Source organism: Mesoplodon densirostris, chromosome 5, assembly GCF_025265405.1.
Source record: "Mesoplodon densirostris isolate mMesDen1 chromosome 5, mMesDen1 primary haplotype, whole genome shotgun sequence".
Classification (NCBI taxonomy): domain Eukaryota; kingdom Metazoa; phylum Chordata; class Mammalia; order Artiodactyla; family Ziphiidae; genus Mesoplodon; species Mesoplodon densirostris.
In genome coordinates this window covers 135,837,859-135,982,037 of record NC_082665.1, presented here as the reverse complement: position 1 = coordinate 135,982,037, position 144,179 = coordinate 135,837,859, and the positions used below count along the sequence as shown (strand labels likewise).

Genomic DNA, 144,179 nt, shown 5'->3' with positions numbered 1-144,179 from the left:
TTTCTCAATGTCATATCAAAAAGTTACAAATAAGAAAAGGGAGAAAACTAGAATGAACTCTGTGGTGTTGCACTGGAAGTGGAGATATTGATGTGAACTATTAATATTCCAGATAGATAAACTATTTATGGATATAAATGTAAATCAATATGTAAATATATATCCCTACCTATTATAAATATTTATATTTTTACCTACTCTGGATATATTCCCTACCTCTCTCCACTGAGAAGCTTGAAATCAGCAGTCTCCAATAGTAATGAGCATACCTCTCACTCAGATTTTGGTTTCTAAATACCATTGTCCACTTAAGGGGAGCACAACTCTCTACAAATAATTCAATCTGTGATTGGGCAGAGAAATTAGAAGATGAGCCTGGGAAATTTTGTTGCGTCAGAAAGAAGGAAATTCTCAGAAAATGGTGGAGAAATATCAAAAGTACAAAGATGATACCTTCAAAGGGGAGCCAATAAGGAAATGTGGGACAATTTTAACATTAAAATAAATATGAGAATATTGGGCTGCAACTTATTAAATAAAACAAGAATCTATCAATCCATAGTGGTAAGAATAAATGAATAAATTAAAATTTTGCTGGGAAGTGGAATCTTTACCTAGCCTCAAAGTACCTCCCCCACAAAATACTTACTAATTATAAAGGGGGAAAAATGTAACTTCATGGTAAAGAGCCTGGCAGATACCACGTAAATCAAGTGATAAAAATTAACATCGCTAGTAATGGAACAAATCAAAACCATGTGTCACCTGATAGGATGAAAGGAGAAGAATGCAGGGTCACTTTTGTGATGTGCCTGCGCAAGTTGCATAACCTTGATTTAATCATAAGGAAACATGACAAACCAAACTGAGGGACATTCTACCAAATAACAAGCCTATAATATTCAAAAATGTCATGGTTGTGAAAATCAAGAAAAGACCAAAGAACTATTATTGCAGACTCAAGGAGTTTAAAGGATCTTAACAACTAAATGTCATGCATGATTCTGGACTGGATTATTTTCTTATAAAGGACTTTATAGAGACTATTGACAGAACTTGAATGGAATCTGAGGATTAGATAGTAGTAATGTATCAATGTCAATTTCCTGGATAGCTGTATTGTGGTTATGTAGGAGAATGTCTTTGTTCTATACTAACATGTTCAGGGGTGATGGGACATCATGTTGGTCTCTCAGTCTCAAATTGCTCAGGAAAATGTTATTTGGATTATTCCTGTGATTTTTATAAGTTTTAGATTGTTTAAAAATAAAAGTATTTTTTAAAAGATCAAGTGACAACTGTAAAATCATTCAGCAACACCTAGTGATAACAAAATAAGAGTAAGAATTATAATTAGTAATCAGAGCTGGGCAGCATCAAGAAACGATCTCAGCACAAACACAGAGGTATAATACAAAGATCTTCAGGGATCCAAAGTAGAAAAGCCCACTCTGATAGGATCACGCTATTATCTATACTGGTTTAGGTTGTCCACAGCAGGCTCTTAATCCTCGGTGTGGAAGCATTGGAAATTAATATCAGATCCTACCATACAGATTTTGGACTTTATTATAAATTCTATGTTGTTCTCTCTAAAATACGTGGTACAGTGATTCTAAAGCACATTTTTGTCTTATAATTCCTCAGTCCTCCATGAAACCACTCAGTATACATATTACCAGATTACATGGAAATATATATTTTAATATAAATTCCTGGACCAGAGGTTCATACATAAGCTCCAAGAGAGCAAAGCTAGGAAAGTGGTTCCCCATATAGAATTCTTTCTTAACACATAGTAGTACTAAGTTTGCTATCTCTGATATTATATTGAAAAATACTTGGCTAAACTGAATGTGCTATATATATTTACACAATAAAATTCCAAAATTAGGTCTACAAAACTTAATTATAAATGAAGATCTAATATAAACATCTGGATTTTAGTGTAGGAGTAATGCTTCAGTGTGTGCTTAAGGATAAAAGTAATTAATAGTAAATCACTCTACCCTCAAGAGTTGTAAATCTGTTTGCACTTGAAAATCTCCATTTTTCTAAACTACATCCTAGTGTTTCTTTGGAAAGTGATGAAATTTACACAAACTCAGAGGACTAAGTCTCCTTGACTCAACTTTGCTCTCCTGTAAAATGGGAGCTATCAGTTTTAGTTGGAGGACAGACTAATTGAGGGATTAATTCTTCTTTGTCTAGTCCTTTGAAGATTAAGCATTACCCAATACAAAATTATTAAGCTTTATTCATCACTCATAAAAGCCAAGCTTATCATAAATATAAACTCTCCATAATCAATCATTCATTTACAAGTAGAAACATATTAATTCTATATACAGAAATTGAAATAAAATGTAAGACCCCGATAACCCCCCCAGAAAATAGCAGCAGTTAGAATCAATGATTGTGACAAACATATATAGGGACAAACTACAGTCCCTAGCAAATTGTTTTATTTAGAAATACTATAAACATTGCAGAATGTACCAAAATCTATCAGATTTGTTGCATGCTCATTTTACACTTATATAATATTGTGTTGCTTTTCTTAACTATTCCATAAATACAGATTAATGCTTAATCTGAACACAACTTCTTCAAGCTTCCAAAGCTTATATCAATTAATAGAATCTTCCTTTTATGTTAAATTTTTGCTTTAGCTTAATTTTTAAAATTTATTTGGAGACATTGGGGAAAATTATATCTATACGCACTGGAACTTCCAAAAATAATCTCTAAGTATTTCTCCTAGGTAGTATTTTTCTTGGTCTACCATGACAACAGATAAAATTCCACATTGAATCATGAACCATGGTGTGCTCTTGGACTAGTGCTAAACACATTTGTCAAAGAAGCAGGCCAACACTGTTTAAAGTAGCCATGTGATACCTCTTATTTTATTTTAGATGTTCAGAGGACTATGTAAACTAAATGACAATTTGTTTTATTTAAGACCAAACTGAATTCTTGGCTCCTTTCAGTGGAATTACATATGATATTTGAATATATCTACTGACTCACAAACCGGTCATACAAATGTTTATTGAATGTCTTTCATAATCTCAACTCACTGATAGATATTGGACAGGAGAGAAGAGAATTTTAAGCACACCACCGTGTTCCAAAAAGGATTCAAAATGCTTTACACAGATAAATAAAAAAGAAGCAAGTTAGGGTCAAATAAAAATAAAAAAGAAGAAATATTAACAAGGGTAGAAGCATAACATGTTATATAATCAAGTGTAAAAATGTAAACTTCCTCCCCAACTTCATCCCATGCACCCATTCTCTTATTTACTCACTCCAGTCACATCAGCTCATATCAGACTTGTCAACTTACCAGCTCTTGGAACTTGCTCTTCCCTCTGCTATGTTCCTCACGCTTGGAATGCTGACCCTCTCAACTACAGCAGTGCTCTACATTTATTCTATTTATTATCCTTCATTACTGTCTTCAACACACTTATCACTTTGGGAAATTATTCTTTATTTGATAGTTTGTGTGTTTACTGTCTGGTGAACCTATTAGAATGTTAGCTCCGTAATGACAGGAACTCCCCTTTCTGTTACTGTGTGCTTAGCACTTAGCACAACATCTAGTACATCAGAGGTGCTTAATAAAGGTGCTTGATAATTCAATATTTGTTGAATGAAGGCACTAAATGTAGAGCCTGTTATCATGTCATTCTCCTATTCAACAGTCCTAAATATAAACAGCAACAAGTCCAAATCTCTTTAAAATTGCCAACAATAATGCCTCCATAATATGGTTCCATTCCACCCTCTGTATTTACCTTTTGACCTTTCTTTGACATCATTTGTCATGTTTGATCAACACTACCTTTCCCCAGGAATTTCCCACACACCCTGTATTTTCCCACAATGGGACCTTAGCCCACATTGTTTCCTCTTTCCATCTCTACCCATTAATATCACATCCATTCTTCCAGGCAGGGTGAAAATATGACTTTTGTGAGCCTAGGTCACTTTGTCTTCAGGGGTCCCTTACTGCATAAAAATATTAAAAATTATTGTGTTGGTATAAAGACAAATATAATCCTGGTTGAGTTCATTGTTATATATCTTATTACTATTATATTCAATTTTTTCTAATTTTAAAGGAAATTAAAATTAAAGCATTTTATTTGTGGGCCCCTGAAAGTATCATGGGTCCTAAGCACTGTGCATTATTATGCCCTTTGGGTTAGTTGACTCTTCTTCCAAGCACAATTTAAATGTCAACTCATCCTGGAAATCTTCTCTGAGCACACCCACCAACACACACACACATACACACACGCACAATGTGCATTACTCTTTTCTCTCCTCCATCTTCATGGTACTTTCTGTGGGTCCCATTAAACTTAGTCTAGAAGCAAAATTGTGATTAATTCATCTTTATGCTCCTCAAAGTTTCCAACAAAGTTTCTTAGAGCTTGACATCTTCTAAGCAACAATAAGTGTATTTTGATTTGATATTTAATTCATGAACTAAGAATGAGGATTCTAATAGTTAAGGAAGTTTCCAGTAAAGAAGACAACTTTAGATGGCCCTAGACACACAGATGTGTCAGATCCTAGACCATAAACTATTAAATCTGTATGATAGATTCTATGGATCACATCTGCCAGCGTAGTAGGTGATGAATTTGGGACCAGATAACAAAATACCTTGAATTTCATGTAGAGAATTAGGGTCTTGATGCTGTAGGATATGGGGAGACCCTGCAGGTTCTTAATCAGGAAAGCAACATGATGACAATTGTATTTTTGCAAGATTTATCTCTGAGTTGGGCATTAAAGGGATCAAAGCAGGGGAAGTCTGGAGGCAAAGAAACCAGAGAGATTATAGAAATGGGCCAGTGTGGCTAGACTTTGTGCCTAGTTTCAGTTTTATTCTCTTTTTGCTTGGTTACTCTTGACTTTACTTCACAGTAAATACAGGCGTTCTTTTCAGGATATTCATTTTGTAAGCTACTTCTAAAGTTTTAAAAAAATGATCCTAAATATGACTTGATGTATGTTTCTTCAGAAACATTAACTATTTTTTTCTCACGTGAAGCAATAAAGTTCTTTTAAATTTGCATTCTAATCAGTCAATAAACAAGCGATTTTTGAACAAACAATGTAGGTAACATTGGTTTAGGTTTAGGCCATAGCAGATTCAAATGGAAAAACATAATAAAAGTAACTATTTTCAATAAAAGAATTTTCAATTACCTTATTTTATCTAATTATATCAACAACCTATTGGTATTATATTAACCCCATTTTATAGAAAAGGAAACTGATAAGTTATAACACTAAGAAGGGAATCTGCACATCTGACTTAGAGCCCATCTGCCTTCCATCAATGTTCTCAAGGAAAGCAAAACCAGCTGAATTGTAAACAGGGAGACAAGAGCCCCTAGAGTAACCTATTACCAAAGAGAATGCAGGCATCTATCAGGAAAGCCTGGAAAAGTATAGTCCATCTTCAGAAAGAGGACATTAAAGAAAGAAATAAGTTTCATAGAGTGCATATATGTTCAAGTATATAAGATCAAGAAAAGACTTGATATGGTTAAAACAGAGATAGGGTGCAATTGTGTAAGGATATGATGTTCAGGTTTTCTTTTCCATCCACCTTGCATAGAAGAAACAGAAGGGCAGGATTTTAAATTTTGCTTTCAATAGTATCTATCAATATGTAATGACTACCCACACCGCAGGAAGTTCCCTATATAAATGGGGCCAGGGTTGATTGGTCAAGACTACAATATGTCAAGGTAGAAACAGGCCTTTGCCATATGCTGTTAAATTTAATGCTCTCAAAAAAGCATGAGGTAGTTAATTGTTACTGTCTTCAAGTTGAACAGGCAGGAATCAAGTCCATACTACTAGTTCACTGGATTGGAGAGCCAGTGCTCAAGCCCAAATTTGCCTAACTCTCTCCTACTATACTGTAAACTTCACTAAAATTAATGACCTGTAGGAAAGCCTTGATGCTGGAGTACAAATCCGTAATCGAATGTGTTCCAAATTATAGCTCATACTTCACCACAATGCAAAACAGGGGAGTTCCTTACCAACTCTACTCACCATTGCTCAGTTACAAAGAATTAAAGATACTTAGCATATATTAAAATAATTAAATAAACCCACCTTAATTCCATTCCTCTTTTTCTGTCCAAACCTTTTAAAGTATCTACTCTGTGCAAGGCTGTGTGCCTCATCCCCAGTTCTTTTCATAAACAAGTGGAAGTGAGAAGTAAGAAATAAGTAAGAGATAAGAGAGTTTATTTTTCTCTGGTTTTCCTCAGCTTCTGGTGAAATCCCATTTAAATATTTTGTGGTAAACTTATTCCTTTCCTAGCTTTCAGATGGTGAGCTTTTTAGTCATCATTTTAAAAGGCCAACACATTTGTTAACTGAAGCAGTCATAGAGAGGCCAAGAGCAATAACTCTTATCATTTTATTCTGAGGGAGTGAACCTATTTTATACCATCTTTGGATGCAATGTAAATCTCAGAGAGAATCAGAAGCTAGTCTGTGTTTAAATTAATTAACTTCGTACTGAAGTCACCATGATACCTTGAGCCATAAATTAAACTTATTTAAAAGAATTCAGTAGAACATTCCAAAAGTGGTTACAGAACCAAACAAGAGACTGGGATCTTTTACTTTTAAAGGAAGTTATTTCTAATAGCATAAGCTAATAAAGGTCACCATTTTTATTATTGGTATAGTGTACTTTAGAGCCCCAACAATGAAAGAACACTGCAGTAATCCTCCTTACTAAGAGCACATTGTAAACTTGATTTCCCTTCAAAGTTTCTGTGAGAAGAACTAAATATGATATTTTCTCCTGAAATAATAAAATATAGGGAAATAATATTTTTATATTAGAAAAAAACTAGAATAATAACACACATTGATTTTAGGTGTTTTATGAAAGAACTGTCTCATAATTGGGATTGCATTATTCAAGTCTATTAGTAAAAATTTTCTTATTAGCTCTAACTTGGCTGTACAGGTACAGAAAAAAATATGCATTCATGGGGCTTCCCTGGTGGCGCAGTGGTTGGGAGTCCGCCTGCCGCTGCAGGGGACACGGGTTCGTGCCCTGGACCGGGGGGATCCCACGTGCCGCGGAGCGGCTGGGCCCGTGAGCCATGGCCGCTGGGCCTGTGCGTCTGGAGGCTGTGCTCCGCAACGGGAGAGGCCTCAGCGGTGAGAGGCCCGCGTACAGCATAAAAAAAAAAGAAAAAAAAATGCATTCATGGACCACTTAGTAGGTACTCTACATACATTACCATATTTTCTTAATACAGACCATGGGGAATAGATATTACTGTTAACCCCACTTGATAAAGAAACTGAGGTTCAGAGGGGTCATCATTTGCTCAAGGTCGCTCAGCTTGCAAGCAGCCCAGCAGGCATTTAAACCTCTTTAACTGCTTGGCAAAGTTACTGTGTTTCTATTTTTTTAATTAACTTCATTGAAGTATAATTTACATATGATGAATGATATGCACATTAAGTGTATAGTTTAATGAGTTTTGACAAGTAGATGCACCGTAACAAGAAAGATGTAGAACATTTTCACTATTCCCAAGAGTTCCATTTGGTGCCAATATCCCACCCTTTTTACCTCTCTGACAATCACTAATCTGCTCTCTATCCCTAGAAATATTTTTTCATTTTACTGCACATGTGTTGTTTAACAAGACAGTTTTACACAGAATGCCAAGTGTGCATTTCTTCATTCTTTATGGTAGTTTGAAATGATACAGTCCTTCTTTTAATATCTGTTAATATTGCCAAATCTAAGTTTTAAACAGATGTATGGCAATTAATTAAGGCTTAATGGCAACAAGGAGGGGAAGAAAAGAGCCTATACATTTATTTTGTAAAATTGACTGAATGAAAAATTAATTCAAGAAATAGTAAATGGGGCCTCCCTGGTGGCGCAGTGGTTGAGAGTCCGCCTGCCGATGCAGGGGATACGGGTTCGTGCCCCGGTCTGGGAGGATCCCATATGCCGCGGAGCGGCTGGGCCCGTGAGCCATGGCCGCTGAGCCTGCGCATCCGGAGCCTGTGCTCCGCAACGGGAGAGGCCACAACAGTGAGAGGCCCGCGTACGGCAAAAAAAAAAAAAAAAAAAAGAAATAGTAAATGAATTGAATATGGTCTTATGTGTACCAAAGTGGTGGTACCTGGCTTTGAGGGGTGATCACTAGGTCCAGATAATCTGGACTTCAGAGTTGTGGAATCACCAGTCTTCTTTCCACCAGACATAGAACTTCCCATCTCCTTTACTCTCCTTCCTTTCTATCAGCTTCTCTGCTGCCTTCCTCAAGGGGTACATGAGACTCACCAGACACCCTTAATCGTGGGCCATGAATCACTTGTTCTGACCTGTGATCCAGGAAGCAAGTGAGAAAACCAAGTTGCTACAAGTCTTGATAATCCAGGATGAGATAGTTTTAGTCTTTTATAATATGATTGGTTTGGTTTAATTGAAAGAAATAAATAATAACATAAATGGATGAAGTACTTTGAGTGGTAAATAGAAAAATTACAACATTCAGATATTCAAAGCAAATGTAGTTTTATTTTCTATGATTGATCTGATTTTCCTTTGAGAGCCTCATCTCTTTGAGCAGTAAAAGGGAAAACCAAACACTTTAAAATTCCTGGACTATAATATTTCATCTCATCTCTATCAAATTGTCTCTTCTGGTTGATTCTGTCTTTCTTGGGTAAATCTTTTAGAAACCCTTTCTTTTTCCATGCATTCTGGAGACATTCTGTCTGGGTATAAATGAGCTTTCTTAGCTAGATGGAGGTAGCAGAGAAGGAAGCCCAAAGCCACAATGTTTTCAGGAAAGTGTCTCTCCACAATAGATGTTCTTTTCTCTTCGGATCAGGTTTTGTCTCCTCTTTCCACAGTCTAATGGAGCACTTAGGTTTAGCTCTTACTTCCTCTTCTTTTCTGCATCACATCTTGCTTCTTCCCAGAGAACTTAGCCTCAAAATAGAATCCATTGCACACTGGGGAAGGAGTGCTAAGATCTAATTAGACCACTAGCTCCAGATCCCTGTGGAAGCTATAGAAATTTGAAAATTCTTTTTATATTGCAGCAACAGTAAAATTTTAAGGCTATTATCTTGCTAACAACACAAAAATACACTGCAATTCAAAACTTAGTCCTGATGTTCTTCTCTCTCTCTCACCCTTTTGTTGTTGTTTTATTCTCTGATGTAGCAATACTAATCTTCCTTGAGGCAGAGAGAAGCAATATGAAGGATTAGACCCAGGAACATTAAAAAGAAAAAATCATATTAATAGACATATAAATTTATTACCATTATTGTATTTATAAATGTCATGGGGAAAAAAAGAAGAGGAAAATATTATATCTTTGTTTAATATCATTTCATAGTTTACCTTTCTTCAGGGTTGAAACTTCATAGCCAAGCATTCAGAATTTTCCATAAAATTATCCATTTTATAACACATGTTAAACACGTGCAACAGGCAACAGATTAATCATTGTTTCTCTAAACAATGTTTACTTTTCTGTTTTCATATCTTTGCTCAAACCATCTTCACTGCTTTTGATAAATATATCTGAAGCATTTTTCATTCATTTGGGTCCAACTCAAATCTCATCTCTGCTATGAAGTCAGGCAATATTGATAAATCTGTCTTGTACTCCTGCATAATTCTATCATATATTATATCTCCATTATAACAGTTTCTCTTTTCCTGGTAGGTATTAGAGATTCTTAATTGGCCTGTCTCCCACTCTAAAGTGAGTGGCTACAGGGCAGGAACTGTAAACAATTCACCCTGGTTTCACTTACAATACCAGCAAGGTGCCTTATACATTGTACATGATATGTGGTATGCAATCATACATATCTGTGATGTTGGTTGAATGCAACTGGAGGGGGAAAATGTCTTCTAATTATTTATTTCTTATAAAATTCAAAAGAAGTATGTCTGGCCTTTTGGAACTAAAAAGAACTTAATATAGAAATTCTACCTATAGTCTGTATGACAGAGGCCTTCCAAAAAGACAGAGAATTTCTTATTTAAAAAAAAATGCATTCCTAGCAACTAACAGATTGAAAGACTATTTGGAAATTTTACTTTAAAATCTCTACATTTTTGGAGGCAGGATCAAGATGATAGAGTAGGAAGATGCTGAGCCCACCTCCCCACATGAACACATCAAAGCTACAACTACATATAGAGCAACTCTCACAAAGAATGATCTGAAGACTAGCAGCACAGCTCTTCTACAACCAAGGCTATAAAGAAAACCACATGGAGTCTGGTAGGAGGAAAGGGAAAGCAACCTAGTTGGGACCTGCACCCATAGTGGGTGACCCAAAGAAGTACAATATCCCACAGACTCCAGGATCCTCCCTAGAAAGTGAGGGGTTTGAGCCACAGATTAGGCACTCCATCGTTGGTGTCTGATACCAGAAGACACACCCCCCTTAGCTGGTTTGAAAACCAGCAGAGCTTTCCAGAGGGCTGTAGGAAACCAAGACTCCACTCTTTTTTTTTTTGCGGTATGTGGGCCTCTCACTGTTATGGCCTCTCCTGTTGCGGAGCACAGGCTCCAGACGTGCAGGCTCAGTGGCCATGGCTCACGGGCCCAGCCGCTCCACGGCATGTGGGATCTTCCCGGACTGGGGCACAAAGCCGTGTCCCCTGCATTGGCAGGCGGACTCTCAACCACTGCGCCACCAGGGAAGCCCAAGACTCCACTCTTGAAGAGTGCACACAGACTTGCTTACTCTCAGTCCCAGTGCAAACACAATAGATTGAAAACTGCCTGGTGCTCTGGCTGGCCTCCCAGAACTGCCCCAGCACCCCACCCCACCCCCCCACCCCCCTGCCAGAGGACACCAGCCTCCTGCTCCAGCTCCTCTTGCCCTAGTGCTGTTCCCTGCTAAGGCAGAAGCCACCATTGCCAGCACAAGTGTGTTCACTGTGGAAGGAGAAAAGCCTGTCCAACCCTGGCCCTGCCTCTAACCAAGGCAGAGTCTGCCATTGCTGTAGCACTCACACAACAGAGAAGGAGCAGGACCAGCTCAGTAGTGCAGCTCTAAATCTTCTGGCTTCAACCTCTCCTCTAATTAAGGCACACACACTGGGGAAAAGTGGAACCACCTCAGAAGTGCAGCCCTAAGCCTTCAGGTCCTGGCCACACCCCCAACCAAGGACAGAGACTTCCATTACACCAGGGAGAAGCCCAACACCCTCAGGGCTTCTGCTCCAGGTCTGCAGGCTATGACCTTTCCCCAGTAGGGTGGCAACCACCATTAAGCATAGGAGAAAACTCCAGCTGACACCTGGCTCTGTCTCTAACCCCTCCAACTTCAGCCCTACCTCTCACTAATGTGGTGGCTACCAGTGCACCCTGGGAGAAGAAGAAGCCTGTGCTCACTTCAGATCCAGCTCTCCAACCAAAGCCACTGGGCATATGCAGACTGTATAGGGATGGTCCCACACAGGACATGCCCTCAAGATAGGTAACTGTTTCACCTAATTGTATAGAGACAAATAGAGAAAGTTAAACAAAATGAGAACTCAGAGGAATATGTTTCAAACAAAAGAATAAGATAAAACCTCAGAAAAAAACCCTAATGAAACAGAGATAAACTATTTGCCTGATAAAGAGTTCAAAGCAATAGTAATAAAAATGCTAAGTGAACTCAGGAAAAGAATAGATGAACACAGTGAGAAATTCAATGAAAACTAGAAAATATTTTTTAAAAAAATCAGAGCTAAAGAATACAATAACTGAAATTTTAAAATACTCTAGAAGGAATTAATAGCAGATTAGGTGATACAGAAGAATATATAAGTGATCTGTAATATAGAATAGTGGAAATCACCATATCAGAACAGCAAAAAGGAAAAAAAAATAATGAGGATAGTTTAAAAAAACTCTGGTCCTCTGGGTCAACATCAAGCATAATAACATTTGTGTTATAAGCTTCCAGAAAGAAAACAGAGACAGAAAAAGGTAGAAAATGTGTTTGATGAAATTATGGCTGAAAACTTCCCTAACCTGGAGAAGGAAACAGATATCCAGGTTTAGGAAGCACAGCGAGTCCCAAAGAAGATGAATCCAAAGAGGCCTACACCAAGACATATTATAATTAAAATAGCAAAAGTTAAAGAAAAAGAGAATTTTAAAGGCAGCAAGGGAAAAACAAATAGTCACATACAAGGGAACCACCATAAGGCTATCAGCTGATTTTTTCAGCAGGAACTTTGCAGGCCAGAAGACAGTGGCATGATACATTTAAAGTGCTAAAAGGGGAAAACCTATGAACTAGGATAATCTACACATCAAGGTTATTATTCAGAAATGTAGGAGAGATAAAGAGTTCCCCAGACAAGCAAAAACTAAAAGAGTTCATCACCACTAAACCAACCTTACAAGAAATGTTAAAAGATCTTCGTTCAATTAAAAAAAAAAAAAGTCTTTAACAAGAAATAAGAAAATACAGGTAGGAAAAAATCCCACTGTTAAAGGAAAATATATAGTAAAGGCAGTGGATCAACCACTTAAATAAGCTAGTACAGGGGCTTCCCTGGTGGTGCAGTGGTTGAGAGTCTGCCTGCCGATGTAGGGGACACGGGTTCATGCCCTGGTCCGGGAAGATCCCACATGCTGCGGAACAGCTGGGCCCGTGAGCCATGGCCACTGAGCCTGCGCGTCTGGAACCTGTGCTCCACAATGGGAGAGGCCACAACAGTGAGAGGCCCGCATACCGCAAAAAAAAAAAACAAAAAACAAAAAACAAAAAACGCTAGTACAAAGGATAAAGGACACAAACTATAAAATCAACTATAATTACAGTAAAGTTAAGGGATAAACATAAGGATGTGAAGTAGGAAATCAAAAATACAAAAGGTGGGGGGAGTAAAAAATGCAGATCTCTTAGAGTGTGTTTGAACTTAAATGACTCTGAGTTTAAAACAAGTAAATATAGTTAAAAGCAACATATATGAACTCCATGGTAACTACAAATGAAAAACCTACAAAGATACACAAAAATAAGGGAGAAAGAAACACAAATATAACATTAAAGAAAATCATCAAACCACAAGGGAAGAGACTAAAAGTAGAAGAAAAGAACAGAGAAGACCCACAAAAACAACCATAAAACCAGTGACAAAATGGCAATAAGCACATAACTATCAATAGTCACTTTAAAAGTCAATGGACTAAACACTGCAATCAAAAGATATCTGGTGGCTGATTGGATACAAAAACAAGATCCATATATATGCTGCCTACAAGAGACTCACTTCAGAGCTAAAGATACACACAAACTGAAAGTGAGGAGATGAAAAAACGTATCTTATGCAAATGAAAGTAAAAAGAAAACTGGTAGCAATACTCGTATCAGACAAAGTAGACTTTAAAACAAAGTCTATAACAAAAGATAAAGAAGGGCATTATATAATGATGGATCAATATAAGAAGAGGATATAACATTCATTAACATATATGCACCTATATAGAAGTACCTAAATATATAAAGCAAATATTAACAAACATAAAAGAAGAAATTGATTGTAATATAGTAATAGTAGGGGACTTTAACACCCCATTTACATCAGTGGATAGATCATCCAATGAGGCAGAAAATCAATATGAAAACAGTGGCCTTAAATGAGATATACTAATATATCTATAGGACATTCCATTCAAAAACAGCAGAATACACATTCTTTTCCAGTGCCATGGAATGTCCTCCAGGATTGATCGCATGCTAGGGCACAACACAAGTCTCAATAAATTTAAGAAGATTGAAATTATATCAAGCATATTTTCTCATCATAATGGTATGAAATTAGAAATCAATTATGGGAAGAAAACTGGAAAAAAAACATATGGAGACTAAACAACATGCTACTAAAAAACCAATGGGGCAATGAATAAATCAAAGAGGAAAACAGAAAATACCTTGAGACAAATGAAAATAAAAATGCAAATTTTCAAACTCTATGTGAAACAGCAAAAGCATTTCTTGATGCCTTTAGAGGAAAATTTATAGTGATAAGGTCTACCTCAAGAAACAAAAGAAATATCAAATAAATAACCTAACCTATCATCTAAAATAATTAGAAAAAGAAGAACAAATGAAGCCCAAAGTCAGTAGAAGGAAGGAAATAGCAAAGATCAGAGCAGAAATGAGACCAAAAAAAATAATAAAAAAGATCAATGAAACCAAGAGCTGGCTTTTTGAAAAGATAAACCAAATTGATAAACCTTTAGCCAGGCTCATTAAGAAAAAAAGAGAGAACTCAAATAAAATTAGAAATGAAAGAGGAAAAGCTAAAGCCAATGTCAAAGAATCATAATCATAAGAGAATACTACCAATAACAAACAAATAGGAATACCTAAAAATATGGACAAATTCCTAGAAACATACACTCTTCCAAGACTGATAAGGAAGAAGTAATCTGAACAGACTGATTACTAGTATTGAAAGTGAGTCAGTAACCAAAATCTCCCAACAAACAAAAGTCCAGAACCAGATCACTTCACAGAGGAATTCTACCAAACATTTAAAGAAGAGTTAATACCTATCCTTGTCAAAATATTCCAAGAAACTGGACAGGAGGGAATGCTCCCAAACTCATTCTATGAGGCCAACATTACCCTGACTCCAAAATCAGACAAAGACACTATTTTAAAAAAAGAAAGTTAAAAGCCACCATTCCTGACAAGCATAAATGCAAAAAATCCTCAACAAAATATTAGCAAACCAAATTCAACAATACATAAAAAGGATCGTACAGCATGATCAAGTGGGATTTATTCCAGGGATGCAAGGGTGGTTCAATATCTGCAAATCAATCAGTGTGATGCACTGCATTAAGAAAATGAAGGATAAAAATCACATGATCATCTCAATAGATGCAGAAAAAAACGTTTAACAAAGTTCAACATCCATTCGTGATAAAAACTCTCCACAAACTTTATATAGAGGAAACATATTTTAACAAAAGAAAGACCACTTATGATAAAACCACGGCTAACATCATACTCAACAGTGAAAAGCTGAAAGCTTTTCCTCTAAGATCAGGAATGAGAAAAGGATGACCACTCTCACCACTTCTATTTAATGTAGTATCAGAAGTCCTAGCCACATCAAACAGACAAGAAAAAGAAATAAAAAGGATCCAAATTGGAAGGAAAGGAGTAAAACCATCACTATTTGCAGATGACATGATACTATACATAGAAAACACTAAAGCTGCCACCAAAAGACTATTAAAACTAATAAATGAATTCAGTAAATTCTAAAGATACAAGATTAATATACAAAATTTATTGTTTCTCTATCCACTAATAATGAACTATCAGAAAGAGAAAGCAAGAAAACAATCTCATTTACAACTGCATCAAAGAGAATAAAATATCTAGAAATAAATTTAACCAAGGAAGTGAAAGACCTATACTCTGAAAACTCTAAGATATTCATGAATAAAATTGAAGATTATACAAAGAAATGGAAAGATATCCTGTTTTCATGGACTGAAGAATATTGTTAAAATGTCTATACCATCCAAAGCAATCTATAGATTTAATGTAATCCCTATCTAAATACCTATGACATTTTTCACAGAACTAGGACAAATAATGCTAAAACGTGTATTAAGCCACACACAAAAAAGTGAAAGTAATCTAGAGCAAAAAAGAACACAGCTTGAGGTATTACATTCCCTGCTTTCAGATTATACAACAAAGATACAATAATCAAAACAGTATGATACTGGCACAAAAATAGACACAAAAATCAATGGAACAGAATAGACAGCCCAGATGAACTTATGGTCAACTAATCTATGACAAAGGAGGCAAGAATATACAGTGGGGAAAGACAGTCTTTTCAATAAGTTGTGTTAGGAAAACTGGACAGCTACATGTACAAGAATAAGATTAGAAAACTTCATCACACCATAAACACAAATAAACTCAAAATGGATTAAAGGCCTGAAACCATAAAACTCCTGGAAGAAAACATAGGCAGTATGCTGTTTGACATAGGTCTTTGCAATATCTTTTTGGATATATCTCCTCAGGCAAGGAAAACGAAAGCAAAAATAAACAAATGAGACCTAATCAAACTTAAAAGCATTTCACAGTGAAGGAAACCTAACCTACTGAATGAAAGAAGATATTTGCAAATGATATGTCTGATAAGGGATTAATATTCAAAAGTATGTAAAGAACTTACATACTTCAATATCAAAAAGTAGATAAATAATCTGATTAAATAATGCTCAGAGGGCCTGAATAGATATTTTTCCAAAGAAGCCATGCAGATTGCCAATAGGCACATGAAAAGATGCTCAACATCACTAATCATCAGGGAAATGCAAACCAAAACCACAATGATATATCACCTCACACCTGTCAGAATGGTTATGATCAAAAAAAGAAGAAATAACAAGTGTTGGCAAGGATGTGGGGAAAGGGAACCCTACTACACTGTGGGTAGGATTGTAATTTGGTGCAGCCACTATGGAAAAATTATGGCAGTTCCTCAAAAAATTAAAAATAAAGCTACCATATGATCCAGCAACTCCACTTCTGGGTATATATCTGAAGAAAACAAACAGTGGAATATTACTCAGCCAAAAAAAGAATGAAATTTTGCCATTTCCAACAACATGGATGGACCTGAAGGGTGTTATGCTAAGTGAAATAAGTCAGACAGGAAAGACCTACTATCAATATATATTTTCACTTATATGTGGAATCTAAAAAAAATTTTTAATGAATATAACAAAATAGAAACACAGAATATAGAGAATCACAGATATAGAGAACAAACTAATGGTTACCAGTGGGAAGAGGGAGGTGGTGTGGGCAAGATAGGGGAAAGAGACTAATATGTACAAAGTACTAGGTATAAAATAAATAAGATACAAGGATGTAACAGCCAATATTTATAATAACTTTAAATGGAGTACAATCTACAAAATGTCAAATAACTGTTATATACCTGAAACCAATATAATACTATAAGTCAACTTCACTTTAATTTTTAAAACTCTACATTTTTTACAAGTAATGCATTTTCTTAATCCACTTAGAAAATTACTTGAAATTAGGTATTTAGATCTCAAGATCCAAATATTGAAACAATATAGATTATTTATTGTGATTTCAGAAGATCAATTACAATATTTATTGGGTCAAGAATAATAATTCAAGAAAAATTAAAAGTAAAAAATTAACATACTAATTTATGCCTAAAAAAGTGCAACTTAAAATATATTGACATATTTAAAGTGTGGGAAGGCAAGAGAAGAAACTATATTTTACAAGAAGATAACTAAGAATAACTCAAATAGCCAAAAATTGTGTGATGAATTAGATAGAAAGTAATGGCAACAAAGTTTTGGTAGTTAGATGAAAGTAGAGAAAATATGCTGAGCAGAGCACATCATCATCAAGAAATACACTGACATTAATGATAAGTTGGCATAGTGATAGCCAGCATGACTGAATGTGCCCAATGCCTCCCAACCTCCACAGATCTATAAATAAAACCTACAGAAAGTAAAACATGGATTGTAAGAAATTCTGAAGAGGAACAAAAAATAGCTCTGAAGTCATAAAAGTGTTAAAAAGTAATCTCAATTAAATAGAAAAACAAAATTTTGTTATAAAAGAAATGCTTTTTCAAGTTGTAATGCACATTTGCCATATCACCCATGAACACTGTCATTACTCATTACATGATCTCTCCAAAGCAGCATATGGAAAACTGTTCAGCATCAGACCATTTAGCAAGAAATGCTCTCTCTGATAGAAGTGCCCAGGGACATGTTGCTGATGGATATAATCAATCACAAAGTCCTCTATTCCCACTGTCATGCTTCATCCAATCACTAAATATTATCTGTACTTTTCTTTATGTGCAAGAAAGACTTCATTCTAATTTCCATATTCTAGAAGACTGAGTCATAAAACCTGCTCTTAAGAGACCACAATCCACACTAGAAGAATATGGGCACTTCTACTCTAGGAGGAAAAGAAGTTAAGTGCCACCAGAATTTCTTTCGGGATTTCATAGAAGAGAGATTATTAAATATTCTAGCTCAGTGCCTTGTATGCTATCAATGTTTGTCAAATGGATAAATGAATGAATGAATTATAAATCCAAGAATGTACCTGAGTTTCATGTAAATGTATTTGAGATTTTTTTAGCCTATATTATGTCTAGAGCACAAGATTTTTATTTATTTATTTATTTTTAATTGGCGTATAGTTGTTTTACATTGTTGTATTAGTTTCTGTTGTACAGCGAAGTGGAGTTCCCTGTGCTATGCAGCAGGTTCTCATTCGTTATCTATTTTATACATATTAGTGTATATATGTTAGTCCCAATCTCCCAATTCATCCCACCTCCCCTTCCCCGCTTGGTGTCCATACGTTTGTTCTCTACATCTGTGTCTCTATTTCTGCCTTGCAAACTGGTTCATCTGTACCATTTTTCTAGATTCCACAAATATGCATTAATATACGATATTTGTTTTTCTCTTTCTGACTTACTTCATTCTGTATAACAGTCTCTAGGTACATCCACATGTCTACAGATGACCCAATTTCGTTCCATTTTATGGCTGAGTAATATTCCATTGTGTATATGTACCACATCTTGTTTATCCATTCGTCTGTCGGTGGGCATTTAGGTTGCTTCCATGACCTGGCTGTTGTAAACAGTAAAGCACAAGATTTAGAGTTAGCTCTACATTATGTACATATATGTGCATAAAAATGATGTCATGCAAACTTTTAAGAGTAACACTGCTTTTGTGATGTTTGGGCTAATTACTAAATGTAAGCATCACATGTGTGATTTCCTGCACTTTGATCACATGTTATCTTAGTTTTAATTACTTAAGACTTTAAATGTCATAATTTTCCCTTTTTTTTTCTTCAAAGATTCTCCTATCTCCTGGTTGTCCTCCCACCCTCTGGCCTCATGTTCTTGGTCTCTTTTGTGGCCTTCCCTTCTTCCATCTATGCCTTTTATTTTGTTCTTGCCAGGGTTCTGCCTTTGGGTTTTTACTCTCTTCATTGTACATTTTGCTCTAAGTGAAACATCCAACCCCATGGGTTCAGTGACCCGTCCTTATACCATTCCCACGTCTAATTTCCCAGGTTAGGCACATTTCCTCAGCTAAAATCCATACATCCAATTCTATACTGGAAGCTACACCTGGATGACATGACACACAGGCACCTCAGATGGACTAGTTCAATATCACTTCTCTGATTTTTCTGTCTCATGCTTACTTCCTCACCATCACACCAGGATCCATTCTACACACCACTGAGAGACTGATCTTTGGAAAGCTAGTCTGATTTTGTTACTTCCCAATTGAAAATAACTTAAAAAATAACTAACATGTTACATGTTGGCACTTACGATCTGGGTCCTGACCTTTCTGGCTTCATCTTTGATAATACTTCTTATTATCTATAAACCAACCATTAGTGAATTTTAAGGTTTCTAGAATGCCTTCTTTGGGTTCATGCCATTACAAATGTTTCTTTCTCTTCCCTTTCTCTCTTCATCTGATTAATACCTACTCATACATTAAGTATTTCTCCTAAGATATCTTCTTCAGAAATTCTTCCTTAACTATTGCAATCTTCTATATATGGCACCAGATTTAGCAGACAGATTGTAATCTTTGTTATTGGTATAAGTGTTCAATTTAAGGCTTTGAAGACCTTTTTTGCTATTGGGAAAATTGAATGAAAAAATAATATGGATTAAAATGTTCATAGCTATATATGTTAGTGGTTAAGAGCTACTGATCTAAAGACAGGAGTTTTAATCCTGTCAATTACCAGTTTGGTGACCTTAAGCAAGGATTTTTTTTTCTTTTTAACCTCTCAGTTTTCTCTTCTCTGAAGTGAATATAATTAACTGCTTCACTGGGGTTTTATCATATTAAATGAGATATTAAATGTAAAGCACATTACATCACATGGAAGTAAAAAATTATCCTAGAAAAGCCCTCCAAATCATCTAGTAAGTCCATTATATATAATTTTTAATATTTTTAAAAGGTGTAGTCTGAAAAAAGGTGTAGTCTGTAGTCATTTATGAATAAAATGATATGGTATCTGTGATTTGCCTCAAAATAATCCAGTGAAGAGAAAAATCAGAGGTGTGATAAGGTAGATGAAATACAGTTATTTATGAGTTGCTAATGACTGAAGTTTGGTGATGGGTACCTGGAGGGTTCTTAACACAATAATGTCTATACAAGTATGATATTTTCCAGAATAAAGTTCTGTTTAAAAAGTATACTATTTCTTGTAATACATATATACTTTATATTTCAGTGCCTAAGTATGCACAATTTCTTTTATCAGGATCAATTGGAATGTTGGCTTGCATGTAGGAATCCCACTGCATGAAAAGTATATATCTTCGACTGGAATCATTCTTTGTAAAATGAGAAGCTCACACTCTGAAAGGTGTGAGGGAGCTGAAATGATTAAGGGAGCAAGAGATTCAGGACTCCAATCTCATGTTTACTTCAAGGACATATGCCATTATTTCCTCTGGCTGGCAGATGTACCCAGAGTATTTAAATTACTTCTCTGTCTTTTTTTCAATGAGCATAAACATTTGAATTCATGTAATATAAATGCATGTATGATATGACAGCAGAATATACGGTTATAGATAGCAGAATTGCATTTTTTCCATATTAGATTTGCAACTGCTCTAAATTTTATACGTGGTCCCTTATAAAATTAATGTAGAATTCATGTCAGTTTTATAATCATTAAAGGGTAATTTTTCCATTTATAGTAAATACCTATGCAGCACTACATAAAGGAAGAAGATTTTTGGGACTTCCCTGGCAGTCCAGTGGTTAGGACTCCACGCTTCCACTGCAAGGGGCATGGATTTGATCCCTGGTCAGGGAACTAAGATCCCGCATGCCACACAGTGTAGCCAAAAACAGGAAAAAAAAAAAAGAAGAAGAAGTTTTTAATTGTGTATCAGGAGTATGTAGTTTTAAGCTTGCTTTCAAGTTTTCCTACCTGCCTGGCCATAAGCATATCACTTAAACCCTGAGCCTCAGTTTCTTGATCTGTCAAATGGATGTCCTAATGTCTCATTTTCAGTGTTGCTTTCAGGAGTAAGCAAAAGAGAGTGAGCTCTCCAATAACTGCTTCTGGGAAAACTGGACAGCTACATGTAAAAGAATGAAATTAGAACATTTTCTCACACGATATACAAAAATAAATGCAAAATAAATTAAAGACCTAAATGTAAGACCAGAAACCATAAAAATTCTAGGAGAAAACTTAGGTGATACACTCTTTGACATAGGTCTTAGCACAATATCTTTTTGCATATGTCTCCTCAAGCAAGGGAAGCAAAAGCAAAAAATAAACAAATGGGAACTAATTAAACTCAAAACGCTTTTGCACTTCAAGGAAACCATCAACAAAATAAAAGACAACCTACTGAATGAGAGAAATATTTGCAAATTATATGTCTAATAATTGGTTAATATCCAAAATATATAAAGAGCTCATACAACTCAATATCAAAAACAAAACTCCATTAAAAAATGAGCAGAGGATCTGAATAGACATTTTTCTAGAGAAGACATACAGATGGCCAACAGCCACATGAAAAGATGCTTGACATCAGTAATCATCAGGAAATGCAAATCAAAACCACAGTGAGATACAACTTCATATCTCTCAGAATGGCTATAGTCAAAAAGACAGGAAATAACAAGTGTTGGCAAGGATGTGGAGAAAGAGAACTCTACTACACTGATGGTGGGAATGTAAATTGGTGCAGCTATCTTGAAAAACAGTACAGAGGTTCCTCAAATGAATGAATATAATAAAACAGAAACAAACTCACTAATACAGAGAACAAAGTGGGGAGAGGGGCAAAATAGAGGAAGAGAATTAAGAGGTACAAACTACTAGGTATAAAATAAATAAGATACAAGAATAGATTGTACAGCAAAGGGAATATAGCCAATATTTGCTAATAACTTTAAATGAAGTATAATCATAAAAAATATCAAATCACTATCACCTGAAACTAATATAACATTGTAAGTCCCATATACTTCAATTAAAAAAAGAAAGAGGATGAGAAGAATTAATGTTTTGTGTACCTATCACGTGCTGGGCACTGTGCTAAATTCTTTAACATAAGAGAAGACTCCTGGGCTTCCCTGGTGGCGCAGTGGTTGAGAGTCCGCCTGCCGATGCAGGGAACACGGGTTCGTGCCCCGGTCCGGGAAGATCCCACATGCCACGGAGCGGCTAGGCCCGTGAGCCATGGCCGCTGAGCCTGGGCGTCCGGAGCCTGTGCTTTGCAACGGGAGAGGCCACAACAGTGGGAGGCTCGTGTACTGCAAAAAGAAAAAAAAAAGAAAAGATTCCTTCAGCAGTATATTATTTTCCTTTTTTTTAACTTAAGAAAATTGGAGTTCAAGGAGAGTAAACAATGAGATAATCTAGGTCAAAATACTGCTTTGGGGGCTTCCCTGGTGGCACAGTGGTTGAGAGTCCACCTGCCAATGCAGGGGACACGGGTTCGTGCCCTGGTCCGGGAGGATCCCACATGCCGTGGAGCGGCTTGGTCTCGTGAGCCATGGCCGCTGAGCCTGCGCATCCGGAGCCTGTGCTCCGCAACGGGAGAGGCCACAACAGTGAGAGGCCCGCATACCACACACACACAAAAAATAATAAAATAAAATACTGCTTTGGAATTAATGGATTTTAATATTCATATCTAAAGAATGTGATGACAGTTCTTTCATCTGATTTAAACCCACAAAATATTCTTTTGATGGTTTTTGTTTCTTGCAGGTTCTTTTCTTTCTGTGGTTTTTAATATTACATTGTGGCCAATCTGTGAACTGACCATATTAAACTCTCAGAGGACAGTTTAAATACAGATTTTACAATTAAATACAGTAAAAATTTATTTGAAAATTTGAGATAAGTGTGAGAATTAATACACATGGCCTACATGTTATTTGTAAAATAAATAAATGAATGAATAAATGCATGAGTAATTATACCTATGAAGAGTCTGTAACGCTTCTGAGTCTGGAGTATATACACCTTTATTATTAAGAATTTTATACACATTTTACTTTTCAGAGTCAAAGTTATTTTTAAAGAAAAATTTATGTTCCGTGTAGTCTGCCTTTGTGAAATTTAGGAGGTCTTCATGCTTGGGAATTTTAGTTAAAATAGGACATAAAGTTTTTTGAGTATTGAAGTGCCTATTGGAATGTGACAATTCCCATTTAATATCTGTATTTATTTACACTTGATGCCTCAATTTACATACATAGTGGTGGTCTTTGGGAGTTCTGTAGCTTTTGGCTTTAAGAATTGATGACTATTTTTGCAAACTGGAAGTCATATTCTGGATGCCAGAATAACTGAAATTACTGCCCAGGACTTCTGGAAATTGTTAAAATACTTTAAGGATGCTTTTCATTGTGTTTATGAAACCATGAATATTAAAATGGTAAAAATAAAATCTTACATAATTTAAAATTTTCAAAAAGTTTTCCTGCTTTGGTTTGCTCAGTCCTGGATCTTAGAAGCATTTTAGAACTTACACATATACACCACAATAAAGAGTAGAATTTAGCTTGAATAGAGCTTATGTTAACATTAAATCCCTAGATCATTTCTGACCTCAGGTATCTTCTTCTACTGACTCTTTATATGGATTCATCAGCATTCAGATTCCTGCTACTTGTTATCAATCATTTCTCACTACTATGTCCTCTTTAACTACTAACTTTCTCTATGCCCCTTGACCCAAGTATTGAAGCAAATCATTCTTTTTCATCAAGCACAGTATCTTAAAATGCTAGATTTTGCTAACGATTTAGGGAAAAAACACTTAAAATTCAATATCAGACCTCACGCCTCCTAAATTTCCTCAATCTTTAATCTTTTTTTTAACCATTAATCTTGATTTGGAATTTTAAAAATATGATCACAATGCTGAGTGCATCATTTATCTTTCCCCAGCAGCAGAGGAAAGAAGATTTGTGAAATGACAGCTGTAATTTCTTTGACTTCCTTAGAAGAAAGCTTCAATTTAATTTAAAGGTACAATATAAATAACATTACCAGTGATCAATGAGTTATTTATCTGTAATTTATATGTCTCTGAAGCCTCCCGTGTCCTGAGCAGACTCTTTAGGGTTGCACTATTACTCACCTAAAGACAAATGTATTTATTTTTTCTTCTTCCTTTTCTTCCTCTTCCTCATTTTCTTCTTCTCTTCTTTCTTTTTAAAGCAACTTAATCTAAAGCTATTAGATATAGCTGATAAGTGTCTTCACAGGTGCCATGGGTGGGGATGAGGAGTGCCCCAAAAAGGAGTATTCTGTTTGGGATACCTAAGCCCAAGCAGGGTAAGGAGGGCACCTTTCCCTGAGAAGAGCCAAGCATAAGGTATCATAACTCAAGAAGGTAAAACAGTGTTCCACATAGGAGACAAGAGCCAAGCATAAGGTATCATAACTCAAGAAAGTAAAACAGTGTTCCACATAGGAGACAGTCTGGCATGAAAGGTCTAACAAGGTGAGGAGGGTATTTGTACAGAAGAAAAGAAGACAGTGGTGCTGGAAGACTGATGATATAAAGGGAGATTGATCAAATAATTAATATATTTAAGATAATAGGAGTCAGCTTCCTCATTGTCACAGAAGGCAGTTTAAATGCAGACAGGGAAAAAGTAGAATTAACCTGGTATGGGAATTAGTGATATCAATACGAAATAATGGTTTTCAATATGTAAAGAAAGACAAGAATAAGTATAGATATAAACATGTGTATCACATATATAGGTATTTTAAGCACATGTATATATGTGTGTAAATACATATACACACATATATACTCTAGTTCTGTCCACTGAGAGGTCTGGGAGTAGTGACACACTAATAGTCATGAGCACACCTCACATGCAGATCTAAATACCATTCTCCTCTAACAGGAAATAGGGATTGTTGGAGTAAGGACTAATTTTTGGCCTGGGCCAGGGCAATAAAAGATATATGTAGACTATCCTTTTGGTCCAGAAAGTAAGGAAGTGCTCAAAGAATAATGAAGGTATGTCAAAAGAGCACAATAGGAACCTTGAAGGGTATTTATTGACCAAACTAAGGAAAAGTTGTGCTTTTGGCCAGTGGAACAAATAGAGAGTCCAGAAATACATACACATGGTGGATTGTTTTTAGACAATGACACAAGATAATTCAGTGTGGAAAGTATAACCTTCTCAGTCAAGATGCCAGAACAATTTTATATATGCAAAAAAGGAAAAGAAAAAGAAAAAAAGAACCTCAACCCTTACTTCACACACTGTATTAAAAAGAAAATAATGCAAATGTACATAGACTTAAATGTAGGAGCAAAACCTATCAAACTTCTAGAAGAAAATATAAGATAAACTGTCAGTGAACTTCAGTTTAGTGAAGATTTTAAAAAATACAAAGCAAAGCACAGTAATCATTTAAAATTTTTGAAAAAGTTGGACTTCATAAAAAATTTTCTTCAACGTTTTGAATAGAACTTGTATCTAGAATATATAAAGCACTCCTACAACATAATAATAAGAAGACAACCCAAATGGGAAAAAATGTGGACAGACATTTCACCAATGAAGATATATGGATGGTGAATGAAAACCATAAATAAAAACTACTACAAGATAACACTACACATTCAATAGAATAGCTAAAATTTTAAATTTTAAATACTGACCATACTCAAGTATCAGTGAGTTTCAGAAGCAATCAGAACTTTTATACACTTCTGGTAGAAATGCAAATTGGTACAGTTACTTTGAAAATGAGTTTGGTATATTTTTTAAAGTTAATGGGATCCAGCCATTTCACTCCTAGGTATTTACTCCCCCAAAATAAAAGCATATATCCATACAAAGACCTGAATACAGATTTTCACAGCAGCTTTATTTGTAATTGCCTAAAACTGGGAACAACTCAAATATCCACCAGCAGGTGAATGGATAGACAAATTGGGTATAGCCATATAATGGAGCACTGTTCAATAATAAAAAGTAATGAATTAACAAAATATCTGCTTAACTTCTTCTACTTGTACCATTCCTTCAAATAATTTGGTACTCCCTGCTAATAAAGTAATGGATTACTGATATATGCAACAAAATGGATAAATCTCAAAATTATTATGGTGAGTGAAAGAAGCCAGGCAAAGAAAGAATACATAATGCATAATTTCATTCATATAAAATCCTAGTAAATACTAATATCAAAGGATGCAATGAGAACGCAATATTATTTCAGTGATGTTCCTACCAAAAATACATAATCAGGTCCAATCATGGGAAGCTATCTGACAAACCCAAATAGAGAGGTATTCTATTTTTTAAAAATCCTATAGTCTTCAAAAGTGCATTGAGAGACAAAGAGAGACCAAGGAACTATTTGAAAGACACTGAACTGGGTATATTTTCTATAAAGGCATTATTGAGACAATTTGGAAATTTGAATGGGGTGTGAGGATTAGATTAGACTCAAGAATCTTAGAGTGTATTAGAACTGTTAGAACAATTGACAATACTTGAATGGAATCTGATTAGATGTAATAAGATGTCAAAAAATATTTCCTGGTTTTAATCTTGTAGTTATGTTGAAAAATGTCCTGGTTTATAGGAAATGCTAAAATATTAGGGGTGATGGGGCCATCAGGTTGGCCACTTACTCTCAGATGCTTCAGGAAAAATGGAATTGTTCTTTGCACCATACTTGCTGTTTTCTATACATTTCAAAAGATGGATAGATAGATATAGATATACAACAATTGTTTGTTTGTTATTTCTATACATTCTGTTCACTTTGATCCTATACAGCAATTCAGAGTCCTTTCATATAATTTTCAGATTCTTCTGGTAGAAATTCTCAGATTTCTACCATACTGCTCCTACTTGCTTCTCTCCAAGACTATACCTAGGTGTGTAAAAGGAGAAAGACTTAGGTAGTGTAACCACCATATTAAAGTGTGCCCAGACAACAGACATCCTGAGTCATCCTGAGAAAACAAGGGAGGATGGTCAATTTAGGTTTGTGATGTTGGAGATTGATATCACTTCAAGCCTGTGTCCATCTTTTGTTCTCAAAGTCAGTGACACTCTTCTGCAGCTTGCAGTTGTGCTGGCAGTAACAACTGGGCAACCCATAATCGGCTCTCTCTGAATCATTTCAGGGCCTCATGTTCTCTCCTCTATTTGGATCCTGCCCTACTTTGGCTTTCACAGGCATTACAGAAACTCCTGAGATCTGCCTGGCTATGACTCCCATTTGGACCAGTATCATGAGGTTCCTCCTGAAATGACTCAGCCCTGACAAGCTCCCCAAACAATTTCTACCCCCTAGGGGTTCTGCCCATAACACAAGAGAACATGGAGTGGTCCAGAAAGCTAAATATTGGGTCCTTCTCTGCTTTCTTCTTCTGACAAAATCTCTGGACTTTTGTTACATCAGCGAAGACATAGTCTCTTTCTTTTGGACATCAGCCTCTCGGCTAAACTTTAATAACGCACATGGGTATTTTCTCGGTGTTAAGGGAGAAGATCTAAGATTTAATTATTGCACATGGTCTTTAATGTTGTTACATATGAACTAAAGGGATTTGGAAATTACTTCCTTTCAAAAAACCTCCCTTTTGTGATGTTTCAAAATCCTATTTTAAATGCCAGATGTTGAATATTAACCCTTGCTTTTTCACTGTAATCTTTTTGTAACAATCCTAATATGACTCTTCTCTTAAGCTGGTCTGAGGAAAGCACATTTCAGAAAGAAAAAAGAAAAAAACACAATAATATTTTTCTTTTTTTAAATTAATTTTTATTGGAGTATATTTGCTTTACAATGTTGTGTTAGTTTCTGCTGTACAGCAAAGTGAATCAGCTCTATGTATACATATATCTGCCCTTTTTTGGATTTCCTTCCCATTTAGGTAGAAAACACAATAATATTTTTCTAGTGTTTCTTTCATGATATATTTAAGTTATGTAACGTGTCTTGTGCCATGTAACTACTGGAAGTCCAGTAACCTCTTTTAACTTTCCAAGGATCCCAGGGATGTGTGAGGGATGAACATGCACTGTTGATATTCATCTCATGTCTATGAATAAACATTTCTGTTACTGATTCAATTATCAACCTTCCTTACCATCTTGTCTTCTAAACATTGTACTTTCTCTACACTCCACCGCAAGCATTGGCCCTGACCATTCTCTTTCATTATGCAAAACATCTCATATGATTGTTGTGTGTAATAGATGCTTTCTGTACCTATCTGTGGTTCCATAGTTGCTCTCCTTCTAGCTTTCCAACACTTGTTTGGGAAACCCTTAGCCCTTCTAGCCCCTTTCCCACTGTATCCAAGAACTCAAAATCTTTGTGATTCTTGTTACTTTGTTATTCAAAGAAACTCCTCCCTCTTTTTGCATCAAAAATTTCCCAATCAAAATGGATAACTAATAAGAACCTGCTATATTAAAAAAATTAAATTAAATTAAAAAAAATTCTCAATCAAACAGGCTCTCGAGACTTCCCTTACATAACAACATGTCTTATTAAGATCTCCGCTCCTCCCACCACCAAATGTACAAATTTCTCCCTAGAGGAACCCTACCATCCTCCTCCAGCAGAGGTCTACAACCAGGTAGCCCAAGACTTTAATCTGGCCAAGAGACATATTTTATTCATCTGCAGAATTTGTGTCTTCATTTTACTTCTATACCTGTTTCACCGTTGAATTTTGGAAGCAGACAGTTTACTTTATAGTTTGATAGGTCCAGAGATGGAAAGAGGTTTTGCTCCATGATGGATCATACACAGAGTCACATTCATATATGATTTAGATGATTTAGATGATGATACCTGGGATTTGAGGGCTCATGAGATTTAGACGAGATTTTAGCCTTGAGCTGATGCTAATAGGCTGAGAACTTGGGGGATGCTGGGATGGGGTAAATGTCCACGTGGGATGAATGTGAGCCTTTGGGGCCAGAGGGCGGACTGTGTTAGTCTGAAAAATGACCCTCCCCACCTCAAAAAAAAAGATATTTACATAAAGTCCCTGGAAACTACAAATGTTACCGTATTTGAAAAAAGAGGCTTGTCAGATGTGATTAACTTAAGGATCTTGAAATGAGGAGGTAATCCTGAATTATCTCGGTGGGCCCTAAATCCAGTGACAAGTTTCCTTTTCAGGGAAAGGCAGAGAGATATTTGAGACAGACAGAAGGGGAGAAGATACCAACACAGAGTAGAGAATGCAATGTAAAGACAGATTCAGAGATGGAGTGATATGGCCACAGCCCAGGAATGCCAGGATAGCTAATAGAAGCTGGAAGAGAAAAGAGACATGTTGTCCCTTAAAGCTCCCAGAGGAAGTATAGCCCTAGAGATTTCAGACTTCCAGACTCCAGAACTGTGAGAGGATACAAAAAAAAAAAAAAAAAAGCAAATCCTTGTTATTCCAGTTGTAAGAACATCTCTGGAGAAAGACTTTAAATTAACAGGAGAATGGATATATGGTGTTTTAGACTATCTTACCATGCTACATGAAAATATTTCTACAAAAAGAAAAAAAGCCATTATCATAACATGGTGAAATATAATAAAAGTAGAGTTTATTATTGGAAATGGCTCTATTATGGACCAAACTAATTCTCTAAAATTTGAGCAGTCTGCTTTTTGCCTTTCATTCAGTTTATTCTATAATAGCTTTAGGAGAGGTTGTTTTGACCAAAAGGATATCAGATATAGCTAAAATTAATAATTTAAAATCTTTGGCAGTATAAGTGATTAAGAACACTTCTTTTTTTTCTTTTTTAGTTAGTAGCATCTGGTTTTAAATCCTGAGTGAATACTTACTAGCTGTGTGACCTCAGACAAATTGCCCAATCACTATAAGTCTGTATAAAATATTTAATAAGAAGACAACAAAGAAAATTTGAGGCTATTGCTAGACTTCTTTGATGTATAAAAGTGAGTAGTAGAGGGAGAACCAAACTAGTCACCTGTAACCAGTATCCTCCAAGGACTACCCGGAAGGCATGTATAATATCACTCTAAGATGTAGTTTATTGTGGGCCCAGTGATTGGGCTTGCTTCATGAAGGCTCTAAGGTACAATTTGATAGAGTTTCACAAGTCTATTTTCTTGGGTAATTTCCACATTCTCTTGGGTTATTTTCACATTTCTCAGAAAACTCAGCTATAAATAAAATTGAGGGAGTTTCTTGACAAAACAGAAGAAAATCAAGGTCTAGACAACTAGCTTTTAAAGAAATAAAGAAACCCTAGGCTAAGAAATTATGCCAATAGTTAAGAATGGTGCCACTTGAAACCAAAAAATTGAGACTAAACTTGAAGTTTCCAGATTTCCCAAGGAACAAAAAGTTAAGGAAAGGCCAGGGAACTTTTGTTATGACTATGGGAAAAGATAGAAGGCAGAATCCTAGATGTAAGACATGAGAGAAGAAACAATGTTTACTCCACACAGCAGGCAATTAGAGCCATCAGTGGACCATCATGGATGACAGAATACACTGAAGGAAGAAGAGGACAGAAATGAATGCTTATTTAATGTCTAATGTGGGCCTCAAAACTTTGCATTTAAGATTTAGAGAAGCACTTTTATTTAATCCTCACAATACTTCTTTAAATAACTAATATTATCTGTGAAGTCATGCTAATCTATCTCACTTCCAAATCCATGACCTTTCTAGACAATTTAAAAGGAGAGTGGGTATCATATGGTCCCTAGACATGAGCTGTGAACTGCACCCAGAAGGTTAGGAACAAACTCCTGAAGAATTTGCAAAAGAGCATCAGGATGAGAAAGGTCTTCTAACACTATGGCTACCAGCTCTGATCATTTCAATTATTTGAAAGCAAGGAAGGAAATATCGATTGCTTTAACCCCTCTAAGAGTATCTTCATGATTAGGATAAAACTTCATAGTATTCCACAAAACAAAGAAAATAATAATGTCTTACCAGATGACCAAGTCAATTTCATATTCCAGAAACTGCATGAGAGAGGTCCTGCTAAGTGACCATGTTAGAATCCTGGTTCTCAAGAAAGGTGAAGTGGTGAAAACTTTGAAGCCAGAGGTAATTTCAGAGGAAATAATGATTGTGAAAATATGCTCCACTTTGGTTTGGTTTGGTTTGGTTTTGAAGTGAAATTACTGCAACAAAGAATCTGGTGTAAACCACAAAAGAAACCTTAATTTTTAAATTTAGGTGGACTGTTTGTGTAATATAGATATGCATCTTGGGCTTTGGCTTGGTTTGTTTTGTTTCCGCTTTTTAGTCAAAGGTGTACTACTGACATTTACAAATAATAGGTCTTTGGATATGTTTGATTGTTTGGAAATTTAAAAGTGACTGTATTTGGGGGTTTTGTTATTGCTGGTTTTCTGTTTTTTGTTTGTTTGTTTTTTGCTATTTTTCATCACTGATAAATGCATACAGAAAAATGAGTGACATCAAGGTCTAAACATCCTTTGGTAAAATTTCTTCAACTGTGTCCAATAACAATATATCAGTTATCTCAACAAGCACAATGGAGCAAAGGGAAGTGGTTTCTTTTCAGACATTTTGTCTGCGAAATTTCTCTGATGGGTTTTCTTTGTATTTTAATCTGGAAATAAATTTCCTGATGACATAAACTTTATCACCTTATTTTACTTTGTAGTGGTCCGGGCCAGGCTCATATTCATATGTTAATTGAATTTAGAAAAACAAAAGGTGATTATTTGGATTTCTATTAACCAAAAACAAAAGAAAGAAAGAAACAGCTTTTATAGGTTAAACTGTATAAAATTACTGATATTAAACTTTTTTGCTTCTAAATTGCAATTTTTCATATGCTTCAATCTAATGTATTCTTAGTACTTTTACTGGGAATAAGTGATTCCCTTACTAATATCTCTATATAGCTCAGTAGGATTCTGGAATATATTCTTGATTATAAGAGAGATAAGATACAATTATGGTCTGAGAGACTATCATCTAAATTTTTAGAAGTGGTAGTATTTGTAAAGCATAGCATTCTATTAACCACATACTTTATTAATTTTTGTTTGTTTCTTCAACAACATGTACTGTAATATGGTGGTTTTAACATATAGGTGTCAAAATTCATGGATTTCAATCCTGGTAGTCCCCATATTTTAGTGTGTAACACTCTCCATATTCATGTATATCTTCAAGTCAAATGTTTCTTTTCTATAAATGGGGACAAGAATGATGACATCTGGCTCACAGAATTGTATGAATTAAGTGAAATAATAACTGTGCTTCACAGTACCTGGCTCATAATAACCACTCAGTACAAGGGAGAAAAATAGGTAATCCTGTTGTCATGGAGCTTACAATCTAGTAAAGGATACAGACATAAATTATCACAACTGTCATAAGTTTTATAAAGGAGAAGTACATAGTCCTACACAGGTGTGAGTAAGAGTACTCTGTGCCAATCAGGGAAAGCTTTCTTTGGAAAATCAAAATTGAGCTGAGATCTGAAGATAAACACTAATAAATCAGGTAAAATTTTGATGGAAAGCATTCCAGGCAGAGGAAAATCCATGCCCTATATTTTGCAAGAGTATGGCATTTTTGGGGAACTGAATAAGGCCAGCAAGGCTGAGGTGTCAAACTTCTGCAGGTGAGGCAGAAGTGGGAGCCCAGTCTCAGGGGGTCTGTTAAGCCATGTAAATTCCTTTAAATAGAGAAGTGAAGTCATTGCCCAACTTTGCTGCTTAATAGAAACCTTATTCTTTTTTAAATATCTGGTGTGACTCACTTTTTTTGTAGTATTTATAAAAAATAATTTGATGTGCCCTGGCTTCCTGTAATCATTACAATTATTTTTAAATGATATACATGTGGAAAGATTTTTGGGGGGTCCATTTTTCTCTATTTTAAATACAGATATAATTTCCAAAATTCCCTAAAATGTGAGGTTTAAGGGCACAGTCCTCTGGGCTATCAAGTTTTCCCAAGACTTCTGACACCAAGTACAAGTTGGGCGGGGGAGGGGGGAGTCCCAAAACCACCCTCAGTTTTGATAATTCACTAGAAGGACTCACAGGACTCACTGAGAGCTATTGTACATGTGTACATGAGAGCCATGGTTTATTATAGGGAAAGGATAATGAAAATCAGCCAAGGATGAGATGCATAGGGCAGAGACTGGGAAAGTTCTACAGTGAAGCATCTGCTGTCCTCAAGATGCATTACTCTCCCCACAATGGTGTATGACATTATACACTGAGTATTGCCAACCTGGGAAACTCATCCGAGCTTTCATGTCCAGAGTTTTTATTGGGGCTTCATTACATGGACATAATTGATTGATTGGCCATGTGGTTGTACTCAGTCTCTAGCCCCCTACTTCTTAGAGGTTAGGCTGAAACCATGAAGCCCAGGGGGCCCACCATAAGTCCCCTCATTCGCATAAAGTATCAGATGTGGTCCAGGAGGCCCACCATGAATAACAAAGACACGTCTATCACTCAAGAATTTCAAAGAGTTTAGAAGTTACCTCCCAGTTGCTGTGGACAAAGACCACATCTTTCATTTGACCAAGTCAAATGATTTACTACAAAGGCTACCCTCTGGCTTTTGGGCAAGTCTCTCTTACAGCAAAACAATCATATTTGTCTGGGCATCTACTTTTAGTATAGCTTTTATATGATAGACACAGCAACGGTATCATTATGAATTTTGGAAGAGCCACGGTGGGGTAGAGATACGTTTTAAAAAGCCTACTAATCTGTCCCATAAAGTTATTACAACATTTTCACATTCTTGTTTCTTGATTTACCATTATTCCTAGCTTAGGATAAACTTGTGCAGTTATTTAGCATGGAAATTAGTTGATTATTGACTAAATCCAGTTCTTCTTCCTCAGGTCAATTATTTTCCATCAGTATTACATCTTAAGGAGGCTTTAACTAGTTTTCCCAATTTGACCACCAATATTAGCATTATAACCTCACCAACAGTGTCTGTGTTATACCATTATCACAGTATGGCAGTAGATGTGACTTTTTTTTATTAGTTTCTGCTTTATAACAAAGTGAATCAGTCATACATATACATCTGTTCCCCCATCCCTTCCCTCTTGCGTCTCCCTCCCTCCCACCCTCCCTATCCCACCCCTCCAGGCGGTCACGAAGCACCGAGCTGATCTCCGTGTGCTATGCGGCTGCTTCCCAATATCTATCTACCTTACGTTTGGTAGTGTATATATGTCCATGCCTCTCTTTAGCTTTGTCGCAGCTTACCATTCCCCCTCCCCATATCCTCAAGTCCATTCTCAAGTAGGTCTGTGTCTTTATTCCTGCTTTACCCCTAGGTTCTTCATGACATTTTTTTTTCTTAAATTCCATATATATGTGTTAGCATACGGTATTTGTTTTTCTCTTTCTGAGTTACTTCACTCTGTATGACAGACTCTAGGTCTATCCACCTCATTACAAATAGCTCAGTTTCGTTTCTTTTTATGGCTGAGTAATATTCCATTGTATATATGTGCCACATCTTCTTTATCCATTCATCCGATGATGGACACTTAGGTTGTTTCCAGCTCCGGGCTATTGTGAATAGAGCTGCAATGAACATTTTGGTACATGTCTCTTTTTGAATTATGGCTTTCTCAGGGTATATGCCTAGTAGTGGGATTGCTGGGTCATATGGTAGTTCTATTTTTAGTTTTTTAAGGAACCTCCATACTGTTCTCCATAGTGGCTGTACCAATTCACATTCCCACCAGCAGTGCAAGAGTGTTCCCTTTTCTCCACACCCTCTCCAGCATTTATTGTTTCTAGATTTCTTGATGATGGCCATTCTGACTGGTGTGAGATGATATCTCATTGTAGTTTTGATTTGCATTTCTCTAATGATTAATGATGTTGAGCATTCTTTCATGTGTTTGTTGGCAGTCTGTATATCTTCTTTGGAGAAATGCCTATTTAAGTCTTCTGCCCATTTTTGGATTGGGTTGTTTGTTTTTTTGCTATTGAGCTGCATGAACTGCTTATAAATTTTGGAGATTAATCCTTTGTCCGTTGCTTCATTTGCAAATATTTTCTCCCATTCTGAGGGTTGTCTTTTGGTCTTGTTTATGGTTTCCTTTGCTGTGCAAAAGCGTTTAAGTTTCATTAGGTCTCATTTGTTTATCTTTGTTTTTATTTCCATTTCTCTAGGAGGTGGGTCCAAAAGGATCTTGCTGTGATTTATGTCATAGAATGTTCTGCCTATGTTTTCCTCTAAGAGTTTGATAGTTTCTGGCCTTACATTTACGTCTTTAATCCATTTTGAGCTTATTTTTGTGTATGGTGTTGGTGAATGATCTAAACTCGTACTTTTACATGTCCCTGTCCAGTTTTCCCAGCACCACTTATTGAAGAGGCTGTCCTTTCTCCACTGTACATTCCTGCCTCCTTTATCCTTTATCAAAGATAAGTGGACCGGGCCTCCCTGGTGGCGCAGTGGTTGAGAGTCCGCCTGCCGATGCAGGGGATACGGGTTCGTGCCCCGGTCTGGGAGGATCCCATATGCTGCGGAGCGGCTGGGCCCGTGAGCCATGGCCGCTGGGCCTGCGCATCCGGAGCCTGTGCTCCGCAACGGGAGAGGCCACAACAGTGAGAGGCCCACATACCGCAAAAAGAAAAAAAAAAAAAAAAAAAAAAGATAAGTGGACCATATGTGCGTGGGTTTATCTCTGGGCTTTCTATCCTGTTCCATTGATCTGTCTTTCTGTTTTTGTGCCAGTACCACACTGTCTTGATTACTGTAGCTTTGTAGTATAGTCTGAAGTCAGGGAGCCTGATTCCTCCAGCTCCGTTTTTCGTTCTCAAGATTGCTTTGGCTATTCGGGGTCTTTTGTTTTTCCAAACAAATTTTGAAATTTTTTGTTCTAGTTCTGTGAAAAATGCCAGTGGTAGTTTGATAGGGATTGCATTGAATCTGTAGATTTCTTTGGGTAGTAGAGTCATTTTCACAATATTGATTCTTCCAATCCAGGAGCATGGTATATCTCTCCATCTATTTGTATCATCTTTAATTTCTTTCATCAGTGTCTTATAATTTTCTGCATACAGATCTTTTGTCTCCTTAGGTAGGTTTATTCCTAGATATTTTATTCTTTTTGTTGCAATGGTAAATTGGAGTGTTTTCTTGATTTCACTTTCAGATTTTTCATCATTAGTGTACAGGAATGCCAGAGATTTCTGTGCATTAATTTTGTATCCTGCTACTTGACCAAATTCATTGATTAGCTCTAGTAGTTTTCTGGTAGCATCTTTAGGATTCTCTATGTATAGTATCATGTCATCTGCAAACAGTGACAGTTTTACTTCTTCTTTTCCAATTTGGATTCCTTTTATTTCCTTTTCTTCTCTGATTGCTGTGGCTAAAACTTCCAAAACTAAGTTGAATAAGAGTGGTGAGAGTGGGCAGCCTTGTCTTGTTTCTGATCTTAGTGGAAATGGTTTCAGTTTTTCACCATTGAGGACAATGTTGGCTGTGGGTTTGTCATATATGGCCTCTATTATGTTGAGGAAAGTTCCCTCTATGCCTACTTCCTGGAGGGTTTTTATCATAAATGGGTGTTGAATTTTGTCGAAAGCTTTCTCTGCATCTATTGAGATGATCATATGGTTTTCTTCCATTTGTTAATATGGTGTATCACATTGATTGATTTGCGTATATTGAAGAATCCTTGCATTCCTGGAATAAACCCCACTTGATCATGGTGTATGATCCTTTTAATGTGCTGTTGAATTCTGTTTGCTAGTATTTGGTTGAGGATTTTTGCATCTATGTTCACCAGTGATATTGGCCTGTAGTTTTCTTTCTTTGTGACATCCTTGCCTGGTTTTGGTATCAAGGTGATGGTGGCCTCGTAGAATGAGTTTGGGAGTGTTCCTTCCTCTGCTATGTTTTGGAAGAGTTTGAGAAGGATGGGTGTTAGCTCTTCTCTAAATGTTTGATAGAATTCGCCTGTGAAGCCATCTGGTCCTGGGCTTTTGTTTGTTGGAAGATGTTTAATCACATTTTCAATTTCAGTGCTTGTGATTGGTCTGATCATATTTTCTATTTCCTCCTGGTTCAGTCTTGGCAGGTTGTGCATTTCTAAGAATTTGTCCATTTCTTCCAGGTTGTCCATTTTATTGGCATAGTGTTTCTTGTAGTAATCTCTCATGATCTTTTGTATTTCTGCAGTGTCAGTTGTTACTTCTCCTTTTTCATTTGTAATTCTATTGATTTGAGTCTTCTCCCTTTTTTTCTTGATGAGTCTGGCTAATGGTTTATCAATTTTGTTTATCTTCTCAAAGAACCAGCTTTTAGTTTTATTGATCTTTGCTATCGTTTCCTTCATTTCTTTTTCATTTATTTCTGATCTGATCTTTATGATTTCTTTCCTTCTGCTAACTTTGGGGGTTTTTTGTTCTTCTTTCTCTAATTGCTTTAGGTGCAGGGTCAGGTTGTTTACTCGAAATGTTTCCTGTTTCTTAAGGTGGGATTGTATTGCTATAAACTTCCCCCTTAGAACTGCTTTTGCTGCGTCCCATAGGTTTTGGGTCGTAGTGTCTCCATTGTCATTTGTTTCTAGGTATTTTTTTAATTTCCTCTTTGATTTCTTCAGTGATCACCTCGTTATTGAGTAGTGTATTGTTTAGCCTCCATGTGTTTGTATTTTTTACAGATCTTTTCCTGTAATTGATGTCTAGTCTCATAGCATTGTGGTCAGAAAAGATACTTGATACAATTTCAATTTTCTTAACTTTACCAAGGCTTGATTTGTGACCCAAGATATGATCTATCCTGGAGAATGTTCCATGAGCACTGGAGAAAAATGTGTATTCTGTTGTTTTTGGATGGAATGTCCTATAAATATCAATTAAGTCCATCTTGTTTAATGTATCATTTAAAGCTTGTGTTTCCTTATTTATTTTCATTTTGGATGATCTGTCCATTGGTGAAAGTGGGGTGTTAAAGTCCCCTACTATGAGTGTGTTACTGTCGATTTTCCCTTTTATGGCTGTTAGTATTTGCCTTATGTATTGAGGTGCTCCTATGTTGGGTGCATAAATATTTACAATTGTTATATCTTCTTCTTGGATCGATCCCTTAATCATTATGTAGTGTCCTTCTTTGTCTCTTCTAATAGTCTTTATTTTAAAGTCTATTTTGTCTGATATAAGAATTGCTACTCCAGCTATCTTTTGATTTCCATTTGCATGGAATATCTTTTTCCATCCCCTTACTTTCAATCTGTATGTGTCTCTAGATCTGAAGTGGGTCTGTTGTAGACAGCATATATATGGGTCTTGTTTTTGTATCCATTCAGCCAATCTGTGTCTTTTGGTGGGAGCATTTAGTCCATTTACATTTAAGTTAATTATTGATATGTATGTTCCTATTCCCATTTCCTTAATTGATTTGGATTCGTTATTGTAGGTATTTTCCTTCTGTTGTGTTTCTTGCCTAGAGAAGTTCCTTTAGCATTTGTGGTAAAGCTGGTTTGGTGGTGCTGAACTCTCTCAGCTTTTGCTTGTCTGTAAAGGTTTTAATTTCTCCATCAAATCTGAATGAGATCCTTGCTGGGTAGAGTAGTCTTGGTTGCAGGTTTTTCTCCTTCATCACTTTAATTATGTCCTGCCACTCCCTTCTGGCTTGCAGAGTTTCTGCTGAGAGATCAGCTGTTATCCTGATGGGGATTCCCTTGTGTGTTATTTGTTTTTTTTCCCTTGCTGCTTTTAATATGATTTCTTTGTATTTAATTTTTGACAGTTTGTGTCTTGGCGTATTTCTCCTTGGATTTATTCTGTATGGACTCTCTTTGCATCCTGGACTTGATTAACTATTTCCTTTCCTATATTAGGGAAGTTTTCAACTATAATCTCTTCAAATATTTTCTCAGTCCCTTTCTTTTTCTCTTCTTCTTCTGGAACTCCTATAATTCGAATGTTGGTGCGTTTAATGTTGTCCCAGAGGTCTCTGAGACTGTCCTCTGTTCTTTTCATTCTTTTTTCTTTATTTTGCTCTGCATCACTTATTTCCACTATTTTGTCTTCCACCTCACTTATCCGTTCTTCTGCCTCAGTTATTCTGCTATTGATCCCATCTAGAGTATTTTTCATTTCATTTATTGTGTTTTTAATCCATGCTTGATTCATCTTTAGTTCTTCTAGGTCCTTGTTAACTGTTTCTTGCATTTTGTGTATTCTTTTCCCAAGATTTTGGATCTTGGAAATAGAATCTTGGATCATCTTTACTATCATTATTCTGAATTCTTTTTCAGGTAGACTGCCTATTACCTCTTCATTTGTTAGGTCTGGTGGGTTTTTATCTTGCTCCTTCTCCTACTGTGTGTTTTTCTGTTTTCTCATTTTGCTTATCTTACTGTGTTTGGGGTCCCCTTTTTACAGGCTGCAGGTTCGTAGTTCCCGTTGTTTTTGGTGTCTGTTCCCAGTGGCTAAGGTTGGTTCAGTGGGTTGTGTAGGCTTCCTGGTGGAGGGGACTAGTGCCTGTGTTCTGGTGGATGAGGCTGGATCTTGTCTTTCTGGTGGACAGGTCAACGTCTGGTGGTGTATTTTGGGGTGTCTGTAGACTTTTTATGATTTTAGGCAGCCTCTCTGCTAATGGGTGTGGTTGTGTTCCTGTCTTGCTAGTTGTTTGGCATAGGGTGTCCAGCACTGTAGCTTGCTGGTCATTGAGTGAAGCTGGGTGCTGGTGTTGAGATGTAGATCTCTGGAAGATTTTCGCCGTTTGATATTATGTGGAGCTTGGAGGTCTCTTCTGGAGCAGTGTCTTGAAGTTGGCTCTCCCACCTCAGAGGCACAGCACTGACTCCTGGCTCCTCAATTTGGGATGATTCGTTGTCTGTTCATGTATTCCACAGATGCAGGGTACATCAAGTTGATTGTGGACCTTCAATCCGCTGCTTCTGAGGCTGCTTGGAGAGATTTCCCTTTCTCTTCTTTGTTCTCACAGCTCCTGGGTCTCAGCTTTGGATTTGGCCCCACCTCTCTGTGTAGGTCACCGGAGGGTGTCTTTTCTTCGCTCAGACAGGACAGGGTTAAAGGAGCAGCCGCTTCGGGGACTGTGGCTCACTCAGGCCGGGGAGGAGGGAGGGGCACGGAGTGCGGGGGGAGCCTGCAGCGGCAGAGGCCTGCGTGACGTTGCACCAGCCTGAGGCGCACTGTGCGTTCTCTCAGGGAAGCTGTCCCTGGATCCCGAGACCCCGGCAGTGACAGGCTGCACAGGCTCCCAGGAAGGGGGCCGTGGACCGTGACCTGCGCTCACACACAGGCCTCACGGCGGCGGCAGCAGCCCCAGCGTCCCACGCCCCTCTCTGGGATCTGCGCTTTCAGCCGTGGCTCGTGCCTGTCTCTGGAGCTCCTCCAAGCAGCGCTCTTAATCCCCTCTCCTCACGCACCAGGAAACAAAGAGGGAAGAAAAAGTCTCTTGCCTCTTCGGCAGGTCCAAACTTATTCCCGGACTCCCTCCCGGCTAGCTGTGGCGCATTAGCCCCTTCAGGCTGTGTTCACGCCGCCAACCCCAGTCCTCTCCCTGCGCTCCGACTGAAGCCCGAGCCTCAGCTCCCAGCGCCGCCCGCCCCAGCCGGCGAGCAGACAAGCCTCTCGGGCTGGTGAGTGCCGGTTGGCACCAATCCTCTGTGTGGGAATCTCTCCGCTTTGCCCTACCCAGGTACATGGGGAGTTTTTTGCCTTTTGGGAGGTCTGAGGTCTTCTGCCAGTGTACAGTAGGTGTTGTGTAGGGGTTGTTCCACGTGTAGCTGTATTTCTGGTGTATCTGTGGGGAGGAAGGTGATCTCCACGTCTTACTCTTCCGCCATCTTCCCCAGAAGTCCTGCCCTAGTAGATGTGACTTTAAAAATAAGATCAAAAGATACAGGCACATTACTAGAGTCCCAGTAAGTCATCAACAATTAGTCCAGTCCACCATCATATTGTAGAACCAAAATGTCTCCTAGAGTGATGACACTCAGGTTTGCAGTTTTCCGTACAACCATGTCAGTTTGCAAAAGCAGAAGCGATCTTCACCCTTTCAAGCATCTGGTAAAATTGAGTTAAGAGACAATATCATCTCTTCTTCTGAGTCTTCCTCAAAGTATTAATATAATATTTGATTTCCCTCATTACATAACCCATTTATTCATTCCCTTACCTTCAGCTGCTATTCCTGCCCTAGCCGTATTAACTGTTTAGCTTTACCCAAACTTTCCACCTTTGGAAAAGGTATGATGTTTGGCCACTGAGCAGGTCCAGTTTGCTGGTAGTAATACTAGTCTAGCAAGCACTTCCCCCTCAGTTCACTCCCATTACACTGGGAAGAATTATATAGTGCATAACTAGTAGGCTATCTCAAGCACTAGGCAACTAATTTTACATTTTCCACCAACCCCAATTATGCCAGATTAGGTAAAGGCACAATACAACCCATCAGCCCCTTGGGAATCCTGATGTAAAGGTTTAAAGATACAACTACAGTTTTTTGTTTAGGGATTATGCATGCTTCTGGCACCAACAGTTGCAAGCCTGGTCCTTGGACCACTGCAGTATTAAGAAAAAAAAAGGTTGAGGTGATATGAGAAAAAAAGAAAACAATATAGTTATACCACCATCCTCCCTCTGTGGGAAAAAATTGTATAGTCCTACCAGAATACTCCCCTATTTCCTTCTCCCCAGATTACCCAGAAAAGTGAAGGAACCTGTCTAGTCATCACCCTCCCTTGGCCCCCCTCATGTTGAATGTGAGAACACACACATGAAGGTGTATAAACCAACCCTTCTTGCTTCTATCTCCCCCATTTTAAACAACAAATGTATTAATTGTCCATTGTAATTCTCTATCAAACCATTCCTCTGAGGACAGGACCTCCCTGCCCATTGTTGGGCATGTGACCTATAAAGTACTTTCCTTGGTCTGATGGAATGTGACTTGGTAGTCCAAACGAGTGTTTCTGAAAACCACCTCAGTTTCCATAATTTCCTAGAAGGACTCATAGACCTCTCTGAGAGCCATTATAATCACAGTTATGATTTGTTACAGGGAAATGACACATTAAAATCAGCCCAAAGAAGAGACAGTGCAAAGTCTGGGAGGGATCCAAACACAAGATTTCCATTGTCCTCAGGACACATTACCCTCCTAGAGTCCATGTGTGACAGTATGTGTGGAGTATTGGCAACCGAGGGAGCTCATCTGAGCTTCAGTGTCAAGACTCTTCACCAGAGTTTCATTACTTGGGTATGACTGGTTCATTGATTGCCCCTGTGGTGGTCTCAGTCTCTTGCCCCTACTCTCCAGAACTCAGGCTGATGACACATGGTCCAAGAGGCCCACCATGGGTCATCTTGTTAGCATAAACTCTCAGGCATGATCAGAGGGACCCACCATGAGCCATTTCTCTAGTATAGCTGGCAGATGTGGTTCACAAGACCTACCATGAACAATGAAGACACTCCTGCCACTGGGGATGTTCCTTAGAGTTTAGAGATTACCTTCCTGGAGCCAGGGACAAGGCTAGACCCCTCTTTTGTCAAGGCCAAAATCTTTGCTACAAAATATATCATTTAAAAATAAATAATGCCTAGAATTTCCCTTTGGAAGTTGTACTTTTATGAAATTTTACACTTTTCCTTAGCTCTCTAGGGAACATAAGTGCAGTTTCCAGGTGGGTGTGGGACATGCTGCTAGCTGACCATGAGATATACCTTCTACCGTTCATCCTTACTAACAGATTAGGAAATGGGGAAAATAAAATAGAAAACAAAGGGATCAGCAAAGTTCAAATGAATTACCATTTCTTTGAAAACATGATGGCAAGGTTGATGAAGAAGGAGGAGAGGAAGACGGAGGGGGTAGTGAGGAGATAGAAATAGGGGCGCTTAAAGAATTAACATTAGAAATATAAGGGAGACATGACAGATGCAAATTGTTAAACAGCTAATATAAGGATATTATGAACAACTTTATGCCAATAAATTTGAATACATACATAAGATGGTCAAATCCCTAGAAAACAAATCAAAAAGAAAAATACCATAGCTCCATAAACATTAAAGTGTTTGAATTGTGAGTGAAAAAATCTTCCCACAAACCAAAAACAAAAGTAAAACAGAGCCAGGTATGGCTTTTCCTAAAGTCCTACCAAACACTCAAAAAACAAACAAACAAAAGAACACACACACACTTCAATCTTCCATACACTATTCCAAAGTATATAGAACAAGAGGAAAGATTTCACCAAAGCCAGCCCAGATTCAAAGCCAGGGCAATTAGACTCTCTTGTGAAGGAATAGCAAAGAATTTGCAGCTCATCTTTAATCTACCACAGAGTGGTTTTCTAAAATATTGTAATAAGGAGGAGAGTGTCACTGGATCTCTGCATTTCTTTCTAAGAAAACAGCAAAGTAGAAGTAAGCTTACACAGAGTAGTAGTAATATAAGCTAAACTTGTAGTAAAATTTATTTTATTTGCGGTGTTTTAAAATGAAATATTCAAACAAGTGAAATTGCTAATACTACTGTATAGATCATGGAGAGTAAGGGGCAAACTGCATGTGTATTAGAGGGAATTAGCTCTTTCATATTATATGTCTTAACTTGTACTGGCATAAATTCTTTTTTTTTTTTTTTTTCCTTTTGACCATGCCATGTGGCTTGTGGGACTTTAGCTCCCTGACCAGGGATTGAAACCAGGCCCTCGGCAGTGAGAGTGCAGAGTCCTAACCACTGGACCACCAGGGAATTCCCTAAATTGATTCTTTCTGTGCTTTGCAGTCTTTGCCTTTCTACATTTGGGGGATGTAGCAAATTCTTTCTACAAAAAAATGAATGTGTTTCCACTTAAGTGTACTTTTTATTTGTGTCTTTAATACATTTACACATATTTTTATCATCTCTTATAGACATTGTCTTGCACACAATAGGCATTCAGTATTGAAATTCTTGAAAAGAAAGATGAGCATAAAAAGCTCTGAAAGACAATAATCTGCTTTGTAACTTATAGGAAGGAATTATGTCAAACAGTTATAACGAAAATGAGGAAGAACAATACCTGAGCTTACCTAAAACCTTATGAAGGCTACTTACCAGTTTCCCTTGCTACTTCTGCAGCACTTGATCTCTAGAGAATTATTTCACTGCAACTACCTATTATGTTTCATCTGCTATATTTTAGTCAAAGTTTAAAAACATTACAAGACCATTTTGCCTTAAATTCTGCTTTTAGTTCTATGGTGTGCATATGATTTTTGTTACTTCTTGTATGTAGGAACCAGGAGGGTCGAAACTATGTTAATGACAGAAGTCTAGTATAATATTTGTGTCAATAACTCTGTCAAAGTCTTTTATATATGAGCTTGATGAATTGTTCCTTGTTTCTTAAATTTTATTTTAAGAAATTTTGGGAGGGGACTTCCCTGGTGGAGCAGTGGTTAAGAATCTGCCTGGCAATGCAGGGGACACGGGTTTGAGCCCTGGTCCGGGAAGATCCCACGTGCCGTGGAGCAACTAAGCCCATGCCCCATAACTACTGAGCCTGCGCTCTAGAGCCCACGTACCACAACTCCTGAAACCCATGCACCTAGAGCCCGTGCTCTGCAACAAGAGAAGCCACTGCAGTGAGAAGCTCACTCGCCGCAACTAGAGAAAGCCCGCGCTCAGCAACGAAGACCCAATGCAGCCAAAAATTAATTAATTAATTAATTTTAAAAAAAAAGATATTTTGGGCAGGGGTTGGATTTAAGTATACAAATAACGCATTCTTATATATTGGCAGCTATCTAAAATTTTATGGTACTTTTCTGCCTTCCTACAATCTTTCATTCACCCATTCAAGAAATTTTAATTGAACTCTGATGATGTTCCCAACACTATGATAGGTATTGAAGGTCAAACTGTGACTAGAGAACATTGCCAGATAAAAGGCAGGATTCCCAGTTAAACTTGAATGTTAGATAAACAACATACTTATACTAAAAATTATTGTTTATCTGAAATTCAAATATAACTCGGTGTCCTGTAATCTTTTTAAATTTTATTTATTTATGCATGCATGTTATATATGACAGCCCTAGTAAAAATAAAGACTGTTCTTGATCTGTTATAACTTAAAGTCCATTGGGCAAGGCAGATACTAATCAAATAATCTTGCAGGTAAACAAAAATTGTAACTGAGATAAGTGTTGCCAAGGATAGGTATAGAGTTATAGAAGGAGAAAATAATTGAGTGAGAAACAAGGTCAGGAAGGGGACACCAGGGAAGACTTCACTGTGACAGAGACAATGGACCAGAGACCCTATGGGGAAGGAAACAGAGATGCTCTAACACTGCTACTTTACATGAAAATTTTATATTAAAAAGGAGTGTGTCTAACTTTTATGGTACAGCAGTAGAAAGCCTGACTGCACACTCTGATGCAGAAACAAAGCCTTGTTTTTTAGGGGTGGCCCAGTGTCTTTCCTATCTGGCATCTGACTGATAACAAAGCCAGAGACTACAAGTTTTAGCCCTGTGTGTAAAGGTGGTACAGGAGAGTTCAATTTCGATATTCAACCCCTGAAACTATGGGCATTTTCTTGGATCAGAGAAGACAAGTTGCTTGTCCCATCAGGCCTCTGGCTCTTGCTCCTGCCAGAAGTGAGCGAGAAACATGCCTGGTTGTAAGTAGGAGGGGAGACTATTCAGCACAGGCTGGTGGGAAAGACAAATCTGTGATGCACTCACATGGGAGCTGCCAGACAGGAGTGTTGCAAGTGAGCACACCCAGCAGTGCCTCTGGCAGGATTTAGGCTCTCAGACTTTCCCAGCAGCCCAGCTTGAGATTCCTCCCCACTTTCCAAGTTTCTCTTTGCATGCAGTGTAAAAAAAAAAATGGTCTTGTGTAATTTGTATTAATTATTCAGCTTTTGAATATGATCATTGTTCATCATGATCATAATAACGAGAACAATCCTGCCTCAGATCTATATATTTATTCCCATACGTTCAAGTTCCTTTAATTATATTATTTATCTTTATGATGTCTGCTAAATCAGCGGTCCCCAACCTTTTTGGCACCAGGGACCGGTTTCGTGAAAGACAATTTTTCCACGGACCGGGCGGGGTGTGGAGGGGGTTCAGGTGGTAATGTGAGTGATGATTCAGGTAGTAATGCGAGCGATGGGGTCCATGACTCAGGTGGTAATGCGAGCGCTGGGGAGCGGCAGAAGAAGCTTTGTGCTCGCTTGCCCGCAGCTCACCTCCTGCTGTGCGGCCCGGGTCCTAACAGGCCATGGACCTGGGGTTGGGGAACCCTGTGCTAAATAAAAGGAGTGACTTGTTTACATCCATTTTTAGGGATGGGGGAACCTGAGTGTAGTCTCTCTAGGTGAGTTGCCCAAGTTCTTTTTCTGACACAATCCACAGCAGCCTCCACTGTTGACCTCTTCTCCTCACTTTGTCTGGAGCTATATCAAGCTAGTTAGAAGGGCAAAGCACAAATCAACTGACTGAGAAATGATTATCTTGAAAAAAATTAGTAAATATAATGTTAAATCACAAAGTACTTAGGTGATTTGTTAAAACTTATCAAAAATAAACTGACATATATAACAATGTCAAAATGCCACCTGTTAAATTATACAATGATATACATGATTTTATTATCATGGCAAACAGCATTGTTAGTGATTGCAACATTTTAAATTCCCAAAGTAGCAAATGCTCTAAATTTCTCTAATAAATTAGCATAGGGCTTCCCTGGTGGCGCAGTGGTTGAGAGTCCGCCTGCCGATGCAGGGGACACGGGTTCGTGCCCCGGTCCGGGAAGATCCCACATGCCGTGGAGCGGCTGGGCCCGTGAGCCATGGCCACTGAGCCTGTGCGTCCAGAGCCTGTGCTCTGCAACGGGAGAGGCCACAACAGTGAGAGGCCCGCATACCGCAAAAAATAAATAAATTAGCGTATTAGAAAGCTGGAAATGTGGGAATATTTAAGCTTTTTCTCTAAAATTATGAAGTATTTTTGAATTATAATAGAATAATGTATCCCTTTATAAAAACCAGTGCTTTTGGGGGGAAATTGAAGAAATCTGTTTTTTTAATATCTCAACCTCTTTGTATAGCACTTGTTTTCTGAATAACAATATTTTTCATAATTAGTCTATATCTTAATTTAATGTACATTTGACTCTAAATGGGTATAAATATGAAATGTATAAACGATCTATGGGTTCTGTAGTTATATAATGCTTTTTTTTTTCATGCAAAGACTTTATTTTCCTAGGAAAGTTTTAGAAACCAGAATACATGTATTTTTTTTGAAAGAGCCAGTTTTTGTTTACTCAACTTTTAAAAACTAGAGCATTCCCTGCATAAAACTAGAAACTCTACTATTGAAATCCTGCCTTTTTCTGTTGGTTTCTGTCTTGTTTCTGTGAAAAGTGGACAGGTAGATTTCAAAAAAGAATGACTATTTCCAGATCAGACCTCAAAAATGATTTTATTTTATTTTTTCATTTTTATTTTTTGATAGGCAAAGAGTGAGTTTATTAGCATAGGATGCTTGTGAGAGCTACAAGGGGACAGGCAAGGGACCACAGCCCCAAGAACAAAGAGGGCTACATTTTTATAATCAAAGAAAAAGTGGGGAGGGAAGAAGACCATCTTCTTCCTCATTTTTGGGTAGACACCAAGGCTTACATCATTAGTTCCTCCTTTGACCCTGTATGGTCTAATGGAGATGGTCATGATGCTATTTAAATATGTATATTAGCAGAAGGGTGGTGACATATACTAATATATGATAATTCATCTCAGGTTTTAGTATAATGTCCCCTTTCACCTATTTCTTTCCCTTTTCACCTATATTTCTGTCTTGCAGAAATGCTACTCTTCAAGGACTATTAACTCCCTGACTTCATGTAACAAGATTCAGACTGCATATCTATTGTGTTTTTTGGTTTTTGGTTTTTTTAACATCTTTATTGGAGTATAATTGCTTTACAATGGTGTGTTAGTTTCTGCTTTATAGCAAAGTGAATCAGTTATACATATACATATGTTCCCATATCTCTTCCCTCTTGCATCTCCCTCCCTCCCACCCTCGCTATCCCACCCCTCTAGGTGGACACAAAGCACCGAGCTGATCTCCCTGTGCTATGTGGCTGCTTCCCACTAGCTATCTACCTTACGTTTGGTAGTGTATATATGTCCATGCCACTCTGTCACTTTGTCACAGCTTACCCTTCCCCCTTCCCATATCCACAAGTCCATTCTCTAGTAAGTCTGTGTCTTTATTCCTGTCTTGCCCCTAGGTTCTTCATGACCTTTTTTTTTTCTTCTTAGATTCCATATATATGTGTTAGCATACGGTATTTGTTTTTCTCCTTCTGACTTACTTCACTCTGTATGACAGACTCTAAGTCCAACCACCTCACGACAAGTAACTCAATTTCGTTTCTTTTTATGGCTGAGTAATATTCCATGTATATATGTGCCACATCTTCTTTATCCATTCATCTGTTGATGGACACTTAGGTTGCTTCCATGTCCTGGCTGTTGTAAATAGAGCTGCTATGAACATTTTGGTACATGACTCTTTTTGAATTATGGTTTTCTCAGGGTATATGCCCAGTAGCAGGATTGCTGGGTCGTATGGTAGTTCTATTTTTAGTTTTTTTAAGGAACCTCCATACTGTTCTCCATAGGCTGTATCCATTTACATTCCCACCAACAGTGCAAGAGTGTTCCCTTTTCTCCACACCCTCTCCAGCATTTATTGTTTCTAGATTTTTTGATGATGGCCATTCTGACCAGTGAGAGATGATATCTCATTGTAGTATTTTTTTTTTTTTCTTTGCGGTACACGGGCTTCTCACTGTCGTGGCCTCTCCCGTTGTGGAGCACAGGCTCCGGATGCGCAGGCTCAGCAGCCATGGCTCACGGGCCCAGCCGCTCCATGGCATGTGGGATCCTTCTGGACCGGGGCACGAACCCGTGTCCCCTGCATCGGCAGGCGGACTCAACCACTGCGCCACCAGGGAAGCCCCTCATTGTAGTTTTGATTTGCATTTCTCTAATGATTAATGATGTTGAGCATTCTTTCATGTGTTTTTTGGCAATCTGTATATCTTCTTTGGAGAAATATCTATTTAGGTCTTCTGCCCATTTTTGGAATGGGTTGTTTGTTTTTTTGTTATTGAGCTGCATGAACTGCTTGTAAATTTTGGAGATTAATCCTTTGTCAGTTGCTTCATTTGCAAATATTTTCTCCCATTCTGAGGGTTGTTTTTCGGTCTCATTTATGGTTTCCTTTGCTGTTCAAAAGCTTTTAAGTTTCATTACGTCCCATTTGTTTATTTTTGTTTTTATTTTCATTTCTCTAGGAGGTGGGTCCAAAAGGATCTTGCTGTGATTTATGTCATAGAGTGTTCTGCCTATGTTTTCCTCCAAGAGTTTTATAGTGTCTGGCCTTACATTTAGGTCATTAATCCATTTTGAGTTTATTTTTGTGTATGGTGTTAGGGAGTGTTCTAATTTCATTCTTTTACATGTAGCTGTCCTGTTTTCCCAGCACCACTTATTGAGGAGGCTGTCTGTTCTCCACTTTATATTCTTGCCTCCTTTATCAAAGATAAGGTGACCATATGTGCGTGGGTTTATCTCTGGGCTTTCTATCCTGTTCCATTGATCTATCTTTCTGTTTTTGTGCCAGTACCATACTGTCTTGATTATTGTGTTTTAACAATCAGGGTTTGTGGCTTGAGTGTGCCTGGTGCTTAGATGCACCTGGTCTTTCATCAAGGTAGTGTAGATTGTTGCTAGGTTACTAGATTCTTTTCTTGAGTGGTCAGTAGTTTACAACAGTCTCCCCAAACTCCCTTAAAATTCCTTTTCTGTCTTTAATCCCCTAGTGGGATTTCTAAACTAATTATCCTACTCTATCCCTATCAGAATGATCTTTTTAAGAACACAATCTAATCACATTCTCCCTGCTTAAAGCCCTCCAATGGATTTGCCTTGCTCTTAAGATAAAGACGAAAATCTTTATGTAATGATTTGCCCTGAGGCCTACCTCTATTTGTCTACATCAAAAACAAACAAACAAACAAACAACACTTCACCTCCAGCAGCCTTGAAGAATAATATAGATGTTTATATCATCTTGGCCTGCTGGTGAATTCTAACTACAAACTCAAGTCTCTAAAGTGAGTCACACCCAAACAATTCTACTTCTACCACCTGGTAGATTAGCGTTTCTCAGTCTTGAATGCACATTAACATAGTCTGGTATACCTTTTATTTTTATTTTTGGCTGCGTTGGGTCTTCGTTGCTGCACGCGGGCTTTCTCTAGTTGCGGTGAACAGGGCTACTCTTTGTTGCAGCGCGCCAGCTTCTTATTGCGGTGGCTTCTCTTGTTGCGGAGCACAGGCTCTAGGCGCATGGCACCTATTCGTGGTAGTCGTGGCATGCGTGCTCAGTAGTTGTGGCTCACGGGCTCTAGAGTGCAGGCTCAGTAGCTGTGGCGCACAGGCTTCATTGCTCCGAGGCATGTGGGATCTTCCTAGACCAGGGCTCAAACCCGTGTCCCCTGCATTGGCAGGTGGATTCTTTTTTTTTTTAACATCTTTATTAGAGTATAATTGCTTTACAGTGTTGTGTTAGTTTCTGCTGTATAACAAAGCAAAAATGATTTTATACTTTTTTCAAATTGCATATGTTCTTTGACATGGCCTTGGATACTGTAGAGCAGAAGAGGCTCCAGATTCTCCTTAGTCCCTCTCTCTGCAGTCAAAGTAACCCCACTTTTATCTGTATTGGGGAAGGTTTCAAATAAAAAGTGTTCTTGCAAAAGCAGTGACATTAGGAATTGCAGAGCAGAAGTACATCTCCTAGATGTACCAGACCAGCTGTATGGCTTTTCGATCTGCATGTGAGATATGCCCACCAGGTTTTGAAATTAGTTACCTGAACTTTGAGGATTATTTTATAGTGAACTACATGTGACTGATGAGAATGTGGTGTATTTCAGATGGACTAGGATTTTTAAAAGGAAGGAAGGAAGGGGGGAGGGAGGGAGGGAGGGAGGAAAGCTACTTCACACCAGCTGGCAGACTGTACAGAATTCCCTTCTTAGTAGCACTATGTGGAAGATGAAGGGCACCCCAGCCCAAATTTTGTGCCAAGTTCTGGGGTGCCAGAAACTCTATTTCCAGTGAATCCTTATCACAATCCAATGACGTTGGTATATTAGTTCTACTTTACTGATGACAAGTCTAAAACTCAGAGAGAAACTGAAAGAAAGGGATCTTCCAGCTAAGCCAAAACAAAGGCTTTATAATGCTTTCCTATTGCCCACACAGATCTATCAGACAGATTTCAGACTGAGAAATGTTGAGGGGGTTGGGGAGTGGTATTTAGTTGAGAAGGACAACGAAAAGTCTTTGGAAGCAAAAGTTGACCTAATGGCAGTCTTTTGGGTTGAGGTACATGGAATGGATACTTAGTTGAATGGTGGTGGCTAAGGAAAAGTGCCCAAAGCAGAAAATTTTAAAGGAATGTGAGAAACTGCCATACTCTTTTCCTTTTACCCAATTCAACGCTATCCCAGTCTCCACCCACCAAATGTAGGAATGAAAAACAATTGGTCAGTGCCAAAGCCATAATCTACCTACTTCGCAATTTCATGTAAAGCTGGCACTGTAATGCTCTTGAACTCTGGTTTATCTGGAGCACACCAGTACTGGATTTCCAAACCCTGCCTAATTTCATTACTTTCATATGCTTTCATTTCCCAAATTTCTAAGGACTCAAAAAAGTCCTTCTGTGATTTGTCCTGTTGCTATTTGGTTTCTTACTGTTGTCATTGCTTCACTTGAATATTTTCTCAGAGTCTTAGCAAAGTTAAATTTTTATTATGCTCCTTTTTGCATTGCAAGAAGGAAAGATCACCTAAATGATATTTGAGTGCAGACTCACTGTTGACTCTTTATAATAATTACATTCTCAGCAATCAGCAGTAGTGCCACATTTCAAAAGCCTTGGAATTATTTTGCTTGTTATGATTCAGATTCATTTTTTTGGAATCTTATCTAAAGTTAAACCACTTCCATGATAGTACGGTCTTAGAATCTGTCATAATTAACACTACCTTCTCTCTTTATATCATTTAAACTTACTACAACTAACTAACAGAAAGTGACTAGATTCTGAATAATTAATTCCTTATAAGACATCATCATCTGGGAAGAAAAATATTTTAGACATTCTTACTAGTCCTTAAGATGTTATTTCTAAATGGAACTACTGGAGTAATACTGCTTACCAAATTCCAATTTTGTTTTACCTGAAGAAAGTAATTTGATCTTTTAATTTTTTAATCATCCATGACAGGTGTCTCAGTTTTTCTTCCTAAAGGCTGTCATTATAGCACTTACATTCCGAGAATATTTTAACCAATAGAATGTAAAGGGAAAAAAATGGCTTTTAACAGAGCATCACCTGACAGTCAATAAAGATGTTTTGAAACATTAATTCCTACAATGGAACAGAACCCAATGCAGCACTACGGATTGCTATCTGGAATAATTCTTTCCACCAGACCTGCAGGTCACCAAGAGTAGAAGTCTGTCTCACACCCAAACCTCTTTTCAGCTAGCTTAGTTTTTTATCTCCTTTTACCAATGCCAACAGATTTCGTAGGAATTTGTTGTGTATCACACTTCATCTCATAAGCAAAGTGTGGTTGTATATTTGGATAAATAGCAAAGAGACTATAAGAACATATGAAATAGCTTCTATCAAGAAATGTGCTTTGTAATTATGAATCGTTTTGATATATTGTATGCTATAAACATCTGAACACATTCTAAGGTTGTAAGATACGAATTTCTTGTCAGGTATATGATGCTACCATACACCCTATAACAATAATCCTGTAAATGTTAATATTTTACTCTATTGCATTGACAATTACTTTTATCATGGGTGTGTTTTCTGGCTGAGAACAAACCAAATTAACAAAATAAATACTTTCATTTCACATAAAATCATAATGTTAAAGTGAATCAATCAAGATATTATTTATAAAACTTCTGATTTGTTCAGATGAATGGATCCCAAATAATAAGACTTGTCATGAAAATAATTAATATTAATAAATTAATATTCTGAGGCCCAAAGAGAATTGACTCAGATGTTTAAAAAAATTAAACTAAAACAATGCTCTGTGTTACATTTCTGTGTCTGTTGGGTTCAGTTTTTGCCAAAAGTATCTATCAGAGGCAACTCTTTATCCTCTTAGTTTAGTGACTTGGAGCAGGAAGGAGGTGAAAGTAGTGGGAGATGAGAACAACACTGGTAAGAAATTCTGAAATCTAATAGATAGAAACCTAATAGTTTTTGAAAATCATGCCCAAGACCAAAACGTTTTCATTGTGAAAGAAAGAAACAACTTTAGTCAAGCTTCGTATAGTATTCAAAATATTTCCATGATGCAGTTTGTTTCATGGCATTTTTTTTTTAGTTAATTTTTGAACCTAGGATTATATGTTGAATCTCAACAATGGTAAACCATGTGATTTGGAGAGCCATGTCAAGAGCCATCTGGTTCAGCTAACTTCTAAGATGTTTGCCTCTTTGCTAATAGACTTCCAGACACTGAAGTTTAACCTAATTCCAATTATGCAAATAGAAATCATTCTTAGCCTAAGAATTACATCTTGATGTCATGTCATACCGGAGGTAAACATACAAACTGCAAATTGTCAAAGAGATTGGAAACCTTTAGCTAAAAATAACCATTATACATTCCAATGTAGAAAGATAAGCTTAGATATTGAAATATTCAATAGTGGGGGAACATCAAAAACACCCCAAACAGCCCCTAAAACAGACCACTATTTCCAGTTTCTCAATTTCCCTGTCATTGCTGTCAATATTCCACCAGTTAGCCAGGATCACAAAATGAAGGGTTAATTCCATCCTTTGCTCGGCCTCCTAAGCCAGCAGGCACCTTTCTTTTTCAGCTGTTTCCAAACTAGCCTGATCTTTATCACTTCTTTCTAAGGGTATTTGAATAGGTTAATTGTGTTCCCTGTATACATTCCTTTTCGCCAAGGCTAAAATGTTACTGGTTGATGCTACATTGATATTTCTAAAAGATAGATAGATAGATGGATAGATGGATAGGTGATAGATGATAGTAATGGGGTTCAGGCAGAAGGCCCCAAGATGTGCCACTCTGACATGTGGATTATTTTGAGCTGAAAACAATCAAGGCCCAAAAGACTCAGAAAGAACCTTTGACCTTCCTCCTTACTGCCTAAAAGAATTTGAGATTGGAGGCCTGCCCCAGGAAGGAGCTATCACCTTAGATGACTAAGTATGAATTAGGTGTGGTAGACAGGGAGGAACCTAGCAAGGCCAATCTGATCAAAGTCCTCTCTCTGTCCCACTGTCTTTGAATGCCCCCCCCCCCCCCCCAAACATTTATTTACCAAACATTAACTCTTTTTATCTTCCTGTGAATTACCTTTCTTCCCTTTGAAGTCTCAGAACCCTATCTCCTTCTCCTTGGTACAGAATAACGTATATACCTCACTTTGCCCTGCCATCTTTGGAATTCATACTGATGTGGATTCCATGTGCACATGCAATAAATTTGATTTTCTCCTGTTAATCTGCCTTATGTCATTTTAATTGCTAGTCAAAAAAACCAAGAAGAGGGAAAATTTCCCTTTCCCCACAGCTGATTAGAGAGAGAGAGATGATAGATAGATAGATATCTATCTATCAGGGAGATAGACATTTGTATTTTGCACCCAAATGTAAAATGTATTTTTACTGTGGATCATAAATGTTTTATAAAATTTACCAAAATCACATTTATACTCATTCAAATGTACAGTTATTCATTTATTCAACATGTTAAGTACACTGATAATATATAAAACAGTAATAAAATGATCTTTATCTTAGAGGACTTCGCATTCTCTTAAGAGAAATTGATATGTATAAAAACAATTTTACTATGACATACATAAATTCTGGAATGTAGAATACAGATAATTCTCTGGGAACATAGAGGAGGAAGTAATAGCAGTTCCTTAAGACTCTCTTGTTGATTCACATTCTTCATTCTTCTAGTGAGAAATCAGCCTGCTAAGGTTTAATTAAAATATTTTTAAGATGCTAGTTCCATGCTCATTTATTCTCTTCTTTTAGTAGCATATGGTTATTGGCAAATAATGGAGCTATAATATAAAATTCTGTGTGGTGAGGTTGTAAAATTAATAAGTTCTTTCAACAAGCTTGAGCTATTTTCAAATGGTATTTAGCCTCATACTTCAGAAAAACTTTATCTTTTTAGAGGAAGAAATTGCTGGAAAAAAATTTACCTACATAAATTCTCCCTTATATGAAATGAGAAAACGTGGTCACAGTAATCTTTTCTCATATTAATATTAAAATAATATGCAAATGTACTGCAGCATAATATAAAATTTTAACAGTAGTGTACACAAAAAATTTCATATTGATAGATATTTTTAAAAGGACAAGGAACTAATATTTATTAAGCACTTAATGTATACTAAATACCAACATTATACTTTAAAATTTTTAAATTTTATTATAGTAAGAACACAACATGAGATCTAACCTTTTAAATTTTGAGGCAATTTTTAAGTTGGACGTACTGTTCTTTTTTTTTTTAACATCTTTATTGGGGTATAATTGCTTTACAATGGTGTGTTAGTTTCTGCTGTATAGCAAAGTGAAATGGCTATACATAAACATATATCCCCATATCTCCTCCCTCTTGCATCTCCCTCCCACCCTCCCTATCCCACTCCTCTAGGTGGACACAAAGCACCGAACTGATCTCCCTGTGCTGTGTGGCTGCTTCCCACTAGCTATCTGTTTTACATTTGGTAGTGTATATATGTCCACGCCACTCTCTCCCTTTGTCCCAGCTTACCCTCCCCCTTCCCTATGTCCTCAAGTCCATTCTCTACATCTGAGTCTTTATTCCTGTCCTGCCCTTAGGTTCTTCGGAACTTTTTTTTTTTTTTTAGATTCCATATCTATATGTGTTAGCGTATGGTATTTGTTTTTCTCTTTCTGACTTACTTCACTCTGTATGACAGACTCTAGGTCCATCCACCTCACTACAAATAACTCAGTTTCGTTTCTTTTTATGGCTGAGTAATATTTCATTGTATATATGTGCCACATATGCTTTATCCATTCGTCTGTCAATGGACATTTAGGTTGCTTCTGTGTCCTGGCTATTGTAAATAGAGCTGCAATGAACATCTTTTTTTGAATTATGGTTTTCTCAGGGTATATGCCCAATAGTGGGATTGCTGGGTCATATGGTAGTTCTGTTTTTAGACTTTTAAGGAACCTCCATACTGTTCTCCATAGTGGCTGTATCAATTTACATTCCCACCAACAATGCAAGAGGGTTCCCTTTTCTTCACACCCTCTCCAGCATTTATTGTTTCTAGATTTTTTGATGATGGCCATTCTGACCAGTGTGAGGTGATACCTCATTATAGTTTTGATTTGCATTTCTCTAATGATTAGTGATGTTGAGCGTCCTTTTATGTTGGCAATCTGTATATCTTCTTTGGAGAAATGTCTATTTAGATCCTCTGCCCATTTTTGGATTGGGTTGTTTGTTTTTTTGGTATTGAGCTGTATGAGCTGCCTGTATATTTTGGAGATTAATCCTTTGTCAGTTGCTTCATTTGCAAATATTTTCTCCCATCTGAGGGCTGTCTTCTCGTCTTGTTTATGGTTTTCTTTGCTGTGCAAAAGCTTTGAAGTTTCATTAGGTCCCATTTGTTTATTTTTGTTCTTATTTACATTTCTCTAGGAGGTGGGTCCAAAAGGATCTTGCTGTGATTTATGTCATAGAGTGTTCTGCCTATGTTTTCCTCTAAGAGTTTTATAGTGTGTGGTCTTACATTTAGGTCTTTAATCCATTTTGAGTTTATTTTTGTGTATGGTGTTAGGGAGTGTTCTAACTTCATTCTTTTACATGTAGCTGTCCTGTTTTCCCAGCACCACTTATTGAAGAGGCTGTCTTTTCTCCATTGTATATTCTTGCCTCCTTTATCAAAAATAAGGTGACCATATGTGTGTGGGTTTATCTCTGAGCTTTCTATCCTGTTCCATTGAAATATTGATGCCTAAAAAATATATCAATAAGTGAAAAGTATTTGGTAAATATAGCAGATTTAAAATAATAGAGACTAGGGCTTCCCTGGTGGCACAGTGGTTGAGAATCTGCCTGCCAATGCAGGGGACACAGGTTCGAGCCCTGCTCTGGGAAGATCCCACATGCCGCGGAGCAGCTGGGCCCGTGAGCCACAACTACTGAGCCTGCGCGTCTGGAGCCTGTGTTCCTCAACGAGAGGCCGCGACAGTGAGAGGCCCGCGCACCGCAATGAAGAGTGGCCCCCGCTTGCCACAACTAGAGAAAGCCCTCGCACAGAAATGAAGACCCAACACAGCCTAAAATAAATAAATAAATAAATTTATAAAATAATAGAGACTAGAACTAGGTTTTAATTTTTCTTTCCCTGAAATGCGATGTACTTTTGGTTGACTGGATCTACATTAAGTGCCAAATAGAGAAATATTTTTATAAGAGGATTTAAAAAACACTTGAGCGTCTCTTTGACATAGCAAAAATTAGAATTCCAGTCAGATTGAAAAAGAAAACAGCAGAGTGTCCTTCTTCAAGTGTAACCAAATCATACTACCAATCTTTAAATAGAGTGCTTTCTTGAAACTTCATTAAACATTTCCTGAATGAGTAACGTATGTTTCCTTGGATTCTTAGTACATGCTTTTTGAAGAAATAGTACTTATTCTTTCCCCATCTCTAATTTCTGTCATTAGTCTTCTTTGGAGTCCATTAGAAGTTTCTATATGGTCTGGTTCCATGCATAATTTTAAAGTTAAGGAGCTTCTCTGGATAGTTAAATGTATATGCATGCTGTCCTTCCCTACACTATTGCATCAGCTAGAGCATGTTTGCTCTGCTGTGCTGCATGAAGCTTTTTGTGCAACCTATTTCCAATGGCTGAATCATGTTATAAAGTCATGGGAAACTGTTTGCTTTATTTTGAGGAATCAAGGTCCAAAGTCCAATCCTCTGAGGTTTATGTCCGTATTAGGAGGCTAACTGAATGACCTAAAAAAAGGGATTTTGTATTTTATTTAACTTTCTGAAACAGCTTAAAATTTTATTACTTAAAATTTCAATACATTACATTTATAGTAATAACAAGTATAAACCATGGTAATAAAATCTCCAGGTCACTAGTTTTTCTAGTGAAACAGTCTAGGATTTTTGCTGAGAAGCCCTGGGTTTCTCATAATGAAGAGAGTATGTTTGTGTGTGTGTGTGTGTGTGTGTGTGTGTGTGTGTGTGTGTGTGTTATAAATCTATGAGAATTTTTATATGGCCAACATAAACTGGTTTATATTTTGAAAATATCTATTTCCTTGAGAATTTTTCCCTTGAAGATTATGTAGCATTTTAAAATATAATCAATTTATCTTAATTCTTATATCTCCTTGATGTATGATATATGGTTAATTTATCCAGACCAAGAAATAATAGCTAACAACATGTATAAGAATTTATACTTTCAAAGACGTATCTCATACACTAATTACATATGAATCTCTTAATAATCATTTGAACTAAACATAGCATAAAATATTTTTTTTGCCAATTTACAGATGAGAAAACTGAGGCCTAAATAGGTGAAGATATTTGCTTAAGAATGTCGACCTTAGAAACAAAACGGTCAGTTTTTTTACTGACAAAAATGGGTTTGTTTAGGAATAGCAGAGAATAGCGGTTCATGACAAGCAAGCTAAGACAAAAAACAATGGGAAAGTCCAAGAAAAAAAGAAGAGGAACATTATTTTATAAAGAAAAAGGAGGAAGTTGAGAGGGATTGTTTTGAACAAAATCCATTGGAGAAAAATGAGAGTTCAACATGATGACAGTTTCTCATTGGCAGAGTTGCTGAGGTAGTTGATTTCTCATAGGAGATGCAGTGTGCGTCTTTTCCTCTTGAGATGTAAAATTGATGATTCTTTCCTGATGATTCTTTTTTGGATCTGTAATTAACAATTCTTGCTATAATTGACTTCAAATGGTACTACATGAGAGCTTCCCCTTCTGGCCTCCCACCTCCATTTTAGTGAGTTTCCTTTCTTTATTAATTTTCACAAGAACATGGTAGTAAGAGGTGGAGGTAGAGCATAAATCCATATTTTCTGACTCTAAATTCTGTGTTTTGCATATAACCTGAATATTAAAAAAAAACCAAAAACCCAGCTGTGTTAGTCAGGATTCTCCAGAGAAACAGAACCAGTAACTGATAAATAGATATATATAAAAGAAGATGTATTATAAGAAAAGGTTCACGTGATTATAGAGGTTTAGAAATCCCATGATCTGCCATTTGTAAGCTGGAGAACCAGGAAAGCCAGTGACGATGTGATTCAGTTCTTTTCCAAAGGCCCGAGAATGGGAGGCTTATGGTACAAGACCTGGTCTGAGTCAGAAGGTCTAAGAACCAGGAGCACCAATGTTTGAGGGCAGGAGAATGTGATTGTTTTCAGTTCAAAGAGAGAGAAAATTCACCCTTCCTTCTCTTTGTTCTATTCAGCCACTAAATGGATTGGAAGATGTCCACCCACATTGGAGAAGGCCATCTTTTTTACTCAGTCTGTTGACTCAAATACTTATCTCATCCTGAGACCGGCTTCTGTTCACCCAGGAAACCCTTAACCCAGTCAAGCTGACACGTAAAATTAACCATCACACCAGTATTCTTAGCATAGTCCATGATTGCTGACAGTATGCTGAGATTCATTTTTTGAAAGCTCCATGAAGCCCTATTTCTGCCCAGAGAGTTAAACCCTCCTTACCCCTCTATTTTTTCCCGACCCAGGCTGTCTGCCTTAGTGTTCCTCTGTCCTGAGTCCTATTTTAGTAGAATTTGAGAATGTACAGTAGTGGAAAAACCCTGTGAAACTCAGTGGTAAGTTAAAACCTAGGGAGGCTAATTTGGTCAGGGAATGACTTATCTAGAATTTAAGGGCCCGGCTATTGCTTGCACTGTGCCAGGTGCTTTCTATATTGTAATTCTCCTGTTACATATAACAATCTATGACTTGGCATTTGCAACCCCACTCTAGGATGAGCTGAGGTATGGAAGAGTTAAATTCATTGTTACCAAAATTCCCTTGATAGGCAGGTGGGAGTCTGGGATTCAATCCAACATCCATGTGGCCTGAAGTCTAGGATCTTTCCATTATACCAGTCTCTAGGAATATGCTTGCAAAAGTGCTTTTTCTGAGATGTGAGTTTTCTGAAGAAAGTTGTTGAGTTGTTGTTAATTTGTTGTTTTATTGACCTTTGTTCAAAGACATAGGAACATCTGCTGTTTTTTAAACAAGGACTTTGCATCAACTATTATTTTCACTTACCTAAATAGAAGACCTGACATATACAATGAGCCTAAAACTTCCTCACTCAGATCATAGGAAAGGATTTGCTCTGAGAAGCAATGCAAACTATGATTATCAAACAGGACTGGATTGAAACCAAAAGCAATTTTTATGACAACTGTCAAAGAAAGTCAAGGTTAAGCTGCATTACATGATGTTGGTTTATAGATTAGCTATACTCCATAGGCAACATATTTAATTCGTGACAGTGTTTGCAACCCAAGCAATAAGGAGAGAGCTTGCAAATCATGTACTGCTGGATAAGGGCAATCAGGAAAAAAAAAAAAAAAAAAAAAAAACAGAGTGAGAACTACTTGTTAAAATTTTAAATAGGTATCCATCCCTTGAAAGAAATTGTTCAGAATTTCACACATAGTCACCAAAATAATATAATTTCTAAGCTCACACTAACAGTTCATAATTCATCTTTTTTAAAAATGCAAATTATCTCACCGATCTAGTAAAATTCTTTAACTCTGTATTTATTTGTTTGTTTGTAGTACATGATAACTCAGTCAGATATGTTGAATCTAAAACAATGCAGATATTTTAGAAATAGACTAGTGTGAAATCAGGGAGATGGACTGGTCTGTAACCAGTAGTGTTCACAAAATAAATCAATATTCCCAAATTTACAGAGAAACATATACAAGTAAATCTCATCTTAAATGTTCAATTTACAAGATAGACCAATTATGCTTTTTTTCATTGTAGAAGGACCAATTGCAGTCCTTCTAATACAGCTAAAACAGATTTCAGTTTGTCAAGACAGCAGGAATATTTATAGTCAAATTTTCTGGGTTATAGTGTTAAATTTGAAGAACATTTATATTTGACTATTAATTTCATTTTTCCAATTGCTTTAAAAGAATCCCCCTTAATCCCTCTCTCCCAAAATGTCATTCTCCTGCCTAAATTTCTAAGTAAATTTGAAAGATATTTCTATATATGCAGTATTAAATTATGTGTTGATCAAACTTAAAGTATCAGAGAAAACGTTTTCTTCCACAGAGCAACTGGCTTAAAAAGCAGGCTAGATTGAGTACCAATCTTCAGAATGCTTGGAACTTGTATAGGACCCCTGAGGAATTTCCCTGGGTCAGACAGCTCCTCTTGTTTAGTTAGTTCCCTGGGAATTATAAACCTTCTTTTTTCTATAGTGGAAAATATTAACCTTTAATGGGATGCTCTTAAGTCAGGTAATAAAACTATACTGACTCTTTGTGTTTTGTGATTAACCTTCATTTTTCAAGTGGCTAAAGGAATTGAATAAATCCTTGAGATAAAGTAGTTTCCATCAAACATCTTAATCTGCTGACAGATAGGAACTAAAAATAACTCTGGCATAAAATTTCTAGTGGAAAAGCCAAATAGAGAGGCATGTTCACCAACCACTTGAGAATCCCCCAAAAGGCAATACACCTCCCATAAAGGAACAACCCTAATGTTTAAAACTACTGGTGAAACAGAATTTTCCATAAGCTAAGGAAAGAATACAAATATTTTAATGATAAAACTACCAAAATATGTTTTCCAGCTTCAGGTTTATATGTAAATGAAATATGATTGTAATGTGTTGGTGCAAAAAATCCTATAGTAAAAGATCATAAGAAATGTTTTATGTAGACAAAAAAATTATTTTTATATTTTGTTTAAAAAGTTATGGGGTTGACAACTTCAAAAATAATGTTGGGAAAATCAGTTAAATGTTTGTAAAAAAATAAAGTTAGATTTCTGCCTCACATAATATATATAAAACAATTCCAAGGAGATAAAAGAACTAAATGTTAAACCCACATAATAACCACATATTAACAACCATAAAAGCAAAATGCACTGTAGTTATACACATCTATAACTTTGATTGGGGAAGATTTTTCTAAGAAAACATAAATGCAAGCATTCATCATAAAAATATTCAATATTTTCTGTAGAAAAGTTTCCTTAAAGTTAAGAGAAATTATAAATTGGGCAACAATAAATAAAGGAAATATGAAGAGGGATTAACACTCAGAATATATAGAGAGCTCTTATAATCAATATGAAAGGACAACCAAATAGAAAAATGAATGAAAGAACAAAAAATGCATATAGTAGATAAACGTATGAAAAGATAGTTTACTTCCTTGATAATAAGGGAGATAAAAATAAAACATATCTTTTTCTGACCCATTAGATTAGCAAAATATTTATAAGATTTTTAATATCCAGCATTGGAGAGAAAATGGATACATAAACTGTTGGTGAGAGTATTGTGTGGTAATGCCTTTTTAGAAGGCAATTTAGCTAGAACATTCTTATTTTAAACATTAATATCAGTATAAATTCCAGTAGTTACGATTCTAGGAATCTATTCTAAAAATCTAGTTTCTCATTATGCATAAAAGTATATGTGTTAAGAACTCAAATATGATATTACCCCTAATAGGGAGCAAAATGTTGAGGTAATTTAGATTCTGGGTTCTATAGTCGGACAGAACCCAAATCCACTTAGATGAGTAATGTTCAATAAATTCTAATTCCAAAGAATTATAATTAAAATATTTTAAAAATGAAACCTAAGTGTTCATCAGTAGGGGAGTGTTTTAAAGAAATAAGGTGATGCACATTATGAAATATTTTGCAGCCATTAAAGAAAAACATAAAGAATATACATAACAACTAACAAGTAAAATTTTCTAAGAGCTATTGTGAAATGAAAAAAATGAAGTTGCAGAAAACAGATGCATTTATTTTTGAATTATACATAAGTATGTATGCATACAAATGCGTTAAAGTTCTATGGGGATACAGAAGTGCATTATTTAAGCATTTAATAATAAATATATATTAATGCATTATAAATATAATAAAAAGGGAAATATATTTCGTGAAATTAGTCAAATGACCATCTTTCCTTGCAGATCTTTACAGTTTGTACACAACGCTTCAATTAAAATTTTTGAATTACAAAACTCAAACCATAACTTAAATCACTAATTTACCAAAAAAAAAAGACACCAATTTTACTATAAATACCCAAAGCTTTGACTTTGTTGGGGAAGATGCCACAGACCAATTTATAATAAGTACTTATGAACAAATTCGTAATTCAAATTGGTTCTCTGTGAAGGGATAAATCTGCTTTCTGAAGAGTTTAACAAGTTATAAATGTTATATTAAAATTATATTTAAGGAGAATTCCACTTACAGTATGATAGTGTGAGGAGCATTGCTGACCCCATCTCCAGGGAACCTGGTAAAAAAATATTTTTAAAGAAACAACCATTTAAAGTCTTTGGAAATGGCCTTAAAGGCATACAGCAAATGAAGAAACACTTATTCAAGAAAATCGACTAAAACTCACTAAGAACAGTGAGAATCTGTGGCATTTGAAACAAGATGGGTTTCCTCTCCCCTCCCCCAAGTCAGTGAAAGAGAGATGCACCTGAGAATACAGGGCTTCCTTCCCTCCCCAGCTTCCAGTTAGAAGTTTATCTTCCTAACAGGGACAAGATGTCAGCATTCCACATCCTACCTCCACTTACCTGTTGCTGAGGCAATCTCTATCAAAACCCCAATGCCGGTTTTTTGCAGAAATGGACAAATGCTAAAATTCACATGGAATTCCAAGGGAACCCTGAATAGTAATAACATATTTGAAAAAGAACAAAGCTGAAGGACTTACACTTCCTGATTTCAAAATGTACTAAAAAGTTAAAGTAATCAAAACTTGTGGTTCTGGCATAAGAATAGACAAATAGACAAATGGAATAGAATTGAGAACATAAAAATAAACTCGCCTCTATGGTCAACTGATTTTTGACAAGGATGAGGAGACCATTCAATGGGGAAAGAACAGTCCTTGAACAAATTTTTCCAGAAAATGGTAAATCAACATGTAAAAGAATGAAACTGGACCCTTACCATGCACATATACAAAGATTTTTTAAAAAGAAAACAGAAACCGGACTTGATTAAAATTTAAACCTTTGGTTCATCAAAGGGCACTATCAAGAGAGTGAAAAGACAACCCATTCAACAAATAGTGCGGAAACAACTGGACAAACACATGGAAAATAATGAATCTAAACAAAGACCTTACACCCTTCACAAAACTTAACTCAAAATGGATCACAAACCTAAATGTAAAAAAATGCAAAACTATATAAAATTCCTAGAAGATAACGTAGGAGAAAACCTAGATGACCTTTGTTATGGTAATGACTTTTTAAGTACAACACCAATGGTACCATCCATGAAAAAAATAATTGACAAGCCAAACTTCATTAAAATTAAAAACTTCTGCTCTTCAAAAGACAATGTCAAGAGAATAAGACAAGCCACACAGACTAGGAGAGAATAATTGCAAAAAAATATACCTGATAAAGGACTGTTATCCAAAACATACAAAACTCTTAAAACTCAACACTAATTAAACTCAGTAGTAAGAAAACAAACAACCCGATTTAAAAATGGACCTTAACAGTCCAAAGAAGAAATGCAGATAACATACAAGCATGTGAAAAGGTACTCCATATTATATGTCAACAGGGAAATGCAAATTAAAACAATGATATATCATTACACATCTATTAGAATGGTCAAAATCCAGAACACCGACTACAACAAATGCTGGCAAGAATGTAGAGCAATAAGAATTCTCATTCATTGCTAGTCGGATGCAAAATGTTACAGCCACTTTGAAAGACTGTTTGGTTGTCTCTTACAGAATTAAACATACTCTGACCAAATTATCCAGCCCTGCACTCCTAGGTTTTATCCAAACAAGTTGAAAACTTTTGTCTGCACAGAACCTGCATACAGATGCTTATATTCATAACTGACAAAACTTGAAAGCAATCAAATGTCCTCCAGTAGGTGAATGTACAGATAAACTGTTCCATCCAGACAGTGGAATATTATCCAGCACTGCAAATAAGTGAGCTATCAAGCCATGAAAAGACATGGAGGAAGCTTGAATGCATATTACTAAGTGAAAGAAGTCAACCTGAAAAGGCTGTGTACTACATGGTTCCAACCATATTACATTCTGGAAAAGGCAAAGCTATGGAAACAATAAAAAGATCAGGGGGTGCCAGAGGTTATGGGGAGGGTGGGATGAATAGGTACAGCGTTAGGATTTTTAGGACAGTGAAAATACTTTGTATGATACCATAATGATGGATACGTGTTGTTATAGATTTGTCCAAATCCAAAGAAGGTACAACAAGAAGAGTGAATTGCAGAATAAACTATGATCTTTAGGTCTAGACTATGATGTATTAATGCAGGTTCACCCATTGTCACTAATGTACCACTCTCATGGGGGACATTGATAATGAGGGAGGCTGTGCATGTGTGGGGACAGGGAATACATGGGAAAATCTCTGTACCTTCCCCTTGATTTTGCTGTCAACCTAAAACTGCTCTAAAAAAAAGAAGGTCTAAATTAAAAAAAAAAAAAAGACCACCTACAGAATGGGAGAAAATATTTGTAAATCATACCTCTAATATGGGATTAATATCCAAAAGATGTAACAGCTGTGACAACTCAATAACAGAAAGACCAAAATAAATAGAAAGAGTTTGAGGGCTTGAATGAGATATTTTCCAAAAAGATATACAAACACACAAATGGCAAATAAGCACATGAAAAGATGCTCAATGTAATTAGTCTTGAGTAAAATGCAAGTCAAAACTACCATGAGATATATATCACACCCATTAGGATGTCTATTATTTTTTAAAAAACTAACAGCAAATAACAAGTGTTGGTGAGAATCTGGAGAAATTGGAAACATCATGCACTGCTGGTGGGAATACATAATAAATGGTGCAGCCATTGTGGAAAACAGTTTGGTTTCTCCTCAAAAAGTTAAACCTAGAAGTACCATGTGACCTAGTAATTACACTTCCAGGTATATATCCAAAAGAATTGAAAACTGGGGCTGAAACAAAGACTTGTATGCCAATGTTCATAGCAATATTACTCACAAAAGCCAAAAGATGAAAACACAGTGCCCATCAACAGATGAATGGATAAACAAAATGTGGTATGTAGATACAATGGAATATGCTCAGCCATTAAGAGAAATTAAGCTCTGATACATGTGACAACCTTGGAAACATTTTGCTAAATGAAATAAGCCAGACACAAAAGGACAAATATTGTATTTGTATGACTCCATTTATATGAAATATCTTGAATAGGCAAATTTATAGAGACAGAAAGTGGATTCGAGTTTACCAGAGGTTGGGGGTAGGGCAGACTGTGGGGTAAGGTATTTCTTAATGGGTACAATATTACTGTTTGGAGTGATAAAAATCTTTGGAAATTGAGTGGTGATGGTTGCACAATGTTGAGGATGTAATTCATGCCACTGACTTGTCCACTTAAAAGTGACTAAAATAGAAAATTTTGTTATAGATATTTTAGCATAATAAAAATAGTTTTTAAAAAATCAAAAACTGTACTATAGAAAACACTATTTAAAGAATGGAAAGACAACCCACAGGCTGGGAGAAATTCTTTGTAAAACATATATCTGGGCTTCCCTGGTGGCGCAGTGGTTGAGAGTCCGCCTGCCGATGCAGGGGACACGGGTTCGTGCCCCGGTCCGGGAAGATCCCACATGCCACGGAGCGCTGGGCCCGTGAGCCATGCCACTGAGCCTGCGCGTCTGGAGCCTGTGCTCCGCAACGGGAGAGGCCACAACAGTGAGACGCCCGGGTACTGCAAAAAAACCCAAAAAACAAAAAACATATATCTGATAAATGATATATATCCAAAATACACAAGTAACACTTAAAACTCAACCAAAAGAAAACAAATAGCCAAATTTTAAAATAGACAAAAGATCTGAACAGACACTTCAACAAAGAAAATATGCAAATGGAAAATAAGCAAGTGAAAAGATGATCAGCATTATTTATCACTAAGGAATTACAAATTTAAACAATAATGAAATATCACTATACACTTATTAAAATGGAAAAAATCCAAAACACTGACAACACGAAATGTTTGTGATGATGTGGAGCAACAGAAGCTCTTATTCATTGCTGGTGGTAATGCAAAATGGTACAGCCACTTCAGATGATACTTTGACAGTTTCTTTCAAAGCTAAACATAGGCTTACCATGAGATTCACCAATTGCTCTCCTAGGTATTTCCTCAAATAACTTGAAAACATACTCACATAAAAACATACACACAAACATTTAGAAGGACTTTATTTATGATCATCAAAAACTGAGCACAGGGCTTCCCTGGTGGCGCAGTGGTTGAGGGTCCACCTGCCGATGCAGGGGACACGGGTTCGTGCCCCCTTCTGGGAAGATCCCACATGCCGCGGAACGGCTAGGCCCGGGAGCCGTGGCCTCTGAGCCTGCGTGTCCGGAGCCTGTGCTCTGCAACGGGAGAAGGGAGAGGCCACAACAGTGAGAGGCCCGCGTACCACAAAAAAAACCAAAAAACTGAGCACAACCAAGATTTCCTTCAGTTGGTGACAGGATAAACAAACTTGGCACATCATTAAAAGGAATATTATCCAGCTATGAAAACAAATGAGCTAATAAGCCATGAAAAGACATGGAGGAAACTTAAATGCCTATTGCTAAGTGAAAGAAGCCAGCATGACAAAGCTTCATATTGTACGCTTCCATAAGAATATGACATTTGGAAAATGCAAAACTGTAATGATGGTAAGCAGATCAGTATGTTGCCAGGAGTTCTGTGGGTGGCAGAGGAGAGCTGGTTGAATAGGCAAAACATAGGAATTTTCAGGACAGTGAAACTAATTTTGTACGATACAGCAGTGGTGAATACAAGATGTTCAGCATCTGTCAAAATCCACAGACTTTTATAGCACAAAGGATAAATCTTAATGTATACAAATTTTAAAAAATCATTTAGGAGTTTGGGGGAATCCCAGAATGGAATGCAGAAACTGAGAAAAGAATTTAAATGTATTATAAATCCCAGTTGTGGGACATTCTGCAAAATGTCTGACCAATAATCTGCAAAACTGTCAAGGTCATCGAAAACAAGAGTCTGAGAGACTGTGAAAAACCAAGAGAAGCCTAAGGAGACATGACCATTAAATGTGATGTGGTATCACTGATGAGATCCTAGAACAGGGAAAGGAAATTAGAACACAGTTAAGAAAAATAAAAGACAAACCAAGAACTGGGAGAAAATATGTGCCAGACACATTTCTGATAAAGAACTTCTATCTAAAATTATACAAATAACTCTTAAAACTCAACAACAACAAACAAGAACTAAATTTAAAAACTGGGCAGGGGTACATTAAAACTCTCTGTACTATATTTGCAATAACTCTATAAATCTAAAACTGTTCTAAAATAAAAATTTATTTTTAAAGAATTCTTAATAGTTTCATATCCACTTAAAAAACAATCCAAATATAAGGTTTCATTTCATGTTAGAATAGACAGGTTGGGACAAAGCAATGAAGTCCATTTATGTTGCATTATTCCCAAAGAATGAGTGATAGGCTCCTGCTTGTTTTATTTTTCCCTAAAGCCAAGGGATATGTGTGTGTTTGGGGGTGGGGAGAGGACAGTGGAGGAGATAATATATAACATTTTTTTCGATTTTATTATGCTGTTTTTTCACTTTTTAAAATTCTAAAGCCAGAATGTATTCTACAATAGATGGGAAGATTTAATATGGTAGAGTTTTTGTTTAGTTTGCTTTGTTTTCCTTTCTGAAAAGCAGTTACTAAATCAGTTGTGTATCTTACAATCCGTGCTATTTTATAATTGAAGAAAGATGGTATATGAACTCCATACAGGTGTAAAGAAAAATAATGTCCTTCCGAAAAGAATCTTTTGTTTCCTCTTTCAGTTCATATGACAAGCTAGCTCTTCCCTGAGGAGGAAGTTTCATTTGTTTATTTTTATACTCACAATGGTACTTTGTGAGTGCACAGGTCAAGGTTTGCTGAACACAGTTTTCCACTTTACCTTTAAATACTGTTTTACATGCATGTGCCCAAGGCCTTCTAACTGTCACCAGCCAAGTTAAAAATACTTCAACCTGGTGGTAGCTCAATGGCTTATACTTTTTGGTTTCATATCAATCCCGTAGATAATTGAGTGTGATAGTTGGATAATACCAATACTGAAACCTGTCCCAAACCTCAGCAAAAGTGCAAAATAGTTGAAATTTGCATTATTCGCTAGGCACACTCTCTTATACATGAAGATAACCATCCATTCTCTCCTCCTTAAAGCCCTTAGCTGTCCATGTGACTCCTTGAAGTGGGTAGCCTTCTACCCACCTCAGGGAAAGATTTTAATCTTCAGATTTCCTCTCTGAGTTCTCTCATCTATAGTTATTCTTTTAGAGACTCCTCCATACCTTCAGAACTTACAGATATGATCGTTGACAATGTACTAATACTAATATATTAATATAGGGGTCAGCAAATTACTGCTATGGTCCAAACCAGCTTGCTGCCTGTTTTTTTAAATAAAGTTTTATTGGAATGCACCCACACTTATTTGTTTAACATTGTCTATGGTTGCTTTTGCTCTGCAGTGGCAAGCAAAGGTGAGTATTTGCAACAGAGACCACACAGCCCAAAAAGTCTCTCTGGCCTCTTACATAAAAAGTTTCCTGACTCATGTTTTAATCTATCATTTGTGTTGGGATATAGGAAAAGGGCCTTGTAGAAACAACCCATTAAGCAAAAGTTGTGATAATAATGTTGAGATAGAGTTTATGAAATGGAGAATCTGAAAGTAAAGTCAGCCAGTATTTTGACAAGATACCTTACCCATATCATGCTATACTTAGGACTGAGATTGAGAAATATTGGTCAGATTGAAGCAAGATTCGGTGAATTTCATAAATGTTATTTTCTAAACAGTTCATGTGAATCCAGATAATGATCATTTAGTGGTGTACTTTTTTTTCTTTCTTTCACTTTTTTTTCATTTTTAATGACATTTATTTGTTTTCTTTCTAATTTACAAAAAATGCATGTTCATTGCAGACAACTAGAAATACATAAAAGCATAAAGTAAAAATTAACAATCATCCATTATCCCCACCTGCCAGAGATAACTGTCATTAGTGTTTTGATGCATTTCCTCCCAGTATTTACGTTTTTGGGTTTTTTTTTTTGTTTTTTTGTTTTTGCGGTATGCGGGCCTCTCACTGTTGTGGCCTCTCCTGTTGCGGAGCGCAGGCTTTGGATGCGCAGGCTCAGCGGCCATGGCTCCCGGGCCCAGCCGCTCCGCGGCATGTGGGATCTTCCCAGACCGGGGCACGAACCCGTGTCTCCTGCATCAGCAGGTGGACTCTCAACCACTGCGCCACCAGGGAAGCCCGTATTTTTTTAATTGCAGTATAATTGACCATGATATATCTAGTTACCATATGTCACAATACAAAAGTATTACAATATAACTGACTCTATCCCCCGTGCTGTCCATTTCATCCCTGTGACTCCTTTATTTTGTAACTGGAAGTTTGTACCTCTTAATCTCCCTCACCTATTTCACTTATCCCCCCAATCCTCTTTCCTCTGGCAACCACCTGTTTGTTCTTTGCATCTATGAGTCTGTCCTGTTTTGTTATGTTTGTTAATTTGTTTTGTTTTTCAGATTCAACATACAAGTGAAATCATATGGTATTTGTTTTTCTCTGTCTGACTTATTTCACTTAGCATAATACCCTCTAGGTCCATCCATGTTGTCACAAATGGCAAGATTTCATTCTTTTTTATGGCTGAGTAGTATTCCATTGTATATATACCACATTTTCTTTATTCATTCATCTATTGACAGGCACTTAGCTGAATATAATATCCACATAGTGTGTTGTGCTGTGTTGTGCTGGATGTTGAACTTTCAGAGAAGCTCACAAATTGGAGCATGTCTAAAGGAAACCAACCAGAATGGTGAAGAGCTTAAAACTGTCACAAAAATAAAAGCAATAGGAAAGGGACTATTTAATCAGGTGTCTTCAAATGTTTGAAGGGATGACCTGAAGTTTTATCCTTGCCTGTAGCTCTAGTCTTTGGTTCAAGATTAAATAAACAAGCAAACACACAAACAAAGGAATAAAGAAACAAACAAACCATTATAGTTGACTCAAAAGAGAATTAGCTGAATTAGGTGTACATTCATTATCATCAGGATGATAAAAGCAAGACAATGAACAGTCATTCAAGGGTTGGAAGTTAAACTAAGTTTTTCCTAAGATCCCTTCCCTAGAAAATTCTAAGATTCATAATTCTTTAGATTTCAGATGCTGTGCTGTTGATGTGGTTTAAAGAAAATGCCTCACTACAAGCATCTTTCCATAACATTCCCAATTCCTTCATAATCTGGCTCCTACCCACATATCTACCTTTGTCTTCTACTATACCAGACTTGCATCTCACAAAACTGGGGACACTTGATCATTTCTTACCTACAAAAATAACAATTTCATAGTGTTAAATCTAATAATATAAATTTTCTCCAAGCATGATATAAGTTTTCTCCAAGCATGCTTTGAATACTCTAGCAAATAGGCCTATATGGTTCCATTTCTTCAACATGAGGTAATTCTCCAAGACATTCTCTCTTCACTTCTGCTCATCTAAAGACTACCTTTCTTTTAAAGTTCTGTTTGTTCATTCATCCATGAAGACTTCTTTAGTGTCTCCAACAATCTGATTGTATCTACTTCTGCACAGCTTTAGGATTTTTCACCCAAGACAAATGATAGTATTCTATATGGTTATTTGCCTTTTCCTATAAAAGCCCTTGTTCTTATGAGTGTCGTAACCCAGCTTACACCTTGCTACTGTGTGCCTTCCCACACATTAGGGGATCAGCATATAGCTGCTGATGATAAAGCCAAAAAGTCCCAACCACAGTGCCTCTGAATCGAACTGATTCTGAATGAAACAATATAATGAGATAATTCCTCACAGATTCTCTGACCCATGACTCACTATGAAATGTGATTATTATACAGTTCTCATACTTTGCAGTTACCAGAGACAAAGCTGAGCATTTGTAGGTACATGCATATTAGGAAGGCTTTGGGCAGTGCTGTTATTGAGGTTGTTTGTGCAGAATTATGAATTAAGTAGTTCTGCCAAGGCAGATCTAATATTCTTTTCTGTGCAATGAAGTAAATCTTCAGTTTCTACATTCACTTCCTTTTTCATCCCTTTCTCTCTCCGAAATTTATTTTGCAAGAACACTTTAATGCATTTATCTTTTTCCCTCAGCTTGTGAAATTAGTCATCCCTGGGATGCATAATTGAGAGGTGTCCTATTACACCCATGGGATTACAGGCTTTATGAATCACTCTGACATGAGAAAAATGTTTGTATAAGGAACACTAGATTTATGTGAAAAGGGTACAAAGACTTTTTAATAACCCTGGCTCTCGGTTTGGGCAGGTCTACAAGGGAGAATTTCTATACATGCAGCCTGAAAATTACATATCGCTGGCAACATTTAAATGTGAAAATACCCTCATGCAGGTAGGTGCTTTTTAACTGAGAATTTACAATGTACATTTTCATTGGTTTCTCCCCTCAGAAACATAAGACTTTAACACGTTGGAAGAGAATGTCTTTAAATCTCAGATCAGTGCATGGCAGACCTTTAAAACTGGAATTACAATTTCCTCAAGCATAGGGACATATGTGGTGTAGAAAAGAAATAATTTTCTTTAAAGAAAAACTAGTAGGATGAGTTGTCCGAGAGTGAATATGAAATGCTCTGCCCATCTTTCAGAATGCCACAGCAACTTTCTAAAACTTGGATGGTTAGCTATATTCTACTTGAAATCAGGGGTTTTGTTTTATTAGCCAGAAGTTCTAGAGTTCTAAATTCATTATGGTCAAGACATTATGTATGTGTGTATTTGTCTGTGTGTGTGGTGTTTATAATTTAATTTACATTCACTAAAATTAGTTTTAGTCTATTAAGAAAAAAATTTGAGAACACTGGCGGCTCCTTGTTAGTCAGGAACCACTGGAATTTCACTAAATGATTTTTAGTCTAGTGAGGTGCTTTCTTAAATGAAGTGGCCAATACTGGTGACTTGGAGTTTTGGACCTAAGAAAAGTGTGGTTTGTGGTTAAAAACCCTAAGACTTCTAGTTCTCTGAAAGGTCCTCTTTGGTGCTCCTTTTCTCTCCATCTTACTTTTGAAGTGTTCTAACATATTTACTTTTCAGAAACCGCTTTCATGAAAATATCTGAAGCTCTTTCACATAAATGGAAATGAATCATCGAATAAAATAACTGAGCTGCAATGGGGATTTGAATCCCATCAAATCCAACTCCTTTATAATTCTAGAGAAACAAGACATAGTCCAAAGAAGTTGTATGCAACCAAATTATTGAATATCTAGATTCATGAAAAGTATGTCATTCCTTCTCACCACTGCCCTTTTAACTCTGTTGTATCAAATACTTCTTCCCTGTTCTGGGATAAAATCTTAGGTTGAAAGTATTGCTTTTCCAGCTCCTATTAGATATTAATGATTAGTGTGAGTGAATAGTATAATTTTTCAGCCATTAAAAAGCTTAATGTTTGTTTCTCACAGTTCTGGAGGCTGAGACATCTAGGATCAGGGTGCCAGTCAATTTGGTTCCTGGGTAGGATACTCTTCCTGGCTTGCAGATCGGCACCTTCTTGATGTGTCTACACCTGACAGAGAGGAAAAAAGAGAGAGCCCGCTCTGTCTCTTCCTCTTCTTGTAAGATCCCCGATCCAAATGAATTAAACGCCACTCTATGACTTCATTTAACCTTAATACCTCCTAAAAGCCCTGTCTTCAAATAAGCCCCATTGTCACTTTGGGGATTACTGCTTCAACAGGTGAATTTGTGGGCCTGCTGGGGATGGGAGGCATAATGCAGTTCATATCAATTCCAAAGCTTCACTCTTTTGTCTAATTCATAACTAAAGTTTTGGGAAGGGATCACCTTTGCTCAGGTCTATTTGATTATTCTTCCTGGTTTTTGCATTCCTCTCCCATCACAAAACTGTTCCTTTTATCTGGGGGAGGGGGTACAGATAGAAAAAAAAAAAAAAGAAGGGGAAGTGGTATCATGTAGTTCTCTCTTAGCTGTCCATGCATGTGGGCAGATCTTCAAAAGTTAGTCATTTTTAGGGTGTCTTTGAGGGTTCTTCAAAGACACCTGCCATTATCAAGAGATCCCGCTGCAGACTCCATGTGGCATGATGTCTCCTCTAGTTGACTGTGTATGACACCTTCCTCAGTCCCTGCTTCCAGATGTCCCGTAGAGACGCTCCCTGCTGTGTCCCTTGCCCCTCTAATGACATTCTTATTCCTGCTCCCTTTTCAGATAACTCAAATCCAACTTTCTCTGTGTCCTCAGAAATATCTACCTAGCTTGTGAGAAAGAAACAAGAATCCTGTTCCAAGCACTTTAGGAACTCCAATTTATTTTATTATCACACAACTTATTTGAATTATTTCCACAGAACCACAGAAAAATTAGTCACACACAATGAACACGCAGTAAGTGGTAGAGGTGAGATTTGATCTAAAGCAGAAGCACTTCAGAACATACATGCCTAACCGTCCTACCACGCTGAGGGAGCAACCAGGGGTGTTTCTTTCCCTCTACGTCTGTCCTCACTCTGTCATCTGAGGCAGCTGTAGTCTCAGTTACCTTTCCAGGCATAAGTCAGGAAACCCAACCCAAGGAGCTATGCCACAATTCTAGGCTCTGCAAGGATTCCCTAGGAGCCTGCCTCACCAGATTTGTGTGAAAAGTACCATCTGCTCTCCCTTGTGAGGAAGAGGAGAAAACCAGGATCATAATGTCTCTGAAGAAATTCTCCTTGATGAATTCTCATAGGGTCCACATAGTTTTGCTGAGCTAAAGATCAAGGAAGAAATTTGAGAACCCCTCATTTGTAAATCCTATTCAGATGGCCTAGAACCTCCCATTAGAACATCAGGGTCCTTGGTACCTGACATTTTCAGCTTTGAGGTCTCAGCTGAAACTGCCAAGAGGGGAAACATCCCATTTTAACGTTCTATTTAGCAAATTGCTCAGTATCATACAAACAACTATGGCAAAGCCAGAAAGTTGTCACCTGTCTCGAAACACATTAAATTATTAAATCTTTTTTATTAGAAAAAAATTTTTTTCAGGGATCAAACCTAAAGGGTAAAATAGCAATGTATGTGGGTATGTTCCTGTGGGGTGTTTATGTGTATGTGTTTAATGTCTGCTATCCTTTCTCCCTTTTTCTAATAACAGAAGCCTGATTTTCTTCTAAGGAACTTCTCTGCCCATACCTTGGGCTATGTAATTCAGGCAAGGTTTTCCCAGTTCCCATAGTTCTAGGGATGGATATGTGAACTCAGTCCAGCCAATCATCAAATTCTATTTCTCTGACAGCAATAACTGGCTGAGGGATTTACAAGTGACATGATTTAGTTCAGTGAGAACTTCCTTAGACTTATTCTGGAATTTTTTGAAAACAAGTGCTTTATTTATTCTGGGCTTACTAAACTGGTTGAATCTAATTGGTAGTCAATTTTACCACCAATGGAAATGACCTACCTAAGTAAGAAGCCAAAACACAGAAAACAGTCCAAAAAGAGAAAAAGAATCATGATGGTGTAATCAGAAACACTAGATCCAGTCATGTCAGATGCAAAAGACCTGAAATTTTCAATTGTATTGAATTAATACATTCATTTATCAATCAACTCGCAACTAAAAGATCATAATCAAGTATTGTTTTCAACATTAGTGAAAGATAAACAGTTTTCACAGGGGCTATCATTAAGTGTTGATTGATCTTCCTGACCCTCCTGAAATCACATTTCACGTGCAGTTGATTTCCCTATGCCTATGCCCCAGACACCATCAATGCCCTATCTACATCTCTTTGGTAATCTCATTTGTTCAGAACGATTGGCTTCCACCTTCAAGGACCCAAGACTCTTTGCTTGAGGGTTTCAAGCCATGGAAGATTTTTCTGCTCATTTGTTGATAGGTCAGGATTTCTGGGCAGTTTATGCCTCCTGGGAGCAGTCCCCAACAAATGACTGTCAGAAGGTAGTAGATAAATACCCTAGTTCCCTGAGATGACACACAGCCTACCAGAGGTCACTAGCTAGATTGAGCCACTATACTCACAGAGGTAGCCTGCTCAATAATAAACTATTATTATTGGCTTCCTTTTTTATCCTAATTCACCAGTTGCCACTTCCATATTGGTTTCTTGAGATCACCTCCCAAATAAACTACGTGCACTCAGGGTCTATTTGGGGGAAATTCAATCAGAGACACTTTGCCTTGACTATATGTCCTCCAACACACATACATGTGTAGTAGTGATTATTCATACTATCACCGTACATAGACAGACATCACTACCCTTGGGTTTCAAAAGCACCTCAAGTACCACTTCATCCCTGATCTATCTCACTGGGGCAAGTGAAAGGCAGAGAGGATCTCTTTAGTTGTATCCTTTTCATTTTTGAGGCTCTTAACCACTCTATACATAGGAGGACCTTATCCCAAGACAACATCTTAACCTGTCTCCCAGAATTGTCCTAACCTAGACAGACACTGAGACAGAGGAGTGAGACAGGTAGCCCTCTTAGAGAAAGGAATCACAGACTTTATCCTGAATCTCTGAAAATCAGAGACTCTTCCTTCCTACCTAAAGGAAATGGGACAAGAAGAGATTTTCCATACAATTTATCATGCATTCTGGGATAATTTTTTTTAATTCTCCAGTTCTTTTTTTTAATTGAGATATAATTGACATGTAACACTGTGTAAGTTTAAGATGTACAATGTGTGGATTTGATACATTTATATATTGTAATATGATTAGCATCATAGCATTATTTAACACATCTTTCACATCGCATAATCATCATTTCCTTTTTTGTAGTGAGAACAATTAAAATCTAGTCTCTTAGCCACTTTGAAATTTATAATACAGTATGGTTGACTATTATCACTATGCTGTACATTAGATCTCCAGGACTTATTCATCTACTAATTGCAAGTTTGTACCCTTTATATTTTTCAGGCTTTATCCCACTATTAAATTACCAGAAAGCAAGTTACCTAGGTCCTGACTAGATCCTATGATCAATTACATTCTAGGATAATTTTGAAAGTAAAATAAGAAAAAAAGCGAGTGTGATATCATAAGTAAACAACAAATCTCTCTTAAAACTTTGTCTAATATGACTGGTTTCATGGTGGGCCTCTGCTGACATTCATAGGTCATGTCCCATGCTAACATTCATGCCCAGTCCCTGATGTTCTGCTATCTAGATGTCTTGCTGGCTCCCAGGGCCAAAGCTTGTAGCTGTTGAACTCATGGTGCATTTTTTGGCTACAGTGAGGCACGCTATCTCTCTTCCTTCTTGATTCAGTTTCCTCTCAGTTCCTGATGGATATAGAACAGTATGCCATCTCTCCATCGTAAACATAACCTCCTACTTGGCAACCCACCAATCACCTGTGCTCTCAACTCACCGTCCACACTACATGGGACATCAAAGAGGCTCTGAAGTGACCCTAGAAATTCTGTGTCTGACCATGTCACTCTGTCCTCCTAAATGAACCAGGCTGCCCCATGGTGGTGTGGATATCTCACACAGCAATCTCCTCCTTGGTACACAGCTACGAAGAAGGGGAGTAGGGCAAGAATACACTGCCCTTGGTATTACCATCATTTACCAAGCATACTGCCTTTCTCTGGGTCAAAGCTGGAAGAGGAAAGTCTGGATATAGCATCTGACCTCTTGGAAACATTAATATATTTTCCATTTTTACCTTTCTAAATACATGAACTAATAATCTTGGCACTAATAGACCTAAAGTATCCATCTGCTGAAGGAAGATTAGAATTTATTACAAAAGGAAACCATTTATTACATTGAGAATAAAAGGAAGAAGGAGATATTCTGCTTCTGATATGCAAATTAGATAATGCAGTAAGAAAAGTGCCTTGTAAGCCAGGACATTGTCTTGAAAAATGATCTCCTAAACTTTTTTCATCTGTTTTCTTCACACTTTTGCATTTCAATAACCAAGCCTGAAGGATCAGAGTTTCCATTCAGTGTAGAGAAAATACCCCTGTCTATTAAGATTTGAGAGGAGGTCAGAGACACAAAAGAGGATGAGACAGAGGGGAAAGCTCCCAGCTGATGGCAAAAGAAGGGGAGGTGGGAAGATAACAGAAGAGGAGAGAGAAGAGATATTGATTGACTAGAGAGCAAGACTGTCAGACAAGTCTTGAGCTTTGATCATCCATACCAACCCATGATCTTGCCAGGCAGAAGGGGACCCTGAGATTAAACTATTCTCATCACCTTTGGTTTCTATGTGGCATAAAAAGGACTTGGACATGATTGAGAATCTGGTATGGAGTTTGGCAGTTGGGATAGCTTGGACAGAGACAGATGGCTTTAAAGAAAGAGCTACAGAACAGACCACCAGATGGAGCCCAAGTGAGCATCACAACTTGACAGCAAAGGGGTCGATAGTACCATCAGGGACTGAGGTGAGGCTGGGCCCCCATTTCTTTATCCCACCCACTGGACTTTTTTTCCAAGCTCTCAGAAAGAACACCCCACCCCAGCTGCAGATTGGTACAAATTGCTAAGTGGGTAAGCAGCAACAAGGTAGAAAGAGAACATTGCCCCAGACACAGGGGTGGAGGACATGAGGTGGGGTGGGAGCAGAGGTAGCTGTGTCCAAAGATAGCAATGCTTCCCTCTCTCACCCCTCACCCCAGAAACTTAGTCACCACTTTGGCATAAAAGCAAAGGAGAAGAGGTGACTCAAACTGAGCTTTTCTTTTTTCCAGAAAAACTGAGTATTGATTTACCTAAAGGAATTATATACATTATCTAATTGGGTTAAGTTTTAAATTGGATTGGGTATTTAGTAATTTCTTTTCCCAGTCTCTGGTGGATGAGGGTTATCTTTGCCCATATGAGTTATAGCAAGAATTCAATTTTTGAATCCTATTACATTAGGATTCTCTCTCATATGTATTAGACTCAAAATCCCATCCAATCACTTGCTCCTCCATTTCAACAGCCTAGATAAAGAAATAAAACAGGACATATGCTGCAGTAAGTCTAGTTTGGGCTGTTTTTTAGGAATAACGAAATCTGCCTCCAAATCCTCATTAGCTGCTTGATGAGCTGAACCAAGCAATGGGGAAATCTTCACAGTTAAACATTTAGCCTGAGGCCCACAAGGCCAAGTTCTTCTTCTTTTTGTCCTGACAGCCTCCTCTTCCCTTACCCTATTGATATCTTTAAGTAGTGGGCTATATAAACCTTTATAAGACACATAGCACAATCCAGTCCCTGTGTTGGAGGAAAGAAAAGAGAGGTACTCATATAGGTCTAATTATATCATATATCCTATTTATCCTTCCTATTAAAGACTCAGTCAATTTTGTCCCCCCAAGTCCTTATAACGAGTGAGGGCATGACATGTACACTAGGTAGCAGTGGCTCCGCTCCCTTCCTCTCCTTTCTGCTTTTTCTTTCAGACATAACCAAGAGTCCTCCCTGAAGATTTTGGTTGCTAGAGCAGTGTGGTAACACGATCCTCTGCTCACTACCTAAGAATATTTGCAGGCAAGTTGCATAAAAGTTGAGTCCTACATGTGATTTTACTTCAGTCGTGAAAGACTCCATGAAGCAAACTTTGTGCACACTTTTTTCCATGCTTCTCAACTGGGGTATGAGTTTTTTCATGTGTGGGAGTGAGCCAGCAAGGGTGAGAAATCACCAACTAACATTTTCCCAAAGAATCAATTATACTTAAAGACTTGAATAAAAATCATTATTAAATTCACATGAATTTATGCTGAAGCAGCACTTCCAAGTAGTTTCAAACTTGAAGTGGGCAACTTCAAGCTAAAGTCCCAAGCCATCCCACACTCTCTCCCACCCCCTCCCACCGCCCTCCATTCCTCAGAGACACAGGCTGTGCCCATCCCCTGCCAAACGTACTCATTTTGTAGAGATTAGAAGCTTTGGATTTCTTTGAATAGGCCCAGACTCAAGAGTGGACATATTTAGGAGTAGAGTTGCTTTAGGGAAATTTTCTACTACTATAGCCCAACAGTGAAGCTGTGTCAGAATTTGGGGCAGCATATTATTGTATATACACTCAAGACAATCCGACGTGCAGGTTCTTGATACAAATTCTCAGAGGCAGACTTCTTGAATATTTAGATACAAATTATCCATATTCAGTGAGCTAAGCAATACCAATTAGGTTTTGAAAGGAAGAAGATTAGAAATTATACTCATATAAACTATGTTATTATTTGGGCCTGACTCTGTGTGTGTGTGTGTCCATTTTCTACTCCAGAGTGGAGTTTGTTCTGCAAGCTACCGGCTTGGTTAAAAAGCTTTGGAAACATGAGTGCAGCTCCAGTCATAACATTTAGACCTCCATTTCAATCCCATAATAGTTAGCTTAAGTAATGTCTAAATATTTCTTTAAGCCACAATATCCTATTTTCAGCAATGGACTCTAAATCATAATACACTGTATTTGACTATATTCTGACTTGGAATAAGGCCCTGTGTGGAATGGTTGTGAGCTCCTTTGAGATTTGTTAACTACACCAAGGTATAAAGTAAGACTGGCAAAAGGAAATATGTTCGAATCCTTGCTCTGACAGAATAATTTAGAAAAAAAAATGTTATCCGTATGCTCTGCATCTGATCTGGTTCTATCTTCATATCTGCTTCACAATGAGCAGAAGCACCTCTGTGCCTATTAAAAGGCCAAGAGCTATCTTTGAATTTACAATGATGTGCAATTAAGGAGAAGTTATTTCAGTTATCAAAAAAATACAGTAACTCAACTGGTCATAGTTAAGAAAGTGTATAAATTCCAAAGACATTCAAAACATATGGCTTTGGATGCTTCTCCCTTCCCATAATTGATGTGTTAGCTGTTCATGGGTGAAAGTACATACAGCACATCTTAGTAACATCTGCTTCAAGTTAGGGTTAATTGATTTCCATTTGTGTGTGTGTGTGTGTGTCTCCCCTTTTTTTCCCCCCCCCGAAATATATTAGAAGATACAGATTGAGGGAAAAAGTGTATTTGCAGACAAGATGTTCAATTTCTATGCATGCTTTAAAAGAGAAATATACAACAAATAAGAAACTTTCTGGAATTTTTCACTATACCATTACTCAGTTGTGAAAATTTTCTCTGAAATCATAACTGAGACTTAGTGAGTGATTAGTATGTTCTAGTCACTCTGTTAAGTACTTTGCACTCATTATCTTTATTAATCACAAAAACAACAACCTCATAGGGTCAGCTTTTTTCATAGACGTGATTTTTGAATGTGAAAATAACTTGCCTAAGGGCAAAACTCTAGCCAAAAGAACAGCCAGGATTCTCACATAAGTGGTTGAAAGTGGTTGATACCAAAGCCTTCCTTGTATAATTGTACTAATGAATTATAAAATGCCATAGTGACCACGCTATGGCCTTGATAGTGCTGTGTGTGGTGTCTTACACAAGGTACTTACAGGTTTAGAGAAAACTTACAAAACCAGCTGCCACAGTCCAAAGGCCGTCTCACAATATTTGACAACTTACTGGGACTGAATTTTTATTCCAGTAGTCTACGTGACTTTTCACAAGTCTCTAAAGCTCTCAGAATCTGGGTGTCCTAAGGTAAATTGGTTATACCTGGCTGACGTATCCAGTAGGATTGTTACAAAGGTCCAGGGAGTTAATCTGTATTGAAATGTTTTGCATACTCTAAAGGATAATTTTACAAAGTGTTAAGTCAAAAATTTGCTTTCCAGAAATGGTAACAGATGTTCTGAGTGGAAATGGTTCCCGGGCAAATTAGTTTGGGAAACTCGGCATACTGTGGTAAATATCCCCTGTGTAGAGGACATGTGTTGTCTTATTTAGAATCTCTGCCAATTCTTTTCTGGTCATGAGACCTATGCTATTGGGGCATTTCTCCCTCCTCCCAGTATATGGTGCTGGTGGAGTTGCTATTCACCCAGGGAAAACAGCAGGACACACAACCTTCATTTTTAGCCTCTGCAAGAATTGTGGCATAGCAAGGTCTAAGGATGTGAACCCAGAGCTGCTGGCAGCCATGCCCTGCATGGTAGAATCAACCTGCAGTATAGACAACACCATCCAACTGCCTTTTAAGCTACTTCAGTTTGGAATTCTGCTTAATATACTGTTCATAGAAATTCACTATGAGAAATACTAGAAAATACTAGCAGATTTCAATGAAACATAGTTTGAAAATTCAAACATATGAAATGGATTTCTGTTTATTAATTTAAGTCATAGTCACCAAGGAGCCACAAAAAATGCTACTTATATACTAATAAATTGTGAAACTAAATAGGATACTTATTGGGCTGGAATTACTTGCAGTGTTGTTGAAGAGAGAAACTAAGCATTAATAAAGAAATTGACAAAGTACTTTAGAATATTCCTTTTAATTTTGATATTCTGAGGATTTTTTCCCCAAAAGGCTCTAGCCAAGAGTTCTTTTTTTGATTCTCATGGCAATATTCTCAGAAGATCATTGATATATGACTACCAACTGCATTTTCTGTATATTCAGGGCCTAATAAAATGGTCAGAACTGTGTAAATCCCCTAAAAATCTATAGTGTTGTTGGTACATTTTTCAGCCATCACATCATGATGATTTTGTTGTCTCAATATGATAATGGATCAAAATGTTTCAGATTCACTTTATAATAATCTATTGGGCAAAAACAAACAGAGAGAGAGAAAGGAAGTTTTCAAAATGTAAATGATGTTCTAAAGGTAAGGCCATAGCAGCTTAACTCTGTGACAATGTAATCTTAAATGTTAAAATATTTTCAAAAATGTAGATATTTGGAATTATGGAGCTTTAGCCTAAGCCTAACTTGGTCTTCATCTAATATCCTAAGTATCAAATTATAGACCTTAATTGGCTGAATCTGCACATTCAGTAAAAAATTATTGAATTAAATGGCATCTTCTGGTGTGAAATCATAGCCCCACTTCCAGGAGAAGCCATGAGTCTCCAAAAACCGTGACATATCTGTTAGCATGTTTTCAATAAGTAACAGAGCATGCTATTTAAAGTGGCTTAAAACATAAGACAACTTATTAATGCACAAAGATTTTATCATTGACCCAGGATCTGTCCATCTTTTCTTTCTAATTCCTTAGCTTCACCTTCAGGCTTATCTCTTCCACATAACTGCAAGTTGGCTATAGTAGCTGTAAATATTGCATCGTCACCCAGAAAGATTACAAAAAGTCCATATATTTTCTTTGGGTCTCTTATTAATGAAAATAACAATTTTCCTAGTTGCTTCCAACAGACCTTCCCTTGGCTTGAATTGCATCATGGGACCGTCTTTCTACTGGAAAGATGAATAGTTGTCTTAAACTAACCAATATTTACCTTCCTATGGTAGAGAGAATGGTCTCCTGATATCTCAAAAAAAAAAAAGTCATGCTTCTGTGTGAGCATGGAAGGATGGAGGAGAGGGACAGCAGTGTTTACCACAAGTCCCTTGAAAATAAAATTTTCTAGTACACAATTTAAAAAAGAAAAGAACAGTTAAAAAGAAGAAAATGTAAATTTAAAATAATCTGAGGAAAATTAAAATAAAATAGATATTACTTTTAAAATTGTCAATAAATAAATAATAGTGCATTTTATATTATGATTGGAAATTATGTTCAGAGAAAACTAGTGGAACCAAAATTAAAAGGAAAAACTTACTTGAAAAAAATAGCCTCCCACAACTAAATTAGGGCAAAAGAGAGCTATATAAATTATTACAATTTTGTTAACGTTCTTTTATCCTGCCCTATGAAATGTCTCCAATTGGCATCTAGACAATATACTTAATCAGGTTCACAGATTGAAGTTTTCTACTACAATTAATTTGACTGCTTTATAAGTAGATTTTTTAATATATGTGTACATATACTCTTTTTTTAAGAACTGATACTGGTTCTGTAGAAGGAGAGAAGCAGAGCTCAACCTAGATTGCTATTGTTTACAAAAAACATTCTCTACAAGATGGCTTTTATATACACCTGTGAAATATTTATCTCTCTGTAAATGAATGTGTTGGCACTCTGCCCCACAGAATTTAACAAATTTGAAATGTAAGTGTAGAAATTAACCCTTCCTAATCCCTTTCATTAAATCAGATGTTTCTATCATCTGACAAAAAAATGTTTGATAGGGGCTCTAATTATGCTTCCCCATCCTCCCACTAGAGCCTATATTTTGGGGACAGAAGTTAAAAATGAGTGCTTCCTTTCAGATGTTAGAACACCAGCCAAGCACTTCAGAGAGTAACTCACCCCAAAGGTGAGGATGTGGTTTACTGTGAGCAGAGGCACCAAAGCAGGCCTTGTGCTGCTTGCTCTCTTCTGAATGCTGCCTCCCTCTGCCACTTGAGCTAGACAGTCTTGCCTCCAGGATAGAAAGCACTCTGCTTTCCAGAGCTTCCTCTACCATTACACATGGGCACATTTTCATATGACCTTACAGCTTCTGGGCCTCGTGTAAATTTCCTATTGCTTCAGACTATCTTTCATCAGCTTTATTGTTATCTAAGTGTCAGGACTAAGGAGATACAGATACCCATGGTATAACTGAAAAGAAGAGTAATCCACACATTCTTTCACTGTTCATTTAATAAGCATTTATTACCTGCCAGGAACTGTGGATAAAGATACCAAACTTATCCCTACACTCAAAGACTGGTCCCTACACTCAAGGAGCTTTCAGCTAGGATGGAAAAAGATTTCCATGAAAATGGAAATCAAAAGAAAGCTGGAGTAGGAATAATAATAACAGAGAAGATAGACCTTAAAATAAAGACTATTACAAGAGACAAGGAAGGACACTACATAATGATCAAGGGATCAATCCAAGAAGATATTACAGTTGTAAATATTTATGCACCCAACATAGGAGCACCTCAATACATGAGGCAAATGCTAATAGCCATAAAAGTGGAAATCAACAGTAACACAATAATAGTGTGGGACTTTTAACACCCCACTTACACAAATGGACATATCATCCAGACAGAAAATAAACAGGGAAACACAAGCTTTAAATGACACAATAAGCCAAATAGACTTAACGGATATTTATAGGATATTCTACCTGAAAGTGGCAGAATACACTTTCTTCTCAAGTGCTCACGGAACATTCTCCAGGATAGATCACATGTTGGGTCACAAATCAAGCCTCGATAAATTTAAGAATATTGAAATTGTATCAAGCATCTTTTCTGACCACAGTGCTATGAGATTAGAAATCAATTAGAGGAAAAAAAATTGTAAAAAATACAAACACATGCAGGCTAAAGAATATGCTACTAAATAACCAAGAGATCACTGAAGAAATCAAAGAGGAAATCAAAAAATACCTAGAAACAAATGACAATGAAAACACGACAACCCAAAATCTATGGAATGCAACAAAAGCAGTTCTAAGAGGGAAGTTTATAGCAATACAATCCTACCTCAAGAAACAAGAAAAATCTCAAATAAACAACCTAACCTTACACAGAGAGAACAACAAACAAAACACAAAGTTAGTAGAAGGAAAGAAAGCATAGAGATCAGAGCAGAAATAAATGAAAGAGAAACAAAGAAAATAATAGCAAAGATCAAAAAAACTAAAAGCTGGTTCTCTGAGAAGATAAACAAAATTGATAAACCTTTAGCCAGACTCATCAAGAAAGAAAGGGAGAGGACTCAATAAAATTAGAAATGAAAAAAGAGAAGTTACAACTGACACCACAGAAATACAAAGGATCATAAGAGACTACTTCAAGCAACTATATGCCAATAAAATGGACAACCTGGAAGAAATGGACAAATTCTTAGAAAAGCACAACCTTCTGAGACTGAACCAGGAGGAAATAGAAAATATGATCAGACCAATCACAAGCAATGAAATTGAAACTGTGATTAAAAATCTTCCAGCAAACAAAAGTCCAGGACCAGATGGCTTCACAGATGAATTCTATCACACATTTAGAGAAGAGCTAACACCTATACTTCTCAAACTCTTCCAAAAAATTGCAGAGGGAGGAACACCCCCAAACTTGATCAATGAGGCCACCAACACCCTGATACCAAAACCAGACAAAGATATCACAAAAAAGTAAAATTACAGACCAATATCACTGATGAACATAGACGCAAAAATCCTCAACAAAATACTAGCAAACCTAATCCAACAACACATTAAACGGATCATACACCATGATCAAGTGGGATTTATACTGGGGATGCAAGGATTCTTCAATATATGCAAATCAATCAATGTGATACACCATATTAACAAATTGAAGAATAAAAACCATATGATTATCTCAATAGATTCAGAAAAAGCTTTTGACAAAATTCAACACCCACTTACAATAAAAACTCTCCAGAAAATGGGCACAGAGGGAACCTACCTTAACATAATAATGGCCATATATGACAAACCCACAGCAAACATTATTCTGAATGGTGAAAAACTGAAAGCATTTCCTCTAAAATCAGGAACAAGACAAGGGTGTCCACTCTTGCCACCATTATTCAACATAGCCTTGGAAGTCCTAGCCATGGCAATTAGAGAAGAAAAAGAAATAAAAGGAATCCAAATTGTAAAAGAAGTAAAACTGTCCCTGTTTGCAGATGACATAATACTATACATAGAAAGTCCTAAAGATGCCAGCAAAAAACTGCTAGAGTTAATCAATGAATTTAACAAAGTTGCAGGATACAAAATTAATACACAGAAATCTCTTGCATACCTATACACTAACAATGAAAGATCAGAAAGAGAAATTAAGGAAACAATCCCATTTACCATTACAACAAAAAGAATAAAATACCTAGGAATAAACTTACCTAAGGAGGCAAAAGACCAGGACACAGAAAACTATAAGACACTGATGAAAGAAATCAAAGACAACACTAACAGATGGAGAGATATACCATGTTCTTGGTTTGGAAGAATCAATATTGTGAAAAAGACTCTATTACCCAAAGCAATTTACAGAGTCAATGCAATCCCTATCAAATTACCAATGGAATTTTTCACAGAACTAGAACAAAATATTTTACAATTTGTATGGAAACAAAAAAACCCAAATGGCGAAAGCAATCTTGAGAAAGAAAAACAGAACTGGAGGAATCAGGCTCCCTGGCTTCAGACTATACTACAAAGCTATAGTAATCAAGACAATATGGTACTGGCACAAAACAGAAACATAGATCAATGGAACTGGATAGAAAGCCCAGAGATAAACCCATGCACTTATGGTCACCTAATATATGACAAAGGAGGCAAGAATACACAATGGAGAAAAGACGGTCTTTTCAATAAGTGGTCTGGGAAAACTGGACAGCTACATGTAAAAGAATGAAATTAGAACACTCCGTAACATCATACACAATAATAAACTCAAAATGGATTAAAGACCTGAATTTAAGGCACTATAAAACTTAGAGGAAAACATAGGCAGAACACACTTTGACAAAAATTGCAGCAGGATCTTTGTTGACCCACCTCCTAGAGTAATGAAAATAAAAACAAAAATAAACAAATGGGACCTAATTAAACTTAAAAGCTTTTGTGCAGCAAAGGAAACCATAAACGAGACAAAAAGACAACCCTCAGAATGGGGGAAAATATTTTCAAATGAAGCAACTGATAATGGATTAGTCTCCAATATATACAAGCAGCTCATGCAGCTCAATATCAAAAAAACAAACAACCCAATCCAAAACTGGGCAGAAGACCTAAATAGACATTTCTCCAAAGAAGACATGCAGATGGCCAAAAAACACATGAAAAGATGCTCAACATCACTAATTATTAGAGTAATGCAAATCAAAACTACAATGAGGTATCACCTCACACTGGTCAGAATGGCCATTACCAAAAAATGTACAAACAATAAATGCTGGAGAGGGTGTGGAGAAAAGGGAAGCCTCATGCACTGTTGGTTGGAGCGTAAATTGATACAGCCACTATGGAGAACAGTATAGAGGTTCCTTATAAACTAAACATAGAACTACCATATGATCCAGCAATCCCACTACTGGGCATATACCCAGAGAAAACCATAATTCAAAAAGACACATGCACCCCATTGTTCATAGCAGCACTACTTACAATAGCCAGGACATGGAAGCAACCTAAATGTCCATCAACAGAGGAATGGATAAAGAAGATCTGGTACATATATACAATGGAATATTACTTGGCCATAAAAAGGAATGAAATTGGGTCACTTGTAGAGATGTGGTTGGACCTAGAGAGTGTCATACAGAGTGAAGTAAGTCAGAAAGAGCAAAACAAATATTGTATATTAACACATATATGTGGAATCTAGAAAAATGGTATAGATGATCCTATTTGCCAAGCAGAAATAGAGACACAGACATAGAGAACAAACGTATGGATACCAAGGGGGTAGGAGGGGAGAGTGGGAGAAATTGGGAGATTGGGATTGACACATATACACTATTGATACTATGTATAAAATAGATAGCTAATGAGAACATACTGTATAGCACAGGGGACTCTACTTAATACACTGTGGTGAACTGAATGGGAAGAAAGTCCAAAAGGGAGGGGATATATGTATATGTATGGCTAATTCATTTTACTGTACAGTAGAAACTAACACAACATAGTAAAGTAACTATACTCCAATAAAAATTAATTAAAAATAAAATAAAAAAGCTTTCAGCTAGAGAGAAAGAGATAAAATGATAAAAATTAATAAGTTGAGGGCTTCCCTGGTGGCGCAGTGGTTGAGAGTCCGCCTGCCGATGCAGGGGACACGGGTTCATGCCCTGGTCCGGGAAGATCCCACATGCCGCGGAGTGGCTAGGCCGGTGAGCCATGGCCGCTGAGCCTGCGCGTCCGGAGCCTGTGCTCCGCAACGAGAGAGGCCACAGCAGTGAGAGGCCCGCATACCAAAAAAAAAAAATTAATAAGTTGAGGAAGATTAAGAAGTGACAGGAAAGATGTACAATGTACAAGTAGGCTACCAAGGAGGAACACTTCCTGAGGGATTCAGAAAAAAAAAATGTAGAGGGATGATATTTTGTTCATATAAATAGATTCACTCTATTCCACCATTACAAAATGAATGCATTCTCTTAGCAAGTGGATAACTCCATGTCTCCAAATAATCACCAAGTAGACTTAATACTGGATTTACCCAGTCCTGCTTGGTGGCATAGGTTTAAATTTCACCTTCTCTCAAAACAATATTTGTAGTCACTAATTTTACAATATGTTCTTCTGAAAGATGATAAAGTATGGCAATCATTATTAATGAAAATATTCACTGTCATTATTTGTTTAACAAACAGAGACAGCAACCTAAGCTTAAGCTCAGTACGTGCATGAGATTGCCCACTGGGATCCTTAAAATCTTACAAGAAATAGACTTGGAATCTGTACACCATGTCACCAGGCGATGAATTGAAAGGTATGTTGTTTAAGTTCTGTTTACTCTGCAGGCACTTTTTTGACTCACTGCTAGAAGTAACTATAAAAACTCCTCATGAGCTAAGATAGTTTAAGTTGTCAACTTCACGAAAGAGGCCATAATCCATGGATCATTGACCAGACAGATAGTGAGAGGTAGCCTGTCATATCAAAGCTTAGTAATAATGTTGATTGTAGCTTGGTAAACTGGAGGATGAGCTAAAAATCCTTCAGTATTCTCCAAGGGGCTTCTCAACTGGAAAGAGCAATTCAGTCAATTACTCAATATTTATCCCAGGTTCTCACAAATCCTTTCCAGCACTGTGCTTGTCTAGACTAAAAACTCAATTAGTTCCTTCAGGCCCCCAAACTTACAAGCCTTCAGCTCTAAAATGTCCAGTCTCAGTCACTGCCAGGCACAAATAATGTGATTAATCCTTCCTAACTGAAGGTCTTTGCTGCTTCTGCTTTTTCTGAAAACTTCCATAGACTCATCAGCAGGGACCTGAATGACATAATATTTTTCCACATTGGTATCTCTCATTCGTACTTGTGATAGCTGAAGGGGAAAAAAAATTCACATAATGCAAAGAGATGAATGACCTCATAAACAACGCCTGGGACTTTGACTTACCCATCTCCTAGTGTAGATTCTAAAAGTGCTGATCATGAGAGAATATGCTTCAAGTGAGAGGATTCTAGGAAGACCTAAATAAGTCACAGTGGCCAAGTCAATATGGAGTTCAATTTACTATTTAAGGAATAGCACCCAGGAGGATTAAGGACTTGCCCATTTCTTAGCCATCCATCACACAACCAAGAATCATGTGGTGTTCCTGGAATAAGGTTGACCCTAAAAGAAAAAAATACCTTGCAGAATACTCCAATTAGATTCCTTTAACCCTTGAACCACTCAGCCACCTGGAACCTTTGTATTCATTCAAGACTGACTAAATAATATTGGGGATTCAGTGAAAAATGAAAATGCAGGGCCCTTTCTTCAAAATGTATTGAGAGGGCTTCCCTGGTGGCATAGTGATTAAGAATCCGCCTGCCAATGCAGGGGACACGGGTTCAAGCCCTGGTCCGGGAAGATCCCACATGCGGCGGAGCAACTAAGCCCGTGTGCCACAACTACTGAGCCTGCACTCTAGAGACCCCAAGCCACAACTACTGAGCCCACATGCCACAACTACTACCTGAGTGCCTAGAGCCTGTGCTCCGCAACAAGAGAAGCCACCACAGTGAGAAGCCCGTGCACCGCAATGAAGAGTAGCCCCTGCTCACCTCAACTAGAGAAAGCCCACGTGCAGCAACAAAGACCCAAAGCACCCAATAAATAAATAAAAATAAAAACAAAAAGTATTGAGAAATGGAAGATGGTGACAGCAGAGAATTAAAGCAACAGTGGGTCCTTCTCAGTCCTGCACTTAGGAAGTCAGCCTCATAGTCACTGCCCACGGGGCATTATGCATGATACAGAGGACAGAAATAGGAATAAGAAATAATTTTGCCTTCAAGGAGCTTGCAGTCTAGTAGGGGAGATAAGACATTTACAAAATCCATAAGTCAAGGATGGATAATTGCATTAAAAATGTTCAATAGTCAGGTTGGAAGAAGGAATGGAGGAGCAGGTCTGCTTTTGCTACCTGGGAAGGGTGTTCCACCTAGGTACAATTCCCTCTCTCATGTTACTCAGTGGTCACACTTGTCTTCTTCAGAAAGTTCTTCAATGCATATGAAAATTCTGTTCCTTCTGACTGAGCAGATTTCCACCTAATCTTTACTTAGCTAATCCTGCCTGTACTTTGGATCTCACAGTATTACTAACTGAGGGACCCCCAAATTTAAATTGGGTCTCTTTGATTTGCTCTTATGGCTCTCTGGATCTTTCCCTCCAAGTGTATTTTTTTAATAAACATTTAGTTTTATATTTAATTTGGTGATTTTGGTTTTATTTACTGTAAGCTCTGTAAGTGCAGGGACAATTCTTCAGTTGTTCACTGCCATCTCTCCGCTTCCTAGCTTGGAGCCAGGGACATGGTGACACTTAGAAGGGATCTGTTAAGTAAATACCTATTAAATATAAATCCTGACAGAGGTGGATGTAGGGGATAGGAAGCTGAGAGGGAGATAACGTAAATAAAAAGGTTGAACAAACCTACAAGTTATAATTGGAAAATAATAAAGTGGGGTTTGATTCGTGGTAGGAAATAGAAGTAATCAACGTGCTTGAGGAGATGAATGGGATCCCGTTGTAGAAATTCATGAGACCCTAACTGAAGAGTTTATATGTAAGAGTAGAAAACGGGGAAGGGCTAAAGGTTATTGTTGGATTTTTTTTTAACCCAATACCTCTTTTTTTAAGCAGAATATAAGAAAATACAAAATAGAGTAGTATTTTAACAAAAGTGCTTCTAAGCAAGTTAAGGGTTTTTTTGGAACTGTTGATGGTCTAAAGAGCAGATTCAAAGAAAGTTAAGGCATGAATTTGAACAAAGGGAAAGGATTTGAGGAGGATACATGGAAACAAATATGAAGGCAAGAAAAAAACACAACATTTTGTTAATAGAGTGATTGAATTTACTCATTTAACTTATCAATCTTGGGAAACACTTTTTAAATCATCCATTCTCCTTTTTTCTAATCCCTTGTTGAATTAATAGAGAAACTATTAACTACAGTACATTTGCCTAAAATAAGGAACTTAAGTTGAGAAACATGTGTAACTTCAGTCTACACTAACCACATACAAAGTTTCATTTTCAGTCATTTTAACTTACAGAACTACAGAGAGACTGAATCTTCAACACTGTTGCTTTTCTCAGAGTGATTCTTAAATGGATTGTGAAAAAAAATGCATCCACTAGAATTCATATTATTCAGAAGCATCTGAAGATGTTCTGAAATTTAAGTGTTAAAAGTGAAAAAGAAAATCTTCCCCCCAAATTCAGGACCTAACAAAAAAAAATTACAAAAATAAAATGTATCCATCCTTGGAAAAGACTTTTTATGTAAATTAGATTATGAAACAGAAACCAAATAAACCATTTATAACATACACAAAGAATGTTGCCTATTCAATCAGTATTTATCAAACATGTTTATTAAAGTGCTTTTAAATGTTGATGTAAGGCAAAAGTGCAACCACATACCTGTAGTAAAAGAAAACGAAACGCTAGATTAAAGTAGAAGAGAAACTATATCTCTGCACTCTCCATGATAGGCTGGTCATGGCACATCTTGACATATTGCTACTGAACATAGCATGTGAAGTTGGATGATAGTGAAAGAATTGTTGAAATTTAATGATTGCAACACATGCTTTAAAACTCAAAGCTTCTATTACTAGGTTTATGACTCAGATGTCATTCCTAATAGGGTTATTTTCTGTTGCTATTCAGCTTTTAAACTCCTACTAGTTAATCTATGAAGATGAATCATAGCCTGCTTTGTTCCTTCATCCATTTTGAGACTTTTTTTTCCCAACTACCCAAATTATTAATCAAGCCAATGAATATTAGTAATTATTCACTCATGATTTCAACATGCATTCATTGTCTATAATGTACGAGGAACTGTGCCAAGTGCTGATGATACAAAGAATAATAAGATAATGTACCCCCAAAATAGTAATTTTCAGTGTTCTACCTTTTACTTTGTTAATTGTCAAGGAGAATACTGAACATACATATGGTTGGTCTCACTATGTAAAGTAACAGTGATACAAAACTATTTTGTTTCTCACACCAAGAAGTTCATAGATTCTATTCCTGAGGTTTGAATAAAGCAAAATATGCACCACAGGTAATGTAAACAATATTCCTGGGTATCTTTTCATAGCTCTGGAGGGAAAAGATTGGCTTTGCTGCAAGCTAGTGAGGAGAGAGAGGAAGAATAAACCTCCTTCTGCAAAGAGATTCTCTGTCTGTCTTAGTAATTGCCTTGCATTCACTTTTTTATACTTAATTTTTGTTATTTATATAAAAAATCATTGTAAAATGTTCCTAAATTTCCCCCTCATTTTCTTTTTTTTCTCTCTTTTTTTTCTTTTTTTTTTTTTTTCTCTTGTAAATCCCCCTCATTTTCTGATAAAAGCATTGAGGCACAGAAAGTATATGGTCTGTTTGACCTTAGAATAATTATTCATGGTTAGGTAAAGGAGAAAGTCCATTGAAAGGGATTTCATTGTGTGCGAGGAGTAAGCACTCACAAATTGTAGCTGGCACAAACAATAGTACCATCAAACTGTAGACAAGGTGAGACAATTTAGTTTTTGACTGCCTAGTCCATGGTTTGACTACTGTTTCCCACATCTTGAAGGAGCACACAGGGTTTTTAAGCAGTAATGTTAGCAGCTTCCCTGACTTGATAAAAAATTGTGGAAGAAAAACAAAATCAAGTGAAACAAAGCAATATTTATCAATATAAATCAAAATGAAAGTTAGCTCTCTTTTCATTTTCTATTGTTTTATGGGCATATTCATATTTATTTCGCCTTCACAAGTTATGTCAGAAATTGAAGAAGCTCAGGCCCCACTTTGTACTTATGCTGATGTTATAAATAGGTGGAAGAGACAAAACTCTGCTCTGTAATCCAAAAAGTTGCCAACATCAAATATGCCTGTGTGATATCGGGATGTCCTTCAACGATCTTAAGCGTTTACATACTGCTTAAATTTTCTGTTACTTTAAGGACTTGGTTTGGGGAGGTTTCTGTTTGTTTTGATTGTTTGGGTTATGTTTTTTGCTTTTGTTTTTGTTTTGTGTTTAGTTCTTCATCTATAAAGTGAGTCACAACTTCCTAAGAGAAGAAGATTACATTGTTAACGTTTAAAAAGAACACTAAAGTTAAGTACCCTGCTCACCTCCATGGAAGTCTTAACAGTGTGGTAAACAGGGAATGGATTAGGGGAAGGTCAGAAATGCATAAGGACGTACTTTGAGTGTCACATTGTGAGACTGTTGCAAAAATGAACCCTCCCTGCATAGGCTAACCTGAGACATTGCAAGGTTGCTGAAAGTGCCCCCAAAGAAAGCAAAGATGTCAAACATGCAGTGAACAAGAGCTGAATCTGTGGAGGCTGGGGGGTTGGACCTGAGTGCTAGTATTGATTCAGCTGTAACTATCTAGAACACAGATTTTCAAAATGGAGCAAGTATTCCTGGATAAACATTTTAGCATAGACTGCTGGGCCTCATCTACAGAGTCTCTTATTCAGCAGGTCTGGTGAGTCCCAAGAATTTCTAATGGATCTTCTAGTGATGCCAGTGCTTCTGACGAGACCATTGAAAGAGGGGTATGAATGAAATCCAGGACCACATAAGGAAAGTAAACGTGAGAAGCTACCGCAATAGAAAGTGACAGAGCTTGCAAGAGACAGAGAGATGTGCTGTCCGGAGCATTCAATTTGGAAAGAAAATAACAACAACGACAGCAGCAGCAGCAGTAGTAGTAGTAGTAGTAGTAGTAGTAGTAACAGTAGTAACAGTAGTAGTAGTAGTAGTAATAGTAGTAAAACTAAGAAGCTCACACATCACAATGAAGATCCTACATGCTGCAACTAAGACCCAGCACAGCCTAAATAAATAAATAAATAAATAAATAAATAAATAAATAAATAAAATTTTTAAAGATACACAGTTAAAAAAAAAAAAAGCTGTTCTAGCTAAAACTAAAAGAATATGAGCCTGATTCATCCTGTTTGCTTCTTGAACTTAAAGATCTCTTAGGGTCCTTCAGTATAATATTGAGATTGTAAATACTCCAAATACAAACTTGATTATCACTTTATTAAATTTAGTCTGTATATTTTGTTAGCAGAAAACTGAAGTTCATGGAGAAAATTAGAAAATGGTAATGGGAAAACCACAGTGAAACATCTCAAGACGTAGTATTTAAAAATAATTACATGCACTTAGGAATTTATAGGTAGGCTGCCACCTGCTAATGGAAGCTCAGGAACAACTAATAAATGTCTTGGGCAATGAGCACCTTGCTGTAATTTGTCTCCAATGGCTAGGATGCAAGGAAAACATAACCAGCATTTATTGGGTGTCTACTTTGTTCTATGATCTCTTCTAGGTACTCTTTGGATGCTTTTCTCATATATCCTTACAACCACTCTGTAAGATGGTATCATTTAATCATTTTACAGCTGAGAAATACGAGACTCAGAAAAATTAGGAAATTTGCCCAGTGTCACATAAGGTCTGTCTTACTCTGATGGCCATTTTGTGTTTTATTTTATCGCTGGCTTCCTCTCAGCTGGAGAATTGAGAACATTGAGAAGTTTGTCTCTACATTAAACCCCTCCCTGGTTGTACTTTCCTATGTGAAAGTAAAATTACCAATTTCCCCTTTTTCTTACAGTCAAATACCACAGTCACTAACATCCTAGAAAACAGACTATCCGTTTAGTTATTTCACCAAAATACTCTGGAGAAAGTGGGGTAAAATGCAAAGAGCAGAAGTTTTAGGGGCCAACTAACTTAGATTTAAATCCTGGTTTTCTTTTGTCATTCTGCTTTTCTGGGTAACACACCAGGGTGAGGTAAATTATATTTAATTTATATGAGAATCAGACTGATGGGACACAACTAAGAATTAAATGACAGAAACATAATTCCTGCCATAATGCAGATGTTACAGAAATATTAATTTCTTCTACTTTTCTCTGAGTAATGTTATAAGCCAAAACACTAAGCAAATGTTTTTACTACTTGTTACAGACTCTCTTGTTTTTCTCAGCAGCCCCTTATCTTAACTCTTTTACTTTTGTTTCCTGTACCACTGGACTCTTCCGCTTTGCAAGGCTGCTAATCTTTTACTGAACAAAAAATGCCTTTTGTCTCATTACCTCCTTAGGAAATACATACTCACAAAGATCCTAACATTCTCTGGAGAAAAATGCTGTCTGAATGCAAACTTTAATCAGCCTGAATTGCACATACATAATTATACTCCATAATTTAGTTTTTTATGTTTATATTCTTTTGAAATTAGTTCCTGATTATAAAAATAAATCAGCTAATTGTAGAAAATACTAAAAATACAGACATTTATTTTAAAAAGAAAACGTCCTCCAAAATCCTGCAATCCAAGGGAAAAAACCTACATTATTAATATTCTCAAATATTTTCTTACAGACTTGCACTGTGTGTGTGTTTATAAATGGGATTTTATGGCTTATTTCACTTAAATTTTATCACTTAAATTATTTCACTTAAATTATATATATTGTTTTCCTTTGCCATTATAAGATGATTTAATAACATAGTTTTTAAGGGTTGCATGTTTCATTTTATAGCTATCCCAGTCTTTTTTGTTTGTTTATAACCCCCCTATGAAAGGAGCCAAAATAAAAATTTCTATTCAAATTACCATTGCTTGAAAAGTGGGACTAATGAGAGAAGACAAGGTATAACGAATGTTAATCTTATAATGGTTTACTTAATAATTTGGAGAAAGTGTAGAGTGTACAGCTGGGATTTGGCAACAGAATAATTAATTATAATATCAAAATTTCAGTATTAATGAGGGACTCAGGTATGATTTTATAATTTCATGTTATATATTGCTATTATGAAAGTGTTCATAATATTTTGAATTGACATACATACCATTTTTGTGATTGTTTGGAAAGCAGTCATTTTCTATAAATATCTGTTGAAACAAATGGGAATAAAAATGACTTTGTGGGCTCCCCTGGTGGCGCAGTGGTTGAGAGTCCGCCTGCCGATGCAGGGGACACGGGTTCGTGCCCCGGTCTGGGAAGATGCCACATGCCGTGGAGCGGCTGGGCCCGTGAGCCATGGCAGCTGAGCCTGCACGTCCGGAGCCTGTGCTCCGCAACGGGAGGGGCCATGACAGTGAGAGGCCTGCGTATCGCAAAAAAAAAAAAAAAAAAAAAAAAAAAGACTTTGTTATCTTTATATTTCTATGATATAAAGAGTATTTTTCAAGAAGGGAAATACTGGCTCCTAATCTTATGCAAAATGCATATGGTAGATGGATAGGGGTTTATATACTCACTAAAAGAAGAAAATTTCAGATTTTTAGATTGTAGTTATTTTATTTCATATTCAGATTGCTCCATCTACTCTTAATCACACCTGCTATATGAATCCAGGCAATTTTTTTCATTCAGTGACTCTTAAGTTTTCTAATCTGCAAAATGAAGGCAGTTGAACTGGAAAATTTCTAAGGTTCGTAACAGCCCTAAAGTCATGAATTTCTGTATTCTAAAAGGTTAACTAGCATGTTTTTTTAAGAAAATCAAAACCTAATCAAATCATATTAGTTGCCTTATTTCTGAGAATGGGAAAGAATGTGCTTAAAAAGCTTTATTCATTTTTTTGAGACATACTATTATGTACCAGTTATATTAAAACATAAGAAATTAGAAAATTTCATCAAATATCATGATTAATTATAGCCACTAATTACATAGAACTATACTGTGGGTGTTTCCATACTTCTTTATAATGATCATTATTAAATATTTGAGTTCTAACAAAAAGGTCTATAAAGAGTATAAATCCAACGGCCAGTGACCAAAGTCTAACTAAATAGACTAACAGTCTAACACACTGTTGTACAAACATGTGTAGGCACCAAACATGCATCAAAAAAAAAAAAAAAAAAAGGAGAGAGAGAGAAAACCTGCTTAATTAAAAAAAAAATCCTATTATCAGAGTACTATTGGTTTTGACAAGACAGACATTTCATTAAGGGATAATGAATGAAAACATTCGTTCATCTTGTAAGATAAAGGATTACATAAGAAAGGATGCATTATTCAGAATTTCAATAGTTTAAAATATTTGATAGTATAGATTATTTTGGTTGGCCCAATAAATACATTCCATCAAAAGTTATTTTTCAGGAGTGTTTTAGGAGTTACAGTCTTATCATATGAAAGCACATTATAATGTGCATTCTTGTTAGCAGTGCCTCTTTGGCTTCTTTTTGACCCTTTTACCCAAATCAATTTTCACATTCTTTAGTTATATCTAAACAATGCCAATATATTTGGTCACAACCTAGGAGAAAAGTGGTCAGAGGTTTTGTTGGGATCCTGTAGATGAGGACGTCACTTACTGCTTCCATTTGTCACATATGCACACAGCTGGGGCCTCGGGGCGTGGTCAGGGTGGCCACAGAGATCACCAGAGGGTCACTTCAAACATGACTGTGACCCATATGGCTTCTACTCTTCACTCCTATTTTTAAAATTGCTCAGACTTTTTCAAGAAATGTGTAGGAACATATTTGAGGCGTAGCTTCACTTATTTTACTGATAAAGAGTCTCTGGCATTAGCCAAACAGACTTCTTGGAACAGTAACTGTTTTTAATGGCAAGCTACCACGTCCTCTAACAAAAACCTCTTCCCTTCACATTTTTCTGTAAGCAGTTTGCTTATTTCCACGTTAGTGTTTACGTCTTTCTTCTAAAAGCCTAAAATGCCTTGCATTTTGGCCAAGTGAACTATTATCATTTTTTTGGCTTCTAAATTATTTTAAACAAACAAAAATATTGATTGCATGAACTTTCATTTTCAATCAATATTCCAGATCTGTTAATAGGAACTAATGTTTCTGAAGGTGTAAAGAGGCCACCATTAGAGCACTAAAAATAAATAAGACAAAAGCATGGTCATTGACTGTTTTCAACTACCAAAATTTGTGGCAAAGAATCAAAATGTGGGTATTTCAACCTGCAAAATAGCTGTAGTTAAAATATAAGCTGTTTAACATTAACTTTAATGTTAGCAACCTCGCAAATGCCTTCTCTACAAGCCAGGACCTTGTAGAAAGCCATAAAAGGGAAGGAATATAATTTCGTTTGCTGGCACTTACTGAAAGGCTAAAATAGAAGAGTAACAGAAATCATATTTGCCAGCTCTAACTGAAGGAGTTGTGAAACATCATCTCAGAAGATTGTAAGTTATTGTAAAAATGTTGTCATTACCATGTTATGAACTATGTTTTATAGGAGTTGAAACTTTTATTTAGCTGAAAATTATTTGAAGCAACAAGCAGCAATTAAGTAACAGAAAGATCTAACTATGTTTTTCAAAATGTATTCGATACAGTGATATGGAACATTTTAAAATTAGTTTTGAGTTGAAATATGGTAATTTTTTACTCCCTGGTGAGAATTGGAATTTTCCTGGTGATAGTTTCCAACTATGATAATATAGTTTTCAAGTAATGTCTTTGAAGTAATTCACTTCTTTTTCTAGTTGATGGACTAGAAAAAACAATGACTATGTTGTTTATTTCATAAATTCTGAATATTTTTTGCCTTGATTTTTAAAATTTTATTGAAGTTGATTTTATATTTTAAATATAAATTATATATATATTTATATAAGTATATATTTTATATATAGTTGATTAACAGCATTGTGTTAATTTCTGCTGTATAGCACATTGATTCAGTTATATATATATATATTCTTTTTCATATTCTTTTCCATTATGGTTTACACAGGATATTGAATATAGTTCCCTGTGCTGTACAGTAGGACCTTGTTGTTTATCCATCCTATATATAATAGTTTGCACATGCTAGTCCCAAACTCCCAATCCATCCCCCTCCCACCCCCTCCCCTTGGCAATCACAAGTCTGTTCTCTCTGTCTGTGAGTCTGTTTCTGTTTCATGGATGTGTTCATTTGTGTCGTATTTTAGATTCCACATACAAGTGATGTCATATGGTATTTGTCTTTCTCTTTCTGACTTACTTTGCTTAGTATGATAATCTCTAGGTCCATCCATGTTGCTGTAAATGGCATTATTTCATTTTTCTTTTATGGCTGAATAGTATTCCATTGCATATATATACCACATCTTCTTTATCCATTTATCTGTCGATGGACATTTATGTTGTTTCCATGTCTTGGCTATTGTGAATAGTGCTGCTGTGAACATAGAGGTGCATGTATCTTTTTGAATTATAGTTTTGTCTGGATACATGCCCAGGAGTGGGATTGCTGGGTCATATGGCAACTCTATTTTTTGTTTTTTGAGGAACAACCATACTGTTTTCCATAGTGGCTGCACCAATTTACATTCTCACCAACAGTCTATAAGAGTTTCCTTTGCTCCACACCCTCTCCAGCATTTATTATTTGTAGACTTTTTCATGATCACCCTTCTGGCTGGTGTGAGGTGATATCTCATTGCAGTTTTGATTTGCATTTCTCTAATAATTAACGATGATGAGCATTTTTCATGTGCCTATTAGCCATCTGTCTGTCTTCTTTGGAGAAATGTTGATAAATTCTGAATTTTTTAAAGCAAATTTTGGCATATGAAAGTTAGCTAAAGCACACTTATTGTAAGAACTGGCTTGATTCTTACAGTGAGTTATTGCTCTCTTTTAAAATGGCTTATTGTCTATGGCTTAAGTAACATAACCCTTACAAGTATGTGTATGTTTCTATAGAGATTGCACAGATTTTGCAAAATTCATAAGTTTAGAATTACACATATGTATATGGAATTGTGAGTTACATAGAGAAAGTTTGAATAACATGCCACTCTATCAGAACTCCCCCAAATAAGTGTCAGCTATGGAGTCTTTTTGCTGTTGCTGCAATAATGCACACTTCAGTTCACCTGAAAAAATGACTCCCTATATTGACTGCTGAAATATGCCATTACATTCTTCTGGATTTTCAAATGTAAGTGTGAATGCTTTATGGAATTATTTTTCATTCCTTTTCTAATTACAGTTTTTCAATCTATGTAATACCCAAGGGAATATAACAGGAACATATATCAATTTATATTTCTGTGGGGTTTTTTTTGAATAAAAAGAAAATAAACTTTTCTGACTTTTTTTCTGAGATTGCTTTTTTATACTGTCTGAAAAACAAACTTATCTTAAAATTTATATTCAATATAAAGCCCCTTGCCAAATATGGATTTAGCTTTTTTTTTTCTTTCAGAGAACTTTGTTCCCTTTAAGAACAATTTCTACTCTTGAGGCTCTAAGTCCCAAAATAGTTTTAAAGTGGAAAAAGTGTTTTTTAAGGAACCTAAATACTCATTTGCTATCTTAACTGAATTTACGAATGACTCTCTCCTTCCCTGCCTGCCTTCACTCACATAGACTTCAATAAGCCCACCACACACTATTTCCTCCCTGGATCAAATGCTTTGCAGGTGCCTTATGTGCTGTCCATGGCCAAGGCAATGCAAATGTTATGCAAATGAGCCCCTGGGATACATGTTAATAAAAGGTAAACAATGCAATACTATGAACTGGCTGGCTTCTTTGTCTCCAAATACTGAGCTATTACATATTTGCAGAACAGATTGAGGCAATGGATGAATTTACATACAGCTTCATGCTCTGTACAGAAATATAGTTGCTTCAGTATCAGATCAGCAAAACATGACTCCTCTGAACCTAGAAGAGAAAATCTTGACCTTGCCTCCTTCCTTATTTTAGTGGTTTGGCTCACCAAAGACAAAGACCCTTAAACTATTTGGGGAAGTAGGTTCTTTCATCGGTTTGGGGACTTCTCTAGACTTCTGTTTTATATGCTCTCCAGCTCTGGCTGTGATATTTCCTGGTGTCTTCAAACACTTGAAAAGACAAAATCTCTGCTTTCAATTCTGCATTTGCTTATCACACTAGGAATTCTCTCCCAATCTTAGCTGCCTATGCATTTTTTTTTCTTTTCTTGGCTTTCTACCCATGATACTCCTTAACCTAATTTACTGCTTTGAATTTCTATGTTGAGGACCATCCATTTTCTGTTTACTTCCCTCCTCACTCTTCACTGCATCTATCAGTGCTCTGATGCCCACTCTTCTTAAAAAGATGAGAGAATAAAATATAAGTAGAAATTGAGGAGTTGTTTTAAATCTCAAACAAGAAAATTATTGATGTTACACCTAGTTGGTATGAATTATGGTATTACACCTCGCTGGTATAAACACACAAGCATTCAAGAAATTGTATATTCTTTTACAACAATAATTTTTACAATGTAATTCTGACCCTGAGACCCCTTCCCATTGGGATGACAGGAAGTTCAACCCCAGGCATCTTCAGTCCTCCCTCCCTCCCTTCCCCTCACCCCATCCCAGCCCCAGAATTATGTTAGGGGAAAGAAATCAAGTGAGATGCAAAAGCAATAGCAAGTGGTACCGGTATAAGCATTTGTTTCTCCTCTACTTAGGACTGATTGTTGATTCTGCTTTGACAGATTGTGTTTTCAACAGAAACCATAAATTTTTATTTTTGTGTGAATTGTCCCAAATTGTAAATGTTTATTTAAATGCTGCAGTTTATATAAAATACAGCTTTGAGCCAATTCAGCCCAATGGCCACCATTTTACGATTCCTGCCTTGGACTTGATAAATACCATAGGGCACTTGCCAGTAGGATGCTTCTGCTTTCTGCCCTGCCTTACGGCAAGAGGTCAGCACAATGCCTCTGAGATGGCAGGTGCTCAACAAAGGTTTAGTAAAAGGAAAGAAAGCCTTCTCATATCAGATAGACCTGGAAAAAGTATTTGACATATTGGTTTATTCTTTGCAGACATTCCATAACGCCAATACTATGGGGAGTATATTAGTAAAAGGAGAGACCTAGAGGCTGGGACTCCAGTGCATGATGTGCTTCAAAAGTCCAGGCAAGAGCTAACAGGTGAGGTTTGAATCTGGACATGGAGGATGGGAGGAATGGAAATACAAGGTGCAAGAGATGATGTAGAGTAAAATGGATAGAGTTTGGTATCAAAGATACAAAGAGTGATTGGGGGAGGGCAGACTAGACATAGATGTCTAAGTTTTAAAGAGTGAATGGTTAGAAGGGTGAAGTTTCCCTTAATCAAAATTTTGGTAAATGAAGAGTTAGTTTTAGAGGCTCTGTAATCTGTTCTGTTTTGGATAAATCACATCACAAAGCTCTACATCTTAAAAGTCTCCATTGGCTCCCTAGTACCAATGGGACAGATTTTAACTTCTCCTACCTGGTCTAAAAAGGCCTTTAACATATGACCTCAAACTGCTTCACTAAGCCCTATATAGCACCCTGAATGCTTGATGTTCTACATCTACTCGCATACACTAAATTTTTCCAAAACATGCCAGGCAAGTGCCTCAGGCATGTTGTCTCTGTCTTCAATGCCTGCTTTCCTCTTCTCCAACCAGAAAACACATCCTAGTCCTAGCACCAGCACTGAAGATGTCACATTGGTGAAGCTGTTCCCAGCTCTCCCTGGCAGAGCCGATCACTCTTGTTTTTCTCTGTCATGATAGCTCTTGTTCATAACTTCAGTAGTGTGTTCCATCTCTAGTCTATGGGCTTCTAGTCTATGGAAAGGGACCGTATAATATTTATCTTTGTATTGCATTACTGCATGTAGTTGCAATTTAAATATTTGTTAGAAAGATGATTTAAACGTGTGAGAAGAAGAATGGGCTGCAGTGTTAGATTAAGAGTATTTTAGGGAGAGACACTGGATATGGGGGATTTGTATGGTAATCTGGGAGAAAACTGTTCCAATAGACCAGGGCGAGGAAGTCTAGACTCTCAGTTGCTAAAGACAATGCCAAGGAAGGAAGAGGGAGCAGAAAGAACAGACTACCTTTTAAAGAAGTCTAGTTATGAAGTAAGTGAAAAAGAGGATGGCTTTTTTAAAGTTGAAAGCAATAATGAGAAAAGCTTAACTTAAGTTTGGTAACAACTTGGGCCTTGATTTACCAAGGAAAAGAGGGATTAACTGAAAAAAAAATGAGGGAAAATTAAAGGAACTAGAAGAAGGTGTGTTCAGAGGATGGGAAAATTTTGGAGAGATCTCTCTAAAACAAGAGCAAGAAAGGAAAGGATAGTTTAGATGAGTTATGAAGAGAAGGAGCGAAGTGGGGAATTCATATTAAATGGCCTAAATCTTCTCCCTGTTGAGAGGGAGACAATCAGAAGTAAGTTTTAGATAGATAACAAATAATAGTGAAGTCAACAGAAAATAAACCAATAAAATCAGAAAAATATTATTGAGAAACACTGAAAACCCAGCTGAGGCCAGGGACCATAAATTTATGGTCCCTGTAATACACATCACTTTGCAACATCCTTCAGCAATATGCAGCCATGGAATAGGAGTGGAGAAAATAGATTGTGTCCAGGATTGGGGAATAGAGTGAAGGTGCTAATGAAAGGAAAGTCTAATTGATTCAACATGGGATCTTTAAGTAGGTAATGAGGCCAAGGAGGTAGTCGGTCTTTCTCATACCTGAGGACAGTACAAAGGGGTTAAAAACCAAGAGTCACGATGGGCACAAACAACAGATTCCATAGAGGCATGGGAGCTCATGATGTGAGGAGAAGGATGCTGTGGACTGAGAAATGGATTTCAGACTTTGATATCTTGAAGGACCAGTTCTAGGTAATGACCAGGATGTCTCTGCCTGAGTTGGACAGTTGGGCCGAGGGGGTTGGAAGGATCACTGATGATCGTGGTGGTGGGGCATGGAATGAAGAGACAGAGTTGGATCCAGGTGTTGAAGTTGTAGACGCTGAATCTCCTGGAAGTCAGTAAATAGAAGCTTTAAAGAAAGCAATAACAAATAAGAGTTACAAAGGAGAAGGGCTTGATGAGCAATGGTTGCAGATCCTTGGAGCCTGAAGGAGAGTGGGCAGTAAGAATAATCTCATCCCCTTGATTCTGCTTTGGGGGAGCAGGACAAGTAGACATGTCCTTTTGAGAGGGCAGAAGGGAAGTGGTATCATGAAGGGAAACCAGAAAAGATAAAAAGAAGGAGGGAATGTCCTAGGCAAAGAATGAATTTGTTCACAATAGACATGTTAAATATGTACTAAGGTAAATATAACTAACACTAAAATAAATTGCTATTCAGAGGTTATCAGTTTAAGACATAAAATGTTTAGCAACCAAAGGATTTTGTAGCTAAATGTATTGCTGCTATTCATGAAATACTTTAAAATAAACTTACATCTCAAAATGTCCTATAACCAATAGACCCTAGCCTAGGATTAATTTCATTATTGATTTACACTTTATTTTAGATCATAATTTTTGGATGCTTAAAATTTCCTGGATTTCCTCCAATATACAATATAAAATTTTAAAAGATAATAAAATAATTCACAGTAGTTCACTAAATTTTGTAGTTTACTAAAGTTTACTGAGTATAAAATATATACCAGTTATTGTGCTATGAACCAAAAATGCTCAGAGGGGTCATCAAAGAGTATTTCCTTTTTTAAGAATGCTGAGATTTCAAATGATTTTTCATTTAGTATAAGTATGCAAATAATATTTAAATATAATCAGAAAATTGGGTGGCATTTAAAAAATAGATTATTTTGAACTTTAACCTTATTATTAATAGATATATTTAAATGGTTCAAACATGAAAACAATTCTAAAAGATTATAATGCTGTTTTAGAACATTAAATATAATGAAACTAGGTTGTTTATGACTTCTTACACATAAGTCTTACACCTAAAACACTTCATCTTAATGTAAGTATTTATGCTCTGAGAAGATTTGGAAAATGTAGGTTTGTGTCTGTCATGTCTGTAATTATATCTGTTTTATAAACTAAATAAATATTCAGAAATTAGTTCCTTTGGGTAGAAAGTAGAGCATAACTCTAATGTCTTATGTGAAACTTCTAAAAGTTTTGTGGTTTTTATATTATCTGAAGATTTACTTTATTAAAAGTAAAGTAAATTAAAAAACAAAGTCATTGAACCATCAAAGAAAAATGGTTTTGAAATATAGTCCTTCGTTGTGGTGTATATGAAAAGCAATTTTTGCTTATCATATAATTTTCCTATTGGGTAAAAAGCAGGAAAACTGTTTCATGATTAAACAGTAACCAAACTGCTCATTTACCCTTTTCTGCCTTTTTGTAAAGTCACAGGTATATGGCTGCCAAATCAAAAGGAGCCAAGAAAGGGTATAGGACTCCATGAACTGAGTCACTGTAAATTGAATCCACCATGTCTAAAGATTCTGTTTTATAAACCAATATTTCTCCACACACTGAAAGAAAATTGCTAAACTAAAATGCTAATATTTTACTTTCTCTAATTATTTTACTACCAAAGCTCCTCTAGTTCCAGGTATTTATTTTCAAATTGGTATAATAAGTCTATTCAAATCAGTTTATATGTCCCCAAAACAGCTCTAAGTTTTAACTCTAGCCTATACTTCCCCTACCTTTGAAAATAACTTGAGGGAGTGTACAGAATTAGTATCATTCAGTAAGGTTTTTTTTAAGCTGATGATTTATTTCAGAGAAAACGAAAACTCTCTACTATTTTAGCTAGTGACTTTGAACAAGTGGCTAAAAATCTTTTAAAAAAATATTGGAATGCTTATTGTGAGCATTAAATTAGACCATGTTTGTACTCAATAAATATTAGATTCAAATTAACTGACTGATATTTGGCCGAAAGAAAGAAAGAAAGAAAGAAAGAGGGAGGGAGGGAGGAAGGAAGGAAGGGAGGGAGGGAAGGAGGAAAGAAAATACAGAAAGTTGCATCCCACCAACCAAATTCCTTCAGATGCCTTTTACTCAGAGAATTAAATAGGCTCTTCCCAGAATATTTTAAATGTATGTTTGTTAATTTAGAAAGTGCTAGGAATATATCTATTTATTTAATAAAATACTACTTCAGTGGCAGAATTTGGATAGCCCTATGGATGCATTATAAGATTTGAGTCTCATATTCCATTGTGTTGGAAATCTTTAAAAGAAGTATTTTTCCATGTCAAAATCACACCTAATGCTGTATTTTTGCATAAAAATATTTTTTTATTCCTGACAACAGATGGGGGTGTAATAAACATGCTTGAATTTCTGTGCTTCCCAAAAGACTTCTCAAAGGTGAACTGTGAATGAGGACCATTTTTTCCATTGGCTGTGAACTGGGGTTTGAGAAAACAGGAGGGAATAAGCTTGGCCAGGAAAATGAGCCCTATACCTCTAATGCCCTGGAAGGAAGGAAAAAAGGAAGGAAGGAAGGAGGAAGGGAGGGAGGGGAGAAATCTGGATTTGTCAGGATTTTCAGCCACAATTCCAGCCTTATATTTGCTAACCACCTGTTTCTTGTCCTCCAGCTTAGTTCTTTTGCTGTCCTGACCATGTATGGCTAGATACATCTTGATTCTCACGTACATCTCTGCCTTCAAACTTGACTCGAACCTGCCCTACTCTATTCTCTTTTCCCCAAAGGTATTATGTGCTCACTTCCAGCCAATGATTGTTTTGTGCCCAAGGTCATCCACCTACTGAAGCTTCCCCACCTCAACTCGAGAAAGTTCAATTCACACATCCTCCCACTTACACCTTTATCACTACTGCACAACCCCTCATTCTTTCCGTAAAACTGCACACTCATAAGGAGAGTATCTTTAGGAAAGGTTCTCGATGGCTATGGAAAGTTCAGAGCTCTCTCTCTGCCTCAAAGCAGGAGTTAATTTAAATCATCTCAAACAGATTAAGTCTCTCTCTCTCCCTCTCTATCTCTCTTTCCCCACCCCACACTCCTGAAAAATCATGTCTAAAAGTGATTTGTGATTCAGCTCTTGAAGCAAGGTGGGCAGTTTTAGTTGCAAGTTAGGTTAATCAGTTGTCTTTGTTTTAAAAACCTTGGGATGAGGAGGTGCTTCCACTGACAGACCAGTCAAGATAAGCTCTTCAAAGGGTCTGTCAGGAGGAGACAAATTACAGTGGAGATTACTAATGAGGGTAGTTAATTTGTTCCTGCTCTTCTCCTGTCCTATGACTTTCCAGAAAGGTTCAGAGAGAAAAAGTCACACAGCTTTACTGCAATTCATTCCAGTGGCTCTCCTAGGCTTGTGGCTAAAAAGTTTAACTATTTTAGGGCTTCCCTGGTGGCGCAGTGGTTGAGAGTCTCCCTGCCGATACAGGGGACACAGGTTCGTGCCCCGGTCCGGGAGGATCCCACATGCCGCAGAGCGGCTGGGCCTGTGAGCCATGGCCGCTGAGCCATGGCCGCTGAGCCATGGCCGCTGAGCCTGTGCTTCCAGAGCCTGTGCTTCTGGAGCCTGTGCTCCACAACGGGAAAGGCCACAACAGTGAGAGGCCCACGTACCGCAAAAAAAAAAAAAAAAAAAAAAAGTTTAACTATTTTAAATATCCATCTCCTTTCTTCCTATAGCTATTTATGTCCACTTACCTTTTTGCTGAATTCATGGCAGCTGTTCAGTCTCCCAGAGCTCCTGCCTTATGGTCTCCCATAGTATTTGATGTATTCATGATGTCTAACTTATATCAACCCTGTTTCTTCTGCCTTGCTGCCTTACACACAGTCTCAAGGTTTCCATCATTGTTCAGTTTTTTAAGATTTTCATCATACTTACCTGTGTCCTTGTCTGTATAAGTTAAGGACTGAGACCGCATAACAATCTTAACAGAGGCATAGAAAAAAATAATGTTTTTTTTCCTCTTTCTCATGAAACAAAAAATCTGGAGAGAGTTACTGATGCTGGTTCATCAGCTCAAAAAATGTTAGGACTTAGGTCTTTCTGATCTTCTTGACATTTGTGATCACAGGGTGTCTGTTGTAGCTTCAGTCCTCAGGTCCAAATTCCAGGCAAGACGAAGGAGAATGGGGAAAAGGCCAAGGGACCACATACCAGCTAAATCAGCTCATCTCTTTAAAGAGATTTCCCAAAACTACACCCAGTCACCTTTCCTTACATTTCACTGGTCAAAAATAACTCTAGGAAAAATTACAAAGTTTAATATTCTAGGTAGGCTCATTGGCCTTCACACAAAAATTTTAGGTTTTGTTAGGAAGGGGAAGAGGAGAATGAGTGTTAGATAAGCAACAGGCAGCATATGCTACACTGTCCTTTCTCTTCTGTTGGATCGTAAACCGTTACTCATAATGAAAAGAGCATACAGTTTTGAACTAAGGACCTTGAGTGTGACGGTTAATTTTATGTGTCGACTTGGCTAGGCCACGATACCCACATATTTGGTCAAACACCAGTCTGGATGTCACTGTGAAGGTACTTTTTAGATGTGATTAACATTTAAATCAGAAGACTTTGAGTGGATACTTTCCATAATGTGGGTGGACTTCCTTCAATCAGTTGAAGGCCTTAATAGAAAAAGATTGAAGTCCCCCGAGGAAGAGGGAATTCTGCCTCCAGATAGCCTTCAGACTTGAGCTGCAAAAGCAGCTCTTCCCTGGGTCTCCAGTTTACTGACCTGCCTTGCAAATTTCAGACGTGCCAGTCCCCCCAGTTAATACACACACGCATACATACATATATACACACACATCCTATTGCTTTTGTTTCTCTTGAGAACCTTGACTAATACACTGGTTTTGAGTTTTAGGTCCTAGACTTACTAGTTGGTTACTAGTTGGGTGACTTCAGACAAGATGCCTAGGACTCAGGATTAGTTGGACTAAATCAGGAATGTTAAGGCTGTGCTCTAAACATCTTGAGTAGGTGGGTTTATGGTGGGTGAGGAGGGAGGAATCTTGGACCTTCTCATTTCTGTACTCTTATTTCAACTGCACCTTGAGTTCTGTTTAGTTGTTTTTTTAATTGAGCTTCTCCATTAAATTCCACTTGAAGAAGTGGATCTATTGATTAAAATAAAACACCAAATGTAAATCAACTATACTTCAATTAAAAAAAAACACCAAGGGATCTTTAAGTCTCATTCCAGCTCTAACAAATGTGTCATAATTAAATGGATTCAGCTTGAGACATGCTGGCATCTCTGACTGGTGGGACCAGTTGGGATTGTGGCTAAGGGAACTGATCCTCAAAGTAGATGAGCTGCCCCCAAATATCAATGCCCCAAATGACCATGCCCTAAGAAGAGTTGTGAACCTAGACTAGATTAGTGTAGATATACAGGAGGTTCAGTCTAGTGTATAGGGAACAGCAGTAGGCATTTGCAGATGGTGATGATAGTTGAAGTCAGGTAGATTATGGTGTCATAGGTTAAAACCATTGTTTAGTTTGATCTGAGGCTACCCAAGTAATTGTCTGCTTCTCCACCTGAGGTGAGGGAGATGCTCCTGGTATACTCACTCCTGATCAGCTTGCTTCAAGAACAGAGGGGTTGGGGCTTCCCTGGTGGCACAGTGGTTAAGCATCCACCTGCCAATTCAGGGGACACAGGTTCAAGCCCTGGTCCGGGAAGATCCCACATGCCGCGGAGCAGCTAAGCCCGTGCACCACAACTACTGAGCCTGCACGCCTAGAGCTGGTGCTCCGCAAAAAGAGAAGCCACTGCAATGAGAATTCCATGCACCACAACAAAGAGTAGCTCCCGCTCGCTACAACTAGAGAAAGCCCGCGTGCAGCCAAAAATAATATATAAATAAAATAAATTTTAAAAAGAACAGAGGGGTTTATCTTGATATGCGAATCTCTTTTATCATGGTGAGGCTGGCTCCTGCAAGTAAGGTCTAACACCGGTAACCTTTTTATTGTCTGAGATGCTTTGTTCACAGGAGATACTCAATAAAACTATGTTAAATAAGTAAATCCTCTGTAACACTGCAGCTCCAAATATGAGCCCAAAGGTTGGCACAGTACTGTATGTAAAAACATCATTTCCGGGCTTCCCTGGTGGCGCAGTGGTTGAGAGTCCGCCTGCCGATGCAGGGGACACGAGTTCATGCCCTGGTCCGGGAAGATCCCACATGCCACGGAGCGGCTGGGCCTGTGAGCCATGGCCGCTGAGCCTGCGTGTCTGGAGCCTGTGCTCCGCAACGGGAGAGGCCACAACAGCGAGAGGCCCACGTACCGCAAAAAAAAAAAAAAAAAAAAAAAAATCATTTCCACGTTCTTAAGGAGATGTCCTCATTAAAGTTTATACCCCACCAAAAAAAATAAAAGCAAATCTTTGTTATCCAGTTGCAAGAACATTTCTGGCGAAAGACTTAAATTAACAGGAGAATTGACATATGTTGTTATAGACCATCTCACCATGCTATCTGAAAATACTTCTACAAAAAGAAAAAAAAGGCATTTTTATCATAATATGGTGAAATATAATACAAGTGGAGTTTATTGTTGGAACTCTTTTATTGACCCAAACTAATTCTCTGTGAAATTTGACCAGTCTGCTTTTTGCCTTTCATTCATTATATTCTATAACAGCTTTAGGAAAGGTGGTTTTGACCAAAAGGGTATCAGATATAGCTTAAAATTAATAATTTAAAATCTTTGGCAGTATAAGTGATTGAGAGCACTTATTTTTTTCTTTTTAATTAGTAGTATCTGGTTTCAAATCCTGAGTCTAAATACTTACTAGCTGTGTGACCTTGAACAAACTGCTTAATCTCTGTAAGTCTCAATTCCCTCACTTGTTAAGTAGGGATAATATTAGTACCTATTGCTTGATAGGGATTGATTTTAAAGATTTTATGAGAAAGTTTGTAGAGAATACTTAGTTAATACTTATCCCTGGCACATAATGAGAATTGGATAAATGTTAGCTATAATTATTCCACTTTGAAACAAAACGATGGCTGCATTTAATAGATATAAATCACCTTTAATTTCTAAATAGAAGTGGCATCTTGTAAGTGGCAGCAATTACAATGCTCTTCTATTTACAGAGTTTCTTGTTTGCACATTAAAAATATTATCTTGATAGTATCATGGTCTAAAATGGCTCTGCTCACTCTGACTTTGGAGAAAGGTGCTCACGAAATGAAAAGTCATACTTTAGATCATCAGTATAGGATCAGAGAGGAGATGAGGTCAGGAAAATCAGTGATGAAGGATGAGGAGGGAGGAGAGGGATGGAGGAGCAAGGGAGGGAAGCAGGTAGAAAAAGAAGGAGGGAGAGGGAGGCTTTGTAAACAGCTTAGGGCAACTGGCTTCTGGGTAATTGGAGCTGAACCCTCAGGCAGTGGGGCTGATTAACGACTGAACCTCGGCTCTCCCCTCCTTAGAGACCACCTCCACTGAGCACCCCTGCTGTTCACACTTTTTTCTTCCTAGTCATAATCTCAGGGTTGTCTCAAGGTGATAGTCTCAGGAGCTACTTTCAAAATACCTGCAGCTAGTGTTAATAAATTGCAGCTAGTGTTATTTTACTACTTATAATTTAGGAATTCAAACACTGTAAGATCACAATTAAGGAAAAACTACGGGGAAAGTTATGAAAGATACTAAGTTTACTTAGGAAACACCAACGTAAAATTTAGCTCAATGACCTAAGGATAAGTTTGGAATTGCTGAGTATTGTGAAATGAGGAAACTAGTTTTTAGCCAGTCAATGGGCTTAAAGCTAAGGCTGAAATCAGAAAGACTGGCAACTGGCAAGAGAAGTTAAAAACAGGGCTGACTGAGGATACCTGGTTGCATTAGTGAGAAGGCAGTTGGTCTCTCACGGAGACTGGCACCGTTGACATTTATTCTAGCTAAGAGTCAAGCTGGGGAACAAGCTGGAAGCCTGAAACTCCCACACACTTCAAGAGCATCTTGATCAATACCTCCAATCCATTCTGCTATGATAGCAAGTCTGCCTCTGTTTATTTAGCTTTAATCGCTACTCAATTAGCAATACCAGAGTTGCTCACAAATCCATATTTAACTAACATATGCTGTACACGTTTTCTCTTCATTCTTATTCTACTATCAAAAGCAGCATACGTTTTAAGTTCACATCTGTAACTAAGGATATCACATTTCTATTTTTCAGTTTTTTTCTTTTGTTGTCACTTGTTCTGGTGCAAGGTCTTCATCTTAGCCAAGAAGAGTGAAATGCTCAGTAACTGAGGAAGACAGTTTTCAGACCAAGGGGGTGTGTTATCTTGGGAAACCCTTAACCTAGAATTTTGTAACAGACATAAAAAAGTCTCAAACTCCAAGTATTGAATAATAATATTTAAAGCGTCTTGCATGAAGAATTCACACATATGCCAGTATCATTATTATTTTCCTTATTTACACTGAGTGATAATATGATGAACTGGAAAGAACATTCACTCTTGGGCCACACAAACAATATTTGAATCCTGACTCTCCCACTTACTCTAGTTGTAACCTTGAACAAATGACTTGACCTCTTGGAGTATCCATTTTCTCTTCTATAAAAGTGAGATGCTGGGCTTCCCTGGTGGTGCAGTGGTTGAGAGTCCACCTGCCGGTACAGGGGACACGGGTTCGTGCCCCGGTCCGGGAAGATCCCACATGCCGCAGAGCGGCTAGGCCCGTGAGCCATGGCCACTGAGCCTGCGCGTCCGGAGCCTGTGCTCCTCAACGGGAGAGGCCACAACAGTGAGAGGCCCGCATACCACAAAAAAAAAAAAAAAAAGTGAGATGCTGCCCATTTTGGAGAACTGTTAGAATGAGAAGAGAAGATGTATGGACAGATATAGCACATGATAAGCATTCAGTAAACTATTATTTTCATTATCCTTGTTATCACTAATCATATTTTCTCATATTGTCAAATCACTCTAAAATATTGTTGATTTTGTGTATGTTCTATGAAGGTATCATATTTCATACATTTTACTAATTAGAGAACATCTGTCATTGGACAAGGCTCTTGAAAAGATAATGCTCTTAAAGCAGAGAATTTATAGAATTTATATGGTGGTAACAGTGGTGGTGGTAGTCATATTTACTTTCAGAATCTTGGTGTTCAATTCTTTTTTAAGAAATATTGATCACTTAATAAATGCAAAGTAAGACAATTCCTACTGTCAAGAAAAATAAACTTAGTGTGGGGTATGGACAAAACACAGGGAAGAAAATCCAATGGGTGCGGTAAACATGACACAAAGTGAAGAGAAAGTTGGATAGATGGACCAGTAAAGATTTGATGGTCATTGAAAAATTTAACCTGAGGACATGAGGAATGAGATGAAGAGGAGGGAATTTCCAGTAAAAGAACCAGCATCATAGTAGATACAGGGAACTGGGACATGTTGGGAGATAAAATGATAGCATGCTATAAAACATTTCCCCAACTCTTTTAATAGGTCAAAAATTTTTTCAAATAAAATTTTATGCAGAGCCCTAATACGTAAAATATTTCAAAGTAGTAATTATTCTATCAGTTCAAATTTAGCACAATTATTCCTATAATGTTCTGGTCTAATGACATGTAGACATTTGAACCCCAAGGTAATAGACAATAGTTGCAGCCTCAGCATCCATTGCACTGGACGAAAATTTCATGTAACTTCTGAAACACATCTTGGAATTATTAGGATTCCAGAGAATTCATTTGAAAAATCACTGGGATAGAGGGATTTGGAGTACAGCCTGATGGGTTTGTCTTAACACAATTAAAAATGGGAGTCTTTGAAGGTTCCTTAGTGTGGGAATGATACAGAACAGCACTGCTCTAGAAAGATTAATCTTATCAATGAATAGGATAAACTGGAAGAAAAAAGATTGGAGATAAGGAGATCTTTTAATTATCAGACTGTTGAAATAGTACAAAGGGCTGAACCAGGGCCTGGAACTAAGATGGCAGGAATGAGGTATTTATTTGCATTCTACTTTAAATTGGAACTTTGTTTTCTAATAAGAGAACCCTGTTTTATGGGGGGGTTTTTTGAACATCTTTATTGGAGTATAATTGCTTTACAATGGTGTATTAGTTTCTGCTTTGTAACAGTGCAAGAGAAGAGAACCCTGTTTCAATTTCACAGTCTTAAAGGTACTATTGCTATTATTACTTCTATGTCGAGCACATAAATTTTGTTGGTCTTTAAAATTTTCAGTTCTTTGGAAATTAACTGTTACATAAGAAATGAAAGGGGCTTCCCTGGTGGTGCAGTGGTTGAGAGTCCGCCTGCTGATGCAGGGGACATGGGTTCGTGCCCCGGTCCGGGAAGATCCCACGTGCCGCGGAGCAGCTGGGCCCGTGAGCCATGGCCTCTGAGCCTGCGCGTCCGGAGCCTGTGCTCCACAACGGGAGAGGCCACAACAGTGAGAGGCCCGTTGTACCGCAAAAAAAAAAAAAAAAAAAAGAAGAAAGAAATGAAACCTTTTGGTTGGAAATGTTGATCTGAAGATTTTTCCTTTTTTTTTTTTCTTTAGAGTTTTAGTTATTTAGCTCTTGGTTCATAAAGACTCTTAGGTTACTTTTCCTGATTACTCTTAAGGTACTTAACTAAATATAAATCACATGTCACTATTTAAGTGTATAAAATTTTTAGTAACTTGGTTTAAATAAGTCCAGACCCTTTAATTTCTACAGTATTTCTATTTTTTGTTACATAAACTTAAGACAGGATGTTAATTTTCCTTAACATCTTTCCTAAAGCGTAGGCTTTTCTGACACTGGAACCAGAGTGTAGAGAGAAAAGATTTTAATAGCTTTGTTGCAAGGCTTCAGAAATCAGAGGCAAATATTTTGAAGACATAAATACTATGTCTAAAGGTTTTATAACACCTTATTTATCAATCATCACCAATAAAATAATATTCCATATAAGTAAAAATTCCAAACAGTGGAAGCTTATTACTTTAGATGCCTTCTTTTTCCATTTTGATCACTTTGAAGGAAATCTTTTAAAATGCACTCCCCAGTGGCTTGCTGTTGGAATGGCAGTATTATTCAAATCATAATGCCTTTTTTTCAAAATTCAGATACCTTTCTGATTCATATCTTGACACTTCTATTTCCAAAGTGCGTGATTTCTTCAGATTTCTCATTTATTATCACTAGTCAGCCTGTGTGGACCACCAAAACAAACAAGAAAGGAACACAAAAAAATGTGTTACAATTGCATATAAAATAAAAGTCAGTATAAATCATGATCTTCAAGACTACTTTGTGGCAGCCATGTAGCCATCAGAAGTATTTTATTGGTATCCTTTATATTGACTCCCAATGGGTAAGGTTATTGAATAAGGATTTCTGATTAAGTTGACTATTACTGTAATTTTCTGGGACATTCATAAACTTAAATATTTCCATTTGATTCTAGGTGATTTATGTTAAAAGGTATGATAGGAAGGACATAGAGAAAATATCCCAAAACATTAAATAAACTGTTGTTTTTTTTGAGAGTCATGGCTGCAGGAAATGACATCCACTTGGTGTTTGGTTTTGCTAGCTATTACAGGGAAAGTTTATTTTTCTGAGCAGATACCCCTGCACTCCCATTGTACCCTGCGCTGCCCTATATCATGGTTCATGTCATGTTGTCTTATAGAAATTTTTGTTTAAAATCTATCTGCCCCTCTAGGCTTAAAAACAACTCCTAAACGGAAGGATATGCCTATTTTATAGACACAAATATGTACCCAATATGCACTTATTAATACTTTCTGGTTGTAACTGAAAAGAATATTTAAGATCAGTATAAAACCAGACAGATGCAAGAAACTGAGACAATTAGGAATAATTTACACTTTCTGGTTCCAGTCCTTGAGGGAATCTTCTATGTAAAAACAAAAACAAAAAAACAACTTCTGCCAAGCCTTACATCTTATCTCTATCCCAGCCTTCCAATCTCCTTTTCCAGCACTTCTGGATAATGATTTAATGATTCTCTGCTCCAGGCAAGCCATTTCTTTGTGTTCATCACATGCTCCATGGAAGTTCCCTTCTATACCTTCTTTGAAATCTTTTGGAGTCAGTTCCTGGCTCTGACTGACTCTCAAGTACTTAAGGCAGAGAGGAAAGGACATTGAATATGGTCATCATTTTTAGTTCGAAATCAAAGGTTTATAAACTTTAAAAGTGACAAGGGTGGCAGGTAATTCCAACAGTAGCTCCTTTTTGTCACTTCCAATATGCGCTTTATACAGAACTAGGCCTTGTGTACACATCATTTATTATCCTGATAAGTTACTTTTAGACCCATTTTTAAGGACATAAAACTGAAGGTCAGAGAGGGTAAGAAGTATGTCCAATGGCACAAGAGAACATTACAGATTCAGGATCAAAGCCAGGTTTATCCCATAGCGCTGCAAACAGCATCCTCATGTTTTCTGGTCTCCTTTCTTTGTAAGGAAGTCTACGTTTTCAGAACCAACCTGGCATTTTCGTGAAAACTTCCCCTGACAAACTGCTCTCTTTAGTTGCCAAAGCCCTTTTCCTTCCAGGTTCTAAACCTAGGAGAATTAACTTGTTGGGTTACAAATAGCTACATACGGAAACCAGATTGATACACAGCAGCCAGGAATTTGCATTTTAGTAATAAACTTTGGACAAACTAAAATTTTTCTGGAACATGCTGGGATTTCAGGCGCTGTGACCAGATTCTTGGAAGGTATTTTGAGGCAGAGATATTTACTGGAGATCCATCAAAGGCATAAAGCTGTTTCCTTAAGTTTGTACAATCTAATCTTTTCTAGTTGCAGGATAACAATTTATAGTTAATATTAGTGATAGTGGAAGAGTTGCTTTATTTAACAGAGAAGGCTATGGATGGTAATGGTTAATGTCTGTGTTTAATGTGTGGACTGAACAGGAAAGATGAACCCTTAGAAGTAAAAGGCATACAGGGGGACATGACAATTGAAAGAAATGTCAGAAGGAAAGCAAATGCACTAGGTATTCTTTTCAGAGTAACAGTTTCCTTACCATGACAAGAAACAGAGGGAAGGAAAGATTTCATGCTTATAGATGGCAAGCAATTTTCTTCAATTACAGTATTTCTCTAGTACAGTGCTGTCCAACAGAATTTCTGTAATGATGGAAATTTGTTTATATCTCAGCTGTCTAGTGAAGTACCTGCTAGCCACTTGAAATATAACTGGTATTACTGAGAAAATTATTTTTTTAAATTTCAATTAAATTTAAATAGCTTGATGTGGCCAGTGGCTACCATATTGGACAGTGCAGCAGGCAAAATAGAAACTGAAACCATTTCTCCAATTTTCATTCCCGTCAAATTAAACACGATGATTTTTTGTTAAGTTTTTCTTTTTTCTAAGTATTCTGAAGGATTCGGAGTTATATTACCGGTAGTACCACTTAGCTTTTACCTGTGAGAAATCTAAAGCGAGTGAGATGCATCAGACTTCCAAGCCTGGATCCATCACTTCAGCTATCACAAATAGTGTTATTAAAATAAAAATAATTTCACAAACATACATTAATGATGCCTGTCCACAGAGCATGCAACTCATTTACATAAAATTGTTTAGGCTATTCAATAGTTAAAGTAAAAATTATTTAAGGTGATGGTTCCCTTTGTGCCAGGGGAAAATGTGCTCTCTAGGAAAACATCAGCCAGTGACATGAACCTCATTCCTTAGTGCTTAGACATTGAGTGGAAAGAAAGAATGAGTAAAAAGGAAGAGAAGGATATAATGTAGGCTTTGCAAACTCAGATGTCTACAGGACCAGGGCATATGATGTAAATATGTGACTTGCAAAGCCAGGCTGAGTGTGAAGCAGAGGGCGCTGCCCGACCCCCACCCCCACCCCAGGGATTTTACTGCTCTGGTTATTCCAGGGGCCACCTGCTCAGCCAGTCTGTCCCCAGCAGCATGCCACTCCTCCAACCCGCTTGAGGCAGCCACCTGGCCTCTTTCAAGCAAGTTCAAGCACCACAGTACTACAGGATTTCTACAGGATTTCTACAGTTTCCTTCAGTTCCAGTACCCTTTGAATCTAGGATTGTCAATCCAATAAAAGTTTTGTTTTAACCAAAATACTATATTTTGGAGTTTTGATGCATAAGGATAAGTTTATAAGTAGTACAAGTATTTATGGGGTGGGAATTTGGAGATTATTACATGCAAATTTTTCTCCTATGTAAACTACTATTCAGTGTTTATTTGCATACCAGCTCATAGCCTCTAAGTTAGGTGGCTGCCATGGGCATAACCTAACTAGTAATATGTGTGCCTTATATATTTGCATAAATACTAACATATAGTCAAGGAACTAGTCAAGGAACATGGTGCTCAATGAATGTTTAATGAGTGAATGGTGCAGAGATGCCTATATATGAATGTAATTAAGCTTTTGCACAGTAAGAATAATTACCCAACATCTTCATGATGAAAAAAATTATAAATCTTTTGATTGTGACAGTGCCTGACATGGTAGTACTCATTTCATTTCGTGCTTTTGATGTAGTTTATGGCTCATTATGCAGTGGCTTAACTATTCCTTTTACAATAGGTTACTAGGGTTCCTATTTGAAAGCACTAAAAAAAGTGATATTTTTTAAAAATTAAAAATCTTCATGAGCTAAGAAAACATACTAATTACTTTTAAAAGATGTCTCTTTAGTGGTCCACAATTAACAGATATCACTAGGAATTAATGGTGTGTATGGGGGAGTGGTAGGCATTACTACATCTTTTTAAAAATAAATATTCCTTATGAATCACATAATTGTCACTAATATCTTAGAACTACTGAGTTTATTAGACGCTTTCTTCTAAGAGGAGAGAGAAAATGGATAAAATAGGTTATTCTGTAAATGTAAATTTAGGGAAGAACCTCTGAAAAGAAAAAAAAATTGCAGCTGGGTGGAAGTTAGGGAGAGGCCGCAGATGACTTCTAGTTTTCGGAGGGATTGTGCCACATACCTGCAAAGAAGAAATCGGGATAAAAAAGAAATTAGAGATGTGTGAGTTATAAAGTGGGACAAAATAAAGTCAGATTTTGTGTCTTCCTTGGACAATCTTCACAAGTAATATTACCATTAGTATTTATAATAATACCACCAGAAGAATGAGTGATTGATTTACTTTTAAACTCCAGATTATTTGTACTGATGGTTGGTTGTTATATTCAATGCAAGTACATCTGGTATTTTATGTTTCATTTTAATACAGTGAGAAGAATTCTAGGTCAATGGAGAAGGGCATAGATTTTTAGATAAAGAGTACAAATAAATGATACGTTAAAAACTCTCATTTTGTTCATATTTACTTTTGGCTGCATTGGGTCTTCGTTAGGTTGCGAGGGCTTCTCATTGCAGTGGCTTCTCTTGTTGCGGAGCACGGGCTCTAGACTCGAGGGCTTTAGTAGTTGTGGCTCTCAGGCTCTAGAGCACAGGCTCAGTTGTAGCACATGGGCTTAGTTGCTCCCCGGCATGTGGGATCTTCCCGGACCAGGGCTTGAACCCGTGTCCACCGCATTGGCAGGCGGATTCTTAACCACTGCACCACCAGGGAAGCCCTGTTAATTCTTAAATATCATCATGTTTTGAAAGTTTTGAACCTTGGTATTGATGGTATGGTTTTCTAGGTTTATGAAATTAGAAATTATTTTTAAAGTTCAAAAAATATTAGAGCTGACAAAGATCTTAGAAATAATTAGTCCCGACCCCAACCTTTTATAAGTAGAAGAACTAAGCCTCAGTTTGAAGGTGACATGGCTGGTTGATGGCTGAAACCAGTGCAGAGGTCACTACGCCCAGCTCCCCCATTCAGAGCTCTCTCCACTCCATCTGACACCTCAGCCACAATTAATACTCCAAGCGATCTCATCAGAGTCTGAGATGACAAGACTCATATACTTATGTGGATAATGAGACCAGAGGTTGGACATCTGGCAATGTGATGCATCACATGATCTTTCCAAGTTTCCATGTTGAAATATGTCCTATCTTAAATACACTGCCCAGCTCCCAGCTGTCTGTCTCTTTAGAAAATATGCCCTACCCGCTACCAAGAAGTAAGCATCTCCCACCAAGTTTGAGCCAGGTGGAAGTGCTACATAAAAATAGAAGAAATGACATATGTTAGTGATACACTTTCTAAAATGAATGCATTTTCTTAAAATCTTTCTGTATTTCTTTTAGTTTTTTTAAAAATCATGTTACAAAATATTTTAGATAAAATAGTTTTCTATAACTAGTTGAAACTTATAGTTAATTTATGGTTATATCAAAAAAATTTTTCTCAAAGATGTGTTGAGCCACTTAAAACCCCTAGAATATAGATTATTTCAGGCATTATTTTATTCATCTAATTAAAATATTTTGAGGGTCAACCATGTAGAAACAATCAACTTCCTTTTTTTCTTTAAACACACCTGGCTGTTAGGATCCTGTTGATAGCTTCTGCTTAGTTCATGGCTAGTGAACTACTAGTCTTTTCTCTTAATGTTGTCAGGGCCCTGTGGCCCTCCCTTGCTGACATAAGCCCATCTTTCCCGGTCCTCATCACAATAGCCCCCTAAGTCCTGTGACCTCCACACCCAACCTCTAGTCTATCCATTCACTATGATGGTATATTCCTACCTCGGCTCTCACCAGTGTCCTCATGACCAGTATCTCATCACCCCAAAGAGAATGCAAGAACCTTGGGTTTCCTGTCTGCCACTTGTCATTGAGAAAAAGTTGGCAACTATAACTCAAGATATTTCTGCTCAACTACACCACAGGCCCACAGTATGAACCTAAGTGGACCAAGGTATCCTTTGGTGGCCTGTGGCCCCTCTTATAAACTCTGGGAATCAGGCTACAGCCCTTTATCTTGTGAGATCTTTCCAACTACTCATGCATTTTCATCTTTTCATCAAATTATTATCCCCAACTCTGGGGCCCAGTGGGTGTCTAGACCCTGGGTTCTCCTCTTCATTTCCCTCTCTGACTCTTTTATATTCCCTAGAAGTTCTGTTAGTTGTCCTTCTGTTTGGGTAGAATTTCGTATTCTCCATTTTCTTTTCTCCAATATCATGCTATATCCTTAATAAAGAGCAGATGAAGAGAGAGGAAGGTGGAGGAGGAGAGAATTTACAGAATAAAATATCACAGTGAGAGGGCTTGAATACAAATGTAATACTAAAGAAACATAGCATTATTCCACATATACAAGGAAGACACTTCTGATGGGGTAGTTAAAAATTAAAATAAATGACAAATGATCCATAGCTTCCCTTTACCCCATTCTCTGCTATCACCCACACCCCCCATATATCTCCAATTAATATCTTTGGCTATGTGTAGGGTGTATATTTTTCTCAGCTTTGGATTAAGTATTCTTGATTTTCTTCACTTTTAATGTCAGACTAAAAAAAAATTATGCCAGTATTTAAAGTCAATGTTAAGTATTTATACCTGCTTGTTGTGAGTCCTCAAGGAGAGGTCAATGGAATGCTTCAGTTATCTGGGGCTTATCTCAGTCATAACCCTAACTCCATCTCCTTCCCTTTCCCTATACCCATCTCCATTCTCAAACAGCAGTTTTCAGCAATTTGCTTGTGTTATGTTTTGGGATAGTTTTCATTGTGTTTATTTTGCTTTGGGATTGTAAGCTTCATGGAATTGAAGAATTTTATCTATTATTTCTGTCCCCTGCTCTCCCTCCTTTCATTCTGGGTCTTCTGTAAACTAGACTGCTTTATATTGTCCCTCAGGTCACTGAAGCTTTGTTTATATTTTTTAGTCTTTGATCTTTCTATATTTTACTTTAGGTAGCTTCTTTTTCTATGTCTTTACATTTACTGATCTTTTCTTCTGAAATGAATATAGTGCTGTTAATTTTATCTAGTAAATTTCTTATTTCAGGTATTTTAACTTTCATCTCTAAGAGTTCCAGTTTTTCTCTTTTATATCTTCTACTTGTATCCTCATTATGTTCATGTTTTCCTTTACGTCTTTGAGGATGTGGAACGTATTTATATTGATATCTTAAAGTCCTTGTCACCAATTTTATCATCCCTTTTATTTCTAGGATTGTTTCCTCTGACTGATTTTTCTTTGGGTTAGGGGTCAAATTTTTATCTTTCTTCATATAGCTAGTAATTTTTTATCAGTTGCCGAACATTGTGAATTTTAGGTTGCTGAGTGCTGGATTTTGTTATATTCCTTTAAAGATTGTTAGACTGGGTGCACATTTTAGAACTTTGATGTTTCAAGGCTTTTTTTTTTTTTTTTTCCACACTGCACAGTTTGCAGGATCTCAGTTCCCTGACCAGGGATTGAACCCAGGCCATGGCAGTGAAAGTGCCATATCCTAACAATGAAACCATCAAAGAACTCCCTAGGCTCTTTTTAAAGTCATTTTAGGGAAAGTCTAGAATAAAATTTTCTCTTGGCTATTTTGGTCCCACTTTTAAGATACAGGTTCTTCTGTGTACTCTACTGAACATCCAACAAGGCATCTCTACTCTGGTTGATGGGAACTCAAATAATTCCCAGCTCTGTGTGAGTTTTGGGAATTGTTCATCTTACAGCTCCAATATAATTATTCTTTCCCTGGAAGATGTTACCAGTCTGGACTCATGAGTCTTCATGGTATTCATGTATATTTGATACTTAGCCAAAGACTCATAGGAATCCCTAGTCAGATTGTTAGAGTTCTTTCTCTACACACTTCCTTTATCTCAGATACTTTGTCCTACAAGTTTTAACTGCTGCAGCCTCCTCAAACTGGGACATCTATCACCCAACTCAATGAGATTTCCAGGCTCATTTTGGTTTCCCTATGTCTATACTGCAGCCCAGAAATTACCTCCAAGCAAGAAGCTCAACTCATTTGCTTCTTCTCTCAGGGACCATTAGGTATACTGCCTATGGTCCAGTTTCTGAAAATAGATGTATTCTATATTTTGCCCAGTTTTCTAGTTGTTTAAGGATGAAAGGCAATTCTAGACTCTGTGACTCCCTTATGGCCAGAAGCAGAAATATCCTGCTTTTCAAACACGACTTCCTTTTAGGCTTGTGATTTTACTTCAGTTGCTTTTTAACACACAATATCCTCTCTCACCACTGTGCTTATATATGTACAAAATAAAATATCCCTGCATAAGTGATTGCTTTCTCTTACGTTGTTGCTCTTCTCTCCTCTCAAGAAATTCTAAATATTTTTTCACCTAAATTCTTGACTGAATATGTGATACCACTTTAGGAAAAAGAGACATTAGTACTATAGATGGAGAAACAGGTGGAGATGTATGAGAAGATAGAACTAGGTCCTGTTTGCTGTCAGTTCCAGTTATCATGGGTGGTACCTGGAGTTGCAAGCCACCATAAGAATGAATTTTAGGGCTTCCCTGGTGGTGCAGTGGTTGAGAGTCTGCCTGCTGATGCAGGGGACACGGGTTCGTGACCCGGTCTGGGAAGATCCCACATGCCGCAGAGTGGCTGGGCCTGTGAGCCATGGCCGCTGAGCCTGCGCATCCGGAGCCTGTGCTCTGCAACTGGAGAGGCCACAGCAGTGACAGGCCCGCGTACCACAAAAAAAAAAAAAAAAAGAATGAATTTTAAACATTAGTGAAAATGAAAATTACATAGATTTTTATCACAATTAATTAATAAAAGGTAATTGAAAGAAGACATTTTCTCTTCATGGTTGACTTTTGTTTCCTATTCTAGGTGTTATATGCACCTCTAGGTTTTCAGTAAAACTCAAGATGATGTGACAGAAAGGTTTTGTATTAAAATTTTTTGAAATCTGGTCTTAAATGTAACTATGAAGTTAGGCAATTACTATTCATTCCAAATCCAGAAAAGGAAGTAGCTGCAGATCAAGTTAGGCAGAAATTGTCATATTTTTTTACCCTAGAAGATGAGAAATATAGAACTATTACCAAAATTGTTCTTAATATAACCATCATCATGAAGCATTAGTGAACATATAACTGAATAACTTTGTTTGAATAAAAAAAATTCACAGATTTTATGGGATGCAAATGGTGCAAAGATTATATTGTACCAGTGTTTTTATCATTATTCATATCTCTATAACACATTTCAACTGAAAAAATGATTTTTAAGTGCATAATTAAGATGTACTATGGGCCCTAGAGGGAGAATAATACTCAATTGATTTTTTTGTTATTGACATAAATCTTTATTCAGGACATTCATAGTTTAATAATAGTGTTGGATAGTGTAAATCTTATGAGTACATAGAATTACATTTTAAAAAAAATACTCACTTATGCATAAAAGTCATCCTAAGTAAAATTACTAACTTATTCAGGTAAATAGCAAAGGCCTTTATGCAACATATTTAAGTGCAATAGCCCTGTGACGTTTTTTAAACTTCAAATGTTCAGTAGCATAAACAGTGGTGAGTTTGCCTTAGATAATTTGGAAAATTGCCTGAAAAGAGTCAGGGTGCTGCAAATTATTTAATCCAACATGAAATCTATAAATTGGAGAGCTGTAAAGCACTGTGCCCATAGGTTTCAAGATGTTTTCTTATAGTTATAGGACTATAGTCCCTTATAGTTATAGGACTTCTTTCTAACAATATCCCTTTCAAATATAACTGTTGTAATGGATGGTGATTCATTGATTCAGTCACATTTCTGGTCTTTTGTAATACAGTTCAAGACTGTATTGTTTTCTTGACCAAGCTAAAATAAAACAGATACAAGTAAATCAGACAAAGATGTGAATCTGGCATATGAGTAGACAGGGGGTAGAATTAATGTTTCTTCCTCGTTTAGTTAAGCAATGCTAAATATATTCTGTTATGGTGAACAAGGGGTAATGCTTTAGTAGTAAGAACTGTTATGTTTTGCCAATTCTGAAATTTGTAATAAATTAAGCATTAAAAAAAGTAGAAGAGGAATGGGCAGAAATATGATACCAAAGTCTGGGAAATCTACTAAACAATAGGAAGACCTACAGATCTCAAAGTGTTAAGAGCAAATGCTCATATTAATTTTAAAAACAATTATTTATTACATGGGAACCTTATCCTATAGCCTTAAGCACCTTCTTAGTTACCAGGGTAGTCCGTTCATCGAACCACTCATTCAGCAAATATCTACTGAATATGTGTGTGTGTGTTTATATATATATATATATATATATATATATATATGTATATATATGGGTGTGTATATATATATATATATATCTGTAAATAATGTTGTATTAAGTGACGTGGGGGATGCAAATTACATCTGATCAAAATGCAGCCATCTTAATACTCACTGTTAGCTGAGAGCAAGACTCCATCAGTACACAACAAAGCAGAATTCATTTTTAACACAATACATTTACATTTGCGTTTTACAAGAAAAAAGAATCACTTAAAAATGTACCAACATGACCAAGGTTTATAAAATTAATTTACCCATCAGTTTGGATTTTACCAAGGGAGACAAAACAAAGTTTTAGTCAAAGACAAAATAGCCAGTTGATGCATAGGTGCATGGTCTGTGATGTTCTTGCTGGCAAGAAAATCTAGATATAATATGAAGGCACACTGGAAAGATGCTCAGATTAGTTAACAGGAACCTGTAATGTTTAAATAGGAAGCATGTGTTTAAAAAAACATATTCTGGACAAATCTTTTAATATTGATACTTTATTGAAAACTTTACCAGGATATATCATATCCTGTTATATCAGTTTTGCTTTTATTCTTAACTACACATTATATGTAGTAAAATAAAGAGTAAAAAAATCTCAACTTTAGATTAAATTTTCTTCATTTTTTCCCTTTGAACACAGTTTTAAACAGAAATTATGATAGATTTAGATGTATAATAATTTTTAATAAAATACTCCAATGTAAATAAACCATTAGAGGAAAGACAATGTCAAAAATTATTCATAAAAATTGATTATATTTACAGTATAGGCAAGGAATCATCTAAGAAACATTATTTATTTACAGTTTTCTTTCTAACTGAAGGAGAAGCTTCATCCTTCTTATCTTTTCAAATAATATTTTATGTCACTATGGAGAAAGAATATGATTCATCAACAATTCAGTATATTTTATTTAGGCTCTCTGTGTAACATTTTTGGAATTTTCAAGTGAAACAGCTAAAATTCTTACATTTAGAGTATATTTTAACATATTTCTGTCCTTTAGTATTGCTACCTAATTGTAAATGTGACATAACAAGATATAATTTTTAATTGATGCTCACCAACTGAGAATTGTTAATTTTTCTAATTTGCTAGCTGCTAAAGAACGTAGATATTTAGTCTGCTGAATGAAAAATTAAAATTACTTCCTTAACTTTATTTTAAAGGAAAAAATATTTTATAGCCTGATTATTTTTCTAAGGCATTAATGTAAAGAGAGAAGAAGCATATTGATATGAGTAACTTTTAAAAGTAAATAAATAAATAAAATAGGAAATGGTAAAAAGAGAAAACTCAAAAACTATAGTAGTAAGAGGCCTGAAGAGGCAAGATGCCTAATGTCAGGACCTGAAGGACGAGGAAAAAGGAGGGGAGGGTAGAAGGAAGACAAAGAATACAGAAAGAGAGTAAAGGGAGAAAGGAGGGAGTGGAGATAGACAATAACTTGTCCAAGCCCACTAGCCAAAGAGTGCCAGTGTGATTCTATAGAGGGTTGATGTGGAAGCCAGTTATGTAATGAGTGATGTCAGGAAGTGGGGACAACTGGGTTAACTTCATACTTTTCATCTAGAAGGTGGGAGGAGAGTTGTCATTAGTAAAGACGTACTAATCATTCATGTTAGAAGAGGACTTTCAGTTGTGTGATTGTTTGTGTGTTGATAGTGTTCTTGTCTCTCTTATACACAAGGTTACAGAATAATCATGTCTCTGTATTGTTCTACCACAGTCATACTGTCTGAGCATTGTTTATACTCTGAAAGTTAATCATTTGGGAATACTATGGCCTAGCCACCAGAATAAATGTAGATCTGAAAATGTCCTGATGATCAAAGTATTACCTACATAAAATAAATTCCTTAATTTTGAAAATAAAATAAAATTACTTCCTTAAGAACTAATAGTAGAAAAGAATGTTTAGTACTTGAATAATATATCATACATACAAAGTTTCTATGGTTTTAAAAATTTCTCCACTATATTTGACCGATAATTACTAATGAATTTCTATTTTTCTCAAAAAATATATTCTGGATATGAAATAAATAGAAGTCCTTATATATATCAACCACATAACTGTTATTCTCAAAATGGAAATAATTTGGGCCTTTTACTATATTTAATATTTTGAAAGAATCAATGTGTAGTGTAATTCCATTAACAAATTAAAACACCATAACTAATTATGTGCAGGGCAGTAGACAACATGCTATTTTTTTTTTTTTTTGGCGGTACGTGGGCCTCTCACTGTTGTGGCCTCTTCCGTTGCGGAGCACAGGCTCCGGATGCGCAGGCTCAGCGGCCATGGCTCACGGGCCCAGCCACTCCGTGGCATGTGGGATCTTCCTGGACCGGGGCACGAACCCGTGTCCTCTGCATTGGCAGGTGGACTCTCAACCACTGCGCCACCAGGGAGGCCCAATGCTATTTTAAAAATTGTTTTAAATTAACTGCCCATGTCATCAGCATCACGTTTCTTATCATTCTAGTCTGTTTTATTAAATTCTTTTTTTTTTTTGGGGGGGGGGGTACGCGGGCCTCTCACTGTTGTGGCCTCTCCCGTTGTGGAGCACAGGCTCCGGACATGCAGGCTCAGCGGCCATGGCTCACGGGCCTAGCCGCTGCGCGGCACGTGGGATCTTCCCGGACTGGGGCACGAACCCGTGTCCCCTGAATTGACAGGCGGACTCTCAACCACTGCGCCACCAGGGAAGCCCTGTTTTATTAAATTCTTGGATAATTCAGCTGCTGCTTTGTCCTTTGTTTCAATTTACATTTAATCAAAGAATAGTCAAGAACTTAGAGATTATTTATTCAAACCCCCTCATTTTACAGATGTAGATAGAAACTAAAGTCAAGCAAGGTTGTATGAGGGGCTTCCCTGGTGGCACAGTGGTTAAGAATCCACCTGCCAATGCAGAGGACACGGTTGGAGCTCTGGTCTGGGAAGATCCCACATGCCGCGGAGTAACTAAGCCCGTGCTCCACAACTACTGAGCCTGTGCTCTAGAGCCTGCAAGCCACAACTACTGAGCCCGTGTGCTGCAACTACTGAAGCCTGTGCACCTAGAGTCCATGCTCCGCAACAAGAGAAGCCACCACAATGAGAAGCCTGTGCATGGCAACAAAGAGTAGCTCCTACTCGCCACAACTAGAGAAAGCCTACACACAACAATGAAGACCCAATGCAGCCAAAAATAAATAAATAAAATAAATAAATATTTTTAAAAATTATTTTTAAAAAGGTTGTATGATTTTTTCCTTTATATTTGAAAGTTTAAGCCTATAGAAAAGTTGAAAAAATAGTACAATAAAGCCTATATAATCTTCACCAATTGTTAACATTTGACAAATTTGTTTCTTCCCTCTATCTTCACACTACACATATGTACATGTGTGTATGTATATTAAACTTGCTGTTAAAGATCATAATACTTCATCTCTAAATATTTTAGAACATATCTCCTGATTAGGACATTTTCCTACGAAAGCACAATACTGTTATTACCCTCAACATTATCTACAGTAAATCAATTATAGCATCTAATGTTCTATTCACATTCAAATTTTTTTTTCCAGTATGTCCTCATAAACTTTTTCTTCAAAGCAGGATCCAGTCAAAGCTCATTTACGGCATTTGGTTAAGTCTCACTGGAGTATTTTAATCTAAAACAATCCCTATGCTTTTAGTTTTTGTTTTTAATGACACTGAATTTTGTAAGAGTTCAGGCCAGTTGTCTAGTAAAATACTCCATGCTTTAGATTGGATAATTATTTTCTTATGACTGTATTCAAGTTAAAAATTTTGGGCAGAAATGTTGCATAAGTGATAGCAATTAACTCTCATTGTATTAATCAGGAATCATAAAATGACATTGTCTCACTATTGGTTATCTTAAATTAGACAGCTCTATTAAGGTAGTAATTGCATGATTGATCCATTATAAAGATCCATTTTCCCTTTGTAATTTTTTTTAAAAAAGCTATTCACAGGGTGATATTTTAAAACTGAATATTTTGTTCTCTTACAAACTTTCACCAATTGATTTTCATATCTCTGATATCCTTGTCTAAATTTCCTGTTACATCACAGATTGCATAATGGTAATTTGTTAATTCTATCATTTCTTCTACATTTATTGCTAACATTTGTATGGAAGACAGTTCTTCTTTTTCAGGCCTCCTTATTTCCTTACCCCTTCCAACCAGTGTAAGGTTGATCACAATTTTCCCTCGGCCAGAGATCTCTGTCTCACACATATTCCTCACCTTCAGCATAGCAAATGCTCTGGTCCTTATCCATGCACTAACATTTACCGTCCTGGCCATCCCAGGTATGCCCAGGGATGCACTCAGTCCCAATTTCTTTCATGGATTTAAAATGCTGAGGAATGATTGGACAAGGGATTCAGAAGAAAGGAAGGAATCAGGCTCTGAGTTTAAACTCAACAAGATTACAGTTCAATGGCATCAAAGTTTATTTATTTATTTACTTACTTAAAATTTTAGTGGATATTTTCAAATGTAATAGAAGCAGAAAGAATAGTAAAATAAACCCCTAAATACCCATCATTCCATTTCAACAACTCAATATTTTGACAATTTTATTTCATCTATTTCTCACTTTATTTTTTTTCTTGTTGTTCGATTATTTCAATGCAAATCCCATGCATCATGTCATTCCATCCTTCATATGTCAGTGTGTATCTCTAACTGACAGGGTTAGTGGTAGGCAGAATTCTAAGGTGGTGCCCCTAGATTCTTGGGCCCTGATATGTACACATTTTCTCCTAGTTATTCAATCAAACACTAACCTAGGCACTGTTTTAAAGGATTTTGCAAAAGTCATTAAGATTCTAAATCAATTGACCTTAAAATAGGAAGATTTTTCTAGGTGGGCCTGGCCTGATCATATGAGCCCTTTAAAATTAGGCCTAGAGATCAGAGACAGAGAAAGTCAGAGATTCAACACATGAGAGGGATATGATATGCAAGATACCCTCCATTACTAGCTTGAAGACAGATGGGACCAGGTGGCAAAGAATGTGGTCTGTAGGAGCAGAGAGCAGCCTCTGGTCAACAGCAAGTAAGAAAATGGGGACATCAGTCCTAAAGCCACAGGGAACTGAATTCTGTCCACAACCTATTTGACCTTGGACCCTAGGCCTCATATGAGAATAGCAACCCTGAATATCGCCTTGGTTTCAGCAGTTTGAGATTCTGATCAAAGAACTCAGCCATGCTGTATGAGATTCCTGACCCACAGAAACTGTGAGATAGTAAATTCGTATTATTTTAAGCTGGTAAGTTTGTGATAATTTGTTACACAGCCATAGAAAACTAATCTTTTTTTTTCTAAATATAACCACCCTACTATTATCAGACCTAACAATCACTGCTTCTTATATGTGATGTATGAGGGGTCCTAAAGGAGCTGGTAATATTGGCTGACATGTTAAATAGACATTTATGAACCAGTCAGGAGAGTTAACAACAGAATATAACCTTGTAACTATGGGGGAGCAAATTCAAACAACTAAGACACAAATTAACTTTTGGATCACAGCCCAGTTAAACTTGGAGTCTGTCTGTATTTCTGAAATTAATCAGTTAGAGTTATAATCAAATGACTGTGGAAACTAAGGAACTTAGAACATGTTAAATCATGTCATAGTTAACCTCCCATCTTTGATGAGTCTCTGCAATTTTAAGTAATTCCAGTGAGTCATTTTTCTAAAAGTTTTTTGAGTGTGTGTCATGTACATTATGAGCTATGTCTCCCAAAGGTGCTTTTTCCTTTCCATTTTCTTTTATAATATCCCCAACACTTTATCAACCACTCCTTGTACTTCAAGGTTTGATTTTTAAATGAGCTATGTAAAGAAAAATTACCTAACAAAAAGATACCTAGGCATTAATAACTTTTTATTCTGATAGTGGTTATACAGTTGTTCATCATATTATTTTCTGAACTTACCTTTATTTTGAATTTTGTTCCCAAATTAAAAAGAAATTTGTCATGTTCTAAGTATGACTTCTGCTGCTTCTAACATAAATCCTTTGTGAATTTTGATCTCTTGATCATCCTCAGTACAATACTCACTGGATATTTCTTTTGGATTTTGACTGTACATCTCCCTGAAAGCTTCATTTGCCCAACTAACTTCCTCAAGTATTATAACTCCTTCTTTAAAGACCTCTTCCGGATCTTCTTTCTTTTTAGAAGTCTTACCAGGTTTTGTGGAAAGAAATTATTGATGCATCTCACTCACCTTTAGCCTAAGAACCATTAATGATTAATTCCTGAAGTCATATAATTACATAATCAGACAGGCTGATTCCCAAGCCTCTCTCTTACAAGTTGAGGCCTATTCTGGTTTGTAGCAAATATTCCATGTGTGTTTCTTGACAACAATAGAAGCTATGTCAAGTGAACTTGCTTTGGATGTAGAGCAATCAGCACAGCCACACAAGATGGGCTTGTTGTGAAAAAATTTCAATCAGTGGTTCTAAATACGAAAGACATATTTTTTATGAAAGATTTCCAAACCATACATCCACAGTTATTTCAGTAGCCTGGATACATATGTTCTATAAGAATATGTTCAAAGGGATGGAGGGAATAAGAAGTGTTATTGAATGTATAGTAGCTTTGTCATTAAGTATTTTCCCAGTCTGTGAATAATAAATATAGAAATGCAGTTATATAGGAGTCTGCTATATTTTTATCTAATCCATTTCTGAAAAATTTATATATATATATATACATATATATATATATATATATATATACATATATATATATATATATATATGAATCTGGAAGGCTATATATAAAAATTGAATTGTAATAATCCCCAGCTGATTGAAACAAAAATGATTTTTATAGTTTTATTACCCTTATAGTTTTATGATGATCACTTATTACTTCTATAACTCCCATTCACTAAAAAAATCAATTTATATACATAGTATGTATATATACATATATACATATATCTACATCTCTATCTAGCTATTTATCTATCAAAAAAAAAAGACAGTATTTCCAGGAATCAAAAGTGCTTCATGTCCTGACACTCAGAAAACATTGGGAACCACTGATTCAGTTGAGAACACAGAATAAAGGATTTGAGCTTTGATATTTTTGTAAATTTTCAGCCACTATGAAACATAAGTGACTTCATTTGAAGCCTTCTAAAAGCTGAGTAACTGCTGGTAATTGGCTTTTGGGAAGAACAGAATGCATTAAGCCTCATATAAATGTTTTGTAACAAAAGGCACATTGTAAAGCTTTATAATATGACCACCAGGGGCTCAGTCAGTAGTGGCCAAATGGATATCCATACTTGCCATCAAGTGTCAGAACTAGTCTCCAAAAGTAAAAAATATTTAACTGTATTGACAAAGACAGCCACCTCCAAAGAGCAGAGATTAAATCCCACTAAGAAATACCTCTTCTCTTTTGATGCTTACAGTCCCACAAACTGAATCCCCACGACATTCTCAAATATATATCTCATTGCTCAAAACAAACAAACAAAAAGCAAGTAAATGACACCAATGTATCATTTTACAAGAGCTTCCACCATTATATAACACCATTGTTCCCTGGAAGTCTTGTTATAAAGGGGACAGAGCCATCTCACAGGGGCTATGATTTGCTGCAGTCACCACCAATGGCTGTTGCACTGTTTTCTCTAGTTTTAGGTGTGGCCAGTCCCCAGCAGTTTTCCTCTGGGGACTTCTTTTCCTGACCTGACCCCCATTTTGAAACATGTTCCTCTGTTGTAGCGGTTTTGTGCCACTGAAGAAGAACATATCCTTTCTTTGTTTCACCACAGAAATAACAAACATAGCCCTCTCCCAGTTGGCAGAAACAAAGTGTTTCACTAACCATGTAAAATGCCTCTGCTCAGGAATTTGAAATGTTCGTACAGAAAAAGAGTGTTTCTGACAAGAAAGTTTTTTGTTAATGTAATTCATCTGCTAGCAAATGAAGACTCTTAGAATTCATATAATCATTTGATTAAAATCATAATGAATGTTCCAGGAAAGAAAAGTATTATATCTTTAAATCATTTTGTTTATGAAAAATGGAAAGAAAATGGAATGTTGATCAGAAAATTTTAATCAAGAAGTTATTCAAATATGTTAAATAGATTAAAAATTGAAAAATGTTTTCAAAGTTCTCTGTTTTATATTACTTATCCAAGAAAACTTGAAAGACTATTATTTGTATTTTATAATTTACTAGTTCCAAATGCATTTTTTTGAGAAACTGTTATGGGCAAGAACCTGGGATGGGATGAAAGCAAAGTAAAGCAACTTTTTCCCACTTTGGAGCTGACAATATATAGTATATTTGCTTGACTCTAAGACTCTTATTGTTTTCCTATTTGAATACGTCTCAAATCAAGATTGACCTTTAAGTTAATGCATAAATTAGGAAAAAAAGTTTTAATTATTTGTTCATCATACATTTGATTCCATCAATCCACTGTACCTGATTGTCTAGAAGCAGGATTCAGAAGTTCGCACACCACGTAATGCCATGGGAATGTTCCAAATCTCATTAGGGACAAAGGAAGGCATAGCAAGGTCTTGAAAGAATCCTGCTGAACACCAGATTATTTTCCTGGCTACTTCACTCTAAGTGAATAAGTATTTCTGCCCCTAGAGAATCTGACATATGTCCTTATAACTCCATACAAGAGGATTATAGAAAAAAGCATCATTAATTTGACTGGGAAATCAGGAAAGCTTTAAGGATGCTGTAGGTGCCGGATTATTTTTACTGAAGCATTGTTTTGCTTACATCATTTCCCTGTTCAAAAATGTTAACTATCTCCCTATTCTAAGACCCTAAACTTTGACTAAGGACTCAGTTTCAACTGGACTTCTGTTGACTCCTCCTGTACTCTAGGATCTGGTCTAGGGCTGTGCTGTCCAATGTTACTGAGCACTTGAAATGTGGCTAGTGTGACTGAATTTTTAATTGTTATTTAATTTTAATTGTTAAATTTAAATTTAAAATCATACAATTTCTATATTGATTACATTCTGAAATGGTAATATTTCTATACATTGAGTTAAATAAAATACCTTATTAAAATTCTTTTTACCTGTTCCTCTTTAATGTAATAACTGGAAAATTTTAAGTGATAGATGTGGCTTGTATTACATTTCTGTTGAACAGTCCTGGTCTAGGAATAATGAAAAAGCTTTCTTTTACTGATGATATTCTATGCTTCAAGAAAACATACTTCCTCCTCCAGAGTTTCCCTCCTGATGTAAAAGGCTCTGTAGCTGCAGGTGAGAGAAATCTAAGAATTTGTTGGCTCAGTAAGTGAAAAGAACAGAGATAAGAGTTCAGGCATAGCTGGAGTCAGGGACTCAGAGGATGTCATCAGAGCTCAGTCTCTTCGATAGCCAATCTCAGCAAAAGCAGAGTTTAAAATGTCCAGAAATAAATCTCATTGGCTTGCTTGAGTTACATGCCCATCTTTGAACCAGTCACTGTAGCAAAGGAAAAGGATTAAACTTGCTTGCCAGACCTTGGTCACATTACACCAATGTCAGAGTGTGAGGACAGTCAATGCCACTTACTTTACATGGGCTGATACCAAGGGTGAGCCTGTTCGTCAGAGAAAAACCACGAAAATTGTTTCCAGAAGAAAAAGAATCAGTAATGTGGGTAAAAAAAAGTACAGCTACCTGCAAGACTTGATTGCCATGCTAAAAAAGTGTTTTTTTTTTCTTCTTCGGGAGTCATATTTCAACACACCATTACTTATGGTGCCCTTTGTCATCTTTTGATGCCTTCTCTCTGGCTTCTTCTATTATAGTCCTTCACCATCCCTTTCCCAGCCCTTCCAGCTCACATCTCTTCCTCTGACTTCCATGCCTTTTCCATTTGCAACCTCTCATTTAAATACCCATAAAGTCCTACTCTTCTTTCCAGTTTCAGTCCAATTATCACTTCCTGTGAGCTGTGATTCTCGATTCCCCTAGCCTAGGACATCTTCTATAATTTTCCACTTTTGTGTTCCCTCTGAAACTGTACACCTTGTAATATGTCACTTTCAAATTAACATGTATAATCTGTTTGCACGACAGAACTAATGTAGATGTTGAGAGTAAGGTCTGCCTGAGATGGTGCATTTTAAAGGATCAATTTCAGGTGATTTAATGAAGGAATGATTGAGAGGTGTTGGAATAATTAGGAACCAATCAGGTACAGTAAAGCACCTATAGGTTGGTGATGGTAGGAAGCCATTGCCACCTCTAGACCTGAAAGGCAAGAAGAACCATGTTACTGGAACTTGGTCAGTGCTATGTCTGAAGAAGAAAGACAGGCAGAGAGGATCTGCAGCTGCAGGGAGAGGAATCCTGTTACTTCCTAAACTGTGCCCTGACAGGATGAAGGGGATAAAATAAATACTCCAAATTCTCTCTTCTCTATCTTATGCTGGTACATCCATTGGCTGAATTCAACCAGAAGGAAGAGGGCAAGGGAGCCTAGTAATGTGGTGAGTAGAGATCAGCTTCTCGGCAAAGAAGCAGGGCAGGAAAGAGTGAAACAGAGAATAACCTGCAGAGTCCAGTTGTTCTTTTTGTGTTCCCAGCTCCTAATATAAATCCTTACATATAGCAGATAATAAATCTTAAACAGAAGAATGAATGAATGACTCTCCAGAAATCTCCTATATTCCTGGCTCTCTTCATTCATTTTTCTTAATGAATACAATAAGTGTAATATAAATGTGGAACTAGATGTGATTTACTTTGTAAACCTTTTGCAATGTTTTCAAATAAATAAATACATTCACAAATTAGAAGAAAAATTTTTGTCCAACTGTGTGTTCTCAAATTAGATTTGGAAATTATCAGCATCATACTTATCAGGAAACTTATTCAGCTTTGCCCTTTACCTGGATATCCAATTAATTCTTCCAGCACCCCAGTGAAGTTGATATTCTCATCCCCTTTTTCAGATAAGGAACTGAGCATTAAAGGTACTTGAGAATGATCAGACATTGCTTTCCTCTTCGATTCTCTAGCTGCACGAAAACAAAACAGAAAAATTACATGAATGCTTAAATATTAAGGACATTTCTATAGCAAGTTAAAAATAATATCAGTGAATCAGAAGTACTTCTCTCACCATTAAGATATGCAGAGAGAAATTGAAATATTGCTACTTCTGTAGTTTTCAAGTGACCATGAAAATATATCTTCAGAAAAAAATAGTGGCTAAAAGCATGAATATATTTTATTTTAATTGAAATCTGTTTTCAGGGACATATGCACAGATGCTTGCTTACTTTTAAGTGGTAAATGCATAATAGCAGGAAAAAATGAAGGGAACAGAGATTGAGAATCATAATGATAAATGTGGAGGAAAATAATGGAAAATATGAAAGCTGTATAATATTTTTCCAATCTAGATGATTTTTGAAATTTCTTTGGAAGGGTATTTTGAACATTCTGAATGCAAACTATGACAATTACTATGCTATTGCCTTTCTTTATCAAAATATCCTTTCATAAGAAAATAACGCCCAATTTTTATTTAAAAAAGGTATTTTCTTATATCAGATATATTATTCCTATATTATTCTTAATGCAAAATATGTAATATTAACACATAAACTTCTAACACATATTTAAATATATCTTGCAGTTAAGTGCTACTTGGCATGTAGAAAGAGCTAACATTTTATTCACTAACTCTAATGCTTGTGATAACTCGGTAGCAATGAACACGATTAAGGTCTAAACTGTAGTCTCAAAAAACCCTGTCCTACTAAAAAGGAACCAGGGTCCTTTAGAGAAATGACTAAGTTCACGCCTATGGTAGGAAATATACAAAATAAGCCTCGGTCATCTTGCTGTTCCAAAAAGCAAGTGTATTATCAAAGAATACTGGAGTCATCTCAAAAAGTTAGAGTAGCCAATTACTGGAGCATTGAAAAAGAATGATGACAATGCAGTGAAACAAGATAAATTTAACCCTACAAATCAATAAGATGTTGACATTTATCCAATAAACAAATGTCTAGAATGAAAGAACATACAATTTACAAACGGGAAATAAAAAGTGAGATACAAACATTACAATATGTTCAGTCTCCACAATAATCAGAGAATATAAATTAAAAACATTAAGACACCATTTTCTTGTCCATTAGATTGGCAAATCTTTAAAAGTTTCAGTCTATTAAATACTGACAAAAGAGCCAAAAACCAGGAGATGTTGGAAGCCAAAAGGGTAAATCTTTTCTTGACTGGGCAATTTGGCAGTGACAATTAATATTTTAAATGTATATACACTCTGGAGCAACAATTCTGCTTTCCTGTATCTACCTTAAAGAAAGACTTGCACATATTTTTAAAGAGACATTTATAATGTTGCTGACTGGCTCTATTTTTGTGAAGAAGTTACACAAATTCTGTCAACAGAGGAATTAGATATATATGAATCAGTTCAAAAGAATAACTTGGAGGGCTTCCCTGGTGGCGCAGTGGTTAAGAATCCACCTGCCAGTGCAGGGGACACGGGTTCGAGCCCTAGTCCGGAAAGATCCCACATGCTGCGGAGAAACTAAGCCCGTGCACCACAACTACTGAGCCTGCGCTCTAGAGCCCGCGCTCTAGAGCCCGCATGCCACAACTACTGAAGCCCACGCACCTAGAGCCTGTGTTCCACAACAAGAGAAGCCACTGCAATGAGAAGCCCGCGCACAGCAACGAAGAGTAGCCCCCGCTCTCCGCAGTTAGAGAAAGCCTGCCCACAGCAACAAAGACACAACGCAGCCAAAAATAAATAAACAAATAAATAAATAAATGTTTTTTTTTAAAAAAAGAATAACTTGGAGATACCTTCAAGCTATGTTTTAAAGTTAAAAAAAGCCACAGTGAAAAACATACAGTATGATGTTATGTATATTTTAAAAACCCCAAAATAGGCTTCCCTGGTGGCGCAGTAGTTGAGAGGCCGCCTGCTGATGCAGGGGACACGGGTTCGTGCCCCGGTCTGGGAAGATCCCATATGCCGCGGAGCGGCTGGGCCCGTGAGCCATGGCCGCTGAGCTTGTGCATCCGGAGCCTGTGCTCCGCAATGGGAGAGGCCACAACAGTGAGAGGCCCACGTACTGCAAAAAAAAAAAAAAAAAAAAAACCCAAAATTATTTAGTTCCATATGTGCTATAATATATGTATATGTATATTATATATACATATATAACTGCACAGGAAAGAGGTCTGAAAAGATATGCATCAAACTGATATCATTGGTTACCTTAGGGGAGGAGAATCATGTTAGAAGGAAATAGAATAGACTTCTGCTTTATCTGTATTTTTATACTATAAACACAATAAAATATTTAAGTATTCTTTATTTCATGATTTTTTGAATGTTAAGAAAATCATCTTCCAGTGATTCTCTAAGGAGGGCATTTAAGGCCCCATTCTATGGATGAGGAAAGAGGGCTCAGAAATAATGGCTGACATGTGCAAAGCTAAACAATAGTAGAGGCGAAAATTAATTCAGGCTGGTCTTAGGGTTTCCAGGCAAAATCTTTTTCTCTAGATGACAAGTAAAAATGATCTTGTATTTTGCACTGGTCAAAACTTCTTTAGAGAGATATTTAGGTTGGAGACAGATTTGGGAGCAGTAAGTATTTGCCTACTGAAACCATGGAAATATATTGAGGAGATTGTGGGTAAGAAAGAAGGGCAGGCCCAGAACAGAATCCTGAGAAATGGCAACCTTCAGTGGATGAACACAGTTAAGGAACCCTATCAGAAAGTCAAAGAAGCAATTGCTCCATAATCAGAAGGAGAGGGTGAAGTCAAGAATTCAAGCACAAAGAGCACGTCTAGGAGGAGGAAGTGGTCAACAGTGGCAAATGTTGCCAAGAGGTCAAGTACGAGGGCTTTGACGTGTCATTTGGATTTGGTAACAAGGTCATTCAGTGACTTTGTCAAGAGTCTTGGTGTATAGGAGAGACAGAAACCAGAATGCGGAGGGATGAAGCATGAGGAAGATAGGAGGATTTAACAGTAGGGTAGGTCCTCAAAAATTTAAACAGAATAATCACATGATCCAGCAATTTTACTTCTGGGTGTATACTCAAAAGAATTGAAAGCAGAGACTCAGATATTTGTACGCTCATGTTCATAGCAGCATTATTCACAACAGCCAAAAGGTGGAGCAACACAAGTATCCATTAAAGGATGAATGGATAAATAAAATATGGTATATACATATAATGGAATAGAAACAAACTATGGTATATACATATAATGGAAGAAAATTCTGACACATGCTATAACTTGAATGAACTTAAGTGAAATAAACAGCCACAAGGACAAGTGTTCTATGAGGTACCCAGACTAGTCAATTCATAGAGACAGAAAGTAGAATGGTGGTTGCCAGGGAATGGGCAGCAGAAGGAGAAACTGGGATTTATTTTTCAATGAGTGCAGAGTTTCAATTTGGGAGGATGAAAAAGATCTGGAGATGGATGGTGGTGATGGTTGTACAACAGTGTGCAAATGCTTCATTCCTCTGGACTATATGCTTAAAAAATGACAATAATGGTCAATTTATTTTATATATATTCTAACACACACACAAACACATATGTACATACAGAGGGTATGAGGAATTGAAGGAAGTCAATGGTGACAACTTTCTCAAAAAGGAAAGTAATAGGGCAGTTTAGTCAGAGGAGATTTTTTAAGATGGAGGAACCTTGAGCATATTCACCAGCCTGGAAAGGATTATTAGAGAAAGAGAGATACACATCCACCACCTGGTAAAAGGGACACAAATACTGAGCTAGCACATTAAAATCATCCACAGATATTGAACACTATGCTTCCAGGAGTGATCCTGGGTCTCTGGGGAGCAGATGGGCTTAATGTTTTATAATAATACTCATATACAGTAATATTGAACATTTCTCAAAAAACACATAGCATCTAAGCAATGTTAATTACATCAATAATAACTTTTTCTTCAAAAGTTTTTCTACAGTTATCTCACTAGAGAATTCAAATCAGATTTTATATTGGTGACGCTATGGAGGGGTTTTTGTTTGGTTGGTTTTTGGTTTTATGGTTTTTGTGTGGGAGTGGAGGCAGCTTTCTTAGTATTGTTTATTCATTTATTTTTACTGCAAATTCACATTAAGTATGACTTTAGGTGAAATGGAAAATGTTTCCATTTTTTAATCATCCCCTAATTACTTTTTATTGCCTCTTTGAAAATATGGTTAACTAAAAAGCAGAGTGTGATCCCCTGAGAGCGTGGTAGTTTCTAAAGTCCAGAAAGTAATTCTTGCAATCTGTGGAGGTTTACATAATTACTTAATTATTCTTGCAATCCACCCCCTTCCTCTTCCCCAACGACCAAGGGAGGTTGGGAGAGACCGCCACATACAAATTGCAGCTACCCATTTGCTTCTATTATCCAGTAACCTGGGAGAAGTACATACATGAGTATTTCTTTTTTTTTTTTTTTTTTGCGGTACGCGGGCTTCTCACTGTTGTGGCCTCTCCCGTTGCGGAGCACAGGCTCCGGACGCGCAGGCTCAGCGGCCATGGCTCACGGGCCCAGCCGCTCTGCGGCATGTGGGATCTTCCCGGACCGGGGCACGAACCCGTGTCCCCTGCATCAGCAGGCGGACTCTTGACCACTGCGCCACCAGGGAAGCCCCTGAGTATTTCTTTTTATTTGAAGTTGGCAATAGTATTTGTGTTGCTCAACTGTTTTTATGTCCTTTTTCAAACATTGTCCCTACTGTCCTATAGATATTTTTAATTAATGCCCCATCTTGTTAGAAACTTAACCAGTTAAATGTTCAACATTGCAGGATCTGCACCTGTTTTTTATTCTTGTGGCTGAAGTTGAGAGAGACCATAGCTCATGAATAAGCAACAGTTTCAGTTTTGCAATGCTTTATCTATATGTAACAGGCAACTATTCATGGGAAAGGAAGTTTAAGACTTGTAGGTAAAAAACCACTACTCAGATTCCAGGAAAATGCCCGTTTATTGAAGTTTTGTTTTCTTTTTCTTTTTACAAAATATCTGTAGTCAGATTAGGATTTAGGTCATACTCTAAAGACTTTACATTAATTAGCCTTATAAAAACAAGTTTATTTCTCATGTATCAGCTTGATAATTTTCTTCCACACAGAGCAGTATTTTCTGTTCCTCTATGATTATCATTTAGCCACACAGGAAATGTTTCCTCATGTAAATGAGCATTACTTAAGTATAGATTTCAATAACTTTTCTAAAATTTGCTTACACATATAAATATGTGTATACATTAATTATGTATGTATACACATAAATTATAGCCTGTTACCATGATTTCAAGTGTACGCTTTGTGAATAATTTTCTGTTCTCCATAGAATTTATAAAGCATAATGACTCTGGTGTTTCACAACTTCCTCTTTTGGTAGACTATCCTTTTGCAGAGGGAAAAAAAATGTGTCTAGAGAAGAGAGCGGAGCAGAGAACAGAGCTCTTAACTCAACTATTTAAGCAGCTCAACAAGCAACTGTAAATAAGACATAGAGGTAAGAAGAAAGTTTTACTTGTTATTTTTCATTTTATTTGGATTGCTACTTATAGAATAACAGTTTAAATTGCTGGCCAGATTACAAAGTAGGTTAGATAAAACCAATACCTCTCTCAAGTAAGTAGTCAATATTTCAAATGAAAAAGTTTAGTAAATTTACGTTTCAACTTCATACAACATTTAAAAAGCTGGAAATTTTAAAAGTTCTTATCAATCGCTGAATTATTTTAACTGCAAAGTAAAACATTCTCTTTTTTTCATAATTTTGTACACAGTTTAGTGCTAAAAGTGCTAAAATAACTTTTATATTAATAATAAATTTTGAGAACTTTTTTCTTCCCCAGCTCTAGCAAATTCCTAACATTTGTAAATTCTCCTACATATATTGGCTTGTTAATTTTGCATATTATTAGTTGAACGTTTTACAGGGAAAAGATATTCTTGCATTTGTTTACCCACTGTGAAAATATATTGTATTAATTAAAATGTGACATTTCAGTGTTATTTTTCATATCATCACATTGCAGTGATACATAAATACTTTAGGAGCAGTTTGTAGTG

At 36.8% G+C, this 144,179-nt stretch overlaps 1 long non-coding RNA gene across 1 annotated transcript; it reads left to right on the top strand.

The window, feature by feature from the left end:
- Positions 1-73,148: 73,148 nt before the first annotated feature.
- Positions 73,149-143,602, top strand: LOC132490830 (uncharacterized). Its single transcript, XR_009532606.1, has 4 exons — positions 73,149-73,235; positions 90,170-90,288; positions 103,853-103,960; positions 143,500-143,602. It is a non-coding gene; the product is annotated as an uncharacterized LOC132490830 (long non-coding RNA).
- The last annotated feature ends 577 nt before the right edge of the window (positions 143,603-144,179 follow it).